Source organism: Myxine glutinosa, chromosome 8 (genome assembly GCF_964187855.1).
Source record: "Myxine glutinosa chromosome 8, kmMyxGlut1.1, whole genome shotgun sequence".
Classification (NCBI taxonomy): Eukaryota; Metazoa; Chordata; class Myxini; order Myxiniformes; family Myxinidae; genus Myxine; species Myxine glutinosa.
In genome coordinates, this window is record NC_136268.1 from 70,429,716 (window position 1) to 70,551,611 (window position 121,896).

The 121,896-nt window shown below is 48.3% G+C and overlaps 1 protein-coding gene and 1 long non-coding RNA gene across 4 annotated transcripts; both read right to left on the bottom strand.

Moving 5' to 3' along the window:
• Positions 1-4,670: 4,670 nt before the first annotated feature.
• On the bottom strand, positions 4,671-83,957 carry LOC137432585 (formin-binding protein 4). 3 transcript variants are annotated; one of them, XM_068124631.2, is made up of 16 exons: positions 83,096-83,957; positions 77,721-77,824; positions 60,226-60,397; positions 57,557-57,704; positions 57,211-57,295; positions 52,556-52,960; positions 52,232-52,442; positions 38,070-38,149; positions 36,262-36,366; positions 28,727-28,860; positions 27,430-27,584; positions 21,779-22,158; positions 11,869-12,016; positions 10,317-10,492; positions 5,329-5,486; positions 4,671-5,097 (listed from the first exon to the last, which is right to left on the bottom strand). In XM_068124631.2, exons 1-16 carry the CDS (start codon positions 83,226-83,228, stop codon positions 4,995-4,997), a joined length of 2,697 nt encoding a protein of 898 aa, XP_067980732.2. In that variant the 5' UTR covers positions 83,229-83,957; the 3' UTR covers positions 4,671-4,994. The 3 variants fall into 3 exon arrangements, with proteins under 3 accessions (XP_067980732.2, XP_067980731.2, XP_067980733.2); XM_068124630.2 differs by having other exon boundaries at positions 11,869-12,019; XM_068124632.2 differs by lacking the exon at positions 60,226-60,397 and having other exon boundaries at positions 11,869-12,019; positions 83,096-83,351.
• Positions 83,958-100,020: 16,063 nt separating this feature from the next.
• On the bottom strand, positions 100,021-117,240 carry LOC137432085 (uncharacterized). Its single transcript, XR_010985403.2, has 3 exons — positions 117,019-117,240; positions 100,330-100,552; positions 100,021-100,222 (listed from the first exon to the last, which is right to left on the bottom strand). It is a non-coding gene; the product is annotated as an uncharacterized LOC137432085 (long non-coding RNA).
• Positions 117,241-121,896: the final 4,656 nt, after the last annotated feature.

A 121,896-nucleotide genomic window follows, 5' to 3' on the forward strand; every position in this document is an offset into this window, starting at 1 on the left:
TAATATTGACTTCCGGTTACTTGCGGAGTTTGTTCCATGCAGAGGTCGGATCCACAGCTCCTTACACCTGAATCAAAGTTGTTTTCTGAACCGGATCCGTCGTGTTTTTCTGCCATATTTTCGTCCTCGTCTGCTGTTTGTATTCTCATCGAAAATTTTCGTATCGTCCTTTGTTGGCGACATTATTACCCTCGCCTGAGGAGAGGGTATTGCATTCGAGTCCGTTTGTTTGTTTGTTACTTGCCGGAAAAGATTCCGGCAAGTATGTTGATCGGTCGGTTTGTCTATCTGTTTGTGCGCAGTACTGTCGACATCGTTGCACGTAGAATCGCCAAACTTTACACACATATTTGTCTTGCCCTGGAATTGACTGTGCCCAATTTTTAACTCTCTCGGCCAAAGGCCTCCATTATGACGTCATAATTTGATAATTCGACAAGTACAAAACTTCATCCGATCAAGATGCAATTTCTTGAGCGCCATGTCGGCATAAACTGGTGGAGAAAAAAAATAATGATGACGTCATCGGTCACGTGGTTCGGCCGCCATCTTGGAAAAACCGAAAAAATTTGCACCTCCATATCTCCGAAAGTGCTGAATAGAAAAACTCGAGACATGGCTCATTGTAAAGAACTCTCCATGGGGAATAAAATATGTTAATGTCATCGGTGCCTCCATTATGACGTCATAATTCGACAAGTACAAAACTTCATCCGATCAAGATGAAATTTCTTGAGCATCAATGAATAAATTAGTTTATAAAACAAATAATGATGTCATCGGTCACGTGGTTCAGCCGCCATATTTGGCCAAAATGGCCGATAAAAAGTACATTCCGGCAAGTCCTCGGTCTGATCGATTTTTCATTTGTTTGTTTACACAGAATAAATATGATTTTCTCTGCAACCGTTGGTCCGATTGACAGGAAATTTTCACCATAGGTGCATCTCCTGTGTAATTGTTAAATAATTATGACGTCATAGGTCACGTGGTTTAGCCGCCATCTTGGAAAAACCTCAACTTTGCACCTCTATATCTCTGAAAGTGCTGAATATAAAAAAAATTGAGACTTGGCTCATTGTAAAGAACTCTCCATGGGGAATAAAATATGTCAATGATGTCATAGGCGCCTCCATTATGACATAATTCGACAAGTACAAAGCTTCATCTGATCAAGATTAAATTTATTGAGCATAATCTACGGATAAATTGGAGGGAAAAAAAAATGATGTCATCGGTCACGTGGTTCGGCCGCCATATTTGTTTTAACACAAAAGCCTTAAAAACCACTGAAAATACATCCTGGCAAGGGTTTGCAATCTCTGATTGCTCTTTCTTGTTTGAATGTTTTTTCGTACAGCCTTTGCCTTCTTGGATAGCTGGAGCTTAATCGTCTTGGTTTTGAGATTTTGTCATCCTATTTTCCTGTTCCTCTTTTCAAAAAATATATATTGCCCTCTTGTTGCTCCATCCTGCCCTAAACAAGCTTTACTTTATGTTTCACCTCAGGATCCATGACACCTATGGGGTTGACATCAAGCTACACGACACCTATGGGGTCTACATCACTCTCCACGACACCTATGGGGTCTACATCACTCTCCACGACACCTATGGGGTCTACATCACTCTCCACGACACCTATGGGGTTTACATCACTCTCCACGACACCTATGGGGTTTACATCACTCTCCACGCCACCTATGGGGTTTACATCACTCGCCATGACACCTATGGGGTCTACATCACTCTCCACGACACCTATGGGGTCTACATCACTCTCCACGCCACCTATGGGGTTTACATCACTCGCCATGACACCTATGGGGTCTATATCACTCTCCATGACACCTATGGGGTCTACATCACTCTCCACCATGGGGTCTATTCTCTCGCTTGCCTTGGGGTCGAACCCTCTGTCACAGGGTCTATTCTGTCCACCACCACCACGTGGTCTACCTCATTGCTTCCCATGTGTAGCTCGATGTTGCTCTGCACGGGGGACCTCTGTCTCCAACTCCAGCATCTCCTCCAGATAGTCCACCCCTGATGCTTTTTATTGTTTGGCACATGCTGTCAAGGATATATACCAACCTTCTGCCCTGGATTGAACATGGATACACGTCCACTTCCATGTCCTCAGCCATTTCTCTCCACCACCTCCACCTTATCAGTCCCCTACCCAGATGGTACTACAGGTTTGCTCTCCGTCCGTCCCACCTGTGGTTTTCTGCACTTTTTTTTCCATACCCATTGACATCAACTGAAACTTTGTACATGGCTTCAGTTTGGGGGTTTCGCCAATTTTTCACGGAGTTATGCCCTTTTTGCTTGGATCAAGAACGTACATTGGGATCAGGTATTGCAAAGCAATTCTCCCTCTTGTTGCTTTCACTGCTCACACAATATTCAAATCTCAGCCACAGTCTATCTGTTTTCCTCCTACCTTGCTCCTTCAACCTATCCACTCTCGTTGCCAGTTTCTCATCCATCTGCACCGTGTCCATTCCACTTGAGCTGGATTTTTTTTTTTTTTAAATCTCCCCATCAAGCTCATCTGCACACCAACCTCGTCCCTCAGTTCATCCATTCTCCTTCTATCCACCCTCTTCACTCCCGCAATCCTCCTGACCTAGTTGTTCACGCAAACCTGCAGCCTCTGTTGTCTCTCTGCCACCGTCTCCAGATCGTCACGGCAAGTTCCACAAGACACCAGAATCTTCCCTTTCCTTGCTATTTTTCTGTCTACCATCAATCCCTACACCTGCCTCCCCACCCATTTACAGCTACGTGCATCCTCCTCCGCACTACCATCCACTGTCACAGTTCCCTCCAGATACTCAAACCTATTTCCCTGCCTAATCTCCATGTTTTGTTTTTCTGCTTCCACACCCACATTACCTTCACCATATTAGTCTTCAATCCATGTTTCCATAATACCTCATTCCAATCCCCCAGTACCTTTTTTACTTCCCTCTTCTTCTCCCCCACAATAGCCAGATCATCTACTGACATCTCCCCCAGAATACCCTTCATTTTTACCCTCCTGTTTACCAGCTACATCACACTGATAAACAGTGAGCCGAGAGAGCTTCCGATATATAATATAATAACCACCTTTAGAGGCCATTTCCCCCCGCTTTTTCGGGAACCGTGGTTGTTGTTGTTTTTTGGTCCCTTTTTTGAAGCAATGTTTTACGGCCGGATGCCCTTCCTGACGCCAACCCTTTTTGCCGCCTTTAACGACAAACAGGGAATTACCAGTAAACTGGTACTCAATTAGCCGACCTCGGAAGGATGACAGGCTGAGTCAACCCCCCTGGCGTTAATTCAGCGATCGACCGGGATTCGAACCCAGGATCCTAGGATCCTAAGCCGGCACCCTAACCGCTAGCCCAACACCAGGGTTCTTCTTCTTCTTCCCTTCCTTCAAAGGAAACAAAATCTTCCCTTCCGATGTTCACATTGAACTCCTCTGCCATTCGAGGATCAACCAAAAATCTTCCCTTCGTTCTCTTATACATACCTTTACTTAATTAATGCCTCCGGCACTCCCACCTTCTCCGTATTGCAATCACCATCTCTGTCATGACAGTCATAGGCCTGAATATACACAAGTCAAAATGCAATTCTCCCTTGCATCTCAAAGCTCTTCTACACCAACTCTGTGTGAACATCTCATGGATTATTCCCCTCTACTTTCTAAACCCTTGTTGCTTTTCACGATACAGAGTACAAGACCCATTTATACATCCATGCAACGGGGGAGATGACTGACACTGACACACACCACACCACACCACACCCAATTCCTGCAGTGGGAGAGGATGTAACAAAGCAGCTACATTTTAAGTAGTTTTAAGCTTTATGTTATCCTCCTCCCCATACTGCTCACTTCTCTTCCTCCCTTTCACACCCCACTCCCTCTCCATACTATTTGTGTGTGGAGTGGTGTGGGGGGTTGGAGAGATGGGGCCAGCAGGAAGAAGAAGAACCACCTTTAGAGGCCATTTTTCCCTGCAGAGCAGGGTTGGCCTTTATCGGTCACCGTGGTCCCCTTTTTGAAGCAATGTTTTACGGCCGGATGCCCTTCCTGACGCCAACCCTGTTTGTCGCCTTTTACGACAAACAGGGAATTACCAGTGAACTGGTACTCAATTTGCCGACCTCGGAAGGATGACAGGCTGAGTCAACCCCCCTGGCGTTAAATTCAGCGATCGACATTCGATCCCAGGATCCCAAGCTGGGATCCTAACCTTAACCGCTAAGCCAACACCAGGCTAGGGAACAGCAGGGGAGGGTATATAAATTTTGTAGATAACAGCATCCATTGAATTAAAAAAAATTTATCTGGTCTTGGCAGTTTCACCCTCAACAGTTGTACTGTACTCTCAAATTAAATAAAATAGCTCATATTGTATTCAGGTCCCTCACTGTAGCCACCACTGCTCTCATGTACTTAAGACTGGTCAGACTTCAGACTGACTAGTCTTCAAATTGAGACTGGTCAGATCACAGGTGATCCACCTGGCCTAACATTTTCTCACGAGTAATGGAATCCATAATCTGCTGGCAAAATGGTCTGATTGATGGTTTCTATTTCATCCTGGTCACCCATGATGACATGAGCAATATTTAATGGTAAAAAAGTAAAAACAAATACAAAAGGCTCGAAAGATATTTTTTTATTCTTTAAAAAAATGATTAAATATATATATACACATACATATATATATATACATATATATATATATATGTATAATTATATATACATATACATATACATATATACGACAGAGCCAAGTTCACATATAAGATCATTTGTCATCCTAAGAACATGACCAGCTATGTTTTACAAAGAGCCATAACAAAAATCAATGTTGTAACATTATCAAAGTGAAAATTTATTCCAACAGTGGCTGAAAACCTGAGCCCAGTGACGTCTCCTGAAGGAGCCTTCACTCGGTAAACTCTCCACCAGCAAAGTTCGCTTGTTACTGAGGCTGCTGTCCCTTCGGTGTGGTTTTCCGTCTCTTCAAACGTTCTCGCCAGTCGATGGGAAGGGCCTCGAAGTTGGGGTTCCTCTCGGCCTTTCCACTGCAAAGAAAAGAATATTAATAATAATAATAATAATAATAAAGCAAAACATAAAATGGCAATGATGGAATATGTGGCCAAAGAAGAACTGGATGCAGATTGAGGTCAAGATGCTCAATATAAGGAGCAAGGTAAGAGAAGCAAGACGAGGTAAAAGAAGCGGAAACTTGTGACGTGAAATAAAAGTACTGAATGAAAACATTTCTTGGATGTGCAATAAAACTCCCATACGTAAGTAATTGCTGCATTTTCCATTCCTTGATACGTTGCTGTGGATTGAGTTCCTCTTCCTCACTCTCCTCACGCTCTTCATCTTCAAGCTCACGTTGAATGCTCTTCCATTTCTCCACCAAAGGTGGCATCCTGCCCTTGCTCTTTCCACCGCGAACCTACCACGCACACGTCACACCTGCTCAAAGCACAATTGCAACATCTAAAGACCTGCACTACACTCACTCGTAAAAAACAACAACAAAGAATCGAACCTCGTACGACTGATTTCATTAGAGCAACATTTGATCTCCATGAGAAATAGGTCTAGTCCAGTGCAGTTCATTTCTGGTCGTTTTGTTCCTTGAAGACAACAAGAGATGGTTTGGGACAAAGGGGTTTTTGAATTCCACACTGGATTTTGTCACCTTGTCACTCATGGAGGACAAGCTGAAATCTAGTGGCTAAAGGAAGTTGGCCCGTCAAACTTATTTGTTCAGAAGCATCAACTTGATAATGCAGCCATACTTCACATGTATCTGACGAAAGCAGAATTTCCCCTGTGACAGCCAGACAGAAAGATGCAAGGGGTGGGGGAAACAAAGCAGTAAAGGGCGGGGTGGAGGTACAAAGCGGGAGGAGAAGGGGAACAGGGCGAGAGGAGGAGGGGTACAAAGTGGGAGGGGAGGGGAGTTAACAAATTGTAAGGGCGAGGGGTTACAAAGCGGGAGGGGGAAAGGGTTACAAGGCGGGAGGGGGAAAGGGTTACAAGGCGGGAGGGGGAAAGGGTTACAAGGCAGGAGGGGGAAAGGGTTACAAGGCGGGAGGGGGAAAGGGTTACAAGGCGGGAGGGGGAAAGGGTTACAAGGCGGGAGGGGGAAAGGGTTACAAGGCGGGAGGGGGAAAAGGTGACAAGGCGGGAGGGGGAAAGGGTGACAAGGCGGGAGGGGGAAAGGGTGACAAGGCGGGAGGGGGAAAGGGTGACAAGGCGGGAGGGGGAAAGGGTTACAAGGCGGGAGGGGGAAAGGGTGACAAGGCGGGAGGGGGAAAGGGTTACAAGGCGGGAGGGGGGAAGGGTTACAAGGCGGGAGGGGGAAAGGGTTACAAGGCGGGAGGGGGAAAGGGTTACAAGGCGGGAGGGGGAAAGGGTTACAAGGCGGGAGGGGGAAAGGGTTACAAGGCGGGAGGGGGAAAGGGTGACAAGGCGGGAGGGGGAAAGGGTGACAAGGCGGGAGGGGGAAAGGGTGACAAGGCGGGAGGGGGAAAGGGTGACAAGGCGGGAGGGGGAAAGGGTTACAAGGCGGGAGGGGGAAAGGGTGACAAGGCGGGAGGGGAAAGGGTTACAAGGCGGGAGGGGGAAAGGGTTACAAGGCGGGAGGGGGAAAGGGTTACAAGGCGGGAGGGGGAAAGGGTTACAAGGCGGGAGGGGGAAAGGGTTACAAGGCGGGAGGGGGAAAGGGTTACAAGGCGGGAGGGGGAAAGGGTGACAAGGCGGGAGGGGGAAAGGGTTACAAGGCGGGAGGGGGAAAGGGTTACAAGGCGGGAGGGGGAAAGGGTTACAAGGCGGGAGGGGGAAAGGGTTACAAGGCGGGAGGGGGAAAGGGTTACAAGGCGGGAGGGGGAAAGGGTTACAAGGCGGGAGGGGGAAAGGGTTACAAGGCGGGAGGGGGAAAGGGTTACAAGGCGGGAGGGGGAAAGGGTGACAAGGCGGGAGGGGGAAAGGGTTACAAGGCGGGAGGGGGAAAGGGTTACAAGGCGGGAGGGGGAAAGAGTTACAAGGCGGGAGGGGGAAAGGGTTACAAGGCGGGAGGGGGAAAGGGTTACAAGGCGGGAGGGGGAAAGGGTTACAAGGTGGGAGGGGGAAAGGGTTACAAGGCGGGACAAAGCGGACGGGGGAGGGTAGGGCGGGACAAAGCGGACGGGGGAGGGTAGGGCGGGACAAAGCGGACGGGGGAGGGTAGGGCGGGACAAAGCGGACGGGGGAGGGTAGGGCAGGACAAAGCGGACGGGGGAGGGTAGGGCAGGACAAAGCGGATGGGGGAGGGTAGGGCGGGACAAAGAGGACGGGGGAGGGGAGGGCGGGACAAAGAGGACGGGGGAGGGTAGGGCGGGACAAAGCGGACAAAGGAGATGAGAGAAAGAGGAGGAGGGGGGGAGGACAAAGGGGATAGATGCAAATAAGATGGGAGGGGGATGATTCAGGGTGCAGGAAGAAGAGGAGGAGGGGGAAGATGCAAGGGGTGGGGGATGCGGGGGTGGAATTGGTTGGGAGCTGGCAAATAAATAACCCTGGATTTGAGCAGGCAAAGTTGTGTCTCCCTGTGGAGATCAAGTAAAGAAATGACTGCGACGATGGAGTGGGACCGTGTCGGTGAAATGGGGCCAAAAAAATATTTTAAAGGGTTCACAAGCGAAACGTGCTGCACATTCTTTCCCATGGCTATCAGCCTATCTCACCTTTATCAGCACTTGGTTGAGAAAATTAATTCTCCTCTCCCACCCTCGCCCCCCACAAAAAAACTGCACAATAACAAATTAGTATACAACAACAACATGCATTTTAAGGCCATTTTCCCTGCTAGAGTGGGGGTTAGCCTTGCGGTCCCCATGACAATCTTCTCCATCTTGCCCTATTTTCTGCATCTCCCCTTGTTAACCCCCTTGCCCGCATTTCTTCTTCCACCATCTTTGGCCAAGTCTTTCTTGGTCTTCCCCGTCCTCTACTTCCTTCTACATTCATTTCCATCACTCTTCTCAACCAGTCACTTTCATCCTTCCTCAACACATGACCAAACCATCTCAACCTGTTCCTCTTCACAACATCAATCACAGGCTCTATTCCCATCATTTTTCGCAATTCATCATTTGTCTTCCTCTCTCTCAACGATACTCCGCACATCCATCGAACCATTCGCATTTCCACCCTTCGTTGCTGCGCTACGTTCATTACCCATGTCTCGCTCCCATAAATCATAACACTTCTCACACATGCAGCATACACCTTTCCCTTCAGCTTCAGCGACACTCCCCTCCTCATCAGCATGCCACTCAGTTCCCGAAACTTCTTCCATGCACATCTCACTCTAGCAACCGTTGCCGAGTCTGATCCACCTTCTCCATTCAGCATGTCTCCGAGGTAGCAAAATGTTTTCACACCTTCCAGCTTCACGCCGTCTCCAAGATCCAACTCAACATTTCCTCCATCTGCAGCTCCCTCTGTGCACACCTTACATTTGAATGTAGCTGCCACACTGGTTAATGACACTCTCAGACCACTACATTTTTGATGAACTCACTCAGCGCACATTGTACATTGAATGGAGTTCACTCCGACACCCTTCCTGCACACAGCACACGGCCACTTCCCAGTTCTTTCCACCTCGCCACATGCTTTACCACTTGCCATCACCTTCGTCTTTCCGATATTCACCTTCAGACCTTTTGTCTCCATACATTCCTTCCACTTGTTCATCTTTTCCTTCAGTCCATCCATACTTTCCGCAATCAACACCAGATCATCTGCATACAACAACTCCCACGGTAAACCCTCCTTTACGTTCTGAGCCAGCACCTCCATCACAGCTACAAATAGTAGTGGACTTAGTACCGACCCCTGATGCACTCCCACCTTCACCTCAAACTCACCACTGTTCTCGTCCTTCGTCCTTACAGCTGTGCACGCTCTTTTGTACATTGCCATCACTACTCTGATCAACCATTCCTCCACTCCTAACTTCCTCATTGCCCATGTCAATACTTTGCGTGGAACCCTATTGAATGCTTTCTCCAGATCAACAAACCCAAGAAACAACTTCTTCCTCTTCTTCATGTACTTCTCCTGCAACTGCCTCACAATAAAAAGCGCGTCTGTCGTTCCTCTTCCTGGCATAAATCCAAACTGCATTTCGTCGATCTTCACTTTCTTCCTTATCCTCCTCTCCAACACCCTTTCCAATACCTTCATTCCATGCTCCAATAACTTTATCGCTCGGTACGAGCCACACTCTAGAGGGTCACCTTTCCCCTTGTATGGAGGGACGAGGGTACTCAGTTCCCAATCCACTGGAATGCGGCCTTCTTTCACCGCCAGATTACAGATCTCTGTCATTCTCTTCACACCCCAACTTCCTGCTGCCTTCAACATATCTCCCACAACTCCCGTCAGCCCTCCCGCTTTTCTACTCTTCATTGCTTTTATCGCTTCCTCAACTTCCTTCTCAATTATCTTTTCTGCCGGTCCTAAAACTGGGTTACTCTCTATGTTGCCATCCCATTCATTCTCTGTATTCAACAGCATTTCCATATATCTTTTCCATCTTCCTTTAATTCCATCTGGGTCCACAACGATTTGTCCCACTTCATCCTTCAAGCAACTCACCCCCATCACATCACACCTCTCTTTCGCTATCTGCTTTGCAATCCTGAATACTGCTCTCTGACCCTCTTCCGAATTCAAGCGTTCTCCGTACATTTTCCGACATGCCTCCTGCGCCTTTGCTACCTCTTTCTTTGCAGCCTTCTTGGCTGCCTTATAACTTTCATGCTCTGCTGTTTCTGCTCCCGTACCCTTCGCCTTCTGCCACTCCTTGAACTTCTTCCTCTTCTCGTCAATCCTCTTTCCAACTTCATCATCCCACCACCATGTTTCCGAGTGCCTCGGTGGTCCTTTTGTCCATCCACATACCTCACCAACGGCTCCCAACAGACTTGCTTTCATTGACATCCAACCACTTTCAAGCTCAACCACAAACAATAACAAATTAGTATTCATATGATTATTACAAAATCATCTACCACATTACTTATTTATCGAGACTGACGTAGCCTTTGAGTAAAGCAGACTTTTCAATCAAGTTCTCCCCTGTTTTTTTAAGGAAGGAATCCAACGTATTTATTTGAACTGTTGTCGGAGGTTGGCTATAACAGCCATACAAAGCCTAGGTTGAAATTGGAATACAAGTTAGTGTTGTGGAATCCGTTGTTGCGTTCACAGGATAGTAAAACAGTACCTTCTTTCCTCTCTTGCTCTTTTCTGCAACTGGAGCAAGTGGAGCAGCAGGTGACAAGGACACAGGAATCAAGTGAGTCGGTGCAGGAGGTAGGACTGAGTCTTGAATCGGAGGGGCATCGAGCTCCATAATGCCCGACCAGGCTACTGGCGTGGCCAAACAAGTCCGAGATTCCTCTGGCAGAAAAAACGCACCGCATTCAAAGATTATTTTTACACAATTAAAGCTAAAAATGGAAACGAAACTCTACTTTGAAAAATTAAGAAGCACCATCTTATTCTCCTTCTCTTCACTTTATAAGGGGTGAGGTCCAATGGTACCAAGTTCCTGACCTGCCTCGACCACAATACTCTTCCACCTCTCTCCACTCTCCAAACACCTTGACATTCTCGGCATCCCTCCTCACACAATATTCCCATCTCAACCACAGGCTACCTCTTTTCCTCCAACCTTGCTCTCTCAACCTAGCCACTCTGTCATTCTCTCTTCCGCCATCCACCTCAAGCGTCCAGCCCACCTTTTACCAATCCCCCGGTCAAGCTCATCTGCACACCAATCTCCTCCCTCAGTTCATCCATCCTCCATCTATCCATACTCTTCACTTCCACAATCCTGACCCAGTTGTTCTTGCAAACATGCAACCTCTGTTGTTCTCTCTCTGTCAGCACCACCATTTCCAGACCGTAATGGCAGGCCGGCATCACACTCGTCACAAGAACTATCTGATCATTTAATCTCACTTTCCAAATATATTTTAAATAAACTCACCAATAAGCAGCAAATGCATCTTTAGGAAATTTTACAATATTTTTTTTGTGGAGAAGAGAAACATCTTTCCTTCGCATCTTCCACGGGTTGTGCAATGCGTCTGATGCGGCGTTTCGTAGTCGATTGGAGACACAGCTCCCACTCCCTCGCCATCCCTGATTGGAAACTGATTATTATAGCCTCCACAAATGACTGGGATATTCACTCAAGGTGCATTTGCTGCTTCATGGTTCATCCAAACCGTAAAGTTGAAAAACGACAATCATCAGGCGTAGCGATTTGCACTTCTTACATTTTCTATTTCACTTTCACCTTGAGTGAATCGCTTCAATCGGAATCCATTTTCCCCTAGTCTTTACTCTCCGGGCACTTGACGTATCAAAATGTCAGTGCCGGAATGGGGACGTGGCGATCAACATGGTGTCATCCCCATGACCCAAGCTTGATCCGATAAAGGTACAAGCAATACGGCGGTGATCCTCACAGCCTAAGCTCTCTGTTAGTTTCAAGAACACGGCAACACAGATTTGGAATCGAATAAGTCCTCTGGTATGGAGCTTGTGGCGTATTTTGAACAACTCTGGCAGCATTCTCAGAAGATCTCACTTCCAACATCCTGTTGCTGCTGATGCCAATGCATCAGTTTGATCATTCTGAGCCCAGTGGCCTCACAACAAAACTGTGGATCTCTGATTTCCAATACGAGTGCAAGGTTTGCATTCACACTTGCCTCCCCGAATGTTTTTTTCACATTATTTATAAAGTTAAAGTCATTCTTACTCACCACTGGGCAGGTCAGATGGTGAGTATGGTGCGACAATTGAAGAGAAAGACGTAACGGAGCGGCTGATCACGGGAGGTGCAGATATTATTGCCGTGGGGGCTTTCCTTTTGGTTGCCTTAGAAATTCGAGCAACACACTGTTGTCCATCCTGCTGGAAAAAAAACAAAAACCATGAACACAAGACAGAACACCTTAATGTAAAGTCTTACCAGGGTATGTGTCTAGACGACTCATTTCACACCTTTCACGCACCACACCGAAGCAGGCCACTCTAGGAGTTGGCACGATACTAATGGACCGCCCACGTCAGGGGGCGGGAGGCACAATGCCAAAGTGGCCTACCCGGAGCCACCATATTAACATCATGTGCATAATAGTCAGGTTCAGTATGTCCAGATTGAAAGTTTCATTGGATTTTTTGGGGGATTTGGAAAACTATATATTTTTGGAAACTATATTGTATAGTCAGTCAGAAAACCGATGTTGCTATTTGCACAGGCTCCTGTATGGCGGCCATCTTGGATTTTCAAATTTGCCGCCGTAGAACTAATTTTTCTCAATATCTCAGCTTCTAAATAACATAGAGCTTTGATTCTAACGGCTAAACATACATTTTCAAGGGCCCCGAATCCAATGGTAACAAGTTCGATAAGCTAGACATGACCATAGAGCTCCTATGTGGCGGCCATCTTGGATTTTTCAAACTGGCCACCGTAAAATTGATGTTTCTCAGGATCTCATCTTCTAAATAAGACGGAGCTTTGATTTTTCTAAATCCCCAAAACAATCCAACGAAATCTAAAATCTGGACATGCTGAACCTGACTGTGTTGACTGTAATGAGAAATACTATTCTACTGCGAGTGTTTTGCCCTTTGTGGGCCTTTGTGGCATACTGCCAAATAACACACAGATACTCCTAATGTTCATGAGAACTTAAAATCTGTTTACGGGTGGACAAGCTACTAAAGTAATAAGTTTGATCCCCAGGGTACAGCTGAGGAAAATAATTAGTTTACAGCGTGTGTTTTTGTATTATTTATATACTGAGCAATATACCTGATATTGTGGTGATGGTGGTCGTGTATTTGTAGCCTATTATACATCAATATGTCTGTGGTGGTGGTTGTATATATCGGTGACGGTTCCCTTTGCTTTGCTGTCTTTGCAGGTTCTACATGTCACATTATGAGTGAGATGCAACAAGATGGTGAAGGGGCGGGGCAAGCCCAGGAGTCCACGAACTGTAAGCAGTGCATTTTATGCAAGGCTGATGATGTCAAGAAAGGATCCTTGGTGTTAAACCCCAGAATAGATTCCTACCAACATTTATTGAAGACAATAGAAGAAAGGGCCAGTTTGCATGATGGCATCTACGTTCAAGTCCATAAACGACTCCAAAACAGCACAAAAGAAACACTCTCTACAGAGAAGGCAGTTTGGCATCGCACTTGTTACTCCAGTGCAACTAACAAGAGCGAGATACAACGTGCCAGAGACCGCCATGCGCATGCAGTAACAACTGCACACTATACTGCAAAAAAACGTGGACAGAAGAGAGGAAGCACAGAAATGGACGAGCCAGGCTCATCAACATCTGATGCAACATCCCCGTCCACACGCTCGTGTACAGTGCCACTGGATAAAGAGCAGTGTTTCTTCTGCCAAAAAGATGATGGCCAACTACTCTACCAGGTTAGGACTGAAAATGCTGGTCAAGAGCTTAGAGAGGCTGTAGAGAAGTCTCAAGATGCATTATTGAAAACACGATTCAACACATGTATCTCACCAGGTGATGCACACACAATTGACCTTCGGTACCACAAATCTTGTTGGAGAAGACATGTGTTCCATGTAGTACGAGATAGACCTAGCGCAAACAGAAGCAGCGCAGACAAGGAACTATTGCTGCAACGGGCAAGTCTGATTGAGATGATCAACCTGATAGATGTCAAAACACAAAACCAAGCTTATCTCTCCATGGATGACATTGAAACCACTTTTGTCAATATGATTGGCGCAGAACACTTGGAAAAGCATGTACCTACATTCTATAGAAAGTGGCTGAAAGAAAGAATCGTCACCGAGTTGCCAAGCGTGACATCTGTTCTCCAAAAAGACCGAAGAAAATCGGCCATCCTCTACTGTCCAGATGCATGTGAGGAAAGCATGGTTCATTCTGCAATCACAAGTGATGGCGATGACGAGAACAACATGAAGACAATCTACAAAGCAGCACAAGTGATACGGAAGAGCATCGCAGAATTCATTAAGAAGGACCAGGAAGCAAATACCATACAGGTGTCCAGCGATATCAACGATGTTCCGGCTGAACTATACACCATGATCCGCTGGGTAATGGTAGGGCCTGTCGACAAGCTGGAAACTGAGAAGAGGACCAGTGTTGTTGACAGATCAACACTCACTGTGAGTCAGAACATCATGTATGGATTCAAATCCAACAGACAGGTGAAGTACAAACCAAGCAGCGAATCCGCAACATTCAGGCCACCCCATTCAAGAGAAAACCCCCAAGTCCTGGGATTGGCTCTGACTGTCCATCATGACACACGCAACAAAAAGCTGATGGGACTTCTCAATGCACATGGCTACTGTGTTTCGATTGTCCGCGCCCTCCTCATGGAAACTGCTCTTGCCAATGCTGTCATAGAAAACACCAGGCAGTTTGAAGGTCTGTACGTGCCACCATTCCTGAAAAGGGGAGCCTTTGTGTTCTTTGCTGCAGACAACACAGACTTTGCTGAGGATACTTCTGACGGGAAAGGAACCACTCACGCAACGATTACTGCAGTGTACCAGAAGTCAGATGTGCCTGGAGAACCAGTTGCGCAACCTCTGATCATCGGTGATGCACAGAGTCTATCGGTCACTCCATACCATGTAGATGTGCTGCACTGTGACAAGCCGAAACCACAGCTTACGAAGAGAACAGAGGAGTTTGTCATCAACAAGGGGGTCTCCAGATCCTATCAACTGACACAACTGGGATGGGTTGTTGCTTCTGCTCTATCCAGGATGAAAGCGAGGGAACACTCCAGCAAGATTCCAGGTTGGGCAGGATACAACTCGCTCTTGTCTGAACGCCAGTCCATGACTCGGGTTGGTGCCTTGCCACTACTTCCAGAGGTGGCGCATGAGTGGCCAACCCTACTGACCGTGATCATGCAAGCCAGTCAGCTAAGGATGTTGGCAGTTGGTGAAGATCATCCCACTGTAATTTCATTTGACATGGCCCTCTACGAGAAGGTGGTGCAACTGCTGGATGCAAGACCTGACTTGAAACGCACAGTCGTCCCCAGACTGGGTGAGCTGCATGTTGTCATGGCGGCTCTCCGAGCCCTCGGAGCCTCCATGGAGAACTTAGGCATTGATGATGCTTGGGTAGAAGCTGATGTCTATGGTCCAGCCACGACGCGGCAAATCCTGAAATGTACACACTACAAGCGGTCTCTCCGTGCCCATATATATTCATATGTAGCACTTTATGAAATGGTTCTGGAGGAGTTCTTGAAGGACAACCCACAAGTAAAGGATGTGTGTTTTGAGGCAACAGAGGGAGTAGAAGCTGTCTGTGCTGAGACGAACAAGTGCACGAAAGCTGAATCTGTAAAACAAGCAAACACCAAACTCCTTCAAGTCTTGACATCTGATGGGGTGGTGACGGCACTCGAGGAGTGGGAAGCACGGAGATCCAAGAATGCAATGTTCAAGTCAATGATGAACTATCTACATCGGGTGGAGACAATCCTGTTATCCGTGGCAGCATCACGGAGTGCAGACCTGGTGCTTCACCTCCAAGCTGGAGAAGAACTGAGCAAGTTATTCTTTGCCATGGACCAGATCAAATACAAGCGGCTCTGGCCCCGATACATCGCAGACATGTATGACCTAAGAACCAATCACCCTAGGACCTGGGAAGAACTAGGAGCTGGCAATCTATCAGTAACCAAGAATGACATCCCGTTTGTATCCATTGGACCAGATCATGCATGTGAACATCTGAACAAGCTGATGAAGATTCACTCTGGACTGATTGGCATCTCTAACAATGCCAATGCTAGACAGAGATTCTTCATGGTTACACCAGAATTATCACGCCTGTCAAAAGACTTCAAGAGTCAGTTTGGCCTGGTAGGTGACAAGATCACAGAACATCATGACCTTGGTCCAAGTGCAGTCAAGAGGGAGCATGAAGCAATCAACAAGATCAAGGCTGCGATACTGAGTCATGGGAATCCATTTGACACTGAAGGTGACAAGCTGCACAATGTGATAACGAATGCTTACATCCCAGACGAGTATGTACCACAGATCTTGAACATTGATGTCACTGGTCAGAAGTTGTATGAAGACTACGTGTCGGAGCGTATCAATGGAGATGTTAGCCTCTGGGCACCAGTCAAGAAGGAGAACAACAAGATGTTCACGTCTGGGAACAAGAGAACCACAGTGAAACTCAGAGACAGGACTGTGGATCTGAAGGAGACTAAGGAACTGTACGGAAGGCTCATGGTCCTTGCCAAGTCAAACAGAGACGTCAACCAGAAATATGCCATCGGAAATTACGAGTTCACTGTGACACCAAGAACACTGTTCGCTCCAGATGGGACAATTCTTCCATGCACTGACAAGTCGAAGTTAATTCATCTCCTCGACAAGTTAGCAAGAGCAGAAATTCACCCCGAAGATCAGCAGCAGACACCAGCTGCAAGTGTTCTACAAGAAGATCCAATGGACACAAGAACTATGGCATCCACATCTAGTAAACCTACAAGTCGGAAGACTGCACTGGTGGATGGGATGGTACTTGTGCATAAGCTGACAAAGAAACCAGCCACTGTAGTGAAAGTCAACGATCTGGGTGAATGCTTCAATGACAGACTCATGTCTCTAACAAAAGATTGTGATGAGATCATACTGGTCTTTGACACATACAAAAACGATTCTCTGAAGAGTGCTACCAGGGCTAAAAGAAGGCAAGGAAAGGATGCAGTACAGTATCAAGTCAGAGATGACACCAACATCAAACACATCCCAATGAGCAGATTCCTTTCTCATGACAAAACAAAGGCTGATCTGACTGACTAACTGGCAGCGAAAACTCTAGAATACAACAGTCACTCATCCAAGTTGATCATCACGTCTGCTTCAGGGCATAGGCGTATGTACTAGGAGCAACAGTGACCTGCTCTTCGAGGACAACAACCATGAAGAAGCTGACACCCTGTTGATCCACCAGGCCGTGCTGGCATCCCAGCGAAACCCACATGATGCGCAGTTGGTGTTCTTCTCTCCCGACACAGATGTCCTGGTACTAGTCATAGCAAACTATGACCTACTGCTGAGGAATACATCCATTTCCATGGCCTCTGGAATACTTCAAATAGAGCCACTGTGGACAGCTCGAGGGGTCGAAAGAGCAAAGGCGTTGCCAGCCTTTCATGCTTTCACAGGGGCAGACAACACTGGGAGGTTCTCTCGAATAGGCAAAGCAACCTGGCTGCATGTCTACCTCAAAGCAAGTGAAGATGTCATAGACACCATGCGAATGCTTTCAGATGCAACTGAAGTGACGGAGGACATGTTGTCCACACTAGCTACCTTTGTATGCGCTGCTTACTCTCCAAATGGCATCCACATCGACAGCATCCCCGAACTACGATGGCATCTCTTTTGCAAACACATGGCAGAAAGTGACAGGCTTCCTCCTACTCTTGGAGCTCTCAAGCAGCACATCCTTAGAGTCCATATCCAAGCCAGAGTGTGGGGTCAGGCAAGCATTGCTCAACAGGATCCTCAGCTGAATCCCCTGCAAAACGGCTTTTACAAAGACACAGATGGACAAGTGAAACCAACCACAACTGAGGAGCCTCCAGCCCCCAGGGCCATCATTCAAATGGTTAGATGTCAGTGCAAAACAGACTGTTCTTCATCTAGATGTTCCTGCAGAACAAACAACTTGGCTTGTACAGACCTTTGTCAGTGTGACATCCAGTGCCAAAATGATGAGGACTCTCAAGATGTGATGAACGAAAGCGATGATGAGGATGATGATGACTTTACTCAATGATGAATCAAAGCTCTGTGCTCTTTAGAAGGCGAGTTACATCAGTTTTACGGCGGCCAGTTTGAAAAATCCAAGATGGCCGCCACATAGGAGCTCTCTGGTCATGTCTAGCTTATCGAACTTGTTACCATTGGATTCGGGGCCCTTGAAAATGTATGTTTAGCCGTTAGAATCAAAGCTTTATGTTGTTTAGAAGCTGAGATATTGAGAAACATCAAGTTTATGGCGGCCAGTTTGAAAAATCCAAGATGGCCGCCACATAGGAGCTCTATGGTCATGTCTAGCTTATCGAACTTGTTACCATTGGATTCGGGGCCCTTGAAAATGTATGTTTAGCCGTTAGAATCAAAGCTCTATGTTATTTAGAAGCTGAGATATTGAGAAAAATTAGTTCTACGGCGGCAATTTTGAAAATCCAAGATGGCCGCCATACAGGAGTCTGTGCAAATAGCAACATTGGTTTTCTGACTGACTATACAATATAGTTTCCAAAAATATATAGTTTTCCAAATCCCCCAAAAATTCCAACGAAATTACATAGTGAACCTGACTATAAGACATGTGTAATATTATCATGTGCAAGGAATTATCCTCCCCCCCCCCCCCCCCCCCCATTTGCTGTTTTGCATCCCAGAAAAACCCAAATCAAATAACTTGTACATTTTTACCAAGCACAATGAAGGTCACAAGGGGATCAGGATCAGATATGAGGTAGTAAGAAGAAGCCAGAAAAGGACAGCATCATCACAAAAACAGGAGACAACATGACAAAAAAATGACAAAGAAGCCCCTCAAGATAATCTTACTCTAATTCACCAAATGTCCATCTGTCTGTCTGTCTGTCTGTCTGTCTGTCTGTTCCCAGGTACCGCAAAAACGGCTGAACCGATCGCAACGATATTTTGGGTGGGTAATCCTGGGACCCCCTGGAGTAAAATAGGCTATATTGTTTTTCCAATTTCAGCTTTTGTCTCCAGCATTTTAAGGTTTGGACTCCCGCATAACGTTATTGTCCCAGGTACCGCAAAAACGGCTGCACCGATCGCAATGACTTCCTGGAACCCCTGCAGTAAAATCCTACGATAATTCACCAAAAGAACAACACATGAAAATAAAAAACGGCTGAACAGTATTTCATGAACATTTCAATGCGGAATTGAGGAAAATCCTGATGAGTTACGAACCGAAGATTACTAGTCTAGTAGGAAGACTAGGTCCCCCTGCACCCCCCGGAGATATACTTCTAATCAGTGTTTCTAGATTGGAAAAAATGTGTAGAAAATGACTAGCTATGGCCCCAAGCTGAAAAAATGTCCCACATACCATTTTTATGCAAATTACTGCTGCCATTATCAAAAAAAGACTAGGTCCCCCTGCACCCCCCGGAGATATACTTCTAATCAGTGTTTCTAGATTGGAAAAAATGTGTAGAAAATGACTAGCTATGGCCCCAAGCTGAAAAAATGTCCCACATACCATTTTTATGCAAATTACTGCTGCCATTATCAAAAAAAGACTAGGTCCCCCTGCACCCCCCGGAGATATACTTCTAATCAGTGTTTCTAGATTGGAAAAAATGTGTAGAAAATGACTAGCTATGGCCCCAAGCTGAAAAAATGTCCCACATACCATTTTTATGCAAATTACTGCTGCCATTATCAAAAAAAGACTAGGTCCCCCTGCACCCCCCGGAGATATACTGAAACTGGCAGTGACTGGTGATTGAAATGCGGTGCCTTTTTGTGTTTCAGGTCGAGGTACGTGAACTCCCCACGATCTACAGCAACCAGGAAGAGACTGATACCAGGGTGGTTCTGTACCTCCATCATGCTGCTACCATCGGATACAAGAACGCTGTAGTCAGAACACCGGACACAGACATCCTCCTGATCCTGCTCCACCATGCCCACAACATCAAGCTGACGGTGTACCTGGATACAGGGTCAGGGAAGCATCGCCAACTTGTCAACGTCTCTGAGCTGGCAGAATCCCTGGGAGAGGACTACTGTGCCACTCTCCTGGGGTACTATGTGTTCAGCGGAGAAGACTGCACCAGTGCCTTCAAAGGGAAGGGAAAAGTCGGGCCCTTGAAAAAGCTGGAGAAGAATCCCAGGTTTCACAGGGCATTCGGTGAATTTCACAGGGTATTTAGAAAAATAAAACTTTGTGTTAACGTCTGTGTAGACGGACCTTAATATGAGTCTATTATTTCGTAAAACTGTGATTATTTTGTAAATAAAGCACTAATTAGCATACTAGTATACCATAGACACATGTAATCATGTTATGAATAGTTCTATCATGATCTATGCCCTTCAAAACATGGGTCTAGACACCTTCATTTTTCAATTATCTGCAATATTGGCTGAGATATGTCAAAAATCGTTTTTTTGATAATGGCAGCAGTAATTTGCATAAAAATGGTATGTGGGACATTTTTTCAGCTTGGGGCCATAGCTAGTCATTTTCTACACATTTTTTCCAATCTAGAAACACTGATTAGAAGTATATCTCCGGGGGGGGTGCAGGGGGACCTAGTCTTTTTTTGATAATGGCAGCAGTAATTTGCATAAAAATGGTATGTGGGACATTTTTTCAGCTTGGGGCCATAGCTAGTCATTTTCTACACATTTTTTCCAATCTAGAAACACTGATTAGAAGTATATCTCCGGGGGGGTGCAGGGGGACCTAGTCTTTTTTTGATAATGGCAGCAGTAATTTGCATAAAAATGGTATGTGGGACATTTTTTCAGCTTGGGGCCATAGCTAGTCATTTTCTACACATTATTTCCAATCTAGAAACACTGATTAGAAGTATATCTCCGGGGGGTGCAGGGGGACCTAGTCTTCCTACTAGACTATACGGCAATGCGGAAGTGGACAAATTACGGCAATGAGCTGGTTTAATAATATCCCAATACAACCGTCATTTAAAACAGTATTCTGTTGAAGTATCAATTGATGATTGGAAATGAGTGAATACAATTACGATTTTGAATTTGAAATTGTGTTCACCCAACCGTACGGAACTTCACATCAGGATTTTAATATTTGTTTATGTCACGAATGTTGTTAAAAGTTCATTTTTTACATTAATGCTATTTAATTTGTGATTGATGTTATGCTGTTTGGAATGAAAAAAGAGATATCGAGTTCAAGTGAATGACGAAATGCCGTGACGGTTTCTACTTTCTAAACGTGAATTCGCGGATCGCCATATGCAGATTCGCCATTGAGTGGGTATGGAACAAACGTACCTGTTTGTTTGCGAACGGGTACGTTTTTCATGGAAGTCCTTCACAAACTTGCTGTCCATGTCTGACGTGCGACTGAAGGTGCTACAGGAATGTGGAATTTATTGGTTTCATGCTTTAGCATTCGCCGTTTCTGCATTGTCTGTCTGCTTCTGGCCTCCCACCCGTGCAAAGCATGGGTATCTCACTAGTGTAAACAAACACGCTCTCTCAATTGTACATTAAAATGTGTTTGGATCATATGAACTGACAGCATAGCATGTATGATGCAATCTAATGAAACAGGATACATCACCACCACTCCACCCTCCTACTATTCTGTCCTTCACCAACAGTTTCATGGCGCTTTAAGTTCTGAACTACGCTTGTACTACAACAATGGGGGTTATGAAGGGGGGGAGGGGGTTGGAGGGGAAATGGGTAAGGCAGGTGTGTGATACTTGCATTTCTTGCCCAATTATTATCATGATGTCGATCTATAACAAAGCTGCTTTTAACTGCAATAAGTGATGCAAAACGCATGTGTTTAGAAGAAAAATACTTACCACAAAAAGACATGAAACACTCACCTTGTCTATGTCTGAGCTAGAAATCTTCGGCACCAAGCTTTTCTCCACATCTTCCATGCCTGGAGGTGGTGGCTCCGTATTATCCATCTCCATCTCCACCTCCTCTATCTCCATTGCAGGCTGGCTAGGAGAATGGGGTTGGGGTTGAGAATGGGGCGGTGAAGGCGGAGGCGGAGGACTGTCCGGTGGAGGAGGCAGTGGTGGTGGTGAATCAGAAGGTAGAGGTGGCGCTGGCAAATCCTCAGGAGGGAGAGGTGGGGAGTGTTGAAGCAAAATGGCCAAAGTAGTGCTGGTGATATCAGAAAGAACAGGAGGAGCAGGAGGAGCAGGAGGAGCTGCATTTTCCAAAACAGTTTCATCTGTTTTGCATGGCTGCTTCTCTATGGGAAGAACAGGCCAATAAGGGCACAGTGTCATTGCTAATGAGAAGTTATTATCTCAAAGAAAACAAGAAGAAAATAGACATAAAATATCATAGCCCCCAATGTTTTAATAATTTTGCTGAAGGGAGTTATGCCCGGCAGTCAGCCATATTTTGTCAGATTACAAAACAATATCTTCTGCATATGTATACTCTCATGTATTGTCTTTGTGCCAAGTTTGAACAAAATCGCTCCATGCGTGTCTGAGGAATGGTTGGGGACAAGTTTAAGTAACAAAATGGCCGCCAGTCAGCAATCTTGGATCTGATATCAAAAAAATGCCATGCATATGTAACCCATCATTCATTATCTGTGTGCCACGTTTGAACAAGATCGGTAAATGCATGAACGAGAAATGGTTGAGGACGTGTTCAACATCGTGTTTTTTTTTACAATTAAAATGGCCGCCATTCGGCCATCATCGATCGCATCAAGAAACAAAATGATGTGCATATGTAGACCATAATTTATCATCATTTATCGTCGTTGCGCCAAGTATGAACAATATCGGTCCATACATCTCCAAGATATGGTTGAGGATGCAAGGACGGACGGATGAGACCAAATCCATAAGCCCCCGTTTTGGACCAAGTCCAACGAGGGCTAATAATGATGTCAGTCCAGTACAAACTACAAAATAATATCTGAAAGTGCGTTCTCATATTGAACTGTAAAAATAAGTCATGAACGAGAAAATTAAAATAGTTCCAAAACCATGGCATCAACCTCAATTCAAGGTCAAATTTTAAAATAGGACCATGGGTCCTGAAGCTTACTTGGATTAGGAGCAATTCAATGACGTCATAAAATATCTAAATTTTGTTCATGTGCAGAATCTGGTAACGTGATTGGTTGAGTGGAAGCCGTCTTGATGCAGATTACAGCGATACATGTTTACATGTCATGTTTTTACTGGGTACAGGACATGTTTTTGGCTGAGGGCATGGCTGTGCGGCTGATGCAACACCCCTGCAGGTTAGGGCAGGAGGTTTTAGCGTTTAGGCCTGATTTCAACCTGTTGATGAGCGCAGATTTTGACGCGGTCAATACACCTTCGTTAGGCATGTGATATGAAACTTGTCACCAAGTTTCATCAAATTACTATGCTTGGTTGAAGTGATAATGACTGAAGTGTTTATAGACTTGCTCGCTGACTGACTAACTTACCTACAGACGCTGGTCGATCTCATATCAACTAAAGTCCATGTGGGCTAAAAATGATGACCGTTAGATCAAAGAAACAATGAAATTATCAATTGTTGAAGAAACATGGGCATAGCACAGAATTTTGAGGAAATCTCGGCAGTCTTTTTATCTGAGTCAACATGCGTGGGTGCCGACCGCCATATTGCCTTCGCCGGTGGTCATGCCGGATATAATGTAACAATTGGTCAATCTCGCTGATTACATGCAGTTGTACCGTGATGTTCTGTAATGCTTTTTCTGATTCGCCAAATTTGTCGAGTGAGTTCACCAACATTTGAATATTTGTAGCTGCTATTCGATCTATTTTTTCGATTTCATGTGCAATATTTCCCTGTAGGGATAAAGATAGTTGAAAAAAGTGTAATATTCTATTACTACTGTGGGAAAAAACTGAAAAAGTTATCACCAGCTCTGCAGCACAGATGAAGAAGAGAGGTCCAGACGTATTGTAGCTGATAGGGAGAGGTTTTGGAAAGATCTACGTACAGTACCAAGTTTTGCAACTGTAGCATCAAACATTTACACTTTATATGGGCCAAAATTCGTTGGAACAATAAGAATAATCTCAAGAATAAGAAAATATCCTCCATTCAGGATGGAAAGACAATGATCATAATAAATAACAACAACAACAATGCTGCACATTTTGCCCTTTCAAGTCTTCATACCATCTCATGTACAATACAGATTATAAAGGTTCCTCAAAAATTCAGTTTGCCATTTTTAATATGAAAAGGGTAAAGCCTAGAAACGAACGAAGCCCTTTAGAATTACCCTTTATAACCTTCCAGAATTAAACTTTAGAACCCTTTAGAATTAAACACGGTGGGTTAGAAAGGTTCTTCTTCATCATTCTTTGAAGAACGGATTGAAAGAAGGACATAGCCAAATATTGAGGAGACTTCACCACCACTTAAAAATAAAAACAAACGAAAGAACAAAAAACAATTCAAAGGCTTCAATAATGACAATGGGATCAATCAACAAATTAAATATTGTTGCGGATATGGGATTTGCATCCATCCATATCCGCTTGTAAATATTCCCCTATTTCCTCAATACTTCCCAACTATCCCCAATCCCCCATTCCCTAGTCCCATTTTCTGTAAACAACACTCTGTAGACCCAACCTCCCCCTATTTCCCCCATTAAATGTCGTGCCCAGGTTCACCGCATCTCATGTAAGACAACTATAGGACATCTTGCTAGTTATTCTTAGTCTATGTCAGTTAAGGACTCGTTTCCATTAATTCTGACCCTTCGTTGCACCAGAATGTGATTGTATGGCACCGTTAGGAAGTTTAGGACCTCCCAATACCTCCCCGCAGCTCTTCCTCATGGTTCAGCAACAACAACAACAACAACGGCAGCGGCGTGCACAGGGAGTGCGCGTCCTCACTCCGGCTTGGTTGGTAGGGGGTGTTGGGAGGGCATGAGGCCTTCCCAGCGAGCCGCCATCGAACATGTGCTCGACGGGGTTACCAAATAGGGGCTCCCTGTCAGCTCCTCGTCAAGGGCGGAGCCCGGTAACCCCCGCACCCAATGGAAGCGGCGGACCGGTCCCATCTGGGGCGGAGCCAACCAGCCGAGGGCGTGTCACTCCCCGCTGAGCATGCGCAGGAAGAGGGAGGTGACGTCAGATGCGCGCTGAGCTTGGAGAAAGAAAGACGCCACCTCCGAGCGCTGTGAGGCCTCCCTGCATCTCTTGGACCGTGCTTGATCCTGTCCCCGAGCCAAGGTGCACCTTGTGCTATCGAACTACCTGTCCTTCCCTGCCATCAATCCCTGTGTAAGTCAGCCTTGTTCCGTTTGTCTGTGGTCTGTCTGGGATAAAATAAGATTGTATCTAAGTGCCTATCTCTTCTGTGTCTTTTACCTCACTCTACCTTGTAATCTACCCCTTTTCTCCCCCACTGTAATTATATCCTCCTCCGGAGGTCTTGAGAACTGTACCCCTTGCGTCGTTTCATCTATCCCAGTCGTTGTGTCCTTTCCATCATTGATTTAGCATAGCGCGATTTGGTCAACGTTTGGGTGGAATCGGGGTCTAGTCGGGGAATAACTGTTAGGTCGCGGTAATACACCACCGCTCGGTCGAAATAACATCTAACCGCGATCCGTAACAATATATTGAATAAACAAAAGCTTGTCAAGCAGAAGTATTCAAAATTCACAAATGCAATACATTCTTATTTTGGAAAGACATTTCTTATTGGTGATCTACAATGGCTTTGTTAAACCAAGCTTGATCCAATTTTAACCCTCAACACCTCCAAACATCTTGGTGTTTTACAAAAACGGCACTCAAACAAAATAGGAACAAACGAGAATGCACGTGCACGTACGTACGTACAGTCATGGCCAAAAATATTGGCACCCATGCACCTTTTTCAAATAACTCAAAATTTTCTCCAAAAATACATTGAATTTGACAAAAGCATTTGGTCTCCACAATTATTTATATCACTGTTAATAATACAGAACCTTTGTTTTTGATTCAGAACTTAATATATCCTTTGAAATCAGAAAATAAAAATAAATGACTGACAAAATTATTGACACCCTCCACTGAATATTTGTTAGCACATCCTTTGGACAAACTAACTGCAGTCAAGCGTTTCCTATAGCTATGAATGAGCTTCCTACATCTCTCCACTGACAGTTTGACCCACTCTTCTTGTGCAAACTGCTCCAGTTCTCCCAGATTTGAAGGGTGCCTTCTCCCAACTGCTGTTTTCAGATCCCCACAGGTGTTCAATGCTATTTAGATCTGGACTCATTGCTGACCACTTCAGAACAGTCCAGCATTTTGTCTTGAACCATTCCTGGGAACCTTTTGAAGTGTTTGGGGTCATTGTGCGACTACAAGACCCAGGGCCTTCGACGGAGACCCAGCTTTCTGACACTGGGTTGAACATTATGCTCCAAAATGCCTTTGTAATCTCCTGATTTCATGATGCAATGCACACATTGAAGGCACCCAGTGCCAGAGGCAGCACAGCAACCCCAAAACATCACTGAACCTTCTCCATGTTTGACTGTAGGGAAGATGTTCTTTTCTTTGAAGGCTTCACTTTGTTTTCTGTAAACATAGAGATTATGTGCTTTACCGAAAAGCTCTAATTTGGTCTCATCTGTCCACAGGACATTCTCCCAGAAGGATTTTGGCTTATTCAGGTGTATTTTGGAAAACTCTAGTCCGGCTTTCTCAGCAGTGGGGTCCTCCCGGGTCTCCTAACATAGAACCCCCTTTCATTGAGTTGGCGACGGATGGTGCGAGTTGAAACTGTCGTACCTCATGTCTGAAGGACAGCTTGAATCTGTTTGGCAGTTTATCGAGGTGCTTTCTCCACCATTCGAACAATCCTTCACTGCAATCTTCAATCAAGTTCTCTCTTGCGGCCTCATCCAGGGAGGTTGGCTACAGTGCCATGGGCCTTAAAATTCCTGATAACTTAGCATACAGTGGACACAGGAACATCAAGGTCTCTGGAGATGGACTTACAGCCTTAAGATTGTCCATGCTTGGCTACAATCTTGTCTCTGACCTCCTCAGACAATTCTCTGGTTTTCTTTCTTTTCTCCATGCTCATTGTGGTACACACAGTGACACAAAACAGCAGAATGACTCCTTTTCTCCACTCAAACTGGTTGAATGAGTGATTTTTTTATACTTCAGGCACCTGCATCTCACCACAGGTGAGTTCAATTCCAAAGTAAAGGAGAATCACCTGCTTGAAATCTACTTATTTCTAACAAATAAAAGGTGCCAATGATATTATCCAGGCCATTTTAGGATTTCTGTGTGGAATAAGCTAAGATTTAGTAATTTTTTAAAGGTTTTTTTTTGTTTTGTTCCACTGCAAGCCAAAGAAATACATGTGTGGATATCAAAATATTTTTTAATTTCAACAATTTTCAGGAATAAATGGTGCATTATTTGAAAAAAAAGTGCAAGGGTGCCAATATTGTCGGCCACGACTGTACGCACGCACGCACGCACGCACACCACACCACACTTACCCTGTATAGGCTTCTCATTGGTCCCACCAGTGTCCATAACCTGCCCAGAGTCTACCATCTCGAGTAGCGATTTATTCACTCCTTTTACTTCAGATGGGAATTCCCACTGGGATCGTCCTGTGTCCTCATGTATGTAGAAGTACCGACAGTGAGTCCTGTGGTTCACAGCACACACGCACAAGAAGTGTGTCAATGGCAGGTCCATTAACACGGCAACAAAACTGACACACAAAACGCAGTAATATACATATATACATATGGGAACGACCTTTATCTCTAGATATATATCAGTAAAGGCCACGCTCATATGTTCCACCGTCTTTCCAATCTTCTTTCTCTCCTTTTCATGCTATCATTTACAATGAACCCATGCACACCAATGTGCAACCAAATTTGTGCTGTATCCTGTCTGCCCAGTAATGCTTTCCCTTCCATCATGAAGCTGTTTTAACAGCAAATGTAGGCCTCATGGATTCCACAGGACTATAAAGCTCAAATGGATTCATAAAGCTGCACACCAGACATTTGTTAGAACAGGAATCTTTAATCAAATATTTTGTTTGTGAGAAATTGCATTTACCAACTGAAAAGTAAAAGAAGAATGAACTAATACAATCCTACATTAATAAATCAACCCATCCAATCAATAAACTACGCTAATTTATGCACAACTGCTACTTGAACAGGACAAGACAGACGCTTCATGGCGGAACAACCGTCTGCGGAGAGTGACCCCGCTAGACAGGATGCGGCTCAGGGCACTGAAACACAAGAAGAGCAGCAGTTTAACAGAAACGAGGCGTGCAGGGCGTAATGAGGCTGCAGATTCACGTCAATCGGCATGGACTAACCTTCACGATGCAAATGGCTTGCCTGGCCGCCGAAGACTCGCCAGCGAGGAACAACTCGTCACCTTCCCAAGCATCGCGTCTTTGAGATGGCAGTTTCCATGTGGCCAGCTCGACTCTTCTCTCCCTCCCAAAAAATGATTTCGGGCAAACCGTGTTTCCAATCCTCCAAACAACCATCCCACATTTCCCCTCCCCAACCACCACCCCACATTGTGTCCCAACTTGCTGGAAGAAAGGTCTGATGTTTTTTTTCATCCCCATCTCAAACTCAGCCACCACATCAAAAAGCCCGATGCAGAGGCCTGCAATCCCGTTTATTTCTCACTTCCCGACCCCTTCACTCCCAAAGTCACAGCACAGGCCTCAGAGGCATTTCTTCATAGAACAAGCTCAGTGCACATCACCAAAGGCACGAGGCAAGTCGGCCACTGTAGATTGGTTCCTACCTGTGCCAGTGACAGGCCCAGCCTGACGGTGCTGCATTCATCTCGTACTCTCTGATCTGCGTATTTGCATCTTCCAGCTTGCGCCACAAGTAGTGGCTTGACAGGGCACCTTCTCGCCAGTCCATCAAACGTGTCTGCATGCCACAAGGTGAGAGAAAAGAGTGGGGAGGAAGGGCCGAGGGAGGGGGGATATGGGGGGGGGGAGATGTGTTACCGCCAATTGATTCAGTCAAACGCATCTGGGTTATGATCAACAACAACAACAACATGTATTTTAAGGCCATTTTCCCTGCTAGAGCGGGGGTTAGCCTTGCGGTCCCCATGACAATCTTCTCCATTTTGCCCTATTTTCTGCATCTCTCCTTGTTAACCCCCTTGCCCGCATTTCTTCTTCCACCATCTTTAGCCAAGTCTTTCTCGGTCTTCCCCGTCCTCTACTTCCTTCTACATTAATTTCCATCACTCTTCTCAACCAGTCACTTTCATCCTTCCTCAACACATGACCAAACCATCTCAACCTGTTCCTCTTCACAGCATCCATCACAGGCAATATTCCCATCATGTTTCGCAATTCATCATTTGTCTTCCTCTCTCTCAACGATACTCCGCACATCCATCGAACCATTCGCATTTCCACCCTTTCCAGCCTTCGTTGCTGCTCTACGTTCATTACCCATGTCTCGCTCCCATAAATCATAACACTTCTCACACATGCAGCATACACCTTTCTCTTCAGCTTCAGCGACACTCGCCTCCTCATCAGCACGCCACTCAGTTCCCGAAACTTCTTCCATGCACATCTCACTCGAGCAACCGTTGCCGAGTCTGATCCACCTTCTCCATTCAGCATGTCTCCGAGGTAGCAAAATGTTTTCACACCTTCCAGCTTCACGCCGTCTCCAAGATCTAACTCAACATTTCCTCCATCTGCAGCTCCCTCTGTGCACACCTTACATTTGAATGTAGCTGCCACACTGGTAAATGACCCTCTCAGACCACTACATTTTTGATGAACCCACTCAGCGCAGATTGTACATTGAATGGAGTTCACTCCGACACCCTTCCTGCACACAGCACACGGCCACTTCCCAGTTCTTTCCACCTCACCACATGCTTTACCACTTGCCATCACCTTTGTCTTTCCGATATTCACCTTCAGACCTTTTGTCTCCATACATTCCTTCCACTTGTTCATCTTTTCCTTCAGTCCATCCATACTTTCCGCAATCAACACCAGATCATCTGCATACAACAACTCCCACGGTAAACCCTCCTTTACGTTCTGAGCCAGCACCTCTATCACAGCTACAAATAGTAGTGGACTTAGTACCGACCCCTGATGCACTCCCACCTTCACCTCAAACTCACCACTGTTCCCATCCTTCGTCCTTACAGCTGTGCGCGCTATTTTGTACATTGCCATCACTACTCTGATCAACCATTCCTCCACTCCTAACTTCCTCAATGCCCATGTCAATACTTTGCGTGGAACCCTATCGAATGCTTTCTCCAGATCAACAAACCCAAAAAACAACTTCTTCCTCTTCTCCATGTACTTCTCCTGCAACTGCCTCACAATGAAAGGCGCATCTGTCGTTCCTCTTCCTGGCATAAATCCAAACTGCATTTCGTCGATCTTCACTTTCTTCCTTATCCTCCTCTCCAACACCCTTTCCAATACCTTCATTCCATGCTCCAATAACTTTATCGCTCGGTACGAGCCACACTCCAGAGGGTCACCTTTCCCCTTGTATAGAGGGACGAGGGTACTCAGTTCCCAATCCACTGGAATGCGGCCTTCTTTCACCACCAGATTACAGATCTCTGTCATTCTCTTCACACCCCAACTTCCTGCTGCCTTCAACATATCTCCCACAACTCCCGTCGGCCCTCCCGCTTTTCCACTTTTCATTGCTTTTATCGCTTCCTCAACTTCCTTCTCAGTTATCTTTTCTGCCGGTCCTAAAACTGGGTTACTCTCTATGTTGCCATCCCATTCATTCTCTGTATTCAACAGCATTTCCATATATCTTTTCCATCTTCCTTTAATTCCATCTGGGTCGACAACGATTTGTCCCACTTCATCCTTCAAGCAACTCACCCCCATCACATCACACCTCTCTTTCGCTATGTGCTTTGCAATCCTGAATACTGCTTTCTGACCCTCTTCCAAATCCAAGCGTTCTGGGTTATGATCACATCCAAATAATTGTACATTCCTTAACACCTTGTGATAACACCTTACACATCAGTATCCAAAAATAAGCCACATCAGAGGTGAATATGAAACCACAAATACATTGAGAAGATGAAAATAAATAAAAACAAAACATCGACAACATATGGCTGAAGGAACGTTTCTCAACAAGAATGACCACACTGTCGTCACAACCTGAAACACAAAATATATATTTTTCACCTTCTCTGTCCACTCATCTCCTTCATCCTTGCTGTTGAAGCTATTGTTACGGGTCGCGGACAAGATGTTACTTTGGGCCGAGCGGATGGTCAACCGCGACCGTTACAGGATCCCCGATTAGCCCGACTCCCCCAACGTTGACCAATCGCGTCACAGGTATTCAATCGGGAAACCTCTAAAGCGACCGAATGTAAAGAGGAAGAGAGAAGAAGACAGAGTACGGAGGAATAACAGGATTTATTATACACACAAGCAAAAAGAAGGAGCGATCAAAGTTATTTACAAGCAATGGATGGAAGAAGCAGTCACACAGTGAATCGTTAGCTTATACTAGTCAATTTACTTAACCCCAGGACAACGATTAGGACAGACGACGTTCACACTTACACAGGGGAAATTGCAGGCAGGAATGGCGGAGGTGGGTTGCTGGAGAGGGAGGCAGGGTCAGGTCCCTGCAACCGGCAGGGCTGGAGGTAGCAGCTCCTTTTTGGCGGGAAAACCCTCGGTCGCGTCGACGCTGCTGATGCTGTGGACGTCACGCGCTGGCTCGGGCACACCTGCTCCTCTCCTTCTGGTGGAGCCGTCTCCCTCCTCTCAGCGCGTCTCTCCAAAGCTTGTTTCATCTCCAAGTACCTCTCCTTTTTGGTTTGGAGCGTCTCTCATCTCTCCTCTCATCTCTCATCTCATCTCCCCTCAAGCAGTCCCTTCCAGTCACTTTTATTACTCGGGTCGGAATCAAGCCGCCGGCTGCGAGGGCACGCCTACCGGGTCGCTCACCGCGGTGCTGGTTGGCTGCTAGGGCTGTCCGATTCCTCCTTTGATCATTACGACGTGCCACGCCTGTGAGTTGGCGGCTCCTACCCCCCTCTTCTCCGAGATGAGCACATGGGCAATGGCGGCTTGCGGGATTGAACACCACTCGCACCGCTTTTGAAAGGAACTTTGGAGAGCGGAGATGATTGGGGAAATTGAAAGGGGCCTACGCTTATTTCGTTTGATACAATGCAGAGTCGATCTAGTGGGAAACACATATTTAGCCTACATAGAATAAGGAAATAAGCTATTTAAAAAGATATATCGTGGCCTGTGTGTAAGTTTCATGGAATTAACTAGGGGGACGTCCTTCGACCTTATTTACTCTACGAGGGTCAGTTAAAACACAGCAAACCAGTTCTCACATTCTTTACACTTTCCAAATTCGTTACACTATTATACAATTAATATCCGAGGGTATTCGTGGTTTGGTTTAATATCAATTATGAGTCTGACGGACAGCTGGGTCTGGTTTCAGGCAACTAGTGCACCCAATCCGAACATGAGCGACAAGAAGGGTTATGTTATTATGCTCTGTGGGGTATATAGATTATAGTAGATCTAGGATCGGGCCTCAACAACGTCAGATGTGCATTCAGTTAGCAAGTTTTCACCCTCTCTGTGGAAATAAACATTTTATTTATAAAAAGCTGCTCGTGGTCATTCGAGGCACACCGTTCGAACATTACGTAACACAATTTTTAGTGAGGGGCATACAGGCTTGATGAAACCTTACCGATAATCTAACACTCGACCCAAACAAAGCCAATGGAAATATGACGCAACAAAGCCAGACTGTATCATCAGCATAGGCATATAGCGACATAAAATGCTAGGCCCACCAGGTAACGAGATGACGGCCATAATCATTTCATCTCAATACTATGGTGGGTAGAGTCAAGCAACAGGTGTGGGTGTTGTCCAGCAGCTGACCGACCAATCAGTGCACATTTAAAAAATCGACCCCCAACAATAACCCAAAAACAACAGCAACAGCAACGCTAAGCTCTTGTAGACCTGTGACATGTCGCAGGTAAAAATGAAGCTCCCTCTTAAAAACAACAAGGATGCAAATCCTTAGACACAGCCCCCAAACACAACTTTAAAATGTGATGTGTAGATTTTACATTTAAAGAAACAAACAAAGATTTTATATATTTTTTTGTATACAGAGTCGAGGCTCGTGAAAGAGCTAACATTTATCAAACAAACAAGTAAACAAAGCACATAAATGTGGGAGCGGACGACAAGATTGGGGGAGAAGGGGAGGAAGCACACAAACAACATTTGAGGGCAGGGACATCGGGAGATGTGTGGGAGGCAGAGGGCCTGGGGGGAGGCAGGATAGGTATAAAACGCAAGGACACCAAGGACTTCCAGGAAAGAAGACAAAATTCACCCCAAAAAAGTGGATTTGGGGTGAAATTAGCGGGGGTAGAAAAGATCAAGGTTTTGGATTGGGGAAGATAAGAGATGGTGGTGAACAGCTGTTTTAAAGACCTGGAGGGAGGAGTGGGATTGAAGAGAGTGAGGGAGTTTGTTCCAGAGGCAGGAGAAAAGAGGAATGAAGGAGTGAAGGTGAGCAGAGAGTCTTGATTTTGGCAGTTTAACCATAAGAGGGTTGCAGGCAGATCTTGTGCGACCTGCAGGAATATTTGGGGGACAGAGCCCAGAGAGAGCTGGGGGAGCAAGGCCGGAGAGGAGTCGGTAGAAGACGGAAAGACCACCAACCTGCCTGCGGTGAGTAAGTGAAAGGCCCTCGGAGATAGCGTCATCGCGGGAGATTCCAATGATTCTGAAATAAATATGTCAGTCACTCAAATTTTGGACTTCAACATCAGCCATAATCTCTCTTAGCAAACCACATATCAAAGTTGGCCCCAAAGCCAGTCGCTTACTGCCCATCCTCTTTCCTCGGCACATCTGAACCTTTATCCACTGAACACCATGCAGGATGTCACATATTTAATGCAAGACAAATTGTTCCACAATATAGGGAAACTGCAAGGGAGTAGAACTGGTACGAGTGGCAGTCTGCAACAGTGAATCGAATCAGGTCAGGTCAGGTATGGGAGCATGTGCTGGAGCAGCGCATCACCACCTCCACTTTCCACCGATACTCCAAGGGCCTCCATCTGGCGATGCCCCAGAGAGATGCCGGGCACATCCCCATTTCCTTGAGATACCGATCAACCTGCTGTAACCACGAGGCCGGTGGTCGGCCGTTGGCCACCAAGGCTCCCTCACAGAGAATCTGGTGAGCAAGATAAGCATCAGGAAAACGAACTACCTGTCCATACAGCTGCAGCTGATGCTCACAGATTATATAGGAAACAAATTTCATCCGAGTCTCTCTCAGCAAACGCTCGTTAGACACAAAGTCCAACCAGCAATAGCCAAAGATTCTCCAGAGAGACCTGGTACCAAAGGAATTGTCTTGAGCTCAGAGTTTAAGTCTCACATCCATAAAGCAAGACTGGAAGCACCAAAGACTTTCATCCTCCTGCATATGTACCGACAAGCACCACACCCCATTGCCAAAGGAATCCATGACTCCTGCAGGCCCGACCCAGACATTTATCGACTTCTAGCTCACAACATGCAGAGACATGAATATCTCTGCCAAGGTCTGCAACCTCAACATCATCACCACAGAAAAGATAGCAGCATCTAAGATGTCATTGAAAGCCTGGATCCTAGTCTTGACCTAGAAATCCATAATCCCAATGGCTCCGACTCCTCATTCAGTGCCTTGAGGGTCTCGGAAAGGATGTCCAGAGTCTCCGCTAAGATGACTGCATCATCTGTGAAATCAAAGTCAGTGATCTTGACATTCCCAAATGATACACCACAGCAAGATCTCATCAAAACACTCCCCAGAATCCAGTCAATAAAAGCACTGATAAGTGTGGGGGCCATGACACACCCCTGACAAACTCCAGTTACAACAACTGGAAATAAGTCAGAGATGGAACCACCACATCCCACAGCACTTGCAGTACCAGAGTATAGTTCAGACATCAGATCGATCAGTGTTGGTGGTATCCCACGAAGACCGAGGATCCTCCAGTCCAGAGGGCATCCCAATTCAATGAATTGAACGCTTTGCGGAGATCAACATAAGCTGCAAGCAGCAGCATCCTACAACCGAGCAGCCGACTGCACCCCTGCTGAAAATCTCGTCAGCATTCAGTGATGACCCCAAAAGCAAGGATACTGTCAATCGTTGACCTCCTTGGTGTAAAGTGCGTTGGTACTCAAGCAGATGGTGGCAAACCCTATCAATAATTATCTGAGCAAAGACCTTGCCTGGCTCGGAGCAGCATCACCCCCTCGGTAGTTGTTTCAGTCTTGGCGAGCACCCTTCCCTTTCCAGAGAGGGGCAACAAGGCCCCTCTTCCAGTCAATTGGGATGATGTCTGTGCACCAGAGTACAGAACCGCATGCAACATCACAAGTACAGCATTTCCATTAGCCTTGAGAATTCCAGCATGGATGCCACAGATCTCAGGAGCTTTGCCCCGTTTCAACTGATCCACCGCATCCTGTGTTTCCACAAACGAAGGTGGTTTACAGTTGATTGGAGGGTCAGGCAATAGGGATAGTAACACCCCTGACACCCAACTCACCAGCTCAACTGGTCAGTCAGCATGGTAAAGCCGCTCAGAGCAACCGGCCCAGCGGTTAGAACAAGTTTGCAACCGGCCCAGCTTGGCCCGACCATACAACAGGTTGGTTAGTACAAGTTTACATGATACCTGGATTAGCCTTACAACAAACAGTCTCGGAGAGAGAAAGAGAGAAAGAGAGAAAGAGAGAAAAAAAGAGAACTCGTTTTAGAATCCGATTACCCTAATAGCTCATTAATGCGTGGCGTGCAAATGCACACGCACACACACACAAATGTGGGCATCAAAAACAGGAATGACATCAAGAAAAATAAACGGAGCTCAAGTGAGTCAGCAACTACACCAGTTGCATATTGTCATATGCTTGGGGGTCACAACCGCCAACAGGTCGGTCAGACCATGCCCGAAAAGGCCGAGCCCCAGCTTTGAGCATAATATTGCAACCATATAGCCTTAGGCACAACACTTAAACATGTTAAAGAATTTAAAAAAAAAAATCCTTTCACCTAAATTATAATCTGCTACAAAAACAGAGCTAATCCAGCAAAGAAAATTGACAACATTGAGAAAGTATGAAAAATAATTGGGGACAGTCAGTGAGGGGTCGGGTGGGGAGATGAGGCAAATGTTGCAATCTGTAGTGGCAAAGAACACATGTTGTCTGATCGACCCACCTGTATTTCAACCAGGAGCAAGTGGAAATTGGAGAATATCTTTGTGGAAATTCCTAAAAAGCCAAGCTTGTCTGTGAGCACATTTGCCAGCTCTGCAATTGCAAACTGAACAAAAAAAAAAAAAGAGAAAAAGCAGATGGTTAAAAACAGGGGAGAAGCAATCAATGGAGGGAGGCCTTAAGGTTTTTAAAAAATATATACCACCGGCTCAACGAGCCAGTTCCAACTGTGCCCAAGAACAGCCAGGTTCGCGAGTTGAGCCCTCAGTCGTTGAGGCACACTTCAAACCTAGTACGGTGTGAACACACTCAAGATGGGTGACGCTAACTTGGACAGAATGCATAAACAACTTTATTGAACCGTACCTAAGGCTAACTGTGGCCACTACAGTACATGAAAGTTTCTGGAGGGAGGAGGCACATGCACTTGTACAGGCATATAGGCAAAGTATTGATGACGGGGCAGCAAGGCTACAACAAAGCAAGGAAAGGAGGATAGAAGAAGGGAGGAAACCTGCAAGTAAGAGGGATAGGCTAGGTTGGATTAATGGGGTAGAAAATATTGCAAGTTTGGATTGGGGGATGACAAAAAAAAGTGGTGTACCACTTGCTTGAAAAGTGGTGAGAAATGAAAAGTGTAAAACAATGAAAGAGAAAATAATCAATTTCTTGTTCTTCTTATTCTTTCCCCAATGATCCACATTCGCAAACCTCTTTTGACCTCTCAAGGATCAAGTGTTTTGTAGAGGCGACCAATCTCTCACATCCCAGCTGTTGCGATTCATTTTCTGAACTGGAGTTTTTATTCCCAACCCCACATAAAAGAGAGTGCTTCCCAACAGCTAAGATGAATTGATGGCCAACTTACATTTAAAAACGTCTCTTCAAAAGTAATGGACCAAACTTTCGATCAACCAATTGCTAATACAGTAATACTTCGTTTAGCAATCAGGATGCCTTCATGAAGAAGAGAGCGCTAATCAAAAATGAGCTAAAAGGAGTCATTATACATTTTTTATATGGAGCCGTGTTGCCAACAGCGTTCTATCTTACACATGAGCTGTACATGAGGGCTTCATTGGGGTATCAGTAACAGCGCTAATACCAATATAGATGGTAAATATTGTTATGTCTATGGGGGTAGGTAAGAGAATACCGTAGGAAAGGTAGGATTGTATAGAAATAGCATAAACTGTGTGACGTGTAGGACTGTAGGAGCATGATGATGATAAACAACAGCCTGGGGAATTCAAGGACTGCCTCGTCATCAGCACTCAAAGCGTCGCCACTGATAGGGATGCTGTGCAAGTTACCGTGGCGCTTAAACCCGTCGAACAAAGCTTAACCAGATCTCCATCTTCTGACAAACTGCTTCTTGAATGAGTTACTTTGTTTTAGTTAACGACATGGTGGACTTGGCTGAAGATTTTATCTTGTCTGCATTGTTGAGAATTGTTGTAATGGTCGACGCAGCCAAGTCTAACACATGACACCCTTCCATCTGATTGGCTCAGAGCATACGTGTATACAAACAATGGCAGCCGGTGCCTTTATTCAGTGAACACTGCGTGCTATGTATGTTCTTCATTTTCTTTTTTGTTTTTTCAGTAAATAATAATTCTCCAGGACAAAGAGTTCCATAATATATCAACCAGTTTTCATAATATTGCTAAACACTTGAAAATGTCCCCAGAGAAGCAAGAGATGATGCTGTCAGAGACGATCAGCATGGCAGACATCTCAAATTTCCATATATTTGAAAGAGTATTTTTTGTATCATGCACAGCATTCTGCAATTAAAACACCCACCTTTTGGCCAATTTCTTCCTCTTCTTCAGTCTGATTTTTCGTAGGGACATCTTCAACATCTTGCTTTTTGACAGAAGCAACTGAAAAATAAGAAGTTTTAAAGACAACTCAATGACGTGCCCTCAAGCGGAGCATGGCGTACTCGGGTGCCAAAACCTACAAGACAAGCGCGGTTGGTGTGGTGTGTAGCATTGGGACCCCACATTGGTGTTCAAGCTACGAAATGTAGCACTGCAATTCAAAAATGCCCATAAAACACCCAAACGTGATGTGTAAATGGCACGTGGCAGGAAAGGAAAGAGGGCGACTCAGAACACACAATGGACAGCAGTAATCGTAATAATTACTACAGTAGTGTTCCGGGAACAGTCTTTTTCAATTGTTCATCAACCTCTCGTGTCGTTTTTGCCCGATTTCGACTGAACTTTCCACTTCAGGCCACTTTGGCCTCAATATCACCAGCGGAGATAGTGGGTCGGTGTGGTGTTCATCACAAAGGTTTAGACACAACGTCACATGGTTATATATAATATTGTTGTGGTTCTGCTAACCAGCACTCCCCAGGAGCAACTGCAACCAACATAAGGTCCCAAATTAGTTATTTCATTCGTAATCGTTCATAGTCCTCTTCTGAACAAGAAGCGCAAGTGTGCGCTAATCGCTCAGTAACCTTTATTTAATAGCCCTGATGCTCCACTTGACTGACATAGCGGTTAGAGACCCAGCGCCCGTTCGCCCCTCAAAGGCGCAGCCGAAAACTGCCAGCTCAAAGTGTTGAGCTTCATGCCATGTCTTGTTCCAGGAGGTAATGACGTCAAGGCCACGATGGCAAACTCGCAAGGAGTGTGACGTCACTTGGAAGCTCGTGTGTGCACCATTGAGCACGTCGCAATCCCGGTAACCACGCCTAGAAAAGGCGGGATAGCACTCCTGATCCCTGCCAAAGCTTTGTCCCCGCCCAGCCGCTATTTAAGTGATGCATCCCAGACGTGACGCAGGCAATTCTAGGCTTGGTAAGGCGATATACCGTGAAAGGCAGGCCAGGGCGAGTGGGACAGAGCTGTGGAACAGAATTGGTGAGATGGATCCCTGGGCAAAGCGACTGATCCAAGTGCCGTGCAGGGCGCTTTTCTGAGATAGCAGGCCAGGCCGATTACCACCTCATACACCAAATCTTTTTCTCTTCCATTGTTTACTTTGGACGCACAACAAGCTCAACAAGGCAAATCTTAAAGCAAAGCTGCCAACCATTCTTTTCAGAGTAACCCTGCAGATACAGACCTTTTTCCACTTTCCTTCTGCACCACACCCACACCTCCTCAGCACACAAACGAAGTATTCCTTTATCCCTCACCTCAGCGAATGGGAAGCGTGGCCTCGTCAGGACTTGCTCAGTGAGCTAAGAGGTCGCCAAAGCCTCGCACTGCTCCATCTTATTTTTCTTTACCTACCCTTTCGAGTTTAGGAAACGTAAAGGAGGGTTTACCGTGGGAGTTGTTGTATGCAGATGATCTGGTGTTGATTGCGGAAAGTATGGATGGACTGAAGGAAAAGATGAACAAGTGGAAGGAATGTATGGAGACAAAAGGTCTGAAGGTGAATATCGGAAAGACGAAGGTGATGGCAAGTGGTAAAGCATGTGGTGAGGTGGAAAGAACTGGGATGTGGCCATGTGCTGTGTGCAGGAAGGGTGTCGGAGAGAACTCCATTCAATGTACAATGTGCGCTGAGTGGGTTCATCGAAAATGTAGTGGTGTGAGAGGGTCATTAACCAGTGTGGCAGCTACATTCAAATGTAAGGTGTGCACAGAGGGAGCTGCAGATGGAGGAAATGTTGAGTTGGATCTTGGAGATGGCGTGAAGCTGGAAGGTGTGAAAACATTTTGCTACATCGGAGATATGCTGAATGGAGAAGGTGGATCAGACTCAGCAACGGTTGCTAGAGTGAGATGTGCATGGAAGAAGTTTTGGAAACTGAGTGGTGTGCTGATGAGGAGGGGAGTGTCGTTGAAGCTGAAGGGAAAGGTGTATGCTGCATGTGTGAGAAGTGTTATGATTTATGGGAGCGAGACATGGGTAATGAACGTAGAGCAGCAACGAAGGCTGGAAAGGGTGGAAATGCGAATGGTTCGGTGGACGTGCGGAGTATCGTTGAGAGAATGAAATGAATGAATGAATGATCGTTTTGAGGCCATTTTCCTCAAACACAGAGGAATGATAATGAGAGAGAGGAAGACAAATGATGAATTGCGAAAGATGATGGGAATAGAGCCTGTGATTGATGCTGTGAAGAGGAACAGGTCGAGATGGTTTGGTCATATGTTGAGGAAGGATGAAAGTGACTGGTTGAGAAGAGTAATGGAAATGAATGTAGAATGAAGTAGAGGACGGGGAAGACCGAGAAAGACTTGGCTAAAGATGGTGGAAGAAGAAATGCGGGCAAGGGGGTTAACAAGGGGAGATGCAGAAAATAGGGCAAGATGGAGAAGATTGTCATGGGGACCGCAAGGCTAACCCCTGCTCTAGCAGGGAAAATGGCCTTAAAATGCATGTTGTTGTTGTTGTTGTTGTTGTTGTTGTACCCTTTCGAGTGATGAGTCCAATGGGAGCCCTTGTAATGTTTATATAGGTAAAGAGTATAAGCTAGGTAGATCGGGATAACTCTGCTCTTTGTCCCTGTGATTTGTTGAATCCCTTGTACATTACTGATTGCTTGTCCATTTTTGATGTTTGAACCATTGATTGCGTGTACATTGAATTGCATTTGTTTTTTTATAAATGTTTATAAATTCGATGTTTGAACCCCCCCTCGTCCCCGACTCCCCATCCTTGTAAATAAATCCCTTCGTTGTTGATTATTTTTCTGACCTGTCTGTGCCTGTCCTTTCTTTTGTTGGTCTAGTATAGTCCACATGTAGTGTTAGCCTGGGAGGTTTTCTACCCCAACTAATTGGCTCCAGTCTATTTCCGATGTGCACTGGCCGTTTTTGCTCGGCTGCATCTAATCCTTTGTTTTAACTGATGTCTCAGTTTACCCATCTCACATTGCGCGGCGGCCATTTTGATACCCAAGCTAATCTGTCCGTGTGCGCTGATATTGATTTGTTGCGTTGGTTTATGGTGAATGCGGATCGCAAAAAGTCTGTTTTATAAAGTAATTTTTTTTTTTTTGTCACGTTCATGTGGAGTGTGGTGCCATCCAGTTTATATTACGTATTGTTGCCCAAAAAACACAGAACATTCGGTTTAAGTTTGCCGTGGACCAGTGAACTGGTGAACACCTGGGCAGTGGGTCAACCTGCAACCAACTACCTGTAGAACAGACTTGGAGTGTACGTAAGGATACGGTAGATCCAGGCTTGAGTATGGCTAGCAGTGCGAGTGCCAACCTTGGCTTCCAAGAGACGCTCCCCCCGGACGTTCTTGTTCGTTACAAAGAGAAGATTTCTGTCATTGGGTGTGACCCTTATGGTCTATCAAATGATCAATTTGAGAAGAATGTGAGCAAGTGGCCTCAGGTGACCCACATCGACGTGATCAACTACCTGTTGTTCAGCAAATCGGCCTTTACCAAAGATGAGTTGAAGAAGTATAAATCCCTCGAGGCATACAGGTTGTACCAAGATGAAGTGCGACAAATCCTACACAAAGAACTGAATGACGTCCACTTGATTCGATCCAAGGTATTAATATATTAAACAAACATGTATGTTTTAAAGCTGCTTGTGTTCATGTTATGGACCTGATTGATTAAGTGCCCTCCATTTGTTCAAAAACCACTGCAGTTTTAAGCTGTGCATGCATGTGTGCATACTTTGTAGACATGTGACGCACAGTGCGAAGTGAGTGCCGCCATGTGTGCTTTGTGCGTATGGCCATAAGTCATCACCTATATTTATCATGTAAGCAACGAATACATAGCACGTTCTTCACATGATAAAATCGAGATTCATTTTGACTGAGTTGATAAGAGTACATAACTTTAGAAAGTTTATTGGACAGTTTCAAATTCAATACTTTTATGTTCCAGGTTTCGCATTCCATGAAACATGTTCTTACTTACTGTTAACAAAATGCTCGGAGCAGACAGGTGTGCGATCCCACTGTGATTCTGTTTGGATGTCACTGCGATTGATGGCAGCCTTCCACAAACGCCACCTCTCTTCACTTAAATTTCTTGTTTCCTCACCCTGATTCAGTAGAAGTTTGGGCGTTTTGTAAAACTTAACTCCTGGCCTAACGCCTGGCCTGTTTGAACAACGAAATACGCCGCAAATTGGCATGACTGGTCGTGAACAAAAACTATTGAATGTGAATCCGCTGACGACGTTGTTCGAGAGGGTATCAAAATGGCCGAGGTGTCCCAGGGTGCCCTGCGCGCGTGCTCCGATGACGTCACAAGAAAACAAGCAATTAAGACTTAAAAGATAAGATCAGTGCATATCGAGGGAGCAAGACCTGGTTGGAAAACCACGTGCCCCACAGGTAAACTACAATTGGACTGAGGTCCCTGGTAGACTGATTGGCGCTCACGGTTGATTCACAACCCATCTGGGTCGCGGAGTTCTCCACACTCGGTGGCTTCAGGCCCATTAGCCAGGGGGAACCGAGGCTCCGCCTCGTAGCAAACCCCAAAAACCCATAGATGTAACAATATGCAGCCGTAGATAAACAGGTCAAACAGGTTAAACATTGGACCAAATTTGTCAATGTTGTATTGAAATCCCCATAATTTCAGGAAGGCACAAAACCATAAAAAGGACCATTATGAAACGATTAATAAAATGGGGTTGGGTTGGGATTGGAGTAGCAGCAGCGTGGTACCTTTTTAGTGAACCTTTTTTGAAAATAACTACAATTTAATAAAAGCATCTCTCACCCCCATCATTTCCTCCTCCCTCGGTATCACCCATATGGTGTACAGATATGTTTGGTAGTCATAAATAACAAGCATTCTGAGTATTGCGCTGCAATACATGTACCCTACCGGCAGTCTGTCGTCTGGAAAACTGTTGGGGAAATTACCAAAGTTCAAAGTGCCATAACTTTGTCAAAAATGATCGAAACGTCATGAAGTTCTAACTTATCATAAGGAAACCATGTACCAAGTTTGAAATCATTGGCATTAAGAGTTGAGAAAAAAAGTCAGGAAAACTGTTCTTTGCATGACGGACTGACGGACTGACAGACAGACTGACTGACGGAGGGACGGAGTGCAAACCTATAGTCCCCTCCGGTGTACACCGGTAGGGGACTAATAATAATAATAACTAGAACTGCCACTTTAAAACTGCTGGCAGTGATGACCGGTTTACTCGCACCCACTTTTGATGCAACCCCACTGTTGATAGAACCCCACTTTTGATACAACCCCACTTTTGATACAACCCCACTTGTGATACAACCCCACTTTCATTGGACATGCTTTGACACAACCCCCTTGGATACAACCGCGACACACACACACACACACACACACACACACACACACACACACACACACACACACACACACACACACACACACACACGCCCCCTACCCCCTCCCCCTCCCACACACACACACACACACACACGCACACCTCTCCAAACACACACACACACCCCCACACATCCCTCCCCCCCCCCACACATCCCCCATACACACACACACACACACACCAACCCCCCCCCACCCCCCACCTATACACACCAACCCCCCCCCCCCCCCCACCTACACACACACATCCCTCCACCCCCACACACACACACATCCCTCCTACACACACACACACACCCCACCCCCAACACACACACACACACACACACATATCCACACACACACATCCCCCCTACACACACACACACACATCCCCCCTACACACACACACACACACACACACACACACACACACACACACACACACACACACACACACACACACACACATCCCCCCTACCCCCACACACACACATCCAACCCCCCTCCTTCACACAACCCTCCCCCCACGTACACACATATCCACCCCCCCCCCCCACACCCACAAACCCACACACAAACACCCCTCCCCCCACACGCACACCCTCCACACATACACACACCCACCCCCCCATACGCACACCCCAACCCCCCCCCCCCCCCCCCCCCCACACACACATATCCCCCTCCCCCCCATCCACACACACAGACATCCACGCACACACACACACACCCTACCCCCACCCACACACACACCCTACCCCCACCCACACACACCCCCCACCCCTCCCCCCACACACACACCCCACCAAACACACACACACATACACACACATACACACACCAACCCCCCCCCCCCCCCCAGACACCCCCTCCCCTACACATACACACACACACACCCCACCCCCAACACACACCCACATCCCCCCACACACACACATTCCCCCTACCCCCCACCCACATACACACACACACACAAACACGCACACATCCCCCCACCCCAACACACACACACACACACACACACACACACACACACACACACACACACACACACACACACACACACACACACACACACACACACACACACACACACACACACACACACACACACACACACACCCCTCCACCCCTAACACAAACACACGCACACATCCCCCCCACTCCCCCAACCCTAACACACATTCACACACACAAACACCCCCACACCCCTCCCCCCACATGCACACCCCTCCACACGTAAACACACACACATCCCCCCCACCCCATCCATTTTAAAAAATATTTTCGTTTAATTAACGATATCTGCCACCCGTGGAAGAACGTCCTGCCGTGGCATGACGTCATCCGTGGCCCGTGCCGTATGTCAGCGGAAGAACGAAGTATCCCGTCGATCGAACTTGGTCAAATTTTTCATGATTGTCACCAAATTTGTTGTGGTATTTTGTTAACTCATCCGAGGCAATACGACAATCGAAATCCGATTTGAAATCGGAGCCAAATTGACGCCGTAAGGTGTGCCTGCACGTGTGGATATTTTACCTGTGGAAGATTCACTTTAGAAATACGCTCCATTTAAAATGTTAGATTTTGGATAACTTCGTCATTTTAAATCGGATTTCCACAAAATAAAGGTCACCATTGCTTGCAGATACCTCTCTTTCTCCTTAAAATTGAAGACAGGATGAACTTCAGAGCGAGAAATAAGCCGAGGCGGCGGAGAGTTTTACAATGTTATTTTCCAATGTAAATGACAATATCATGTAGTTTTACGAAAATTCATCACAATTTGCCCAGATTTGTTGCATTCGAATGTTAACACCCTCTAGCGACTGTCAAATCCGAAGACAATTTAATTTCGAGCTACCCTTAGCTCGTGAGGTGGTTATGTCACATGGCCTGGTCAAAAAAATGTGTTGTGGTTCTTCTTCTTCAGGCAATAACAACTTCTAGTTTCCAAACCGTACATCCAATCATCTTGAGATTTTGCACACTTGTTACTCTTCATGACTTCTACTAGAGTATGAAGTTTCACGTCGATCAATAAAGCGATTCAAGAGATATCCATTAAAAAAAAAATTCGTTTAATTAACGATATCTGCCAAACCACGTGACCTATCGCAAATTCTAAAATGACATTTTAGTAGACTGACATGCTGAACAGATCTGTGAATTTTCTCCTCGATTGGATCAAAAATGAGGGAGGAGCTAGGTTTTAAAGGTTCATGCTTAAAAACGTCATAACTCTGAAACCATGTGTCGGATGATGTCGCCCTCGCTGACTTTTTTGTTCGTCATGAGTATGCGATTCTGCTTGCAAAGTTTGGCCTCGATCTGTTCAGCCGTTGCAGAGAAAAAGCGGTTTTCGTGTTTTCACGAAAAACAATGTGGCTGCCGAACCACGTGACCTACGACGTCATATTTACCATTAAAATATTCTACAGACCGAGTCCCTCCTATGGTGAAAATTTTATCTCAATCGGCCCTATTATTGCAGAGAAAATGTTTTTTAAAGGAAATTAAAACTGAAAATGGCAATAGCACTCACTGTGAGACGTGGCCTGGCAGGACAAAATGGTGTGTTTCTTCTTCTTTCAACAATAAAGACATAGCTACGCGACCGTACATCCAATCATCTTGAAATTTTGCACACTTGTTACTCTTCATGACTTCTACTACAGTATGAAGTTTCACGTCGATCAATAAAGCGATTCAAGAGATATCCATTAAAAAAAAAAATTCGTTTAATTAACGATATCTGCCAAACCACGTGACCTATCGCAAATTCTAAAATGACGTTTTAATAGACTGACATGCTGAACAGATCTGTGAATTTTCTCCTCGATTGGATCAAAAATGAGGGAGGAGCTAGGTTTTAAAGGTTCATGCTTAAAAACGTCATAACTCTGAAACCATGTGTCGGATGATGTCGTGCTCGCTGACATTTTTGTTCGTCATGGGTATGCGATTCTGCTTGCAAAGTTTGGCTTCGATCTGTTCAGCCGTTGCAGAGAAAAAGGGATTTTCGTGTTTTCACGAAAAACAAGATGGCGGCCGAACCACGTGACCTGCGACGTCATAATTACCATTAAAATATTCTACAGACCGAGTCCCTCCTATGGTGAAAATTTTATCTCAATCGGCCCTATTATTGCAGAGAAAATGTTTTTTAAAGGAAATTAAAACTGAAAATGGCAATAGCACTGGGAGATGTGGCCTGGAAGGACAAAATGGTGTGTTTCTTCTTCTTTCAACAATAAAGACTTTAGCTTCGCGACCGTACATCCAATCATCTTGAAATTTTGCACACTTGTTCCACCCGATGAGAGCTACATTGCTTTAAAAATTCAAGTGGATCCATGCAGTGGTTCAAGAGTTACAAGCTTTTTAAAATTTAATTTCCATTATTTATTGCGGCCAAACCATGTGACTTATCAAAACGTCTCAAGTAACGATGAAACATCCCCCCATGTGGAACATTTGTGTAAAGTTTCCACTCGATATCTCCACAAATTATGGAGGTGATTCCATTTCTAGTTTGAAATTTTAAAACGTCATAACTCTGAAACCACGTGTCGGATGACGTCGTGCTCGCTGACCTTTTTGTTCGTCATGGGTATCCGAATATGCATGCCAAGTTTGGGCTCGATCCGTTCAGCCGTTGCGGAGAAAAAGGGTTTTTTGTGTTTTTTCACAGAAAACAAGATGGCGGCCGAACCAGGTGACGTATGACTTCGAAAATTTTCGCATTCTGAGTTTTTTTTTAACTAAGCATCTGGGGAAAAAATCTCATTTTCGGGGGAGAAAAACTGTGTTTGACGAATTCTAACCTCTTAACGTTAGCATTTTTGATATACTCAATACACATGTTTTTTGTTCCCATTGCAGAGTTCTTTAGAATGAGCCATTCCTCAAATTTTTCCATTGAGCCGTTTCGGAGATACAGAGGGGCAAAGTTGAAGGTGTTTTACAAGATGGCGCCCATACCACGTGACCTATGACGTCATCATTAGCATTAAAAAATTCTACGAGCCTAGCTGATCATTTGATGAAAATTTCCTGTCAATCCGACCAGCGGTTGCTGAGAAACTTAATTATGAAGTTTTCGGAGGTGCAAAATAGGGTGGAAGAATAATAATAAGAAAAACTCTAGCAGTAATAATACATTTCTCTCCATTTCATGGAGAGTAAACCTAATAATAACTAGAACTGCCACTTTAAAACTGCTGGCAGTGATGACCGGTTTACTCGCACCCACTTTTGATGCAACCCCACTTTTGATACAACCCCACTTTCATTGGACATGCTTTGACACAACCCCCTTGGATACAACCCCGACACACACACACACACACACACACACACACACACACACACACACACACACACACACACACACACACACACACACACACACACACACACACACACACACACACACACACACACACAACCCCCCTACCCCCTCCAACACACACAACCACACCCCTCCCCCCCCCCCCACACACACACACACACACACCAACCCCCCCCCCCTCCACATACACAAACACACCCCACCCCCAACACACACACACACACACACACACACACACACACACACACACACACACACACACACACACACACACACACACACACACACACACCCACCCAAACACACACCCACCCACAAACACCCCCACACCCCTCCCTCCACACATCCACACATATCAACACAAACGCACATCCCCTTCCACCCCACCCCCTCCCCCACATACACACATCTCTGCACCCCCCCCCCCCACCCCAACACACACACACAAAAATCCCCCCACCCCTAACACACACAAACACACATCCCCCCTACCCCCACAACACCCCTCCCCCCATACGCACACCCCTCTAAACACACACACACACACACACACACACACACACACACACACACACCAACCCCCCCCACCTACACACACACACACACACACACACACACACACACACACACACACACACACACACACACACACACACACACACACACACACACATCCCCCCACCCCTAACACACACACAAACACACGCATACATCCCCCCACCCCCAACACACACACACACACAACACACACCCGCACACCCCTCCCCCCACACGCACACACACACCCCCCTACACACACACATGCTTATTTTTCAAGATATGCAGGTTGCAAAGTCAGACATATATATGGTGGCGGCCATCTTGGATTTGACGTGGCGACCCAATTTTCAATAGCGTTCTTCCTTATGCCTAGATACACCCACGCACCAAATTAGGAAGTTGGTTCTTTGCTTATTTTTCAAGATATTCCGCTCACAAAGTTCAGACATAGATATGGTGGCGGCCATCTTGGATTTTGACGTGGCGACCCAATTTACGATAGCGTTCTTCCTTATGCCTAGATACACCCACACACCAAATTAGAAGTTGGTGCTTTGCTTATTTTTCAAGATATTCCGCTCACAAGGTTCAGACATATATATGGTGGCGGCCATCTTGGATTTTGACGTGGCGACCCAATTTTCGACAGCGTTCTTCCTTGTGCCTAGATACACCCACACACCAAATTAGACGTTGCTACTTCGCTTATTTTTCAAGATATGCAGGTTGCAAGGTTCAGACATACATGGTGGCGGCCATCTTGGATTTTGCCGTGGCGACCCAATTTTCAATAGCTGGCGCATGCGCAGATGGGTTGCACTGCGATGCCACTGAAAAGCGACTGAGAAAACCGCGCATGCGCAGATCGCGGACATGATTCATTTCGATTTCTATCTTTATTTAATTTCCGAAAAGACGTCTGCATTCGAAAATCGCGTGATGACGTCACGACGTAAATGCATTTCTTCATATAACTTCAGATCGGCTGGATGGATTGTGACGAAATAAACGGCATCGTGTAGGGCATTTATTTGCGCAAATTTCAAGACCAATTATGACCATGACAGCCATTTCCTTCTCGCACAGCACCTTACGTAATATGTGGATGGATGTTTGCATATGCGCAAATGGGCCATTGTATTTTCGTGTATTACGTACGCGCCTTGATGGGCTTACTTTCAGTGAAATACGATCGAGTTAAAAATAGTCAGAATTTGAGCAAATCTGTTTCATTCGTTTGTTAATATGCCTCATCTATTGACAAATATGCAATTATAATATTTTTTGCGGTTCAAATGACCGCAGGAGATCGCGTTATCGTGAGCACGTTCTGGAAAGACAAAATGGTGTGTTTCTTCTTCTTTCAACAATAAAGACATAGCTTCGCGACCGTACATCCAATCATCTTGAAATTTTGCACACTTGTTTCGCTTGATGAGCACCACATTGCATTAAAAATTCAAGTCGATCCATGCAGTGGTTCAAGAGTTACAAGCTTTTTAAAATTTAAACTTCCATTATTTATTGCGGCCAAACCATGTGACTTATCAAAACGTCTCAAGTAACGATGGAACATCCCCCCATGAGGAAAATTTGTGTAAAGTTTCCACTCGATATCTCCACAAATTATGGAGGTGAATCCATTTCTAGTTTGAGATTTTAAAACGTCATAACTCTGAAACCACATGTCGGATGACATCGTGCTCGCTGACTTTTTTGTTCGCCATGGGTATGCGAATATGCCTGCCAAGTTTGGGCTCGATCCGTTCAGCCGTTGCGGAGAAAAAGGGTTTTTTGTGTTTTTTCACGGAAAACAAGATGGCGGCCGAACCATGTTACGTGTGACTTCGAAAATTTTCGCATTCTGAGTTTTTTTTAACTAAGCATCTGGGGAAAAAATCTCTTTTTCGGGGGAGAAAAACTGTGTTTGACGAATTCTAACCTCTTAACGTTAGCATTTTTGATATACTCAATACACATGTTTTTTGTTCCCATTGCAGAGTTCTTTAGAATGAGCCATTCCTCAAATTTTTCCATTGAGCCATTTCGGAGATACAGAGGGGCAAAGTTTAAGGTGTTTTACAAGATGGCGCCCATACCACGTGACCTATGACGCCATCATTAGCATTAAAAAATTCTACGAGCCTAGCCGATCATTTGATGAAAATTTCCTGTCAATCCGACCAGCGGTTGCTGAGAAACTTAATTATGAAGTTTTCGGAGGTGCAAAATAGGGTGGAAGAATAATAATAAGAAAAACTCTAGCAGTAATAATAGGTTACTCTCCATTTATGGAGAGTAAACCTAATAATAACAAGCATTCTGAGTATTGCGCTGCAATACATGTCCCCTACCAAAGTTCAAAGTGCCATAACTTTGTCAAAAATGATCGAATATGCAAATTTATGCACGGTTGATGCTGGTTTTCAAACTTGATCTGAGGTATGCCGAGACACGTGTGTCACGCCTCGCCTCGTTGATAAGCCCGCAAGGTCGCTCCGTGGAGCGGCCTGCATGTATTGCACTGTGTGAATTATATAAATTATTACCAACTCACGGTCTGAGGTACTAGCGAATCAAGAGATATCCATTTTTTATGGCACATTGGAGAAGCCAATGCGAGGTTTCTTCTTCCTCAGCTTGTCACAACTCTGTCAAATGCGATCGAGTTAAAAAAGTCAGAATTTGACCAAATCTGTTTTATTCATTTGTTAATATACCTCAGCTATTGACAAATCTTAAATTAGAATTTTATTTGAGGTTAAAATGACCGCGACAGGTCGTGTCCAACGATGCTTTCAGTCTGTACATGATAAATAATTAAATCCGCACACTTGACGCCTCTTCTTCTTCATGCAATAACAACTTCTAGCTTCCAGATCGTACATCCAATCATCTTGAAATGTCGCACACTTGTTACTCTTCATGACTTCTACTATAGTATGAAGCTTCACGTCGATCAATAAAGCGATTCAAGAGATATCCATTTTTAAAATATTTTCGTTTAATTAACGATATCTGCCAAACCACGTGAGCTATCACAAATTCCAAAAGGACATTTTAGTAGACTGACATGTGGAACAGATCTGTGAAGTTTCCCCTCGATTGGATCAAAAATGAGGGAGGGGCTCGGTTTTAAAGGTTCATGCTTTAAAACGTCATAACTCTGAAACCATGTGACGCATGACGTCATGCTCGCTGACATTTTTGTTCGTCATGGGTATGCGATTCTGCCTGCAAAGTTTGGCCTCGATCTGTTCAGCAGTTGCAGAGAAAAAGGGGTTTTCGTGGTTTCACGAAAAACAATATGGCGCCCGAAGCACGTGACCTGTGACGTCATAATTACCATTAAAATATTCTACAGACCGAGTCCCTCCTATGGTGAAAATTTGATCTCAATCGGTCCTATTATTGCAGAGAAAATCTTTTTTAAAGGAAATTAAAACTTAAAATGGCACTGAGTTAAGGATCATCAGAATTATCAGAATTCCCAAAGTTCAAAGTGCCATAACTTTGTCAAAAATGATCGAAACGTCGTGAAGTTCGAACTTGATCTGTAACCTATCATGAGGAAACGATGTGCCAAGTTTGAAATCATTAGCTTTAAGCGTTTAGAAAAAAAGTCCGGAAAACTGTTCTTTGCGTGACGGACTGACGGACTGACGGACGGAGGGACGGCGTGCAAACCAAGAGTCCCCTCCGGTGTACACCGGTAGGGGACTAATAGACGTCAAACCAGCAAGAGCATTTCACACTTTTGCGATGCTGCACAATAATTTACAAGGGAGACCTTTTGCTTTTTACCTGCAAGAGCAGTCATTTCGGAATCTTTGGGTGCAACACCTTCTTGTGTCGAGATTTGGTTACTCTCAGTAATGTGCTGTGGGCTGGAAGTTTTCACCAACAACTTCCACTTTTTCTGTTCACTTGGTGCTCCTTCACAATCCTCGGGTTCTGCACGGGGAGTTGAACACTTGGACCCGCTGTCACTTTCCTCAAGTTCTTTCAACTCTGCCTGTAAGCATGCATGGGTTAGCAGTGGGCAGAGAAGTTGCTCAGCAACATGAGAGAAAGCACAAACTTTGTTGCATTACCATTTTTTTTTTTGGAACTCTCAAGCCAACTCACCTTCTTTCGTTCCAAAGCAAGCCTCAGTTGCAAGTTATAATCATCATCACCATCTTCACCAACAGCACCACTTGTATCATTTTCTTCCACTTCACCTTTCTTCAGTTTATCTTCTTCTTCTTCTTCTTCTTCTTCTTCTTCATCTTCTTCTTGTTCTTCTTCTTGAAATTCTACTTCCTCTTGTTCCTCAACCAACTGTTCACTCTTATTATCATCATCCAACTCAAGTTCTTCTCCATCAATGTCATCTCCTTGCACTTCATTCTTCGTGCCAGAAACAAATTTCTGTCGCCACTTCTCCTCCTCCAAACGCACACTTTCAGGGATAAGAGGAGCCAAGAGAGTCTGGGCAACTCCAACACACTCCTCTTCCTCACCACATTGAGCAGTCAGCTTTCCAATAACCTAAGACCAGATGCAATCCAGGTAAACAATCTCAACCAAATTTAATAACCCAGCTCTTCCTGCAATTGACAAAACCACCACCCCACATTCAGTAATCTATGGCTGCATACAATCCATAGATAAAACCACATCCAATTACCGAGCACTACACATATCCCAAATAAATAACAACCATCCCCACTTTTAATTTCCTCGCATCACATGCCACAAATGACTACAACAACCACATCCAGGTACAAGAATAGGCAACACTTTTCTATCACAACTACCATATTTTTCAGTGTACAAGTCGACAAGTCAAATTGGCCAATTTCCCATTTGTCTTTCCTTCATTCATAGACAAGTCGATTTGGAGTACAAGCATAAGCTATATTAAATCGTGTAGTTAGCAAAACCATCATTCACAACAACAAAGGTGGAAGTTTCTATTTCACTCTCCCACACCAACCAAGTATAACCACAAGTTTTCAGATCATTCCGCCCAGTGGTTAAGGAGTGCAAAGCCGTCAAACAAAAACAAACAAGCAAGCACATAAACAAGAAAGATGTCATGTATGGCACAATGCTTGTGAAATTCCACCATGCCAGCCCCTCCCCCTCCCCCCCAAATGTAGTTGGCATGGAAACATAAATTTTGAAAATGTGACTTTGTATACAGTCAAAGATCGTGGAAGAGCCAGTACACTGAACAAATCAGAAGAGAAGATTACAAAATAGTTGAGATGGGGTGGGGGCAGGGGATACCAACAGCAGAGTTAAAGGGAGAGACATGGATGAACAATGGGTGTGGGGAGGAATGGGTGGCAGTAGAGGACGCATGGGGTGGACAAGATGGATACAGAAGAAAACACACCGAGGAGGAAAAACTGGAAATTTAGATGGATGGAGGATGGGGTAGGGTAAAGAAGGGAAGTAAAGATCATTGTTTTGGATTGGGGATGATCTGAGATGGTGGTGAACAACTGTCCTGAACACCTGGAGGGAAGAATGAGATTGAAGAAGATAGGGAAGTTGATTCCATAGGCAGGAAAAGAGAGTAACAAATGAATGGAGGTATTTTTTTTTTGGTGCTCGCAGTTTTTTTTTTGTGTATCCCTGCGCATCAAAGGGTTGGTGTGACCAACCGTGACCTAAGAGCGTGACCAAGGGTTAGCGTCAGGAAGGGCATCCGGCCATAAAAACATTGCCTCAAACAGGGAACCATGATTGTCATGGGGCCCGCAAGGCTAACCCCCGCTATAGCGGGGAAAAATGGCCTTAAAACGATCATTCATTCATTCAGTTTGTTTTTTGTATACAAGATCGAGGCTCGTGTAAGAGCTAACATCAATGACAAAAAAAAACAAAAAACAGACACATAAGATGAAATAAAGGGAGCGGGAGACAAGATGGTGAGAGATGGGGGAAGCACACAAGTACAACATTTGCGAGCAGGGACATGAGGAGATCTATGGGAGGTAGAGGGCATGGGGGGAAGAGGTGTGGGAAGGGGGGCGGGGGTGGGAGAGGTAAAAAACAAACAAACAAAAAAAACACGTGGACACTGCTAGGACTTCCAGGAAAGAAGTCGGTATTTCAGAAAAGTAGATCTGGGGTGAATTAACAGGGGTAGAAAAGATCAAGGTTTTGGATGGGGGAAGATAAGAGATGGTGGTGAACAGCTGTTTTAAAGACCTGGAGGGATGAGTGGGATTGAAGAGAGCGTGGGAGTTTGTGCCAGAGGCGGGAAAGAAGAGGAATAAAAGTGATGAGCAGAGAGTCTTGATTTTGGCAGTGTCACAAGAGGAGGGTTGCTGGCAGTTCTTGTGTGTCCTGCATGAATATTTGGGGGGCAGAGCACAGACAGACCTGGGGGAGCTAGGCCAGAGAGGAGTCGGTAGAAGACAGAAAGACCACCAACCTGCCCGCGGTGAGAGAGTGAAAGGCGCTCAGAATCAGCTTTATCACGGGAGATACCAATGATCCTGAAAGCTTTGGTTTCTACAGCGTGAAGTCGAGATAGGTGTGAGGCAGGAGCACCAGCCCAGAGGGGAGAGCAGTATTCCATTGAGCTGCAGATGAAAGCTTTGTATGTGGTGAGGAGCTCAGAGGTGCCAAGGAAGGACTTCGCACGACGGAGGATGCCCAGTCGGCGACTGGCTTTGGAGGTCAGCTTGGAAATGTGGTTTTCCCAGGAAAGATCATGGCTGATAGTGAGGCCCAAAAGCTTGAGTGACAGAACTTCAAGATGATTGTTGAGAAAGTAGATGGGAGGGTTTTCCAGACGGTCTTTTCAAAGAGACATAGTGAGAGTGTGAGATTTGTCAGGATTGAAAGACATGTTCCACTTGTTTGACCAGTTTGTGATTTTGTCCAGGTCTGCAGAGAGTGAAGAGGCTGCTGCCTGCCGATCTGAGGGTTGAGATATGGAGCGGCAAAGAGTGGAGAGAGTTCACAACTTAGCACAGTAACAGAATTTTTACCTAAAGGGACCTCTGACCTCTTGACCACAAAGTCTAATCAATTCATCTTTAAATCAGAGTACATATTTGATCTATGTTGATTTCAATCCCTTCAGCAATTCTCAAGTTATAGCATCATCAAAAACGTATTACAGACTGACCTTTGACTGCAAGACCCTAACATCAAATCAGTTCATCTTTGCATCGAAATACATACTTGTACCAGCTTTGATCAAATCACATCGCTAGTCCTCATCGCTAACAACTAGTGCCACCCGGTGGTAGAGAGCATTACAAATCATTGATGAATTAATTGGAATTTTACTCAAGATTCTCTTCTTCTAAACTCTAAATTCCTTCACACAAGGTGTGGGTGCCTCTGTTAGTCCTAAATAAAACTCCATTTAACTCATTCTGGGGAGCCCAATCAAAGTGAAATTCGATTTGAAAGTTACCCCACCATTGAAAATTCGTTGAAAATATTATATGAAACATAATTTTCTCTTTAAACTTTTAAAATATTTTTTTCAGCATTTGGACAAAATAGTGGCAATTTCAGAGTGGTTAACCATAATTGTTCTGTTCCTGAATGAAAATCTGACTCACAAGAAATATCCGTGGAAGAGAACAGTTGGGTCCGTACCAATTCGTATCTTCTTACTATAATTCACCAAATGTCCGTCTGTCCATTCGAAGGTACCGCAAAAACGGCTCAACCGATCGCAACGATATTTTGGGTGGGTATTCCTGGGACCCCTGGGAGTAAAATAGGCCATATTGTTTTGCAATTTTTCCAACTTTCCAGTTTTTCCAAACACGATGGAATAATATTTACCGATATGAACAGTGATGTGGGCTTTTATTGAAATTCTACAAATACTGTTTAGATTTTGATGACAATTATGAACCTGCCGCGAATGCGGAAGTGGACAGATGACGGCAATGCGCAGGTTTGATAATATCCAAATACAACCGTCAATCAATCGTAATGTTAAATTGTTAAATGTTAATCGTGTTAATCGTTTTGTTAAAGTATCAATTGATGATTGGAATTGAGTGAATACAATTACGATTTTGAATTCGTAATTGTATTCACCCAACCATACGGAACTTCACATCAGGATTTTAATATTTGTTTATGTCACGAATGTTGTTAAAAGTTTATTTGTTATATTAATGTTATTTCATTTGTGATTGGAGTTATGCTGTTTGGGATGAAAAAAGGGATATCGAGTTCAAGTGAATGATGAAATGCCGTGACGGTTTCTACTTTCTAAACGTGAATTCGCGGATTGCCATATGCAGATTCGCCATTGACTGGGTATGGAACAAACGTACCTGTTTGTTTGCCAACGGGTACGTTTTTCATGGAAGTCCTTCACGAACTTGCTGTCCATGTCTGACGTGCGACTGAAGGTGCTACAGGAATGTGGAATTTATTGGTTTCATGCTTTAGCATTCGCCGTTTCTGCATTGGCTGTTTGCTCCTGGCCTCCCACCCGTGCGTAGCACGGGTACCTCACTAGTTAATACAATTAGCTCGGGGCATCCGTGGTTATAACATTAACACACACACACACCTCAAATTATATATATTAATATATCACACGATAATAATATATTACACGCTTTAGGTAATCTTGGGGCAAAAAAAATAATCTCTGTTCACACAAATGCAATTAAAGGCTGTTCAAGTAATCTTGGGGCAAAGTCTCACCTGGCATGACCATGTTCTATCAAGACATGGAAAGATTACAATACAGTTGGGAGAGAGAGAGAGAGAGAAAGAGAGAGACAACACCAACTCACTGAAGCCTTTGGTTGAGGAGCAAGTGAATCGGAATGCGTTATAGTCGAGGTCGCACTACTCGTGTCAGGGACACCATGGCAGTCTCTGCATAAGCACACATGCACACACGGTAATAAATACAGCAAACACAATGGCCATACAACTATAACCACAAATGTGGATCCGAGGCTCGAATCCCACATGCTAAGTTGATTTGTTAATAAACGTCAACGTTCTTGCAAATGTTAAAATCGATTCATGCATACAAATGCCATTATCCTATGAATGATACATGTACAAGCTCCTCTATGTGCCAGGTATCATTTAAGCAAGCCAGGAAGTAGATAAAACGATCCTTTGACATACCCATTGTTCAATTGTTCAACATTCTTGACCTGCAGTGCCAGGGCAGAAGGCAGCTCCCACGTCACTTCATTGGTTGCAACATTCCAGTAGTAATAGCATTCCATAGATTCCTCCCACACCTCGTGCCAGTCACCCATGTCGATCCCAGCTGGACACAGGGTTAACGCATCCATTTTCAAACATGCTCAAGTACAACTCGAGAACCTGTCTACTTTTGCTGCTGCTGCTGCTGCTGATACTATGCACCCCTCCCCATCTTTTATACACTCTCATGTGCACCACGAGTCTTGAGAAACATCACCTAAGAAAGTCAGATTGTAAGACACAACATGTGATCAAATGAGGGAAACAACTTATGAGAGCAATTTTCTGATAAAAGGAACGCTGCCAGTCGACTGCACAGTTACGTTACGTCAGCCCACATGCTCAGTTGAAATGTGATGCAGATGTAATACAAATTACGCCTAGGTCCCCCGTCGGGGAAGTGATGTGAGTTGACAAAGTGGAAGACGCAGAAAACATGCTATGATATGATATTTCGCTCACAAGGTTCAGACATACATGGTGGTGGCCATCTTGGATTTTGACGTGGCGACACAATTTTCAATAGCGTTCTTCCTTGTGTCGAGATACACCGACACACCAGATTAGAAGTTGGTACGTCGCTTATTTTTCAAGATATTCAGCTCACAAGGTGCAGACATACATGGCGGCGGCCATCTTGGATTTTGACGTGGCGACCCAATTTCAATAGGGTTTTTCCTTATGCCTAGATACACCCACACACCAGATTAGAAGTTGGTACTTTGCTTATTTTTCAAGATATTCAGCTCACAAGGTTCAGACATACATGGCGGCGGCCATCTTGGATTTTGATGTGGTGACCCAATTTTCAATAGGGTTCTTCCTTATGCCTAGATACACCCACACACCAGATTAGAAGTTGGTACTTCGCTTATTTTTCAAGATATTCCGCACACAAGGTTCAGACATACATGGCATCAGACATACTTGGTGGCGGCCATCTTGGATTTTGACGTGGGTTGCACCCACACACCAAATCCGAATGCGGTCCTTCGCTTACGCACGCACGCACACACGCACGCACGCACGCACGGACGGGAAAACCATAGTCCCCCTTTCGCTCCGCGGTGCGACGGGGGACAACAAACGGGAATAACAGTGTTCACACTTCCATCGTATTTCACATGGTTCCACAATTTTAATTGCTACTTTTAGGCTGACACTATAAATATGGACTGTATATCCTCATATAATAAATACGAAAGATGTTATTCCACAACAGATACATCAATAAAACCAATAAATGATGTGATAAAAAGTGAATAAACATTGGCAGAAACATTTAGTTCTGATGCGAGGAGTCATCGTCGGTTCAAAATTGACAACGTTTGAACTCTATTTTAGAGTGTTTATGCTTCACAGGTGCCCAATATCAACTCATTACATCTTGAATACTTTTGGACCATGCTATTCGCGGGGGATACGTTCTTAATAAGTGCCACAAATTACGAAACCGGAATAGTGAAAGGGGGGGGGGGGGGGGGGTCTGGTTCCCGAATCGTGAAAATCCACGAATGTCGGGGCAAGTCCCGCGGGTGTGGGTGTCGAGGCAAATCCCACGGGTTGTGGGTGTCGAGGCAAATCCCGCGGGTTGTGGGTGTCGAGGCAAATCCCGCGGGTTGTGGGTGTCGAGGCAAATCCCGCGGGTTGTGGGTGTCGAGGCAAATCCCGCGGGTTGTGGGTGTCGAGGCAAATCCCGCGAGGCGTGGGTGTCGAGGAAAATCCCACAGGCGTGGGTGTCGAGGAAAATCCCGCCGGTGTGGGCGTCGAGGCAAATCCCGCGGGCGTGGGTGTCGAGGAAAATCCCGCGGGTGTGGGTGTCGAGGAAAATCCCGCGGGTGTGGGTGTCGAGGAAAATCCCGCGGGTGTGGGTGTCGAGGAAAATCCCGCAGGCGTGGGTGTCGAGGAACATCCCGCAGGCGTGGGTGTCGAGGAACATCCCGCAGGCGTGGGCGTCGAGGAACATCCCGCCGGTGTGGGCGTCGAGGAAAATCCCGCCGGTGTGGGCGTCGAGGAAAATCCCGCCGGTGTGGGCGTCGAGGAAAATCCCGCACGGGTGTGGGCGTCGAGGAAAATCCCGCACGGGTGTGGGCGTCGAGGAAAATCCCGCACGGGTGTGGGCGTCGAGGAAAATCCCGCACGGGTGTGGGCGTCGAGGAAAATCCCGCACGGGTGTGGGCGTCAAGGAAAATCCCGCACGGGTGTGGGTGTCGAGGAAAATCCCGCAGGTGTCGAGGAAAATCCCGAGAAATAAATGCCGTGCCATTGTTTCAATGGGGAAAACGGAGACAGCTAATTGCACTAATAGATAGGGTGGAGTATTTTCATTCTGTACAGCAACTAGCGCATATGTCCAGATGCATTGTGCATGGTTGGTGAAAGATAGGTTTTATAACTGTGTCATGCTGACAGCTTGTGGAAAAAAAAATTTTTGCGCCCACGAAAAACCACAAACGGGACATAGAGAAGCGAATATATCAACCACGAATATGCGGAACCCGCGAATAGCACGGTCCGACTGTATATATGTAGTGCAAGCTCAGAAAATATTCCAGAACACTACTTGATTTATCACGTGTACGTACAGGAAGCAGCTGAATTGTGCGTGTCATAATGCCACGCTGTTGACACCTCCACACCATGCTGCGTTTCCACATCCAAACATTGCCCTCCGACATGTTCGGCTGAATCACCTGTGCTGCTTTCAACAACTTCAGGCTCACATGGTGGTGGTGGAACTGAAAGGGCGTCAATTTCCTGTCAAAAATAAAGTTTCCTCCATAAAAATGTCATCAAATTACAGTTCAAGTGTCAATCAATGTTGGGTGCAGCAGCTGCAGACAAGGGGAGAGGGAGAGACAGACAGACACGGGGAGAGGGGGAGGCAGACACGGGGAGAGGGGGAGGCAGACACGGGGAGAGGGGAAGGCAGACACGGGGAGAGGGGGAGGCAGGCACGGGGAGAGGGGGAGGCAGGCACGGGGAGAGGGGGAGGCAGGCACGGGGAGAGGGGGAGGCAGGCACGGGGAGAGGGGGAGGCAGGCACGGGGAGAGGGGGAGGCAGGCACGGGGAGAGGGGGAGGCAGGCACGGGGAGAGGGGGAGGCAGGCACGGGGAGAGGGGGAGGCAGGCACGGGGAGAGGGGGAGTCAGGCACGAGGAGAGGGGGAGGCAGGCACGGGGAGAGGGGGAGGCAGGCACGGGGAGAGGGGGAGGCAGGCACGGGGAGAGGGGGAGGCAGGCACGGGGAGAGGGGGAGGCAGGCACGGGGAGAGGGGGAGGCAGGCACGGGGAGAGGGGGAGGCAGGCACGGGGAGAGGGGGAGGCAGGCACGGGGAGAGGGGGAGGCAGGCACGGGGAGAGGGGGAGGCAGGCACGGGGAGAGGGGGAGGCAGGCACGGGGAGAGGGGAAGGCAGGCACGGGGAGAGGGGGAGGCAGGCACGGGGAGAGGGGGAGGCAGGCACGGGGAGAGGGGGAGGCAGGCACGGGGAGAGGGGGAGGCAGGCACGGGGAGAGGGGGAGGCAGGCACGGGGGGAGGGGGAGGCAGGCACGGGAAGAGGGGGAGGCAGGCACGGGGAGAGGGGAGGCAGGCACGGGGAGAGGGGGAGGCAGGCACGGGGAGAGGGGGAGGCAGGCACGGGGAGAGGGGGAGGCAGGCACGGGGAGAGGGGGAGGCAGACACGGGGAGAGGGGGAGGCAGACACGGGGAGAGGGGCAGGCAGACACGGGGAGAGGCGCAGGCAGACACGGGGAGGGGCAGGCAGACACGGGGAGAGGGGGAGGCAGACACGGGGAGAGGGGGAGGCAGACACGGGGAGAGGGGGAGGCAGACACGGGGAGAGGGGGAGGCAGGCACGGGGAGAGGGGGAGGCAGGCACGGGGAGAGGGGGAGGCAGGCACGGGGGGAGGGGGAGGCAGGCACGGGAAGAGGGGGAGGCAGGCACGGGGAGAGGGGAGGCAGGCACGGGGGGAGGGGGAGGCAGGCACGGGGAGAGGGGGAGGCAGGCACGGGGAGAGGGGGAGGCAGACACGGGGAGAGGGGGAGGCAGACACGGGGAGAGGGGCAGGCAGACACGGGGAGAGGCGCAGGCAGACACGGGGAGGGGCAGGCAGACACGGGGAGAGGGGGAGGCAGACACGGGGAGAGGGGGAGGCAGACACGGGGAGAGGGGGAGGCAGACACGGGGAGAGGGGGAGGCAGACACGGGGAGAGGGGGAGGCAGACACGGGGAGGGGCAGGCAGACACGGGGAGAGGGGGAGGCAGACACGGGGAGAGGGGGAGGCAGACACGGGGAGAGGGGGAGGCAGACACGGGGAGAGGGGGAGGCAGACACGGGGAGAGGGGGAGGCAGACACGGGGAGAGGGGGAGGCAGACACGGGGAGAGGGGGAGGCAGACACGGGGAGAGGGGTAGGCAGACACGGGGAGAGGGGGAGGCAGACACGGGGAGAGGGGAGGCAGACACGGGGAGAGGGGGAGGCAGACACGGGGAGAGGGGGAGGCAGACACGGGGAGAGGGGGAGGCAGACACGGAGAGAGGGGGAGGCAGACACGGAGAGAGGGGGAGGCAGACACGGAGAGAGGCGGAGGCAGACACGGGAGAGGGAGAGGCAGAGGCAGAGGCAGACACGGAGAGGTATAAAGACGGAGAGGTATAGAGACGACTGAACTTTTAGTAATGACAATACTCGTCTATTTTACCCCGTTAACCTCTATCATTGTTCCTGCAACAAACAATACTTAGACAAAAGTCGACATCATCATTCATAACTAGAACAGCACTCAGTAGAGAGCAGACCTCCACCAGGTTGAACAGCTTACGTTTTGTATACTAGGTACTACTAGGTCATATTGGATCTGAACCTAAACCAAAATCTAATCATTTTGTCCGTGTCACATATCCAACCTCTCCACCAAAGTTCGTCCAAGTCCGTCCACAACGTTTTGAGATATCCTGTTCACAGACAAACAAACAAACAAACAAACAGACGGTGAAAACATAACCTCCATCCACCTTCGGTGGCGGAGGTAAAAAAATCACTCTGTACCCACCAACAGGTGTCTCTCTGTACTCAGGTATAAACGCCTGCATTCAGAGGATAGTTAGAACCCAAATGAAATTCACAACCACCATTAAGCGACATCTACACTGCAGCTAAACAAAGTCACAACAAAAATGTGGCAAGGCGGAGCTGGAGGGGGTGAGAGCCGACAGCCAACCTTTGCTTTGCTTTTTTGGCGTGCAGCTGTGCTTTTTTTTTTTTTGGTATACAGAGTCGAGGCTCGTGAAAGAGCTAACATTTATCAAACAAACAAAACAAGCAAACAAAGTATATAAAAAGAGGAGCGGTCGACAAGATGGGGAGAGAAGGGGAGTAAGCACACAAACACAACATTTGAGAGCAGGGACATCGGGAGATGTTTTTGGAGGGAGAGGGCCTGGGGGGAGGCAGGATAGGTATAAAACGCAAGGACACCAAGGACTTCCAGGAAAGAAGTCAAAAGTCACCTCAAAAAAGTGGATTTGGGGTGAAATTAGCGGGGGTAGAAAAGATCAAGGTTTTGGATTGGGGAAGATAAGAGATGGTGGTGAACAGCCATTTTAAAGACCTGGAGGGAGGAGTGGGATTGAAGAGAGTGAGCGAGTTTGTTCCAGAGGCGGGAGAAAAGAGGATTGAAGGAGTGAAGGTGAGCAGAGAGTCTTGATTTTGGCAGTTTAACCATAAGAGGGTTGCAGGCAGATCTTGTGCGACCTGCAGGAATATTTGGGGGACAGCGCCCAGAGAGAGCTGGGGAGCAAGGCCGGAGAGGAGTCGGTAGAAGACGGAAAGACCACCAACCTGCCTGCGGTGATTAAGTGAAAGGCCCTCGGAGATAGCGTCATCGCGGGAGATTCCAATGATTCTGAACGCTTTGGTTTCAACAGCGTGAAGACGAGCTAGGTGTGAGGCAGGAGCACCAGCCCAGAGGGGAGAGCAGTACTCCATTGAGCTGCGGATGAAAGCCTTGTATGTGGTGAGGAGCTCAGGTGTGCCAAGGAAGGACTTCGCACGACGGAGGATGCCCAGTCGGCGACTGGCTTTGGAGGCCAGCTTGGAAATGTGGTTTTCCCAGGAAAGATCATGGCAGATAGTGAGACCCAAAAGCTTGAGTGACAGAACTTCTTGGAGAGGATTATTCAGAAAGTAGATGGGAGGGTTGTCCAGTCGGTCTTTTCGGAGAGACATCGCAAGAGTGTGAGATTTGTCAGGATTGAAAGACATGTTCCACTTGCTTGCCCAGTCTGTGATTTTGTCCAGGTCTGCAGAGAGTGAAGAGGCTGCAGACTGCCGATCTGAGGGATGAGGAATGGAGCGGCAGAGAGTGGAGTCATCAGCAAAGAGATAGAGAGGATTTTCAAGAGAGTCAGAGAGATCATTGATGAAGACCAGAAAAAGCACCGGGCCCAGAACACTGCCTTGGGGAACTCCAGCCTGAACAGGAAGAGGAGATGAGAGAAACGCATTCAGGGCCACACGTTGACTACGACTAGAGAGGAAGTCGGCCAGCCATGCGTGGAGATTTCCATGGATACTAAAGTAGGAGAGATTGGTGAGCAGAGCGGGGTGGCCAGACCGTATCGAAGGCACGTGATATGTCGAGGGAGACAGCTCTAATTTCCTGTTTGGCATTGAGGACCTCCATCCATTGTTGAGACAGCAGAAGCAGCATGTCCAGAGTAGAGTGACCTGGTCTGAAACCAAATTGATGATCAGAGATCAAGCCATTGGAGAGGAGGAAAGATTTCATATCCAAAGCAATGATGGATTCCATGACTTTGCTGATAATTGCGAGTAGGCTGATTGGTCTGTAGTTGCTAGGATCTGTTTTTGCACCTTTTTTTGTGCAAAGCGGTGATGTTGGCTGATTTCCAAGCAGATGGCAGTTGACCTTGAGCAAAAGAGAGGGTGAAGAGAACAGAGAGAGGGAGTGAAAGAGCGGAAGAACAGGATTTTAGGACCCGTGGGCTGATGCCGTCAGGTCCAGTTGCAGAATCAGAGTCGAGGGTTGACAGAAACTTTTCCACCTTGTCAGGAGGAAAGGACGCGGAGTCCAGGAGCAGCTGGGTACGACTGAGTATGGTGGGTACAGAGAGGGATGGGTTTGGGACACGAGATTTAGAGGCAAACACAGAATTGAGGCATTCAGCTTTTTCACGTGCGGAGTCAGCTGTGTAGCCGTTTGAGGTAAGGGATGGGATGGAGGCTGGAGGGGGAACAAACACCAGAAACAGATTTGACCAGACGCCACCAGGATTTGGAAGAGGGAGACAGATAAGAGAGTTCAGTCTTGAGAACGGAGAGATATTGTTTCCTGGCTCTCCTGAGGGTGGACACACACTTGTTTCGGGCTTTGTGAAAGGAAATGAGATTTCCTTCCGTTGGATTTGCTTTCCAGGAGACGAAGGCAAGTTTTTTCTGGGCAACAGCCTCACCACAAGATTCCGTGTACCATGGACGGGAGGAAGGGTATGACAACTGAAGATGAGATGGGATAAATCTGTGCATGAGAGAGAGAGCAATTTACTTTGGAAGAATTCCCAGGATGAGTTGATGTCAGAGGTGGTAGAGATGGGAGACCAGTCCAGATGATTGATGGCTGCTTGAAGACCGTGCCAGTTGGCCTGAGTGAAATGCCAGACTCGTCGACGCTGAGCAGGCTCCCTGAGAATGGTCAGAGAGATGTCCACTTTAACAAGCACATGATCAGATGATCTGATTGGAGCAGAAGAAGAGCAGCAGACATTTTCAGGGAAGTTAGTCATAACCAAGTCCAGAAGAGAAGATGCTCTGTTGACTGAGATCCGGGTCGGGAAATTGACAGATTGTGTCAGTCCCAGTGAGTCGCAGAAGTCCTTTGCTGAGGAGCCATGGCTGGTGAGAGAGGTACCCACACCCAGCCAACTGGCATGGTGACAATTGAAATCACCACATATGAGGAAGAGAGAGTTGGGATGAGTAGATAGAAGTTGGTCTATATTATCAGACAGCGAGATGTAGATGGAGTCATCACTGTTTGGTGGACGGTACAACACACATATGAAGAGGTGGGAGCGAAGGGGAAGCCGTAGCCAGAGGTATTCCTGGGGGTGAGGTGGAGAGAGTGCAGTGCAGGGCGAGTGAGGAAGAGAGTTTTTGATAAAGATAGCAGCCCCACCTCCAGGACGAGGCTCAGGTCTATCATACCGGAGGAGGGAGTAACCCGGGAGAGATACTAAGGAATCGGAGACATCATGAAGGAGGAAAGTTTCTGTTAAGCAGATCACGTCTGGTTTGACAGAAGCAACCTGTATGGAGAGATCAGTTAAGTTTGAACGAAGGCCCCGGATGTTTGAGGTCCATACCATTAATGAAGAGGAAGGGGGAGCATCGGACACAGAACAGGGGGGAGGAGGGGTAGGGTAAGATGTGGAAGAGGTGGAAGAGGTAGGGAGAGCTGTTGAAGGTGTGTCAGAGATTTCAGAATAGCTCGGAGAAAGGGAAGGATGGGGCAGACAAAAGGTTTGATGGTGATTGGGTGAGGCACAATGAGGTGTTATTTGAGGAGGGGGAAGAGCGAGGCAGAAGGTTGGGGGAGATGGAGGTGAGAGTTGGAAGGGGGAAGAAGCGGGGAGGATGCTTTGAGGAGGGGGAGCGAGAGGGGGGAAATTGAGAAGAAATGAGAGTGGGGAGATTTGAAGGGGAGGGGCGAGGGGGGAGTTTAGGAGGGAAGGGACAAGGGGAGGGATTTGAAAGGGATGGGATATGGGGGAGATTTGGAGGGGAGGGGTGAGGGAGGAGTCTCGGAGGGGAGGGGCAAGGGGGAGTCTTGGAGGGGAGGGGTGAGGGGGTAGTTTAGGAGGGAGGGGGCAAGGGGGAAGATTTGAAAGAGATGGGTTATGGGGAAGATTTGGAGGGGAGGGGTGAGATTGGATTTTAGAAAGTGTACGATTAATGGGAAACGAACATTTATTGCAAAATGAGTTTCTTGAGACCTTCGAGTCAAAAATACGTTTGAGGACGCTGGAGGGAGTATGGAGTGCAGGAGAGTTTAGGGAATGTAGAAAAAAGGCACTGAAAGAGATGGAATTTTTTTGGGGGATGAATAGATTTGGTGAGCAAGTCAAAAGCAACCTTTTAAAGAAGAAGAAGAAAAAGGTGTTATAATATACGACGTGTAGTGAAATTATACCAAAGTTGAACCCAGGAGTGATACTCGCTTAAGCCACTGAGGGGCATCTATAAGACCTGGGACATCCGCGACGCTGAGCCACTCCTGTGACATTTACTATGACATGTAGTCCTGTAGTCTTGAATGGTACGTACCCGCACATATATGCTAGACTCGCTTGCTTTGACTATTATTATCGGTCCTTTCTGTATGATACCAAGATCCTGATATCTATTGCATGATTGTATTTTTACAGGATGATGTCAGAGATCTAATTGTGATTAAACCAACCTATGGGACAAAGTTGTGGACCTGTTTGATTTCCACGACATTTAATCACAATTAAGATCTACGGAAATGGCGGGACACAAGATGATCAATGTACCGACACTCGGCGCCGACCCACAAGCTGAGGATTCGGGCTCGGAGTTCACTCACTGGCTCAAAACGCTGGAGAACCAGTTCGGCACCCAGGATGCCGTTCCCACCGCTGAAACGAAGCTGTCTGTGCTGCAAACCAAAGTCGACCACCGCGTCTACAGGAGCATCGCACGATGTACGACGTACGATGCCGCCGTGGCAGAACTAAAGCGACTTTACATTAAGAAAAGGAGCGTGGTGTACAACAGGCATCTGCTCGCAACGCGGCGTCAACAGCCAACCGAGTCGATCGATCGCTTCGCCCAGGAGCTGCGACACCTCCTCGCGGACAGTACTCAAGAGGTACGGACACACGAGCAAGTCCAGGACGATCTTGTCCGAGACGCTTTCGTCTCTGGGATCAGCTCTTCAAGTCTGAGACTCAGACTTTTGGAGACAGCTGACCTGACGTTCGCGGAGGCACTACGGGTGGCCAACGTTTACACCGAGGCCCGGGAACAATCTACCGCTTATGACCACGCACGGGCCGTTGCGGGGACTTCTCAACTCGCGCGACCGGAGAGGGCTACCGCCGAGGATACGGGTGCGGACTCGACTACGGCTGAGCCCCTGGCCGCTCCCGAGGTGGACTCGGTTCCGGCCTGGCAGCAGCTACAGCAGCCAGGCCAAGGCCTGACCTGAACGCGACGTGTTACTTCTGTGGCAATCGACAGCATCCCAGGTCGGCGTGTCCGGCTCGGGAAGCAATATGCCATTTGTGTTCTACTAAAGGACATTTTGCAAAAGTCTGCAAGAAGACCGCGCGGGGCACACAAGCTCGCGCGACCTTGAATGGGCTTATCGCTGAGCCAACGGACCGAGCACAGAGCGGGGCGCCTCACCCGGCTTTGATGAGCGGTCCTCCTCCTCGCGGGCCCCTGGCTGCACGCACGTCCTTGGTGAGATACAACGGGCCGCCAAAACAAATGGCGCAAACACGACCGGCCGCGGAGCGACCGACCTTGACTGGCGTTCGAACGCCCTCCTCAAACAAACGACAAGCTTCTGCTTTGAAAGCTCCTCCTGATTTGCAGCAAACGCTGCACGTGACACGAGCGCCATCCGACGGCAGCTCGTACGAACTACACGCTCTTGCTCCAGCACATGAAAGTACAATTGACTGCGATCTTTCGCACGTGACACGAGCGCCATCTGACGGCGGCTCGTACGAACTACACGCTCTTGCTCCGGCACGACCAACTATGCGTTTGGCACGGGAGCCCTCCGGAGGCTGCTCAAACGACCAGAAAACTGCAGCCGGTGTGGGATCCACACGCGAGGCGCGATCTTCTCGCTCGGACGGCACAATACCTGCCGGATCTTCCGGCCTTGATCAGGCCATTGTTCCGCTCTTGGTCAAAGGCATTTTTGCGCGGGCCCTAGTCGACACAGGGTCTACGGATAGTTTTGTCCATCAGCGGCTGGTGCGTCACCATGGGTGGCCGGTCCTCGGGACTACATGACGGATCTTCATGGCCTCCCAAGGACTTAGGCTCAGCACGAAGGGGGAATGTCGATTGAAACTTGTGATAAAGGGACGCATGTTTCCCGATGTACATCTCATGGTCTTGCCTGCATTATGTGCTGACATTCTGTTAGGACACCATTTTCTTAAGCGACATGGACGTTTGGAAATGGAATTCGGAGGGACGGACATGCTTGCTGTGTGTGCACTCGCGAAAATGGAAATTGAGCCTCTTTCGCTGTTCCCCAACCTGACCACTGACTGCACTCCTGTAGCGGTAAAATCGCGGCGCTACTCACGAGCAGACGTGCAATTCATTGCGGAAGAAACGGCCCAGCTCTTAAAGGACGTTGTTATCGAACCTAGCCGGTCGCCGTGGTGGGCCCAGGTCTTCGTGGTGCGAAGTGAGGCCCATCGCCGGCGCATGGTAATCGACTACTCACAGATGGTTAATCGCTTTACACAGCTGGATGCCTACCCCTTACCGGGGATGGACGCGCTAGTACGACAGGTGGCCCAGTACTCCGTCTACAGCACTCTTGATCTGCGTAGTGCGTATCATCAGATCCCCATCTTTAGGGCTGATCGCATCTATACCGCCTTTGAATCGGGTCAAAGGTTATACCAGTTCACCCGCCTACCTTTTGGGGTGACGAACGGGGTCGCCTATTTTCAGAGGGCTATGGACGACCTCGTTACTAAGGAGAACTTGACAGATGTCTTTGTATATCTGGACAATCTTACGGTTTGTGGGTATGACCAGGGGCATCACGATGCTAATCTGAAGCGCTTCCTCGAGGTCGCGCAGAGGTATCGCCTAACCATGAATGAGGCTAAGTGTCGTTACTCTCTACGCACGATAGATCTTCTGGGGTACACCGTGACCCATGGCTCAGTCTCTCCGGATAAGGAGCGTCTGCGACCTTTGCTCGATATGGCTCCGCCTAGCGATCGGGCATCGCTGAAGCGTGCTCTCGGGCTGTTCGCCCACTATTCGAAGTGGGTGCAAAATTTCTCCGCGAAGCTCCGCCCCCTCGTGGCCTGCGACACGTTCCCCATGAGCCCGGCCGCCTTGGCGGCCTTCGGGGGCCTTAAGGCCGACATCGCTGGGGCGACGATCAACGAGAGCGGATCTTTCGTCTTAGAAAGTGATGCCTCGGATCATGCGATAGCGGCGACTCTCTCCCAAGGGGGGCGCCTTGTGGCTTTCTTTTCACGGACTCTCACCTCCGCTGAGCGGAGGCTTTCGTCTGTCGAAAAGGAAGCGTACGCGATCGTCGAGTCGATTCGACGATGGCGACCGTACTTACTCGGGCGATGCTTCCAAATCATCACGGACCAACAAAGCGTTGCGTTCATGTACGACACCTTACATGCTCAACGTATTAACAATGAGAAAATCACTCGCTGGCGTATCGAACTCGCCGACTTCTGCTACACCATCAAATACCGCCCGGGGAAGGATAACCTGGTCGCCGACGCCTTATCAAGGCCGGCTACGTGCGCGGGGATCGTGGCTTTGGAGGGACTGCGCGCTTTGCACGACACTATGTGTCATCCAGGGGTGGCGCGTTTCGCTCATTTTGTGCGTAGTGGTAATCTGCCATACTCGATTGAGGACATCCGCCGGATCTGCCGTGACTGCGCTATATGTGCGGAACTCAAACCGCGTTTTTACGACCCTCCCATGGGGACGCTGGTTAGGGCTACTAGACCGTGGGAGAGATTGGCAATGGATTTCAAAGGACCGCTGCCGGAGTCGAGCAACTCTCGTTATCTGCTCACTATCGTTGATGAGTACTCGCGATTCCCTTTTGCTTACATGTGCGGGGATATGACGGCTGCCACGGTCATACGGTGCCTGCAGAATTTGTTTTCTATGTTTGGGTATCCGGCCTACGTGCATACCGATCGGGGTGCGGTGTTCCTGTCTCAGGAGGTGAGAGGTTATTTGCTCCAAAATAATGTTGCTTCGAGTTACACCACACCGTACAGACCCCAGGCGAATGGGCAGATCGAACGCTTCAATGGGATTATATGGAGGACCGTCATGCTAAGCCTCCGGACCCTCGGCCGGGGTCTCGATAAATGGGCTTGGTCGCTACTTGCGGCTCTGAACTCGATCAGGGCTCTCCTATGTACGGCCACCAACCAGACTCCTCATGAAAGACTGCTCCACCACCCTAGAAGCTCGGGTAGTATCCGATCTTTACCCAGCTGGCTCGCTGAGCCGGGGCCGGCCTATCTCAAACGAGCGGTGCGCACAAGCAAGTACGACCCCTTTGTAGATAAGGTGCAGGTACTCCAGGCTAATCCCGAGCATGCTCGTGTGATGACGGCAGATGGACGCGAGTCCACTGTCTCCGTACGCCATCTCGCCCCTTGTGGGGTCATCGACCCTTATAGGGATATCGACGAACCGATCTACGAGTCTATGGACTCTACCGAAGCTTCCTCTATGGAACTTTTGCCGACACTTCTGTCGTCACCTACACCCCTGCCTGAAGGCTCTGAGGTGCCCCCTCCGACACCTGCCTCCAGCGGCTACTCCGACGCAGGGGACTCCGGGCTTGGGGACGCCGTACCCGGTAGTTTCCGGACACGAGCTGGCAGGGTAGTTCGCCACCCCGACCGTTACGGGTGGACCGACTGACATGGAATGACGTCCCCAGTCAATTAATGCTGACGCACGCTTGAGATCTGCCTAGCGGCAGTATAGTTCTAACGGCGGGGAGAATGTAGTGAAATTATACCAAAGTTGAACCCAGGAGTGATACTCGCTTAAGCCACTGAGGGGCGTCTATAAGACCTGGGACATCCGCGACGCTGAGCCACTCCTGTGACATTTACTATGACATGTAGTCCTGTAGTCTTGAATGGTACGTACCCACAAATATATGCTAGACTCGCTTGCTTTGACTATTATTATCGGTCCTTTCTGTATGATACCAAGATCCTGATATCTATTGCATGATTGTATTTTTACAGGATGATGTCAGAGATCTAATTGTGATTAAACCAACCTATGGGACAAAGTTGTGGACCTGATTGATTTCCACGACACGACGGAATACAGAACTTGAGGGGAAAGTGCAAACATTGTAAGGTTAATAACTGTGAAAACTATCTGGGGAAATGGGGGAGAAACACGTGGTCGAAGAACGAACGAACGAATAAACGAATGAGAACAAAGAATAAGAACAGAGAAGGGAATTTTTTTTTTTTTTTTTTTTTGAGTTGAGATTTACACAAGGAAGTAGGCTATGGGGTGAAAAGACTGGGAAAAGCAGAGAACGAAAGTTATTGGAGCACAAACGACGGACCGCTGAGAGGAAAACAAAGCCTCAAGGTTGTACACTGTACAAGGCCTCAAGACACGACACGAATTAACACGATTTTCTATAGTACAGGTTTGAAAGATTTGCACCGAAATGGTGGTGACGGAATACACACGATACGTACACACACCATAAAATAAATACAGTTATAATGAAAATACAAATGGGAACAATTACTTAACTTCGATTTCGATGGAGAGCGTGGACAGCTGCAAATAAACGAAACCTCGCCGGCAAGACTGGAAGCGGAAGTGATGATGATCGGAAGATCACCAAGCGGAAGTGATGTTGCATTGTGATGATGATCCTTATAAATCAATTAAAGTTTGGACAGCACCGACTGCCAGTTATAGAGATCAATCAACTGATCAAGGAACCTTAGAATTTTTGAAAACCATCCTAGGCTCTACCTGACATGGAAAGTATAAGATAATCAGATAATGACACTTGAAACAGGTCTTCAATCCTTGCAAATCTCACATTCTCATCTGCCTTTCCAAATGAAAGAACCAACCACTGGAAAAAAACAAGTTTCTCAAAGTTTTGGGCCTCACCATGAACTCTGGCTCCTGGCGGAGATCACATATCAAAACTTGCCTCTAAAATCAGCTGTGGAGTCTGAACCATCTCGTACAAAACCCTTCCTTGGTAAATAAACTTCTCATAGCTACAATGTCTGTCTGTAGCTCAATTGAGTGCAACTATTCCAGAGTTGGCACCACAGCTTTACACCTGTCTCTCTTCGATGTTGTGGGATCTAAAGTTCTGAACATCATTGACATTTCCTACAATGCAGCAGAGGTACAGGCCACAGGGCCAAATGCTCTCCAGCAGAGACAGGTCGGTGGCCTTGGTTTTCTACCACCTCCCTTCGGGTCTTGCTTGCTTCGCTTTCCTCCGACACCATAATTCAATTCAATTCCTCTTGGTCGCCAATGTTGTTCCACCAACACCCTTCCTTGTCACAGTCACAAAATCAAATCTCACAGGTCACCTCTACTCATTTGATTTCCTCCTCCCAAACCAAACCAATCCAAACCAAACCAATTTCCTCCTCCCAAACCAATCAATCATCTGGACTGGTCTCCCATCTCTACCACCTCTGACATCAACTCATCCTGGGAATTCTTCCAAAGTAAATTGCTCTCTCTCATGCACAGATTTATCCCATCTCGTCTTCAGTTGTCATACCCTTCCTCCCGTCCATGGTACACGGAATCTTGTGGTGAGGCTGTTGCCCAGAAACAACTTGCCTTCGTCTCCTGGAAAGCAAATCCAACGGAAGGAAATCTCATTTCCTTTCACAAAGCCCGAAACAAGTGTGTGTCCACCCTCAGGAGAGCCAGGAAACAATATCTCTCCGTTCTCAAGACCGAACTCTCTTATCTGTCTCCCTCTTCCAAATCCTGGTGGCGTCTGGTCAAATCCGTTTCTGGTGTTTGTTCCCCCTCCATCCCCTCCCTTACCTCAAACGGCTACACAGCTGACTCCGCACGTGAAAAAGCTGAATGCCTCAACTCTGTGTTTGCCTCTAAATCTTGTGTCCCAAACCCATCCCTCTCTGTACCCACCATACCCAGTCGTACCCTGCTGCTCCTGGACTCCGTGTCCTTTCCTCCTGACAAGGTGGAAAAGTTTCTGTCAACCCTCGACTCTGATTCTGCAACTGGACCCGACGGCATCAGCCCACGGGTCCTAAAATCCTGCTCTGCTGCTCTATCTCACCCTCTCTCTGTTCTCTTCACCCTCTCTTTTGCTCAAGGTCAACTGCCATCTGCTTGGAAATCAGCCAACATCACCGCTTTGCACAAAAAAGGTGCAAAAACAGATCCTAGCAACTACAGACCAATCAGCCTTCTCCCAATTATCAGCAAAGTCATGGAATCCATCATTGCTTCGGATATGAAATCTTTCCTCTTCTCCAATGGCTTGATCTCTGATCATCAATTTGGTTTCAGACCAGGTCACTCTACTCTGGACATGCTGCTTCTGCTGTCTCAACAATGGATGGAGGTCCTCAATGCCAAACAGGAAATTAGAGCTGTCTCCCTCGACATATCACGTGCCTTCGACACGGTCTGGCACCCCGCTCTGCTCACCAAACTCTCCTCCTTTGGTATCCATGGAAATCTCCACGCATGGCTGGCGGACTTCCTCTCTAGTCGTCGTCAACGTGTGGCCCTGAATGGGTTTCTCTCATCTCCTCTTCCTGTTCAGGCTGGAGTTCCCCAAGGCAGTGTTCTGGGCCCCGTGCTTTTTCTGGTCTTCATCAATGATCTCTCTGACTCTCTCGAAAATCCTCTCTATCTCTTTGCTGATGACTCCACTCTCTGCCGCTCCATTCCTCTTCCCTCAGATCGGCAGTCTGCTGCCTCCTCACTCTCTGAAGACCTGGACAAAATCACAGACTGGTCAAACAAGTGGAACATGTCTTTCAATCCTGACAAATCTCACACTCTTACTATGTCTCTCCGAAAAGATCGACTGGACAACCCTCCCATCTACTTTCTCAACAATCCTCTCCAAGAAGTTCTGTCGCTCAAGATTTTGGGTCTCACTATCTGCCATGATCTTTCTTGGGAAAACCACATTTCCAAGCTGGCCTCCAAAGCCAGTCGCCGACTGGGCATCCTCCGTCGTGCGAAGTCCTTCCTCGGCACACCTGAGCTCCTCACCACATACAAGGCTTTCATCCGCAGCTCAATGGAATACTGTTCTCCCCTATGGGCCGGTGCTCCTGCCTCACACCTAGCTCGGCTTCACGCTGTTGAAACCAAAGCTTTCAGAATTATTGGAATCTCCCGCGATGAAGCTATCTCTGAGGGCCTTTCACTCACTCACCGCAGGCAGGTAGGTGGTCTTTCTGTCTTCTACCGACTCCTCTCCGGCCTTGCACCCCCAGCTCTCTCTGTGCTCTGTCCCCCAAATATTCCTACAGGTCGCACAAGATCTGCCAGCAACCCTCTGATGGTTAAACTGCCGAAATCTCGGCTCTCTGCTCACCTTCACTCTTTCATTCCTCTTTTCTCCCGCCTCTGGAACAAACTCCCTCACTCCCTTCAATCCCACTCCTCCCTCCAGGTCTTTAAAACAGCTGTTCACCACCATCTCTTATCTTCCCCCATCCAAAACCTTGATCTTTTCTACCCCCGCTAATTCACCCCAGATCCACCTTGTTTGAAATTCCAACTTCTTTCCTGGAAGTCCTGGCAGTGTCCATATGTTTTATACCTCTCCCACCGCCCCCTTCCCACGCCCCCCCCCCCCCCCCAAGCCCTCGCCCTCTCTCAGATCTCTCCATGTCTCTCGGTCCCTGCTCTCAAATGTTGTGTTTGTGTCCTTCCCCCTCTCTCCCCATCTTGTCTACCGCTCCCTATGTTATATGTTTTATGTGTCGGTTTGTCTTTCTGTGTGATTAATGTTCGCTCTTTCACGAGCCTCGACCTTGTATACAAAAAAAAAAAAAAAAAAAAAAAAAAAAAAACCCCAAATTTCCTGGGGATACTTCTCCTATGTCCATCTTACACATCCGCTACTTGTTACAGAAACTGACTTTTCTTAAAACAGGGCGGTACGCATAATGACCTCACGTCTGTAAAAATACAAAAAAAATATTGAATGGTGTCGATAAATAAGCACGTTTTGCTCAGTTTCTTTCAGCATTCCCTCAAGCTCTCCAATGCACTGCCCTACAATAATTATGATACGTGCCAGACAAGTAGGCAGATGTGAAGCATCATTGCATTTGCTACTGTATCTGTCTGTAGACCTTTCCAATGCTCATGGTATTGTACAGTACAGTGTATGGCAGTGGTCCTCAATCTTTTTTTTCAACGGGGACCAACAAAAGTCAGCGATAAAGGACAGCGTACCGCTATTTGGGAACCACGTAATTATTGGTCTTTACTGTCTATACTTCAGCACGTCATACCTCTCTAATAACTTTTTATATTAATATTTTAGTTTTTTTTACAATTGCCTAGTTTCGGAAATTGCCTCGTTTAGCTGCCTCTGATGTCACTCACCTTCGGGTATACATGAAATGCCTGATGGAGTGACTGTTGAACTCATTGCGTCGATGACTGAAAATTCGTCGTTGTACTCATTGACGGTAACAAAAAAAAAAAAAAAAAAAAATCCTGCACTTGCACTGCCACGCCATGTGCCGTCATGGCGCCTAAAAATAGGTCAAACCTTTGGCTTTGTGTGAGGGTCGTAGCGGGTTCATCGCTGTTGTGTAAAAAATATATACATACTTGGAAAGTGCAACTAGAACAGCTCACCGTACATTCACGAACATATGTACAGTGTGAAGGGGAAATGTTTGGCATATTGCTACACAAGTTCTAGTACTCATAAATGTTCATGAACAACCCATCCTTGGAGTTCCTGAATGAATTCAGATATTACGATTTAATTGCTGGGATCAACACGTTTTGTTTCACAGTAAATTACAAAAGGATAGTTTAATAAGTGATGTCACTTTAAGTTGACAAAACTAAAGGTTCCATTTCAATCACGTCAAAATTAATAACGAAAAGACAAACAAAATATATTTTACAATCGAAGTAAAGGTTCCCAAACCCCTCCAAACATGTAGCCAACGTGGTCAGCAGATGCTCAGTGTACCTGAGAGCACCTAAAATCCCAAAGCTTCCGGGCCCCTTAAGTGGGTCCCGAACTCAACACCTTGATAGCTTCAGGCTCACAGCATCTAGGCGAGTATGCACCCTGTTCCCTTCATTTCTGGAAACCCCCTTTCAAAAAAATCCTGGATCCACCCCTAGAGTAGATGATACATATAAACACTTGCTCCATTCATGAATTTGCCAGGAATGAATTTCATGAATTTTCATGAATTTCAGGAATTCATGAATTTTCCATCATTTGCCAGGCGTCGCTAGCATGTGAATGGCAGTAAAAAAAAATTCCCTGGCATCACTGCAAGCCTGGTGTTGGCTTAGCGGTTAGGGTGCCGGCTTGGGATCCCAGGATCCTGGGTTTGAATCCCGGTCGATCGCTGAATTAACACCAGGGGGGTTGATTCAGCCTGTCATCCTTCCGAGGTCGGCAAATTGAGTACCAGCTTGCTGGGATGAATGATCCCGGTGTGTACCCCGGCTTAGAATAGGTACACCGTATCCCTGCGCATCGTAAGAGCGTGACCAAGAGTTGGCGCCAGGAAGGGCATCCGGCCATAAAAACATTGCCTCAAACAGGGAACCATGATTGTCATGGGGCCCGCAAGGCTAACCCCTGCTCCAGCGGGGAAAATGGCCTTAAAACGATCATTCATATATCACTCCACGGACCAATAGCTTTCCTTCGGCAGACCGGAGGTTAAGAATCTGTGGTTTATGGAATACTTTCACTGGCTTGAATACTGCATTTAAAGTTAGTTTAATTAAAATGGATAATAATGCTTTGGCTTTTGTAGCGAGATGTGAAAACCACTTCAGTACAGATAAGTTACACTCAAGTCTACCAGGCTAACTTCTGCTATATCAAATAGCCCCCAAAACAGTTCTAATCAAACTTGGTGAACATAGTGTACCGAAATACATACGTATTAATTTCCACAATCTAATTGGTTCATCCCAGTAGAAGAGGCATTAGTTTATAACTGAGGAAGTGTGAAACACAAAACAAGTATAAAATTAATGTACCGCCATGAAGTCAGCCAGTTTGCTGTCTAGGTCTCGTGGCTGCTCGCCGCTCGCTTCTTCATCACTGTCTGCGTACGTTCCCAGCAAGCTGAGACCTGCAGGGACTGAAAGAGGAATATATGAACAGATATTAGAAACTTTCATACAAGGGGACGAAAAGCCAAAGGCATAGGAAAAATTAAATTTAAAAGGAGTCAATCAGCCAAAATCATCTCCACCTACACAAGTTAATTACACAAGTCATGTTCTTAAAAGGGCTGCAGAAATAAGAGTTCACAGACAAATTGTACTCAGAATTGCATACAAAAGAGAAAGACAAGTAAAATTGCAATTCACACCAACGTTCAAATAGAGCACTTTCACTGGCACACCTTGTTACTTGAGAAATCGAAGATTCGCAAACATGTACTGTATATTGGTTGGTCTACTGACAAGATGACCTTGAGATATGCACACTCGCCCCTAAGCTGTCTACCCTGGGTTTGAATCCAGACCCAGTTTTAAACCGTCATCCCGGTGTTTCACAGGAAGGGTGACTCATCTATGTGTGCGCCATCCCTCAGATGAACGTTAAACGGGAGTCCCGTCTGCCGGCTTTAGTTAGTGGATGGCAAAGATCCCACGGTGATAGGATCTTTGACATCCACCAACTATGACATGTTTGTCTGTATGTATGTATGTATGTATGTATGTATGTATGTATGTATGTCTGTCTATATGTTTGTCTATGTATTGTCCTGTCCACGGCTAGTTAGCACCGAGCCGAGGACGGATGAGCCAAACCAGCTTTAACTCCCGAGACGATCTAATTATGGTGGTTATTGCGCGTGTGGGACCAAAGAACCACAAAGTGTTTATTCTCACGAACACACGGATTTATTCTGAACACAATCAATAACAACACAACAAAACGTAACAATAACTATTTACAATAAAATAAGGCGCGGAATGAGCATAAATAAAAGAAGTGCTGAGGTAAAAATACTACGGCGAGGATCCTCCACACAGACACAAAACGCACAGAGTGAGGTAAAAAATTAAAAGTCACGCTCTGGCACTCAGCTGGACCAAATGGATCCTTTGAAAGTCAGCAGCCATAGAAGGCTGAAACCACACAGGCGGGAAGCCCGGCAAAATGGCAGCAACGAATGCCGTGGGCGCCCGGGATCGAGGCGAGCGGCGTATACGGCCCTCTTTCTCTCCCTCAAAGTTTAAATGGCGCGACGGCCGGGAATAACAAATCCTCCTCTTGAGTAAGGACAGCACGGCCTTCAGCACCCCAGCGACGGTCGCACAAGCCTCCACATGGGCACACTCTCCAGATACTTTTAGAGACTCTCTTGAACCTTCTTCTCCAAGCCTCCCTTTGCGCTCGCGCCTGGCACGTCATCAGGCCGCGTCACTCGGGGGAGGGGGGGTGTGGCCTGCCGGGCCTGTCCCACCGCCAATCGAACCAATGTAGCTCCGCCAGTCCTAGGCAGGCCTTTGCCTTAGCGTGTCCACTAGAGCGTGAATAACTTGGCCGGGCGATGTCATAAATGTTAGGAATAGCCACAGGGGTCATTAGGAACAGGGGAAATTTTCCTTAATCCCTACTACTAATTAACACAAAACACCCACCCCCTTATAATGCACATTTAAACACAGCCTTAAAGGGCCACAGACACAGAAAATCATGTTTGGTTTAATTAATAGATATTGCTTCACTTAACACTTAATCGTCATTTTTTTTGAATAAATATCACTCGATTGGCCCCCACCACCCAAAAAACGGCGATTTGATTGCTCATGTGACTGGCTACATCATCGAGGGAATTTTTGTTGCTGCTGGTAGTTTTAAGCTGGTATTGGAGTCCCGCCCCGAAAATCGTGATGTTCATTCATGATGTCACCTGTGTGATGTAATCGAGGGAAAGGTTTCTCAGCACGCAATGATAACTGCCTGACCAAGAATCTTCTGATCGTCAAAATCATTATTAAAAACTACCAGCAGCAACAAAAATTCCCTCGATGACGTAGCCAGTCACATGAGCAATCAAATCGCCGTTTTTGGGGTGGCGGGAGCCAATTGAGTAATATTTATTCAAAAAAAGGACGATTAAGTGTTAAGTGAAGCAATATCTATTAATTAAACCAAACATGATTTTCTGTGTCTGTGGCCCTTTAAGCTACATTTTCTCTACTTATTTTCCCTACGATGTCATAAATGTTAGTAATAGCCACAGGGGGTATTACGAACAGGGGAAATTATCCTTAATCCCTACTACTAATTAACACAGAACACCCCCTCTACCCACACCCCCTTATGATGCACAAGAGCTTGAGCCTCCCCAGATGTGACAGCAGTACTCTATACAAGGACAAATAAATCCTTTATATAAATGAAGCAATTGTTGAGAGGTGAAGAATCTTAGACATCTGAACAGGACTCCTAGTTTCTTCAAGGCAGACTTAGCTTTTTTTGTAATGTGTGGATTCAAGGATAAATTAGATGTTAGGGTAATAACTAGTAGGTTTATTGAATCACATGGTGTAATTGTGGAGCTTTTAAAGGAGATTGGACAGTTGAGAGGAGTTTTAGAGAAAGATGGGAAGAAATTGAGTTTTAGAAACATTAAACTTAATCTGATAACATTTGCCCCACTGGGAAATATTGTCCAAATCCAAATTTGAAGAGGTGACTGTGATGAAACAAGATGTATATCGAGTGAGGGAAGATGGGGCAGATGGGACAAACATGGAGGAATGTAATGTCGAGTCATCAGCATACGAGTGCGTTTGGTTATTTGTCAAAGAAACGTCATTGATAAGAAGAAGGAAGTGTGTTGGAGACAGGACAGCATCCTGAGGGGCACCGCTGTTGATAGGGAAGGAGGGAGATGTTGAACCATCAACAATTACAGAGATAGAGCGGTCCGAAAGAAAGCTGGATATGAGAAGAGGAAAGCCAAAAGTGGGAAGCTTGGATATAAATTTCGAATTGGTACAAAAGATGGAACACAAAGGCAAATGCCTGAACGATTAAAACAAAAACAACAGCGAAGTTGGTGCAACGGTGAAGTAAAACAAAAACAACCGAGTCTTGCATTATTTTCTGGACCTTCAACACAGCGCGCTTCTCGTAGAAGGTACAAATTGACGAAAGTTCGTATCACACGCTGGGCAATTTTCATGTGTCTTTCCAGTTTTTTCACATTCTCTTTAGACAAATTACCAAATGTACATATTGCATTGAAATAAAGAATACTTTGAACCAAGGAATGATTAAAAAGAATCAAAATGAGATCTAAACTTAATTGACATATTCATGGTTATTATAAAGTAAGAACCCACTAATATAGCACGATATCTCAAAAAAAACGTTTCGACGAGTTATGACAAAATTAGGTGGATGAATTGGTTAGGCGACAAGAACAAGCAGATTCGATTTTGGATAAGATCTGAATCTAGATCCGGCCTATCAGTGGGACACAAAACATAAACTGTTCAGCCTGGCAGAGGTATGCGCTCTACCGAGTACCATTGTAATTTTATGAGTTACACCCAACTACCAACTACAATACAATTACAAAACCACACATAAATGCAAACAAACAGGACGACAACTTACCTCACACAGAAATGCCCCCCGAGGTAAGTTTCCATCTCAGGTGAACAACTTTATTTTCCCCAAAAAATTTCCTTCCAGAATCTTTTAATTTTGAACTCCTTCTCTGATTGATTGGTGCATGCAATGGCACAGCATCCTGTCGTTTTTTAAAAACAATTATGAGCTATCAACCCTCACTCTCATGCGCTTATTCAATTAACAATCGATGGATACATATTGGGACCCATGACCCACGTGCACAGACATTTTTGGGACGCGCCATGTCGCTACTCCTAGTTTGTGGAGATTATACCTACCCACCTCTCCCCCCAAACAAACACCCCACCTCCAAACCACCCCTCAAACCCCACCACCCCTCCCGACCAACCTCCACCCAGTCCACCCAAACCTACATCCCATTCCCCCTCAAACCTACAAGACCGAAACTCCACACCTCCCTCCCCCACACCTTACACCCCACCCACCACAAACCCACAAAACCTACACCTCACTCCCTCCAAACCTATACTCCACCTCCCCCCCTCCCCCAAAACCTACACCCTAAACTCACAAAAAAAGAGAACCAACCCTCCTACCCACAAACCCTACACCTCAAAGTCTACACCCCACCCACAAAACCTGCACCTCACTCCCCCAAAACCCATAAAACCTGTACCCCTACCCCCCAAAACTTACACCCACCCCCCCCCAAACCCATAAAACCTATATCTGCTCCCCCCCCGCCCCCCTCCCCCTAAACCCAACAAAACCTAAACCCCATCGAAACTTACACCCCACCCACCCCAAACCCACAAAACCTACACACCAACCACCAAACCCATAAAAAACAAGAACGACTCAATAGAGAGCATACATACCTCCATGGTTGGCCATATCACTTAACGGTGAAGAATCACTTAAATAATTAATAATTCTACTAGTACTAGATGGATCTGGATCCGGATCTTCACCAAAATTGAATTGATTCTTCCTCGTCACACACACAACCTGTCCAACAAGTTTCGTCCAAATCCGTGCGCAACTTTGAGATATCCTGCTATGTATCGTTTTTGGCCCAATCTCCCAATGCAATGGTGAAGAATCACTTAAAAAATTAAATAATTCTCATATCCGAATACATATTCAGATCTTCACCAAAATCGAATCGAATCGTCCTTATCGGACAGCCAACCGGTCCACCCAGTTTTGTCCAAATCCGTCCACAACTTTTTGAGATATTTTGTTCACGAACGGACAGACGAACGGACAGACGAGACAGGAGTGAAAACATAACACCAATCCACCTTTGGTGGCGGAGGTAACTACACCCAATCCCCCAAACTGACAACCGCCCACCCAAACCATCACCCCACTACACTATACCTAACCCCTTCCCGATTCCCACAAAAAGTCATGTACCAAACATGTTCAAGTCGGAGACAGCGAATAAGACACCTTCCTTTTAACTTAATAACTTCACTAAACGTACCATTGCTTATTCGTACAACAAGGAGAAAAATTCATCACACACTCGTTCAACGAAACAATCGGTGTTCCGTGTTTTTTTCCACCATTCATTTTGGCACCTTCCATACGAACACATTTAGCTCCACCAAAAGGTCACGTACACAGATTGACCTCCACAAGATGAGCACAACCTTAATCATGTTAAATCATCCCTTATTACAGCGAGTGACGCGCTCTAACACAAAGGCGCCATGGACATGGTTCATAATGCGGCCTAGTCCGGCCTGCATCCCCACACACACATCGACAACAAGCTCACCAGGTTCATTATCCGGCTTCTCCCGCATCTTTTCCTCCTTTGACCGATCACTGTCTTTTTTTAAAGAATCGTCGAGCTGAAGGACCGGCCTCCGTTTACCCACATTCTCGACCACTCGATTCTTCCTCCCCATTATTGGGCTTCCTTAGGCGCCTCGTTGCTCGCACTATTCACATTCCCCCTTCCTTTCTTTCAACCGTTTTGCTCTGCAGACGTTACGAATGATCTCCTATGCTAATCATTAACACAATATTAAACGGTATCATTTCCACCAGTATGACAGAACGGTCGAATCGGCAAAACTTGAGGAAAGAAATAAAAAAAATGCTGCGCCAAACAACACCACCATGGCACCATACATTGTATTAGACGTGTCGACGATATAGCACGCTCTGAAAATTGATGTAACTTCTGTTGTTGCTGTTTTTTGCTTTATAAAAGGAGAGTCACCTTGGAGGGATAACAATTAACATTGGAATCGTAAATTTATACTGCACGGCATCTTTAATGGACCAATCGCACAATCTCTGCGCAGATACAAACCGCCATCCTGGTATATTGCAGGCAGGGCGACGCTCGGATGGACGTCAAACTGAGAGTCCCGCCAGCATTAGGAGGTGGATTTTAAAGATCCCACGGTATCCTTCATGACGAGTAGGCGAGCTGTCGCCGGCACCCTGAATAAATTACAATTCCTGCCCGAACCTACAGGGGTGCTGCATCAGCGGCACAGCCGCCCCTCAGCCAATGATACTACTGAAGTGCGCGGTGCGACGCGCGCGACTTGCTATCAAGGAGGAAGCGGACAACGCGGTAAGTTTAATATTCTTTATGAAAAGAGGTCACTGTAGCACTGGCGCGCTCCGCTCCAGGCTGCGCGCCCGGTGTATATCCTAAGGCCACGCCTACCCCTCGGCGTGGCCGCCGCCCACTTGGTGTGCAGAATGATGTCAACCACGCCAGTGAGCTTCCGTGACCGCCACACGCGCCCCCCCAGAATTCCCGTGCACCTGGAGGGCCAGTTTGCGGGGCAAACGGATGACCCGGCCGAAGCGCCCTCTGGCGACCGGCGGCGTCCGGGGTGCAGGGATGCCAGGTGGGATGCCCCCGGCTGTACCCGGGATGGGTGCCGGACCGGGGGGCGGCGTGCCTGCGGTGCTGGGCGGTGCCGGGGGTCCGCCGAGCCACCGGAGGTGGGTGGTCCACGTTGAGGTGGGCCGGCTTGAGGCGGTCTATGGAGACCCGGTCAGGAGTGCCGCCGATGTCCAGGGTGAAATGTTTCACCCCGGTCTCCAGCACGCGGAAAGGCCCGTCGTACGGGGGCCGCAGTGGTGTCCGGTGGGCGTCGTGCCGGATGAAGACGTACTCTGCGGTGCGAAGCTCCGGGGCGACGTGTGTAGGAGGGTGCCCGTGGTGCGCCGTTGGCACCGGGGCGAACCTCCGGGCGGTCTCCTGCAGCGCAGAACGCTCCTGCGCTGCGGACCATGGTGCCGTGGGGTCGGGGAGGAACTCGCCCGGCACCCGCAGCGGTTGTCCAAAAACCAACTCCGCCGCGGAGGCACGCAGGTCGTCCTTGGGCGCCGTCCGGAGGCCCAGCAGGACCCAGGGGAGTCTGTCGACCCAGCCGCCGTCACCGAGGGTGGCCCGGAGCGCGGCCTTCAAGGAGCAGTGGAAGCGCTCGCACAGGCCGTTGGCCTGGGGGTGGTAGGCCGTGGTTCGGTGCAGCTGGACCCCGAGCCCCCGCGCGACCGCCCCCCAGAGCTCCGATGTGGACTGGGGGCCGCAGTCGGACGAGATGTCCGAGGGGGCGCCGAACCGGGCGACCCAGGTGGCGATGAACGACTGTGCGACGTCCGCCGCCGTCATCGTCGCCAAAGGCACGGCCTCTGGCCACCGGGTGGTGCGGTCCACCATGGTGAGGACATGGGTGAAACCCCGCGAGGGGGGCAGAGGTCCCACCAGGTCCACCTGAACGTGGTCGAACCGACGTTCCGGCACCGTAAACGGGGCCAAGGGGGCCTGGGTGTGTCGGTGCACCTTTGCGCGCTGGCACGGGAGGCACATCCTGGTCCAGCCGCGGACGGCCTTCCGGAGGCCATGCCAGACAAACTTGTCGGCGACCAACCTCTGGGAGGCCTTCGTGCCCAGGTGGGACAGGCCGTGGATGGTGTCAAAAACCTGGCGCTGCCAGCCTGCGGGCACGATGGGGCGAGGCCGCCCGAAGGAGACGTCGCAAACGAGGGCCGTGCCCGCGCCGTCGAAGGGCACCTCGGTGACGCGGAGGCCCCTGATGGCGGTCCGCAGGGCCTGGACCCCGGGGTCGGCAGCCTGGTCCGCCGCCATCCGGGCATAGTCGATGCCAAGGTGGACTGCGTGGGCGACGGCCCGGGAAAGGCAATCGGCCACCGGGTTGTCCTTTCCCGCGACGTGCCGGATGTCCGTCATGTACTCGGACACGGCCGCGAGGTGACGCTGTTGCCAGGCCGACCACGGCTCGGCGACCTTGCCCATCGCGAAAACCAGCGGCTTGTGGTCGACGAAGGCCGTGAACGCACGGCCCTCGAGCAGATGGCGGAAGTGCCTGGCCGCCAGGTGAGCCCAAGCAACTCGCGGTCGAAGGTGCTGTAACGGCGTTCGGGCGGGCGAAGCTGCCGGCTGAAGAACGCCAGCGGTTGCCAGGCACCACGCACCCATTGCTCGTACACCGCGCCCACCGCGTAGTCCGAGGCGTCGGAGGTGAGGGCGATCGGTGCATCGAGCGCCGGGTGCGTGAGCATGGTGGCGTTGGCCAAGGCGAGCTTCGCGCCCGAGAACGCCGCGTCCATCTGCTCGGTCCAGGTAACGTCACCTTTGCCCGGCTTCCCTCGAAGGGCCTCGTGTAAGAGGCGCAGGAGCTGGGCGATGCAGGGCAGGAACCGATGGTAAAAGTTTACCATGCCTAGGAACTCCTGGAGCCCCTTGATCGTGCCGGGGCGCGGAAACCCCTTCACCGCCTCCACCTTGGCAGGTAGGGGGACGGCCCCGTGCCTGGTGACGTGGTGCCCCAAAAAGTCGATGCTGGTGATGCCGAACCGGCACTTGGCGGGGTTCACGATGAGGCCATGCTGGCCCAGACCTTCGAAGAGCGTGCGGAGGTGATGAAGGTGCTCTTCGCGGGACGCGCTGGCGACGAGGATGTCGTCCAGGTAGACGTACAAAAAATCCAAGCCGCGCAAGACACTGTCCATTAGGCGCTGGAACGCCTGAGCCGCATTTTTCAAACCGAAGGGCATCCGAAGAAATTTGAAAAGCCCGAACGGCATGATGACAGCCGTCTTCGGGATGTCCTCCGGCCTGACAGGAACCTGATGGTAGCCGCGCACGAAGTCCACCTTTGAAAAGAAGGACATCCCCGCCAACCGGGCGGAGAAGTCCTGTATATGGGGGACGGGGTAGCGGTCGGGGGTGGTGGCGTCGTTGAGGCGCCGGTAGTCCCCGCACGGTCGCCATCCCCCGCCGGGCTTGGGTACGATGTGGAGCGGGGACGCCCACGCGCTCTCGGAGCGCCGCACGATGCCGAGCCGCTCCAGCGTGGTGAAAGCCGCTTTCTCTACCGCGAGCTTCGTCGGCTCGAGGCGGCGTGCCCGGGCGTAGACCGGTGGGCCGGCGGTGGGGATGTGGTGTTCCACCCCGTGCTTGACGGTCCCCGCCGAGAAGGTGAGCCTCGTGAGGGCCGGGAAACTCGCGAGGAGGCGGGCGAATTCGTCCGCTGCCGGAAGCGTACAGATGAACCTGGCCGGAACAGAACCGCTCAGCAAGCCGCTCGGCGAGCCGCTCGATGAGCCGCTCTGTGAGCTGCTCAACGAGCCGGGCAGCGCGCACGCGAGCGAGCTGAATGTCTCAGCCTGGACAAGCCTTCTGCGCTTTACATCGACCAGTAATCCATTAGCACATAAGAAGTCAGCGCCGAGCAGTGCCATGGGCACGTCGGCCAAAACGAACGGCCAACGGAAAACCTGACCTCCGAACCGCAGGGAGAGACAGCGTTTTCTGTACGTGCGTATAGACGTACCATTGGCCGCAAGCAGCGCGGGACCTCGGCCTGCGGTGTGCTTGTCAGACGTACCGGCAGGAACGACACTCACCTGCACTCCCGTATCGCACAGGTAACGGCGCCCGGACAAGGTGTCCATTATGTACAGAAGGCTGTTGGAATTGCCGATGCTCACCGTTGCCACCGAGCGCCGGCCCGCCCGTTTCCCGACCTGCCGAATGAGCACGGCGGGCGACACTGCCGAGCCTCGTGGCCGAACTTGGCGTGGAAGAAACACCAGGTGGGCAGCTGCGGCGTCGGAGGCCGCGGTTTTCTTTGCGGCGGCGGCGGTGGTGGTGGGTGGGGCGTGGCGGTGGACACGAGGTGCGGTGCATCAGGGAAAGCCTCAGGAGCCTCGGGAGCGGCGACCGCGCCAAGACTCACCTGCGTGTCCAAAGCCGCGTAGTATTTGTCGGCCTCGGCAGAGAGCGCACGGGGTTCCGTTAACGCGGAACCGGCCAAAGCAAGGCGGACTCGTGCTGGCAGCTGGCGTCGAAATAACGCTCAGAATAGAGCATTCGGGGTTTCGTCGCCCATGAGCGCCAGCATATGATCCATACGGACCGACGGTCGCGTGTCCCCGATCTCGGGGAGGTCCAAGAGGCGATCGGCCCGTGCATCCACCGTAAGGCCGAACGTGGCGAGGAGGAGACGCTTGACCGCCTCGTACTTGCCGTCGGCAGGTGGATCCCTTAGGACCGATATGACGCGGGTGGCCGTGCCGGGCCCGAGGGCGGCGACCACGTGGCAGTACATGGTCTCGTCCACCGTGATGCCTCGAAGTCGGAACTGGGCTTCTGCCTGCAGGAACCAAACTTCGGCTTGTGACTCCCAGAATTCGGGGAGCTTGATGGAGACTGCGTTGGTTGCCATTGTTGCGGCGGTTTCGGGTGGTCAGCGACGGCTGACTCGAATGTCGGAGGTCACCAATGAAGTGCGCGGTGCTACGCGCACGACTTGCTATCAAGGAGGAAGCGGACAACGTGGTAAGTTTAATGTTCTTTATTAAAAGAGGTCACTGTAGCACTGGCGTGCTCCGGGCTGCGCGCCCGGTGTATATCCTGAGGCCACGCCTACCCCTCGGCGTGGCCGCCGCCCACTTGGTGCGCGGAATGATGTCACCACGCCAGTGAGCTTCCGTGTCCGCCACACTACCCTGCAGCGTTTTGCTGAATACTGAAGAAGAAGAAGCATGCAATGAAATTGTGTCTAAGTTGAACCCAGGTGCGATGCTGTCTCCGACCACTGAGACGCTTCTATAAGAACTCGGGCGGACATCGCTCCGACACATTCCTGTGACATTTATTCTGTGTGGTAGCGCATACTCGAATGGTGCGTATTGCTAGATGTTCCAGGCTTGCTTGTACTAATTGCTAATCCATTGTTACCTCTATGATTATGGTACACTGATACAATGCTTGTGATTTCTTACAGGTGTTGCTAGAGATGGAAACTGAATTAAACCTACTATTGGGACAATGTTGTAGATCTGTTTTTTTTACAACAAAGCATAAATAATAATCACACTTTCCTGAATTTATTAGCACCCAATTCCCCCCCAATTAGACGGATGTTTCAAAAAGCATTCGAAACCAGCACTGGCCCACAAGATTGGCGGGATTCCTACTGTTCTCCTATCTTTAACAAGGAGCGATAAATGATATTGGTAATTATTATCGACCGGTATCACTTGCAGCGGCATCAGTTTGGCCTTCAGTATGATTGTAGCATATGTAATATGTAAATGTGGTTCATGTCGAATTTTTCTGGAGCCTGCAGGTCTCGGACATCTTTCCCTTATAATACATACTAGAATATCAGACCCGTCGCTTCGCTGATGGAAATACCAATCTTTTCTGCGATGGATAATCTATGGGGGAAGAAAAAAAAAGGATTCCTGGGAGATCCTGCACTCCGTGCAGGGATAACCGACGTCACGTGTTGGTTCTCCACCGTCTCCACCGACGTCATTTGCAGTTTTGACATACGTGTCTATGTACCCATAAAAAAGAGATTTTTGTTTTTTGTTTTTTTGCATCACAAATACTCAGGAGTTACCCGAATCCACCGTAGTTGAATCTATTGAAATCCGTTAATCCGTTCTCAAGTTATAACACGACAAACAAACAGTTAAACAAAATAATTTTGGATCAAACTGTCATGTATGAAGGTGCAAATATTCCCCGTTTCATCCCGACACTGTGACCATGTAAGGTTGTAAGGTATCTCCACAGACCACGATCGATTGTTGCACATTTATTGACTCTGCAGATACAGGCCCGATTACATGGCGACGAGGATAAACATCTAGACTCCAGAGTCTCGAGTCTTGAGTCTGAAACTACATACACAATTTCAATGAACACTTGACCACAACCTTCATCACCCGTGATGTAACAATGTTTGTTTCAAGGCATTAGAAAAATCGCGGTCTGAGGAGGTATACAAGATGGGTGGGGGGTGGTGGGCGGGGGTATAGGTATTTTTTTTGTTTGTTTGTTTAAAGTGTTATGATTATGTTAGTATGATCTACAATCTACATGCTGCGCTGTCTTCTAGAAACCATTGACATTGGTTAAAATACCTTCCGTCACTGCAGTATGCTGTTTATTCTACCAGGTGAGCACCAGGGGTATTGCCCATATGTTTTTTTTTAAACAGTACGGCGAAACCCCTCATCGGCTCATCCTCACTTCCTCATCGTTACATTTAAACCCAGAAGCTGATTTTGCTTTCTTGCTGGAAACAAAACAACCTTTACCGCTGTTAATGGTTCAGTTTCAAACTTTACCTACAGAAAATGGTTATTAACCAGAAATGTGCGTTACAAAGAAATTGGAATTGGCATCCGCTTTGTCCAAAAAAATTTTATTAACCATCTTCTCACGTATTTTAAGCCAATCTTATCGAGAAAAATCGTGTTTCACAGTCGAGGGTGTGAATTGACTCGATCGGTCCAAACGTCCCACTATCTCCTTTATTTTCGATCACACGGCTAAATAAAATAAGTGGCCATTTGTTTTTCTCGGTAAATAGTCGGGTAAATGACACCGATAAATAATAGGTTTGTCCTTGTGTGCATTTTATCATATACTGTACTGTTTCAGGCCGTTTGTCTGGAGCAATCCATGACGCTTTGGACATTTGGACTCTACTGCATGTTCCGTACTCTGCGACACGTCCAAGGTGCACCAGTTTATGGTTCGTAAATTACAGTGCATTTGTTTTTAATTCACGGTTTTGTTATTATTTTACAAATTTATGCACAAATGTTTGATTTAGGAAACTATTATTTCTGAGTAATAATCGGAGTAATAATTCATATATTCTTGTTACTGTTTCGATTTATTTGATACTGAGAAGCCTGGTGTTGCCTGGTGTTGGCTTAGCGGTTAGGGTGCCGGCTTGGGATCCGAGGATCCTGGGTTCGAATCCCGGTCGATCGCTGAATTAACGCCAGGGGGGTTGACTCAGCCTGTCATCCTTCCGAGGTCGGCAAATTGAGTACCAGCTTGCTGGGATGAATGATCACGGTGTGTACCCCGATTTAGAATAGGTACACTGTATCCCTGAGCATCGTAAGAGCGTGACCAAGGGTTGGCGTCAGGAAGGGCATCCGGCCATAAAAACAGTGCCTCAAACAGGGAACCATGATTGTCATGGGGCCCGCAAGGCTAACCCCCACTCTGGCGGGGAAAATGGCCTTAAAACGATCATTCTTGAGAAGAGTAGCTGTCCCCAGTGAGGGGAAAAGCAAACAAAAAATATGCTTCACCAGTGATGGAAAATGTTTAAGTTAATCTTTCAATATACATAATTTCATGGAGTGTTAAAAAGGTTAAATGTGTTGCACTTTTGGTTTCGCTTCAGGAACCAAAAGCCAAAGAAGCAAAAGGAGCCAAGGAAGCAAAAGCAGCCAAAGAAGCAAAAGGAGCCAAAGAAGCAAGACGAGCCAAAGAAGCAAAAGCATGTCACTGCAAGAGTTTTTCTTATTATTCTTCCACCCTATTTTGCACCTCCGAAAACTTTAAAATTAAGGTTCTCAGCAACCTCTGGTCGGATTGACAGAAAATTTTCATCAAATGATCGGCTAGGCATGTATCATTTTTATAATGCTGATTATGACGTCATAAGTCACGTGGTATGGGCGCCATCATGTAAAACACCTTCAAATTTGCCCCTCTATATCTCCGAAACGGCTCAATGGAAAAATTTGACCAATGGCTCATTCTAAAGAACTCTGCAATGCGAACAAAAAACATGTTTATTTCGTATATTAAAAATGCTAACGTTAAGAGGTTAGAATTCGTCAAACACATCTTAGCTCCCACGAAAATGATATTTTTTCCCAGATGCTTAGTTAAAAAAAACTCAGAATGCAAAAAATTTCGAAGTCATACGTGACATGGTTCGGCCGCCATATTGTTTTTCGTGAAAAACACAAAAACCCCTTATTCTCCACAATGCCTGAACAGATCGAGACCAAACCTGGCATGCATAATTGCATACCCATGACGAACAAAAACGTCAGCGAGCATGATGTCTTGCATCACATGATTTCAGAGTTATGACGTTTTTAAGCATAAACTAAAAATGCTATCTTCTCCATAATTTGTGAAGATATCGAGTGGAAACTTTACACAAATGTTCCCCATGGGGGGGGGGAAGTTTCAATCATATTTGAGACGTTTTGATAAGTCGCATGGTTTGGCCGCAATTAATAATTGAAGGAAAATCCTAAAAAGCTTCTAACTCTTGAACCACTGCATTGATCGACTTGAATCTTTAATGCAATGTAGCTCTCATCAAGCGGAACAAGTGTGTAAAATTTCAACATGATTGGTTGTACGGTCTCGAAGCTAGAAGTCTTTATTGTTGAAAGAAGAAGAAACGCAACAGTTTTTCTTACCAGGCCATGTGACTCAATGTGCTATGGCCATTTTAATGACTAATTTCCTTTAAAAACCATTTTCTCTGCAATAATTGCACCAATTGAGATCAAATTCTCACCATAGGAGGGACTCGGTCTGTAGAATATTTTAATGGTAATTATGACGTCACAGGTAACGTGGTTCGGCCGCCATATTGTTTTTCGTGAAAAACATGAAAACCCCTTTTTCTCCGCAACGGCTGAACAGATTGAGGCCAAACTTTGCAGGCACAATCGCATACCCATGACGAACAAAAAAGTCATTGTGCATAACATCATGCATCACATGGTTTCAGAGTTATGACGTTTTCAAGCATAAACCTTTAAAACCTAGCTCCTCCCTCATTTTTGATCCAATCGAGGGGAAACGTCACCGATGTGTTCAGCATATCAGTCTACTAAAATGACCTTTTGGAATTTGCGATAGGTCACGTGGTTTGGAAGATATCGTTAATTGAACGAAAAAAATTAATGTATATCTCTTGAATCGCTTCATTGATCGACGTGAAACTTCATACTATAGTAGAAGTCATGAAGAGTAACAAGTGTGCAAAAATTTCAAGATGATTGGATGTACGGTCTGGAAGCTAGAAGTTGTTATTGCGTGAAGAAGAAGGGTCGTCGACTGTGGCAATTAATTATTTATCACATATACAGACGTGAAGGCATCGTTCGACACGATCTTACGGGGTAATTTTAACCTCAAATAAAATTCTAATTTAAGATTTGTCAATGGCTGAGGTACATTAACAAACCTTAAACAGATTTGGCAAAATTCCGACATTTTTTGAAAAGATCGCATTTCACACAGCAGAGTTTCAGTTCACAGCAGAGGTGACTGCATTATAATTTGAGTGAAATGAAGTGAGCATCGATTTCATAAATATCGTGGTTAGAGACCAATTGAGTCCAATTGAGGTTCGAGACCAATTGAGGTTAGAGACCAATCAAACTTTATAAGTGCTATGTTGCCAATATTCTTGTTAATATTTTGAAACGAAATAAGTTCACACTTTTGTTGTACATGTGGATTAAAAACGCTATACTCCACCTCCCCCCCCCCCCCCTTCGCCTTTAGAGCGGTGTGTTTTAGAGGAGCATCTGCAGCAATGTTCCTTGTTTATTTTTTTTATTTTTAAAAAAATTAAGACATTTCTGTTATTTTTATGCTACAAAAGTGTCTGTTATGGTTATACGTTACAGAAAATGCTACGCTGGATACGTATAAAGGTTTAAAATCTGTTTTTCCTTGAAATTCAATATTAGTCAGGTTCACTATGTTAACAAATATAATTTCCTTCAAAATTTTGGTAGATTAGCAAAACTATACATTTTTGGAACATTCAGAGCATGAGGAATCCAAAAATTAATGTTTACATTTGCGTAGACACCTTTGCGAAAATGACACTCAGGACAGTGATGAAGATAGTCAGGTTCACTATGTTAACAAATATAATTTCTTTCAAAATTTTGGGATTAGCAAACCTGTACATTTTTGGAATCTTCAGAGCATGGAGAATCTGAAAATCAATGTTGGCATTTGCACAGACACCTGCATGGCCGCCATTTTGGATTTTGAAAATGGCCGCCATAAAATACATATTTTGTGCGATCTCGGCTTCTAGTCAACCTAGAGACTTAATTAAATATGCTAATCCTATGTTTTCTGGGTCAAGGAATCCAATAAAGGCCTCAAAATAGTGCTCAGGATTATAGAAAAGCAACAAACAAAGGTAATTGAAAACCATTGTCTTTATATTTGTGATATTGTAGCGGCTACCGCTGGGTTTTCACAATCGCCTTGCACCTATCAAGGACGCGGAGCGATCACCATGCCGGGCTCATCCAGGACGCCCGGGCAGGCTCGCCCTCAACTTGCCAGGCCGCAGCCAGGACGCTGGGCCACGCCCCCTCTCGCCTTTCCTGGGCAAACGCTCCGGGATAATATGTATATATATATTGCTGCCCGATAAACGGGCTTTTCAGAGTGCCTGAGTGTTTGGTTTGATTAAAGCAACTCGGATGAATTCCAGCTTTTTGTCACGTCCATTCTTCCGATCGACGTGGGAGCCCCAGCTCCTTCATTGGTGACCTACCGACATGGACACGGCAGTCGCCCTTAAACTGCCTACCTTCTGGGAGGCTCACGCGGCGGTTTGGTTCGCACAGGCGGATTCCCTGTTCGCACTGCGAGGCATCACGGCCGCCGACACCCGCTTCCACCATGTGGTAACAGCGCTCGGTTCGGCCACCGCGGCCCGCGCCCTGAGCCTCCTCGAGAGCCCGCCAGCCGCTGACAAATATGGCGCGATTAAGAAGCTTCTCCTCGACGCTTTCGCCCTCCCATCGGCGGAACGCGCACGGCGCCTGCTCGACCTGCCCGAGCTCGGCGACACACGCCCTTCCGAGCGAATGGACTACATGCTTTCACTGCTCGGCGAGCACTCTCCGGCATTCCTGTTCCGGGAGCTGTTCCTCCGTCAGCTGCCTAACCCGGTACGCCTCACCCTGGCAAGCACGACGATCACAGATCCCCGGGCCCTTGCCAGAGAAGCCGACAAGATCTCCGCCGCAGGACAGCGCATCGCAGCGGCGACATGGGACCCACCGCCGTCCGATGCAACACCCATGGCGCCCGAGCACCCGGCACGGTCGACGACCGAACTGCCGACGCAATTGGCGGCCGCTACACCGAGCCGACCACCTCCAGCACGACGACCGGGGCCTCCACCTGACCAAGCGTGGTGTTACTATCATGCCAGGTTCGGACAGAAGGCCCGGACATGCCGACCCCCGTGCACCTTCGGCAGGCCGGGAAACGGCCGGGCCGGCGTTCATTACCAGCCATGAGTGCCGGCCACACGGGCAACTTACTGTTCATCATGGATAAAGCGTCCGGACGGCGCTTCCTGTGCGACACCGGCGCCCAAATGAGCGTCATACCCGCCTCTGACCAGGACAGGCAATCCGCGGTTTGCGGCCCCTCCTTGGTTGCGGCCAACGGATCGACCATCCGCACCTTCGGCCCGCGCAACGTCACCCTCTGCTTCGGCGGCCAACGCTTTGCTTGGACGTTCGTAACCGCAAACGTGCCCATGGCTCTGCTAGGCGCCGACTTCCTCTGCGCATACGGACTGCTGGTGGACGCCCAACGGCGTCGTTTAATCAACGCCGAAACATTCAGCTCCCTGGTATGCACATTGAGCAGCTCCGCGCCGACCGAGCTGGCATGCGCCGTCCCGGCGGCGAACGAGTTTGCTCGCCTGCTCACGGAGTTCCCGGCCCTCACGCGGCCGACGTTTTCGGCCGTCGCAGTACGGCATGGGATCGAGCACCACATACCAACCACGGGCCCGCCGGTCTACGCCAGGGCCCGCCGCCTCGACCCAGCCAAGCTCGCCGTGGCGAAGGCCGAATTCGACGCGTTGGAGCACCTCGGCATCGTGCGGCGCTCCGATAGCGCGTGGGCCTCGCCACTGCACATCGTGCCAAAGCCGGGGGGTGGATGGCGCCCGTGTGGCGACTACCGCCGTCTCAATGACGCTACCACCCCCGACAGGTACCCGATCCCGCATATCCAAGACTTCTCCACCCGTCTGGCGGGATGGGTCATTTTTTCGAAAATTGATCTCATACGGGGATATCACCAGGTACCTGTCAGGGCGGACGACGTCCCTAAAACGGCAGTCATCACGCCGTTCGGCTTATTCGAATTCTTGCGGATGCCGTTTGGTCTCAAGAACGCGGCTCAGGCGTTCCAGCGCTTGATGGACGGCGTGCTGCGTGACCTGCCGTTCCTTTTCGTTTACCTGGACGACATCCTCGTCGCCAGCACGTCCCGGGCCGAGCACCTCCTCCACCTCCGAACACTGTTCGGGCGCCTCAGCGAGCACGGCCTCATCGTCAACCCGGCCAAATGCCACTTCGGCACGACGGCCGTTGATTTTTTGGGCCACCACATCACCAAGAACGGGGCCGTGCCGCTGCCAACCAAGGTCGAGGCCATCACCACGTTCCCGCGTCCCCGCACCATAAAGGCCCTGCAGGAATTCCTGGGAATGGTGAATTTTTATCACCGCTTCGTGCCCCGCGCTGCTCAACTCATGCGGCCCCTCTACGAAGCCCTCCGGGGCAAGCCGGCCAAGCACGACATCGCCTGGTCCGCAGCAATGGATGCGGCCTTCCAAAGCTCAAAGCGGGCCCTTGCCGACGCAACACTGCTCGCTCACCCGGTGCTCAACGCTCCCATCGCCCTCACCACGGATGCCTCCGACTACGCGGTGGGCGCCGTACATGAGCAATGGGTGAACGGGGTTTGGCAGCCACTCGCTTTTTTCAGCCGGCAGCTCCGGCCGAACGAGCTCAAATACAGCACGTTTGACCGGGAGCTCCTCGGTCTACACCTGGCCGTCCGCCATTTCCGCCACCTCCTGGAGGGCCGACCTTTCACGGCGTTTGTCGACCACAAGCCGTTGGTTTACGCCATGGCCAAGGTCACGGAGCCGTGGTCGGCCCGCCAACAGCGCCACCTCTCCGCCGTGTCAGAGTTTACCACGGACATCCGGCACGTCGCCGGCAAAAACAACGCCGTGGCCGACTGTCTTTCCCGGGCCAGCGCGAACGCGGTCCACCTGGGCGTGGACTTTGCGCTTATGGCGGCGGACCAAACCACCGACACCACGGTGCAAGCCCTCCGGGCGGCGGACACGGGCCTCCGCCTGGCCGACATCCCCTTCGCGGACACTGTCCTGCTCTGCGACGTCTCCCAAGGCCAGCCTCGCCCCATCGTGCCCGTCACCTGGCAACGCCGCATCTTCGCCTCCCTCCACGGCCTTTCCCACCCGGGCCGGAAAGCTTCCCAGAAGCTGGTGTCGGCGTGATTCGTCTGGCACGGCCTTCGTCGGGACGTCCGCGATTGGACCAGCACCTGCATGGCCTGCCAACGGGCCAAGGTCCACCGACACACCCAGGCCCCGCTGGCACCTTTCACCGTGCCCGAACGACGTTTCGACCACGTCAACGTGGATCTGGTGGGCCCCCTCCCCCCGTCACGGTGGTTCACACACCTGCTCACCATGGTGGACAGGACCACCAGGTGGCCGGAGGCCGTTCCCCTCGTCTCCAGCACCACCGCCGACGTGGCGCAGGCTTTCATCGCCACCTGGGTCGCCCGCTTCGGCGCACCGGCGGACATCTCGTCAGACCGCGGACCACAGTTCACCTCCGAGCTGTGGGGCGCGGTCGCCCGCAACCTGGGGGTCAAGCTCCACCGTACTACGGCCTACCACCCCCAAGCAAACGGGTTGTGCGAGCGATTCCACCGCTCCATGAAGGCCGCGCTCATGGCCGGCCTTCAAGACGGCGGTTGGGCCGACCGGCTGCCGTGGGTCCTTTTGGGCCTCCGCACGGCCCCCAAGGAGGACCTCCAGGCATCCACCGCCGAGCTTGTCTATGGCCAGGCGCTACGCGTCCCGGGCGAATTCGTGCCCGACGCTACCAGTCCCTGGTCCGCAGCTCACCAGCGCTCGGACCTCCAGGAGGCCGCCCGACGGTTTGCCCCCGTGCCAACATCCCACCACGGTGACCCCCAGTCCTACGTCCCCCCAGCACTTCGCACAGCGGAGTATGTTTTTGTGCGTCACGACGCACATCGGGGGCCACTCCAGCCGCCGTACGACGGGCCCTTCCGGGTGCTGCGACGGGACGACAAGTCGTTCGTCATCGACATCGGCGGCAGGTCGGACCGGATTGCGGTGGACCGCCTCAAGCCGGCGCATGTGGACGTCGACCACCCACCACGGGTGGCCCTTCCGCCGCGGCGAGGCCGCCCCCCGTCCACGGTGCCCCCCACTCGACCGCCCACCACCACACCGGACCCCCTGCCACGACCTGCCAGGGGTCGCTTCGGCCGGGTCATCAGGACCCCCCTCAAATTGACCCTGCCGGTGCAAGTCGATTCTGGGGGGACGTGTGTAGCGGCTACCGCTGGGTTTTCACAATCGCCTTGCACCTATCAAGGACGCGGAGCGATCACCATGCCGGGCTCGTCCAGGACGCCCGGACAGGCCCGCGCTCAACTTGCCAGGCCTCGGTCGGGACGCCCGGGCATGCCCGGGCATGCCCAGGCAGGCTCGCCCTCAACTTGCCAGGCCGCAGCCAGGACGCTGGGCCACGCCCCCTCTCGCCTTTCCTGGGCAAACGCTCCGGGATAATATGTATATACAGTATATTGCTGCCCGATAAACGGGCTTTTCAGAGTGCCTGAGTGTTTGGTTTGATTAAAGCAACTCGGATGAATTCCAGCTTTTTGTCGCGTCCATTCTTCCGATCGACGTGGGAGCCCCAGCTCCTTCAATATAACTGTATTACATAATACATGATATTGCAAGTCCTTTGAAGTTATAGGTTGTTATAGGAAGTTATAGGTAGTATCAGATTGAAGTATAAGTCCTATACACAGGATCTACGAGGTCTATACCGTTCAGGAATATGCTTTTACAGATCTTCATCACTGTCCCGAGTGTCATTTTCGCAAAGGTGTCTACGCAAATGTAAACATTAATTTTTGGGTTCCTCATGCTCTGAATATTCCAAAAATGTATAGTTTTTCTAATCTCCAAAATTTTGAACGAAAAAACATAGTGAACCTGATTATATGAACAATTACCCCAGTGAATCGCAATTCGCGTTATTATTAATTGATGAACTTACAAACACTCAGGTGAATTTTAAACGTGACCAGCATGTGCAGTGGATGCTTGCCAGACGAATGAGTGGTCACATTAGCTTGTACGACCTAAAATGAGCGTGCTGGATAGTGCAATGCTGGGATATTTGGACCACTTTTACATGTTGTACACCTGAGGAAAAAACAAATGTTTTTTGTGTCTCAAAATTTTATTTTAAGTCCCACATGCTTAAAAATACACTCAGTTGTAATATATAATACACTCTAACATATAATACACTGTAATATACTGTAATAAAAAAATATCATACCGGTACACAACAAAATACACTCAGATGTGTGTGTGTGTGGGGTGGGGGGAGGAGGTGGTGGGGGTGTGTGTGGAAATGGGTGTGTGGGTGTGTGTGTGGGGGGGGGGGGGGGGGGAGGATGTGTGTCTGTGTGTGTGTGTGTGTGTGTGTGTGTATGTGGGAATGTGCGTGTGTGTGGATATGTGTGTGTGTGGGTGTGTATGTGGGGATGTGTGTGTGTGTGTGTGTGTGTGTGTGTGTGTGTGTGTGTGTGTGTGTGTGTGTGTGTGTGTATGGGGGTGTGTGTGGGGGTGTGTGTGTATGGGGATGTGGCCGTGTGTGGGTGTGTGTGTGGGGGGGGAGGGGGTTGTGTGTGTGTGTGTGTGTGTGTGTGTGTGTGTGTGTGTGTGTGTGTGTGTATGGGGGTGTGTGTGTATGGGGATGTGGCCGTGTGTGGGTGTGTGTGTGTGGGGGGGAGGGGGTTGTGTGTGTGTGTGTGTGTGTGTGTGTGTGTGTGTGTGTGTATGGGAATGTGGCCGTGTGTGGGTGTGTGTGTGTGGGGGGGAGGGGGTTGTGTGTGTGTGTGTGTGTGTGTGTGTGTGTGTGGATGGGGATGTGTGGGTGTGTTAGTGTCTGGGGGTGTTTGTGGGATGTGTGTGGATGGAAATTATAACTGTTATATAACTGCGTGGGGGTGTTCCAGCTAACTCCTTGTAGACGGGGTGTAAGGTGGAGTAGTTAACTTGACCGGATTAATAATGGATTTAGAAATCAAACTTTTGAATGAATTTTTGAAACATAACTGAAGTTTGAATCATTTAATCCAAGGTACAAGCATGTCATCTCAGGATCTAATTCAATTGATTAATCTCTCATCTAAATCTCTAAATTATTCATGTTAAATGGAGATGGATTGCTTTTCACCGAAGCTTTCGGAGTTGATGAAGCGTTCGAGATAAATGAATGAGTTTTGGAATGTCTTCTCCGAACGTGTCAATCTTCATCTTTGTTCTCAGTCGGTTCGATGTGCGAAATGCCCTTTTCTCCATCTCCGTTTGTTCCCCCTCCGGCATCTTGACATCCATCCTCCATCGTGGAACATTTCTTATTCTTCCTCTTCTTGTGTACACAGTATATGCACAGAATGCTGCAAGAAAATGAACATTTACATGTTTAATTCGATTAACACAATAATTATTAATCTCTCATTTATATGTCAGCTTCTTATTGGGGTTGGTTGTGATATGTACTTACCTGATGGTGATTGTTGCGATCGCCACAGGTAATGCCACCATGGCGTACACGATGTATTGGGTTTTCATCTCCATGTATCGGAACTTGTCAATAAAACTCCTTGTCTTCTGCTCCAGCATTTGTGTGTCCTGCTCTAAGTTTTCCATCTGTTCCAGTAGATCCTCATCCTCCTCTCCATTTTCCTCTGCCGGCTCGATCTCATCCTTCCCCTCTGATACAGGAGCTGCAAAAAGAGGGTTTGTTATACCAGGTCAGTGAATATCACCGACTTATCAAATTAAAGGCTGCGAGGGGTGGAGGAGGAGCCTCGACCCATAACTCCACCTCCCGCACTCTTGACCCTTGCTGTGATGTCAAACTAACGGATCAATGCATATTAAATGAGCTGTTCAATGAGTCCTTGTACAAGGTACTCATGATAGTCCCAGAAAGACGAACACTGTATGCTTTCTCAATATACAAGTCGATTTAACAGTTATAATTTCCACTGGAGCTCGCTGGCCCTTGTTCACCTCCAACCCAACTAGAAACTGATGGAGAGGTGATTCACAGGTGGTCTCTCTGATGGACGTTAAGCCGAGTGTTCCATCTGCTGGCATCAATTGTTGGACATGAAACTGCACAAACACTTGACAGTGGAAGACTATCAGGAGAGCTAAACACCCTTCCTTCCAATGTACACCAAGACAAGATAATCTTCTGAACTCAGTTGCACTTATTGAAACATGATTTGTAATTATGGGTGGCTTGTAACGAGTATACCTCTCAACTTGGTCATGAAAATGTACTAATTTACATCTGACGTCATAAACTCGCCATCATTTGTTTATAATATTTCTTGAGGACCCTGCCATAGTAAACGGGCTTATTGTGTTCGTCATTGTGTCCAAGCAAGCCAGAGTAAATCACATTGATCATTTCTTACAGATCTTGTATTCCAGGGGCGATAACATGAACACAGGGATCTGGATTAAACATGAGAACACCACCGTACACTTGCAGTCTGGAATGGAGAATTGTCTCCTAACACTGACCCAAGCGCCATTTCTTCGATTATCGTGTTTTGTTCTGAGACAATTTTGAACACCTGAGCTATCAATTTTCCCCTTTAATCCCCATAATTTAAGCAATATTTCTATCCTGAAATATTAGGCCAAGTAAAATAAATTATTAGTTTCTCGTCCCTGCCCGGTTTATTTTTGATGGCCGCCTACTTTTAAAAAATATTTATTATTTTCTGTCCAGATCTAAAAAAAAAAAAAAAACTGCATGGTATTCTTCGAATACTTACTCTGCGCAGTCAACTTGGTGCGAGCCAACTCTTCTGTTTTTGAAGGTTTTTTTTTTCTTTGACCCAATATCACTGCCAGACCACGTGAGCGATTACATCATCAATTTACATTCTCTAATATAATTGTTGCACAGATCACGCTCAATAAATTTCAAACTGATCAGACTGTTGTCCCTGTCAAATTATGACGTCATAATTATGACATCAATGACGTCATCGTTAACAACACTTATTCCCCATCCGAAGTTCTTTATAATGAGAAACGTTTCAATTTTTTCCATGGAGCGGTTTAGGAGATATGGAGGTGCAACGTTTTTCAGTTTTTCCAAGATGGCACCTGCACCATGTGACCTATTACATCATAATTATCTTTAAAATATTCGATAGGAGTTATAGAGGTACTTAAAATATTCTCTGGTTATGGCTTCCTCTCCGCTCCCACCTTTTGTTCATATGTGTTTTGTACCGTCCTCCAAACAGTGATGACTCCATTTACATTTCGCTGTCTGACAACGTGGACCAACTTCTATCAACTCATCCCAACTCTCTCTTCCTCATATGTGGCGACTTCAACTGTCATCATGCCAGCTGGCTGGGTGTGGGCACCTCTCTCACCAGCCATGACACCTCAGCAAAGGACTTCTGCGACTCATTGGGACTGACACAATCTGTCAATTTCCCGACACTGACCTCAGTCAATGGAGTATCTTCTCTTCTAGACTTGGTTATGACAAACTTCCCTGCTAATGTCTGCTGCTCTTCTTCTGCTCTAATCGGTTCTTCTGATCATTTGCTTGTTAAAGTGGAAATCTCTCTGGCCATTCTCAGAGAGCCTCCTCAGCATCGACGAGTCTGGCATTTCACCCAGGCTGACTGGCACGGTCTTCAAGCAGCCATCAATCATCTGGACTGGTCTCCCATCTCCACTGCCTCTGACATCAACTCTTCCAAATCAAACGCGCTGGCACCCTTGCACTAGCGAACGTTAGGGTTATGTCCTAGTGAACGTCCTCCCATCCAGCTCGGGTGAACAGAATCATTGGAATCTCCCGTGATGAAGCGGCTTGTGAGGGCCTTTCACTCACTCACCGCAGGCAGGTTGGTGGTCTTTCTGTCTTCTACCGACTCCTATCCGGCCTAGGTCCGCCAGCTCTATCTGTGCTCTGTCCCCCAAATATTCCTACAGGTCGCACAAGATCTGCCAGCAACCCTCTTCTGGTGAAATTGCCAAAATCAAGACTCTCTGCTCACCTTCACTCTTTCATTCCTCTTTACTCCCACCTCTGGAACAAACTCCCCCACTCTCTTCAATCTCACTCCTCCCTCCAGGTCTTTAAAACAGCTGTTCACCACCATCTCTTATCTTCCCCCATCCAAAACATTGATCTTTTCTACCCGCGCTAATTCACCCCAGATCCACTTTTTTGAAATACCGACTTCTTTCCTGGAAGTCCTCACAGTGTCCATGTGTTTTATACCTCTCCCACTCTCCCCCAAAGTCCACTCCCTCCCACAGATCTCCCGATATCCCTGTTCTCTGCTGTTGTACTTGTGTGCTTCCCTCTCTCTCCCCAGCTTGTTTCCTGCTCCCTTTATTGTATGTTTTGTGTGTCCGTTTCTTTTTTTGTGATTAATGTTAGCTCTTAAACGAGCCTCGATGTTGTAAACCCAAAAAAAAAAAAAATTGGAGGAGGCGCTTATATGGTGACAATTTCGTGTACATCAGACCAACAGTTACTGAGAAAAAAATTCAACTGATCGGATGAAGCGTTGTACTTGTAGAATTATGACGTCATAACGAAGGCACCAATGACATCATCACTAACACATCTTATTTCCCATGGGGAGTACTTGACAATGAGCCATGTTTCAATTTTTTCAATTGAGCGGTTTCAGAGATAAAGAGGTACGAAGTTTTTCCAAGATGCCGCCTGTACCACGTGACCTATGACGTCATAATTATCATTAAAATATTCTACAGGAGGAGGCCGCCTAAAATATTCTACAGGAGGAGGCTGATGTCAATTTTTCGTGTCAATCGGACTGTAAGTTGAAGAGGATTTTTTATTTTTTCAAACTGATCAGATCAAGCGTTGTACTTGTCGAATTATGACGTCATAATGAAGGCACCGATGACGTCGTCATCATTTCTTATTCCCCATGGTAAGTACTTGAAAATGAGCCTTGTTTCAACTTTTTCCATTGAGCAGTTTGGGAGATAGAGGTGTAACGTTTTTCTAAGATTGCGTCCATACCACGTGACATATGACGTCATAATTCTAAAAAAAAATTATGCAGGCGGAGGTGCCCCTATGGTAAAAATTGCTTGTCAATCGGACCAACAGTTGCCGAGAAAATGAATTTTAAAGACACGTGCGTACGGACGTACTCAAATGCCTAACCCTGCTTTTCGCTTTGCGAGCGCAGGGTAATAAACCAAAAAACGTACTTATTCATTCATCCCCTCGCGCTTCATTTTTGGCGGCCGTACTTTGGTGGGTTGGTTTTTTTTCCTTTCCTATATCGAATTTACTGTTACGTGGTCCTCCCGGTAACTACCTGGTCTTGGTGACCCCCGGACCGTGGGAGGACCCCGCCAGAAAGATCTCTGATTTAGACGCTTTCGTAACGCAATCAATATGAAAGACACAACAATTCAAGTCAATAAGAAACCCCCACACCAAGGATCCGGATTAATGGATTATATATTCCCAATCAATCAACCACACTCAACAATCAATCAACAATATTACTCAGATGGCCATCTCATATATTTCCCCCCTTTCCCCACTCACGACCCCTCAATAGTCACTGTCCCTCACAATGTCTCTGGGCCCCTCCAGACCAGGGTGAAGGTCGACTTCTCCGCACACGGGCGGTTGAACGGACCCCTGGCTGACGTGCTCCAAACGTGCACGTCACGTACCGGGAACAGCTGTTGCAGCGCACACCTCCTTGTAAAGCAAAGCGGGCAAAGCAAAGCGCGCGAGGCCCAAGGTGCGACCCGTACACGTCCTTGTAGACGTGGAGGCGAACTGTGCCGGACGCTTGGTTCCGTGCACGAACCCACGGCAACTTGATGTGTAACCGGTAATTACCCCGCACCGGTAACTCCTCTCGCCAGACGGGCTTTCCAACGCAGCGTTCCCCACGCTGCTCAATATCGACACCGCTCGCGTCGGAGCTGGGCGATGAGAAGAAGATGGCCGCTTCTCCCGGACCTTGTGTCTTTTTCTTCTTCCGGTTCACTATCCTGTTTCCGGTCTCCTGTTATCCGGAGCCTCTCTAACCCTTTAACCACAACAACCTTTAATAGAATAAACATTAATAAGCGATGACATGAATAGTAACTCCTCTAAATCCGGGATCCGTAACACTCCCCCCCTTCAAGAAAGAAAGTTTGAACCCCGCGAAAACTTTCTGTGCCGGCCAACTTTGATAAACCAACCCGATACCCCAAATCATCAGTTCCCCCCGGGCACAATTATCGCATTTCAAAAATAAAGCAACAAACTTTCACCAAAACCCCCCAGAGATTCCAAGGTAATTCCCTCTAGACCAAGCGTCAACCACTTCTAGTTGCTCTTGGATGGAGGCCCAGCTGAGTACTCACTACATGGACGCCTTAAGGAATGTGGGGTTCACGGTTTGTCCGGGGAGGAAAGTTCATTACATGGACGCCTTTAAGAACGTGGAGTTCACGGTTAGTCCGTGTAGGAACGTTCCCTACCGGGACGCCTTTTAAGAACGTGGCGTTCACGGTTAGCCCGTGTAGGAGCCCAGGCTCGGCGGCTCCGCCGTATATAGAGTGCTTCAACTTCTCCGGACTCCTAACAGTTACGGTGGGACCCCTTGTCCCAGCAGTTCCCTGACTGGCGGTCTCCTTCTCGGCCAGTCCTCTGCCAATCCTTCTTTCGGGAGATGCCGTAACTCTGGGAGCCTCCATAGTAATATCGGCTGCTGCCAACACCAAAACTACCGCCAAGTGGTCCTCTTCTGTAGACCTCTCGACGCCTACGAAATGCCTTCCCTACTGTTATGGTCCGACCCTCCAAATCCTTACCATTCCAATTCTTCTCTGCCTCCCTGGCGTCTCTTGTGCTTGCAAACGTGACAAAGCCGAACCCTCTTGACCGTTGCGTTTCCCTGTCTTTTACCACCCGCACTTCCACCAGCGGCCCATATCTGTTGAAGACAGAGGTCAGAACTTCTTCCTCTGTGTTGAAGTTCAGTCCCCCTACAAATAACTTGGAACTTTTGTCGCCATCCCGAGCTGGGGTGGTGTTATTTCCGCTGCGGGGCTCTTTACCCACCCTCGGGTTACCATAAATTTGCCCCCCGGCCAAATCATTCCCGATAATCACAGATACCCCCTCTACAGGAAGCGTGGCTTGTAAACCGACGGTGACCGGTCCTGACACCAAATCGGATTCCAAATGGATGACATGAAGTGGGGCACTAACACAGCCACCGATCCCTTGTAACCGAACACTATCACCAGTTGCGGTACTCTTTGACAATGGCAAAATGCCTTCAAGCATTAAGGATTGATGGGCTCCTGTGTCCCTCAATACCCTAACAGGTCTTGGGTTAGTCAAGTCTCCCTCGAGTGAGACAAACCCCTCATAAATAAATGGTTGGTAACTCTTCTGTGGGCGATTTCTTACGCTAGCCATCGCATTCGGAGTTGTAATAGTCGGACTCCGCTCTGGGTTGTCCCTTTTCATGAGGTAACAACTGGACATCAAGTGTCCAGGTTTTTTGCAAAAGGCGCAAGTAGGCCCGGAGGAAAAACTCGTGGTCTGCCTCGGGCCCCCCGGGAAATAAGTTTGTCTTGGGCCCGTAGCCCTCTGATTTCGAACAGTTGGGGTATCCGCGTTGTCCCCATAATCCTCTCGAGGCCGCCGCCATGTATTGTCGTTCTCCGCACCGGGTGTTCCATAACTCCCCTGCTGAAGTCTAGGCGAGGAGCTAGGTGTGTGGACCCCTATCCGGTGTGTTAAGGCATAATCATCTGCCATGGTGGCTGCGTCCCACAACTTTGGTACTTTCTTTTCCTGCAGGTACACTTTGATGTCCTCGTGGACACACTGTTGAAATTCCTCCACCAGCATCAGGTCACGCAATGCTTCGAAGTCGTTCCCGACTCCTTTCGACTCACACCACCGATCAAACATGTTTTCTTTCACTCTGGCAAACTCCACATGGGTCTCACTCTCCCTCTTCCTGGCATTCCTGAATTTTTGCCGGTAAGCTTCAGGAACCAACTCATAGGCTTTGAGAATGTGCTTCTTCAACACCTCATAATCTGCACATTGGTCCATTGGTAGCGCCGAATAAATATCTTGAGCTTTACCCACCAGCACACTTTGCACTAGTATGGTCCAGGCCTCCTCCGGCCAGTTTAACTGTCGAGCCACTTTCTCAAAGTGTGGAAAAAATTTAGCGACTTCCTTTTCACTGAAGGGTGGAACCAGCCTCACATGTCTGCCCACCTCCCTGGTGTTCTGGCTAGGTGTCGACCACGTCAGCAAGGGTGGTACCTCTCCCCGTTCTCTCATTAAATCCAGCTCCTTGAATTTAATCTCTTGCTGAAGCGCCAGATCACGTTCCTTCAACTCCCTTTCGGCTTTTCTCTCCTCTGCTTCGAGTTCCCTGGCAGCTCTCCTCTCCTCTGCTTTTCTCCCTTCTAACCTTTCCTGGAGTTCTCGTTCCACTCTCCTTTCCTCTGCTTGTTTCTCTTCTCTCCTCTCTTCTGCTTTCCTTTCTTCTTCTGCTCTTTCCTTTTCTGCTTTCCTTTCTTCTTCTGCTAACCTTTCCTGGAGTTCTCGTTCCACTCTCCTTTCCTCTGCTTGTTTCTCTTCTCTCCTCTCTTCTGCTTTCCTTTCCTCTTCTGCTCTTTCCTTTTCTGCTTTCCTTTCCTCTGTTTTCATCCTTTCTAACCTTTCCTGGAGTTCTCGTTCCACTCTCCTTTCCTCTGCTTGTTTATCTTCTCTCCTCTCTTCTGCTTTCCTTTCCTCTTCTGCTCTTTCCTTTTCTGCTTTCCTTTCTTCTTCTGATCTTTCCTTTTCTGCTTTCCTTTCCTCTGTTTTCATCCTTTCTAACCTTTCCTGGAGTTCTCGTTCCACTCTCCTTTCCTCTGCTTGTTTCTCTTCTCTCCTCTCTTCTGCTTTCCTTTCTTCTTCTTTTAACCTTTCCTGGAGTTCTCGTTCCACTCTCCTTTCCTCTGCTTGTTTCTCTTCTCTCCTCTCTTCTGCTTTCCTTTCCTCTTCTTTGATCCGTTCCTGGCTCCGTAATTGCAACTCCAGTTTCCGGAGCTCAACGTCTTCTGGTTCTTCGGGTAGCCACTGCCAGGCTAACTCGTCCCATGTTCCTAATCCCACCATAGATTGTATCACCGTGGTTTGCAACTCTGCCTTCCTCAAATTAGTTCGGACCTCCAAGTTAAAATGTTTGGCCAATTTCAAGAGGTCCGCTTTTAGTAACGCTCGGAACTGTGCCTCACTAGGTGTTACCGCAAAGTTCTGTGCAACAAACGCCATGGTGACTATTGTTAACACCTGTTAACCTTCACCCAAGACTTTACCACAATTTCTCAAAAATTTACCAATTAATAATTAATTAATAAATTTTAATTAATAAAAATTATTATTTTATTATGTTATACAATTTTAGATCCCGGACGAGCCCCCAATTCTGTTACGTGGTCCTCCCGATAACTACCTGGTCTTGGTGACCCCCGGACCGTGGGAGGACCCCGCCAGAAAGATCTCTGATTTAGACGCTTTCGTAACGCAATCAATATGAAAGACACAACAATTCAAGTCAATAAGAAACCCCCACACCAAGGATCCGGATTAATGGATTATATATTCCCAATCAATCAACCACACTCAACAATCAATCAACAATATTACTCAGATGGCCATCTCATATATTTCCCCCCTTTCCCCAATCACGACCCCTCAATAGTCACTGTCCCTCACAATGTCTCTGGGCCCCTCCAGACCAGGGTGAAGGTCGACTTCTCCGCACACGGGCGGTTGAACGGACCCCTGGCTGACGTGCTCCAAACGTGCACGTCACATACCGGGAACAGCTGTTGCAGCGCACACCTCCTTGTAAAGCAAAGCGGGCAAAGCAAAGCACGCGAGGCCCAAGGTGCGACCCGTACGCGTCCTTGTAGATGTGGAGGCGAACTGTGCCGGACGCTTGGTTCCATGCACGAACCCACGGCAACTTGACGTGTAACCGGTAATTACCCCGCACCGGTAACTCCTCTCGCCAGACGGGCTTTCCAATGCAGCGTTCCCCACGCTGCTCAATATCGACACCGCTCGCGTCGGAGCTGGGCGATGAGAAGAAGATGGCCGCTTCTCCCGGACCTTGTGTCTTTTTCTTCTTCCGGTTCACTATCCCGTTTCCGGTCTCCTGTTATCCGGAGCCTCTCTAACCCTTTAACCACAACAACCTTTAATAGAATAAACATTAATAAGCAATGACATGAATAGTAACGCCTCTAAATCCGGGATCCGTAACAGAGAAAAAAATTCAACTGATCGGATGAAGCGTTGTACTTGTAGAATTATGACGTCATAACGAAGGCACCAATGACATCATCACTAACACATCTTATTTCCCTTGGGGAGTACTTGACAATGAGCCATGTTTCAATTTTTTCAATTGAGCGGTTTCAGAGATAAAGAGGTACGAAGTTTTTCCAAGATGCCGCCTGTACCACGTGACCTATGACGTCATAATTATCATTAAAATATTCTACAGGAGGAGGCCGCCTAAAATATTCTACAGGAGGAGGCTGATGTCAATTTTTCGTGTCAATCGGACTGTAAGTTGAAGAGGATTTTTTATTTTTTCAAACTGATCAGATCAAGCGTTGTACTTGTCGAATTATGACGTCATAATGAAGGCACCAATGACGTCGTCATCATTTCTTATTCCCCATGGTAAGTACTTGAAAATGAGCCTTGTTTCAACTTTTTCCATTGAGCAGTTTGGGAGATAGAGGTGTAACGTTTTTCTAAGATTGCGTCCATACCACGTGACATATGACGTCATAATTCTATAAAAAAATTATGCAGGCGGAGGTGACCCTATGGTAAAAATTCCTTGTCAATCGGACCAACAGTTGCCGAGAAAATGAATTTTAAAGACACGTGCGTACGGACGTACTCAAATGCCTAACCCTGCTTTTCGCTTTGCGAGCGCAGGGTAATAATCCAAAAAATGTACTTATTCATTCATCCCCTCGCGCTTCCTTTTTGGCCCGCGTACTTTGGTGGGTTGGTTTTTTTTCCTTTCCTATATCGAATTTACGAAAAGTTTTGCGAATGCAATTTTCGAGACAGGTACACATTACGTACATACGTAACGTGTACAGTCAAGTTGGCTAGCTCGAGCCACAGTGCGCGTGTTATCGATCTCAAGAACGAACTTTCTTGGTAGCTTCTTCACAGCCTTGTAGCATACCTGCCTGCTGTAGCCCTTGAACATTAGCTTGCCTTTCATCAAGCCCAGGCAGGGGGAACGGGGAATTATACTGTGGTGCTATGCACACACAACGCGTTTGCCAAGAAGGTAGGCCACCACGCGTTGAACAAAACCAAACACTTTATTCTATGCTCGCACGTAAGCACTGGGCGGGCTCGACTTTCGAGCCCGCGTATATATCCCGAGGCCACGCCTTGCCCTCGGGCGTGGCCAGTCGGCCGAAAGGCGGGGCATGTATTACAGTTCAACCCTGAGCCTCATGACTCCTTTGCCCCGGGCGTGGCCCAAGCTTTGCTTCCACGCCCGGTCGCTTGCGTCACCCACTGGTGCGCGGAATTATGACCCGCTGGCATTGTGTCCGCCACAATACGTTCGTTATTAATATTGCCAAATTATACTACTATTGAGTATTACAAATTATACTACTGTTGTAAAAAATTGTAAGTATTAATTAATATATGTTTTTTTTACAATGTCATTTAAAAAAATTATTTTGTCATTAGAATGCCTTGCCGTGGGAAAACCTATTAAGCTGCTATATACACCTTAGCATGGTGTGCATTTTAAACGGGAATTCTTCCAGATTATTTGTACTTAATTAGCCTAATCAACTCAGGAAGCTATGATGATAATCACATTCCACATCAGAAAGCTGAAGTAGAACTCCACAAAAAATTTGCCACACACACACACACACACATCTCGTTTTTTCATTTCTGTTCCTCACAATTCTATCCCTCTCTTTCATTCACAGACATACACACACACACACACACACACACACACACACACACACACACACACACACACACACACACACTTAATTAATTGTACAGTATCGGTTGTTCCTAAACTTAAATAATTTAAAGGATTGTTGTAAATGATGTTAATTTTACAACATCCCATATTCAACTTTATTTAAATTGTAAACCTCAAACATAGTTTCTACACCTAAAGCAAGAACTTTAACCCGTAAGCAATTGATTTGTTTCCCGACTGCACGGATCATCATCTGGGCACCGTTCTTCCTCGAGGTTTCAATCCTTTCAGCCCAGGACCTCTCCAAACGGCGGATCCACAACCTCGATCATGGATCCACATCAATAGATGGTACATCAGTAGATCCACAACCTCAGTTGCGTCCAGGCAGTCAGTCAACCCATCAATGCAACATCACTTATTCCAACTTTACTTGCAATAGGATTTAATGTGTTATTGTAGCGACCCATGGGTCCCCCAAAGCTCGAGACCAGCAACATAATCTCCTTGCCCCAGCCGGTGACGTAACCGGCGGACAAACCGCGGCGCCGAGGTTATAATTGCTTGCACCTGTCGGTCACATGACCACCCAAGCGTGCCTCGCCTGAGAGGCGTGGCTTTGGTTCTGACGTATGCTTTTTGGCTTGGATTATATGTATGCGAACCCGAGAAACGGGTTTTTAGAGTTCCCGAGTTGATTATACATTAAACATCTTCTCGGATGAGTTTGTGCCTTGTCCGTCACTTCGTCCGTCTCAAGCAGGAGCGCTGCTCCTTCACTGGTGACCCCAAGTTCACGACACGCGATGGACACGGCAGTATCCCTCAAATTGCCCACTTTCTGGGAAGCACATGCCGCCGTCTGGTTCGCTCAGGCGGACTCCCAGTTCGCCCTGCGTGGCATTACGGAGGACACCACTAAATACCATTACGTGGTTGCCGCGCTCGGCTCCGTGACCGCCGCCCTCTGCCTGAGCCTTCTCCAGAGCCCGCCCGCTGACGGCAAGTACGACACCATCAAGGCACTTCTTCTGGGCGCTTTCGCCCTCTCCCCGGCTGAACGCGCACGACGCCTGCTCGACCTTCCTGAACTCGGCGATACGCGCCCATCCGAACGTATGGACTACATGTTCGCGTTGCTCGGCGAGCACCCCTCGGATTTCCTTTTCCGAGAGCTTTTTCTCCGCCAGCTCCCGGTCCAGGTACGGGTTGCCCTGGCAAGCACGACCATCGCGAACCCCCGCGACCTCGCCAGGGAGGCCGACAAGATCTATTCGGCAAGCCAGCTCGTCGGAGTGGCGAGCCAGCTCGTCGGAGTGGCGAGCCAGCTCGTCGGGGTGGCTGCCGGGAGCCCGCCCGCCACCCAGTCGGCACCCGTGGCGCAGTTTCCCGCCCACCCACCCGACGCCCGCGACGCAGCTTCCTTCCCGGAGGCCGCCGGGCCGGCGCGACTGGCAGCGGCGACGCCGCGTCGCCCGGTCCCGACGCGTCAACCGGAGCCCCCGCCAGACCCAGCCTGGTGTTATTTCGACACCAGGTTCGGGCGGCGGGCCCGATCATGTCGACCCCCGTGCACGTTCGGCATGTCGGGAAATGGTCGGGCCAGCGCTCACTACCAGCCATGAGCGCCGGCCGTTCCGGAAGCCTGCTATTCATCGCGGACCAAGCGTCGAGGCGGCGTTTTCTCTGCGACACCGGCGCTCAGCTGAGCGTCATTCCCGCTTCGGCGGAGGACAGGCGGGCCGCCATTTGCGGCCCCTCCTTAATCGCGGCCAACGGCTCCGCCATCTGCACCTTCGGCCCACGCACCGTCGCCCTCCGCTTCGGCAGCCAGCTCTTTCGCTGGGAGTTCGTGACGGCGGACGTCCCCATGGCTTTGCTCGGTGCCGATTTCCTTTGCGCCCATGGGCTGCTGGTCGACGTTAAACGCCGGCGTCTCGTCAACGCCGAAACTTTCAGCTCGCTGGCGTGCGCCTTGAGCCGTTCCGCGCCCACCGAGCTTTCCTGCGTCCTCCCGTTGGCAGACGACTTCGCGCATCTCCTCGTGGAGTTCCCGGCCCTCACGCGACCGACGTTTTCGGCCGTCGCGGTGCGTCACGGCATCGAGCATCATATTCCCACTACGGGCCCGCCGGTGTATGCCCGAGCTCGCCATCTCGACCCAGCCAAACTCGCCGTCGCCAAGGCCGAGTTCGCCGCGCTGGAGCGCCTCGGCATCGTGCGGCGCTCCGACAGCGCCTGGGCCTCGCCGCTGCACATCGTCCCGAAGCCGGGGGGCGGATGGTGGCCATGCAGCAACTACCGCCACCTCAACGACGCCACTACCCCCGACAGGTACCCCGTCCCGCACATCCAGGATTTTTCCACCCGGTTGGCGGGGCGGACCATTTTTTCAAAAGTGGACCTGATTCGGGGGTACCACCAGGTGCCCGTCCGCCCGGCCGACATCCCGAAGACGGCCGTTATTACACCCTTCGGCCTCTTCGAATTCCTCCGGATGCCTTTCGGCCTCAAAAACGCGGCACAGGCGTTCCAGCGCCTGATGGACGGCGTGCTGCGCAACTTGCCCTTCCTCTTTACCTACCTGGATGACATCCTCGTCGCCAGCACGTCCAAAGCCGAGCACCTCCTCCACCTCCGGACGCTGTTCGGCCGCCTCAGCGAGCACGGCTTGATCGTCAACTCAGCCAAATGTCACTTTGGTGCGGCGACGATCGACTTTTTGGGCCACCGCATCACCCGGAACGGCGCCGTGCCGCTACCGGCCAAAGTCGAGGCCATCGCCGCTTTCCCGCGCCCCCGCTCCGTCAAGGCGCTGCAGGAGTTCCTCGGGATGGTGAACTTTTATCACCGCTTCGTGCCCCGAGCTGCGCAACTCATGCGGCCCTTGTACACCGCCCTCCGCGGCCAGCCGGCGAAGCGCGACGTCGTCTGGTCCACGGACATGGACACTGCTTTCACCGGCGCGAAACGGGCCCTCGCCAACGCCACGCTGCTGGCCCACCCGGTACCCCATGCTCCCATCGCCCTCACCACGGACGCCTCCGACTACGCCGTGGGCGCAGTTCATGAACAATGGGTAAACGGGGCCTGGCAGCCGCTCGCGTTCTTCAGCCGGCAACTCCTGCCCAACGAGTTGAAGTACAGCACTTTCGACCGCGAGCTCCTCGGGCTGTACCTGGCCGTCCGCCATTTTCGCCACCTCCTGGAGGGCCGCCCGTTCACGGCCTTTGTCGACCACAAGCCATTGATTTTCGCCATGGCCAAGGTCACGGAGCCGTGGTCGGCCTGCCAGCAGCGCCACCTCTCCGCAGTGTCGGAATACACTACGGACATCCGGCACGTCGCCGGAAAGGACAACGCCGTGGCCGACTGCCTTTCTCGAGCCGGCGCCAACGCCGTCCACCTCGGCGTCGATTTCGCCCTGATGGCGATGGACCAGGCCACCGACGGCACGTTGCAGGCGCTCCGGGTGGCGGACACGGGCCTCCGTTTGGCTGACGTCCCCTTCACGGACACGGTCCTGCTTTGTGACGTCTCCCAAGGCCGACCTCGCCCCGTTGTGCCGGTCACCTGGCGGCGTCACATTTTTGCTTCGCTCCACGGCCTCTCTCACCCGGGGCCGGAAGGCGTCCCAGAGGCTGGTGTCGGCACGTTTCGTCTGGCACGGGTTGCGACGGGACGTCCGCGACTGGGCCAACGCCTGCACACCCTGCCAGCGGGCCAAGGTCCACCGTCACACCCAGGCTCCGCTGGCTCATTTCACCATGCCCGAGCGACGTTTCGACCACGTCCACGTGGACCTGGTGGGTCCCCTTCCCCCATCGCAGGGGTTCACCCACCTGCTTACCATGGTGGACAGGACCACCAGGTGGCCGGAGGCCGTGCCCCTCCCCTCCACCACCACCGCCGACGTGGCCCAGGCGTTCATCGCCACCTGGGTCGCACGTTTCGGCGCACCGGCGGACATCTCGTCGGACCGCGGCCCACAGTTCACGTCCGAACTGTGGGGCGCGGTCGCCCGCACATTGGGCGTTACCCTGCACCGCACCACAGCCTACCACCCCCAGGCCAACGGGTTGTGCGAGCGGTTCCACCGCTCCATGAAGGCCGCACACAAGGCCGGCCTCCAGGACGACGTCTGGGCCGACCGGCTCCCGTGGGTCCTTTTGGGCCTCCGCACGGCTCCAAAGGAGGACCTCCAGGCGTCCACCGCCGAGCTGGTGTACGGCCAGGCCCTTCGCGTCCCGGGCGAGTACGTGCCCGACGCCACCAGCCCCTGGTCCGCCACGCGCCAGCGCACGGACATCCAGTAGGCCGCCCAACGTTTCGCCCCGGTGCCCACGTCCCGCCACGGCGACCCCCAATCCTACGTCCCCCCAGCACTCCGCACGGCGGAGTACGTCTTTGTGCGCCACGACGCGCACCGGGGGCCGCTCCGGCCACCATATGACGGACCCTTCCGGGTCCTACGAGAGGACAACAAGTCCTTCTTCGTCAGCATCGGCGGCCGGGCGGACCGGATTTCGGTGGACCGCCTCAAGCCGGCCCACATGGACGTCGGCCAGCCGCCACGGCTGGCTCTCCCACCGCGGCGCGGCCGCCCCCCGTCCACTGCACCCCCCGCCCGGCCACCCGCCACCACACCAGACCCCCCCCCACCCACGACCAGCCAGGGGTCGTTTCGGTCGGGTCATCCGGACCCTCCTCAGGTTGACCTTCCTGGACCAAGTCGATTCTGGGGGGGCGTGTGTAGCGACCCATGGGTCCCCCAAAGCTCGAGACCAGCAACATAATCTCCTTGCCCCAGCCGGTGACGTAACCGGCGGACAAACCGCGGCGCCGAGGTTATAATTGCTTGCACCTGTCGGTCACATGACCACCCAAGCGTGCCTCGCCTGAGAGGCGTGGCTTTGGTTCTGACGTATGCTTTTTGGCTTGGATTATATGTATGCGAACCCGAGAAACGGGTTTTTAGAGTTCCCGAGTTGATTATACATTAAACATCTTCTCGGACGAGTTTGTGTCTTGTCCGTCACTTCGTCCGTCTCAAGCAGGAGCGCTGCTCCTTCATTATCATATATTTATAACTTTTCTTACACACTCTATAATATGATAATATCATTAAATCATTCACATCTTACCCTTAAATACATCAATCGACCAAACAGCATGACCACACCACCTGCCTTTCTATCAAACTCTATTTCGAATGTTCAAACTGTCATTTATAACGGTTTTTGGCATGCTGCCGTATCCTAGCAACCACTGATTCTTAGCAACATTAATTTGTAGTATATTTAATTATTATTTTACACACACACATTATTATTTTGTATTAATTATATAATTACACACACACACACACACACACACACACACACACACACACACACACACACACACACACACACACACGTAGTTCTGGAAGTGTGCACGAGCGATTAACATGAATACCAATTACCAGGATGTCCGAAGCAGGTACCAACAACCAATACGAGCAGCACGAGCAATACCCGCTGGGTTCGCATCTCGCTGCTCCCGTCGGGTCCGAGTTCGTCAAAGCGCAGTACTCTCAAGGGGTGTTCGTGCTAATTGCAGGAGAAGTTAAGGGGGGCAACGGACGGGACTCCCGCAAGACGCGTCGCCACGTAGCCCGCACCGTTGTGACGTCATAATCAGACAGCGCGCTTCCAAAAGTGCATCCAACAAACGATGTATTTTATCTAAAATGTAATTAAAATGATTGCTTGTGTCCTCGGAAACTGTGATTGCCGTCTACCCCAAATATATCCCATTTTCTCAGATCGTGACGTCACCAACGTACACCTGAGTTCCGTAAAATCCCCCAGACACGACTTGCATAACGAGGTTCTTTTGCCTCATTTATTTATTAAGTATGAAAATATCGCCGAATTTTTTAGGAGACATTAGTGTACGCGTACGCTTCCATGAATTGCAAGGACAGGAGCGCGATCGATAAATACATAGACATATGGAGTGCATGGGATTTGAACCTGGGGTTCCCCAAAATCGATAGTCAGCTGGGATTCACATAAACAAGTAAACATCGTGGAATCTATTTGAAATCTCCTAAGAATATGAAACAGACCGAACGTCCAACTTTGAACCTTGTATAATACGAGGGCAGGAACTGCACGGTCGTTGTTAAACTTGTTTGAAGGTCATGGTCCACGTAGGTCTTCGAAGTGCTGCGGACGCCATTGCACTTAAAGAAGAAGAGCGCGTGGTTCCCTCTTGGCGGAGTACGCTGCCCTCAGTTCTGCGGTACCGGAATGAATTGTCCTGGAGTTTACAACAGCGTGCGGTGTACGATGAACCGAGAAGGTGAACCCTGCGGGATCCACGAGCGTCTCCGATGTCCGGATCGGATCACGTGGTACACGATCGGGGGACGTCGTCACGTAAACGGCTACAAGGATGTTCCACCTGGGGCCTGCCCTCAACATTGCAGCTTCCATTATTTCAGCATTGCTGTTCTGCTTAGACCTTTCCTTTGACACAGGCAGCACCATTGTAGTTTTGCGCTTTGATGCAGGACTCTGCCTAGTTTTGGAGAAGGTGCAGCCGTCCATGTTATTCTTACCCCGGCTGCCTGGTGTGTCCGCACAGACTTCACAGAGCTTTATCGGTTGGGGGTCTGTGACCCTTTGTTCGGAGTTGTTAGCTCACCTGGAATGAAGTTCAGGGGAGATTATGCGATGGCGCGTCGTCTGTCCGTCCGTAATTCCGTCCATCATTCCGTCAGTCGTCCGTCCGTCCGTCCGTCAGTCGTCAGTCCGTCAGTCGTCAGTCATTCCGTCAGTCAATCCGTCCGCCATTCCGTCCGTCAGTCAATTCGTCCGTCATTCCGTCCATCAGTCCATCATTACGTCAGTCCGTCTGTCAATCCGTCCGTCAATCCGACCGTCAGTCTGTCAGTCATTCCGTCCGTCAGTCCGTCCGTCATTCCGTCCGTAAACACTTGAAACTTCTTCTCCAAAACCGCTGATGGGATTGCGACCAAACTTGGCACAAATGATATTTGTTGTGTTGTGACTAAATTTGTTCACGGCATTGAAAAAAAATCGAAGTCTAAGTGGGTCAACGGGGGTCAAAGTGGGTCCAGGTGTGACCCCCCAAATAGGAATTTGTTTTTTTCTCTGAAACTACACACTATATTTCCATGAAACTTGACCTCAACCTTCATCAACCGTGATGTACCAAAGTTTGTTCACGGCATTTAAAAAAATCGGGCCCTGCGAGGGTGTATGGGGGGGTTGCCCCCCAAAATAGGTATTTGCCCTTTTCTCTCAATCTAGACCATGACTTCTTTCGGCCATATTGATGAATTCGACCCTCATGAGGGAGATTTTGACACGTATTCTGAGCGGTTGTCTTTCTACTTCGAGACGAACGACATCGCGACAGAAGCCCAGATGAAGGCAGTCTTCCTGTCTGTTTGCGGGGCAGAGACCTTCACACTCGTTAAAAACATGATTCGTCCTCAGACAATCCAGGAGCTCACGTATGCAGAGCTCAAGGCCGCTTTGAAGGAACATTGTAATCCATCTCCTTCAGTCATCCTGTGTCGGTTTAATTTTTACATGTGGAGACAGCAACAAGGTCAGTCGATCGCAGACTTCATTGCACACCTCAAAAAACTGTCACATCTGTGTGAGTTTGGGGACACGATTGATGACATGCTCCGTGATTTGCTGGTGGTTGGCATGTCCGATGACCGCACTCGTATACACCTGCTTGCTGAGAGAAGACTGACTTTCCAAAATGCCAGAGACACCGCCATTTCCATGGAAAGTGCTGAACGCAACGCTACAAGCATCGGTGCCACTCGCTCGACTGGTACCAGCCCTGCTATGAATCGGTTGGATCATGATCAGCCAAAACTTTGGAACAAGGCTCCTCGTCAGAAGCCAGTGCAGTCTCCAACACACAACAAATGTTTTCGGTGCAACGGAAAGCATCCTCCGGAGACGTGTTGGTTCAAAGATGCCACCTGCCATTTCTGTTCGAAAACTGGCCATATTGCTCCAGCTTTCATCACTCGCAAATCGGGGAAAGAGAAAGCTGCTGACAAGAAGATTCATCAGTTTATTGGTTCGGAGGAACCTGAGCTTGACCAGGTAAGCTCTGTTTCCGACAACTCAGAATCGTATGACCTGTTTCATATTGATTCTCACCATAAGCGGGACCCTTTTCTTGCCGCTGTTGTCGTCAACAATCGACCATTGCAAATGGAGGTCGACACTGGTACGGCTGTCTCTCTCATCAGCCATGCTGTTGTCACAAACCTGTGGAGTGATGCTGACCGACCCCACCTGAAACCTACAACCTATGGACTCTCCACATGTACAGGTGAGAAGATTTTTCCCTGCGGTACATGTGACGTCAAGGTGGGCTACGATAACCGCGAGTTTCACCTACCCCTGATCGTCATTCCTGGAAAGGGCCCGTCCTTACTAGGCAGGTACTGGTTGAGCATAATTCAACTGAAGTGGAAAAGCATTCATCAACTCCGGGCAGCCAACGTTTCTGCTACCACAGCATACACACTCAAAAATGTGCTGAATAAGTACCCGGATGTCTTCAAGGATGAGCTTGGAACCTTGAAAGGACATACGGCTAAACTCAGTGTTGACCGGGATGCCAATCCTATATTTTGCAGAGCTCGCCCAGTCCCTTTCGCCCTGCGGGAGCGGATTGACAAGGAACTGGATCATCTTGAAAATATGGGGATCATTGAGCAAATTCAGTATGCTGAATGGGTGGCGCCCATCGTTCCGGTCATAAGATCGGACCAGTCCATCCGCATATGTGGAGATTATAAAATGACCGTGAACAAGTGTTCTTCATTGGATAAATATCCAATCCCGAGGATCGAAGACCTCTACGCTTGTCTCACGGGAGGCAAGACTTTTACCAAACTCGATCTCAAATCTGCCTATCTACAGCTCCACTTGGACGAGAATTCGAAACAGTATCTTACCATCAACACGCATCGTGGGTTGTACAGGTACCACCGACTCAGTTTTTGGAGTAAAATCTGCACCTGGCATTTGTCAACGTGTCATGAACAGTTTGTTTGCTGCCGAACGCAATGGAGTTTGTTACCAGGATGATAATCTGGTTACTGGTCGTATGGATGCTGAATATCTACAAAACCTGGATAGAGTTCTGAAGAAGATTTCGGACTCCGACCTACATTTGCGTCAAGACAAGTGCAAGTTTATGGTGCCATCGGTCACGTACCTGGGTCATACGATTGATGCCGAGGGTCTACACCCGACAGATGAGAAAGTCCGAGCTATCAAGGATGCTCCTGCTCCACGAGACATAACCGAATTGAAGTCATACCTCAGTTTGCTTCAGATATATGGGCGTTACATCCCGAATGTGACTGACGTTTTGGGCCCCCTTCAGGAAAGGAGTCTCCTGGAGCTGGGGGTCCACTGAACAATCTACATTCCAGACCTCAAAGGATCTGTTCAAATCGTCCAATGTTCTCGTTCATTTTTATCCAGAGAAGGATCTTGTGCTGACATGCGATGCCTGTCGGTATGGAGTGGGGAGTGTATTATCACACGTGATGCCTGATGGTACGGAAAGACCTGTTGCATTTGCTTCCAAAACGTTGTCCACGGCAGAGAAGAACTATTCCCAACTTGACAAGGAAGGATTGGGAATCATTTTCGGCATCAGCAAATTTCGCCAGTACCTTATTGGACATCATTTCATGATCCGCACTGATCATAAGCCGCTGATCAGTCTGTTTGGTCCAACTAAGGCGACGTCTGACACACTACCGCACAGGATCATCCGATGGTCCCTGTTTCTCGCTGCTTATGACTACACCATATGTTATAAGCCTGGTTCGTCTATCACAAATGCAGATGCCATGAGTCGGTTACCCCTTCCAGAATCCGTTGATGATTTGCCTACACCAGGATCCATTAATCGCACTGATGGATCATCTGGAAGATTGTGCTGTCAATTCTGGCCAGATCCGCACTCATATTCGACGAGACCCTGTTCTGTCCAGAACTGTCCAGGTTGTGCAGCTTGGATGGCATTTGCTATCTGAGGGCGACCCAGCTTTTGCGGCTTTTAAAGCACGTAAAAACGAACTCAGCGTGGAAAATGGTTGCCTACTCTGGGGATGTCGTGTCATGATCCCGGAAAATCTGCATTTCAGGGTCATGGATGAAATCCATGACTGTCACCCCAGGATTGTGAAGATGAAGCCACTCGCTAGAAACTATGTGTGGTGGCCGAATCTTGATGCTGATATCGAACATCATGTTCGACATTGTTACCCCTGCCAGAGCACCCGGAACACACCAATGAAAGCACCACTGCATCCCTGGGAATGGCCCAGTGAACCGTGGCATCGCCTACATCTCGATTATGCCGGGCCTATTAACAGCAGCATGATTCTAATCATCACGGACGCGCACACAAAATGGATCGAAGCCTATGTGACTCGTGGTACTATGTCAGCCATTGTCATCAAAAAACTCAGACGCTGTTTCGCCACTCATGGTCTGCCCAGGATGATCATGAGTGATAACTGTACGTGTTTTTCCAGTTCCGAGTTCCCCGAGTTCACACGTCGGAACGGCATCAAACATAAGTTTGTCAGCCCACATCACCAGGCTTCAAATGGCTTGGCCGAACGATCCATGGGAATCATCAAATCCGGATTGCAGAAACTTCAGGAGGGAACCCTGGAAACAAAGCTTTCTCGTCTCCTGTTCAAATACCTCATCACGCCACAATCAACAACCGGTGCAGCTCCGTCTGAGTTATTGATGAAACGACACCTGAGATCGACACTTGACAATCTCAAACCAGACATATCATCAAATGTTTATCAGAGCCAGATTAATCAAAAGTTGGTGCACGATAAGTTGTCCAACAGTCGCTGTATCAACATCGGGGATCCAGTGTTTGCCCGAAATGTTGGTGCAGGTGCGACGTGGCTACCGGGG

Excerpts from the sequence above, each read along its gene's own strand:
- LOC137432585 (XM_068124630.2), bottom strand. The coding sequence starts at position 83,228 with ATGGGGAGGAAGAATCGAGTGGTCGAGAATGTGGGTAAACGGAGGCCG. Across the intron at positions 57,705-60,225 it reads GCACAATTCAGCTGCTTCCT|CTGGGATCGACATGGGTGAC; the intron begins GTACGTACACGT and ends CCCTGTGTCCAG. Across the intron at positions 22,159-27,429 it reads CAATGAGAAGCCTATACAGG|AGAAGCAGCCATGCAAAACA; the intron begins GTAAGTGTGGTG and ends TTCTTCCCATAG.